At 49.9% G+C, this 144,179-nt stretch overlaps 1 protein-coding gene across 1 annotated transcript; it reads right to left on the bottom strand.

The window, feature by feature from the left end:
- Nucleotides 1-56,257: 56,257 nt before the first annotated feature.
- LOC140410893 (uncharacterized) lies at nt 56,258-118,242 on the bottom strand. Its single transcript, XM_072499665.1, has 7 exons — nt 118,102-118,242; nt 92,204-92,336; nt 82,554-82,732; nt 69,221-69,387; nt 68,106-68,250; nt 65,773-65,912; nt 56,258-59,050 (listed from the first exon to the last, which is right to left on the bottom strand). The coding sequence occupies exons 1-7, from the start codon at nt 118,154-118,156 to the stop codon at nt 57,938-57,940; spliced, it is 1,932 nt and encodes a 643-aa protein (XP_072355766.1). The 5' UTR covers nt 118,157-118,242; the 3' UTR covers nt 56,258-57,937.
- Between the last annotated feature and the right edge of the window lie 25,937 nt (nt 118,243-144,179).

Below are 144,179 nucleotides of genomic sequence, written 5' to 3'. Positions count from 1 at the left end.
CAATTTTCGGCCACAAGTGCCAAGTGGGTGATCAATTTCAGCCTCCTCCAGAGGTCCCCAGCATCACAGATGCCAGTCTTCAGCAAATTCGATTCACACCACATGATATCAAAAAACGGTTGAAGGCATGCGAAGGCTATGGCTCTGACAATATTTTGCAATAGTACTGAAGAATTGTGCTTCAGAACTTGCCACGCCTCTAGCTCCAGTACAGCTACAACATTGGCATCTACCCGACAATGTGGAAAATTGCCCAGGTATGTCCTGTACACAAAAAATAGGACAAATCCAACCTAGCCAATTACCGCCCCATCAGTCTACTCCAGACCATCAGTAAAGTATGGGCGGCACGGTACTGTTGCTTCACAGCGCCAGGGTCCCAGGTTCGATTTCCGGCTTGGGTCACTGTCTGTGCAGTGTCTGCATGTTCTCCCCGTGTCTGCGTGAGTTTCCATCGGGTACTCCAGTTTTGGGATGATCTCAACCTCTATTAATTACTCTCTGGTACGAGTAATGGCTAGTCAGGCGTGCCCATTTAAAAAATACAACAATAACTTTATAAAGTATCCGGGTTGATGCAGATGTATATATTTTCTTCCCTGTCGTCTGGATGGGACAGAAGTCTTGATACAACTGTGCAGGGACTGGTGAGGCTGCAGCTGGAGTACTGTATAGAACTTTTGTCACCTTATTTAAGGAGGATCATACTTGGATTGGGAACAGTTCAAAGGAGGCTCATTAGGTTGATTCCTGGGATGAAGGGGCCGTCTAATGAGAAAGGGTTGAGCAGGTTGGGCCTCTATTCATTGGCATTTGGAAGAATGGAAGATAATCTTATTGGAGTACATAAGATTCTGAGGGGGCTTGACAAAACAGGTGCTGAAAGGATGTTTTCCCTCATGGGGGAATCTAGAAATGGGGATACAGTTACATAATAAATCCTTCAGCCCATCGGGTCTGCACCGACAAAACTACAATAAATCTGCACTAATCCCACTTTCCAGCACTTGGCCCATGGCCTTGGATGTTATGACATTTCAAGTGCCAATCCAGGTAATGTATAGAAAAGATATATTTTTGTTTGAGTTTTTCCATTTTTACAAATGACACACCAAACTCTCAAAACTGGTACAGTACGGCATAAACACTTCAGAGTACACGAATACAGAAAAAAACAGGAGAACACCAACACAGTTGATTCAGTTAAATCATTAAATTTGGTGCCTCCATCGCTTCTCGGCCTTTTGGCTAAGATCTGGCATGTCTCTCTTGTGGGAACCATGAATTGGATTCAATTTGAATTTGAATTGGTTTTTGGAGCAGGCGAGGAGCTGGATTAGGGATTCGCCCCTGGCCACACTCTGAACCCTGGCTTGGTAACTCAGAAAAAGTAATTGAAAAAAAATTTGGTGCCTCCGTTTATCCAAGGAAGAACAGTGAAGAGATAAGTTAGAGAGTGAGGGAGAAGAGGAAAAAGCCAACGAAAACATGGTAAAATGGTACACACTTTCATGTGTAGCGATTGCTGATTCAGCCAATGAAAATATAGGCTAACATTTTCACGCCTCGTTCGGGCGCCCACAAAAATGCACCTCCCCCATCTCCAATTACACCAGAGGCACCAATGAAACATCTCAGATATGAGACCCGCCTGTACCTTTGCAGAAGCCAGTCTTCAATCCTTTGACCCTAAAACAAAGAAAAAGAAATACAAAAATCAAAATAAAACATTTGTGAAGTCATTCGTTCTAAGGTGATACTTCTCATTTAACCACAAGGTGCTACAAATCCCCAAAATGCAGCACAGCTCATAATGATCTATATTTCACATAAACATAGAAAATATCAGCAAATATTCAAACAATTGGTTCAGATTGTCAGTCATTATAATTGCTGTAGCTGGCATCTCCTTACATAGGGAAAATGAACGGACACTAATAAGAGCAGGGGCGAGATTCTCCGTTGCCTGACTCCGAAATCGCAAAATGCAATTGGGTGGAAAATAGGTTTCGATTCCAAAATCGCGCCGGCGTCAATATGCTGCCAAAATGCAATTCTCCGTCACATCAATGTGGTCCGGATTCTCCACCTCCCATGGGCTGAGTTTCCGACGATGCGGTTCACTTGTGCTTTTAAAAACCGTGAAACCGGCATGGTGGCTGCTGAGGGAGAGAGAGGAGGTGCAGAAAGTGTCCAACATCGCCATAGTGTTGTGCCGCTGGCCGTCTGGGCTTCTACCAGAGCCGGGGGGGGGGGGGGGGGGGGAGTAGTGGGGATGGCCAGAAGGTGGGCTGTGTGGTCGGGGTGGATGGGCATCATTGCTGCAGCCAGAACGGCAGCCATACAGCTGCTCACACCGCTGACTGCCCGCTGTGAACGTAGGGCCACAGGTCATAAAGGTGTTCCCCCAGGCCATCCCCCTCGGTGCCCTCTTGCCCCAGCTAACCCATCAGCTGTATGGGCGGGCTCCGGCACAACCAATGCCATCTTGTTGGCTGGGATGAGTGTGTGTGGGGATTGTAATGTGTATATGAGGCTGCAGCTTGTCAGCCTCCTGAGTGTTAATCACAGACCTAGCGAATCCCACACCATTTTTGATTGGAATCGATTATGTTCCACTTGGCACCGGTGTTAGCCCCTCCCCAGCAGCTGAATCGGTCCAGGTTTGGCGCCAGTTTTGTTGTCGTGAAAGTCCACGAATTCTGAACCGGCGCCAACACTTCGTCTCATGAACGGAGAATCCCGCCCCAGGTGTCTCAGGGTAAAAGGATAAAGCAGTGAGCACATGGCACCATGATGCTCGCCCTCCTCCGCAGGACAACAAATATAGAGTGACACATATATGGGATCCCTAATGGGGTAAAATACAACCAACCAGATCCTAACTCAGCATCCCAAGACCTCCAAGCAATGAAAGGATGTTCCAGAATAGTGAAGACAATTGCGTAGTAGTATTGTAGCTAGACTAGTAATCCAGAGTAATCCCTGGGCAAGATCTGGGGCCTGGGTTTGAATCCCACCATGGTAGATGGTTAAATTTGAATTCAATACAAAACTGGAATTAAAAGTCCCCCATGAAACCATTGTTGTAAAAACCCATCTTGTTCACTGATGTCCTTTAGGGAAGGAAATCTATCGTTCTGCATGTGACTCCAGACCCACAGCAATGGGTGGCATGGTAGCACAGTGGTTAGCACTGTTGCTTCACAGCTCCAGGGACCCGGGTTCGATTTCCAGCTTGGGTCACTGTCTGTGCGGAGTCTGCACGTTCTCCCCGTGTCTGCGTGGGTTTCCTCCGGGTGCTCCAGTTTCCTCCCACAAGTCCTGAAAGACGTGCTTGTTAGGTGAATTGGACATTCTGAATTCTTCCTCAGTGACCCCGAACAGGCGCCGGAGTGTGGCAACTAGGGGATTTTCACAGTAACTTCATTGCAGTGTTAATGTAAACCTACTTGTGACAATAATAAAGATTATTATTATTACGTCGACTCTCATAAGTCCTCCGAAGTGGAGGGCAGTTAGGGACGGGCAACAAATGGTGGCATAGCCAATGATGCTCACATCCCGTAAACAAATTTACAAATAAGAAAAAGGGGATTAGCAGGATACCGCCTTCGGTACAGGACATGGCTTGGCAGTGTACACACTCTCATATACAGGAGCCAGTAACTCCAGGATTCTTACACCCTGTCAAGACTCTCAGCACAACAGACATCATTCCTCTCCAACCAAGTCAGAGGCACCGTTCAGGCCCCGGCATTATTGGAAAACTTAAACCATTTTCCATCAAGGAAACCTCACTGACAAGGAGAAGAAGAATGGTCAAGGCACCCACCAACGGGATATCTTGGAGGGAGATACAACCCTCCTCTCCACAAAATAAAAGAAATTCCCTAGAGAACAAATCAGAGCCTGCAACAGCACCTCTCCTATCCAGACAGAGAAAGGAAACCCCAAAAAGAGAGGATTAACCCCAAGGATTCTTGCACCGTACCAATTCACGCAACACAACAGACCTCTCTCCTCCCCAGTCAAATCAGGGGTACCATTCAGGCTCCGCCATCACGCGGAAACTAAAACCACTCTCCGCCAAGGAAACCTCATCAGCAAGGAGAGGAAGAATCGTCAAGACACCCATCAACAGGATATCTCGGGGAAAAATACAATTCTCCTTCTGACAGGAGAAGGACGCCCCTGAGGATGAATAGAAAGCCCAGAAAGAGAGGATCACCTAGATTAGCAAATAGATGTCCGACGTGACCTGGCAATGTACACTTTCACAGAAACGATACCAGGAACAGAATAGCGTAACCTCAAAAGAAATAGGATACTGCCCCCTAGGGGGGCCCAAGAAGGAAGACAGTCTGGTAGTCCCTGTATAAGACCACTTTGAGGAAGGCACCTTACTCCTCCATCCAGCCTAACCTCCAACCGAAGAAAGGCTCTAACAACCCTGAACTGAAGCACTCAGACTTGCACTCAACCCCACAACCAACAGGCACTGCATCCACAGGGGGACCAAATCTCCAAAGAATAGTCCAGAAGCCGTCAAAATGGGACATCTCGGAGGAGAGTCATCCGCTCCCCCGCCAACATACTCTCCACCTGACCCAGATAAACTTAGTTATTACTTCCCTAACCTACTCAATCGAGCTAACCAGGATCCCACACTAGAATGGGGCCTGATAGGCCAAGGATTCTCAGATCAATATTATAACCGACCACACCGGAACATGCACCAGTACTTGTCCCTAAAGGTGCTAACGACAGGTTACATGATCTGTATGGGAGACCAGCAAGGATTTCTTAACCTGAAAATAACAAAAGTACAGAAGATACCCATGACACCAATCGACCTAATGAGAAATTTTCCTTACCCACAATGAGGGCTTATAAGGTCAAACCAACCAACATAACAAATCACTTACCTGCCACCCTGCTGTGGCGCTACTCATCTTATCTATAAATAAAGTGAAGGGTATAAAAAAAACATACTCCCTCAGTGGAGTAGCCCGGATTACAGCACATAAAAAAAGGTAAATACTATACAACCTCATGTCATACAACAATCTCAGCATGAGTTTCACAGTATAACAGGCAACAAATGCCTCTGTGCTGATATATCATACACCCTTGTCAGATTAAATGGCAGTAACACAAATTCAGGAGTAGCATCACAAGGAAACAAAGTTCAGGATTAATGATGAATAATGCAGGATAATATGGGGTCTGGAAACGCCACAGCCATGACAGGATTGTCGAGCAGCAACCGAGATCCAACCTGATTTTCACCAAAGCCCCTGCAGGTCTGCCATGCCATCGCCCTGGTAAAGAGACACCTTGGCCCTGATGGGCGGCGAAGACCCATCGTGGCTGCCCGCCGTCAACCCTTCCCAGTGAACATCACGGACAAGACAAAGTAGGACCAGTGGTCGGGGTCTCCCACTGACCACAAGCCTCGAAGACCGGATACGATGCGCTCCGTCGAACTCAAAACAGCCAATCTTCAAATTGATATTGTGAAAGCATGGCAGCCAGTTCTCACATTCAGCCAGGAATTCATCTCCAGTTAACCCCCCCCCGCTCTCTGTGAGAGCATCAATGGATGGATTCTCCGCCGGTGGGATGCTCCATTTTGCTGGCAGCCCGGGGGTTTCCCGACGGCATCGGGCTGCCCTAACAAAAGGAAACCCCATTGACCAGCCAAACAGAGCATCCCGCAGGCGGGGTGAACCTGAAATGCGGCGAAGCGGGACGGAGAAACCAGCCCCCACGTCTAAGGACTGAAGGCGAACCCCCGCTGAGGAAACTGTCCCATCTGGTGACAGGATTCTGTTCTCTGCTTCATCCATTCTCTTTCCGAAATCTCGTGATTCATTAATGTGGGCACCAATAACCTGTATGCCCACAATGGAAGTCATTATCTTGATGGCAACAGCATCACCGAAGCGTAGGCCCGGCCACCAGCGAAACCACCACTGTAAACTGGGCCCCACCCCAGCCATCTTTGACTGCCTCAATCAACCAAGGATTTTCTGGACTTAACTTGGCTCCCCATCTTCAAACTTTAACCAGGATCTTCCAGGAACATAGCACAGATTGCACGCATCAGGATTAAATAATTATGGGTTGTGGATCAGGATAAAAAAAGAATTAAAAGATGAGTAGCTCCAGAGTTCTCAGAAACACAGCTGCTCCCGTGCTTACATCACGTGACCCCCCCATCCATGTACTTTTTAAAGATTGTGAGTCTCCAATTTAAGGTAGAGATGAGGAGGAACTTCTTCTCTTGGAGGTGATTAATCTTTGGTATTCACTAGCTGTTGTACCCTCAATTATCACGCTAGAGAGTAAAACGGTAAAGAAGGCTTTAATCAGCTAAGAACTAGCCTGGTGCCGAGATGGGTGCTTACTGGGTGCCGCCTGCAAGACGGCTTCTTATATACGACTCCAAGGTGGGCGGAGCCATAGGTGGAGTCCCCCAGGATTCCAAGCCGGTCTTATAAAGGGGACAGCACCTTACATGATGATAAGGGTACAGTAATACAATAACCGTTCATCACATTCACCCCCTGTTTAAAAAAACGAAGTCCGGTGGGGGTGAAGTGGAATCATAAGTCCGTTCGTTTCGGCGGCCTGATCGTCCTCATCGACCTCCTCAGCTCGGGCGGTGGTGCGGCGGAGACGGATGTCTTAGTTGAGGGTACGTTCGGGAGGACGGTGGTCGGAGCCTTGGTCCGGGTTGGGGTGGGGGATCGGGGCGCAGGGGAAATAGCTGGGGCTGGGAGTAGCGGTGCCGGCGCCGGCGGGGGGTGTAGAGGGGGGGCGCTAGGGGGCGCGCACGGTCGGTGTCCACCGACGGGGAGTGGGACCGGGGGGGGGGGGGGGTGGGGGGAGTAGTGGGTGCCGGATCCTGCAGGGGAGCTGTGAGGGAGGGGGCATCTGTAGTGGGGGAACCAGCGGGTGCCAGATCCCGGGAGGGAAACCGTATCTTGCCTGCCGTCGGGGTACTCGACCTAGGCGTAGCTGGGGTTGGCGCGTAGTAACCGGACCTTCTCGGCCGGGGGGTCCGTTTTATGGCTCCTCGCGTGCCTCCAGAGAAGAACAGGTTCCGGAGCTGTCAGCCAAGGTGGAAGCGAGACCCCGGAGGTGGACTTCCTGGGGAAGCCAAACAAGCGGTTGTGAGGTGGCCATGCAGAGGAGCAACCTAATGGAGTGTAGGGCATCGGGCACGACCTCATGCCAGCGGGTGGTTGGGAGACGTCTCGACCGTAGGGCCACAACGACAGCCTTCCAAACTGTCGCGATCTCCCTCTCCACCTGCCCGTTTCCCCGTGGGTTATAACTGGTCGTTCTGCTCGAGGCGATGCCTTTGCTGAGCAGATACTGATGCAGCTCATTGCTCATGAACGATGTACCCCGGTCGTTGTGGATATAAGCGGGGAAACCAAACAGGGTGAAGATGCTGTGCAGTGCCTTTATCACGGTGGCCGAGGTCATGCCGGGACAGGGGACGGCGAATGGGAAGCGGGAGAACTCGTCGATGACGGTGAGGAAATAGGCATTGCGGTTGGTGGATGGGAGGGGCCCCTTGAAGTCCACACTTGGTCACTCAAAAGGCTCCGAGCCTTCACGAGGCGAGCCTTGTCTGGCCGGTAGAAGTGCGGTTTGCACTCCGCGCAGATCTGGCAAGCCCTGGTCATGGCCTTGACCTCGTCGGCTGAGTAAAGTAGGTTGTGGGACTTGATAAAGTGGACGAGCCGGGTAACCCCCAGGTGGCAGAGATCATTGTGGATGACTTGCAAGCGGTCCTCCTGCGTGTTGGCGCACGTGTCGCCGGACAGGACATCTGGGGGCTCGTTGAGCTCCCCTGGACGATACTTGATATCGTACGTGTAGGTGGAGAGTTCGATCCTCCACCTCAAAATGTTATCATTTTCTATTTTGCCCCGTTGCGCGTTATCGAGCATATAGGCGACCGACTGTTGGTCGGTGACGAGGGTGAGCCTCCGACCGGCTAGGTAGTGCCTCCAATGCCGCACAGCCTCCACAATGGCTTGTACCTCCTTCTCGACTGCAGAGTGCCGAATCTCGGAGGCGGTGAGTGTCCGGGAGAAGAACGCTACTGGTCTGCCTGCCTGGTTGAGGGGTGCAGCCAGGGCGATGTCTGACGCATCGCTCTCTACCTGGAAAGGGATAGTTTCATCCACCGCGTGCATAGCGGCCTTGATGATGTCGGCCTTGATGCGGCTGAAGTTCGATCGGGCCTCAGCCGACAGGGGAAATAGCGTGGTCTTTATGAGTGGGTGGGCTTTGTCCACATATTTGGGACCCACTGGGCGTAATAGGAGAAAAGCCCCAAGCACCGCTTGAGGGCCTTGAGGCTGCAGGGGAGGGGAAGTTCCTCAAGGGGGCATGCGGTCGGGGTCAGGACCTTGGACCCCGTTTTCCACGACATAGCCGAGGATGGCTAGCCGGATTGTGTGGAAAACGCATTTTTCCTTGTTATAGGTCAGGTTGAGGGCTCGGGCGGTCTGGAGGAACTTTTCGAGGTTCACGTCATGGTCCTGCTGATCATGGCCACAGATGGTGACATTGTCCAAGTACAGGTAAGTAGCCCGCAGGCCATACTGGTCCACCATTTGGTCCAGCGCCCTCTGGAAGACGGAGACCACATTTGTGACGCTGAAGAGGCCCCTGACGAAGTGGAAGAGCCGACCGGCTGCTTCGAAGGCAATATAGGGGTGGTCTTTCGGTCGGATAGGGAGCTGGTGGTAGGCGGACTTGAGATCAACCGTGGAAAATACCCGGTATTGGGCAATCCGATTTACCATTTCTGCTATGCGAGGAAGGAGGTACCCGTTGAGCTGCGTGAAGCGGATTATGGTCTGGCTATAATCCACGACCATCCGTTTCTTTTCCCTGGACCGGACTACCACCACTTGTGGTCTCCAGGGGCTGTTGCTAGCCTCGATGATCCCCTCTCCCGGTAAACGCTGGACCTCTGACTTGATAAAAATCATGTCTTGGGCACTGTACCGCCGGCTCCTGGTGGCGACGGGCTTACAATCGGGGGTGAGGTTCGCGAATAGAGAGGGGGGTGCGACTTTCAGTGTCGCAAGGCTGCATACCGTGAGGGGGGACAAGGGTCCGCCAAACATCAGTGTCAGGCTTCGGTGGCTGCACTGGAAATCCAGTCCGAGCAGCAGGGGTGCGCAGAGGTGAGGGAGGATATACAGTTTGAAACGGGTGTATTCGGCGCCCTGGATCGAGAGATCCGCGATACAGTACCCCGTGATTTGGACCGAGTGGGACCCAGATGCGAGGATTATGGTTTGGGACACGGGATGGGCACGCAAGGAGCAGTACCTTACCGTTTCTGGACAAAAAAAGCTCTCCGTGCTCCCGGAGTCGAAAAGGCATGGAGTGTCGCGCCCGTTGACCTGGACCTGCATCATAGAGTTCTGCAGGTGTTTTAGCCGCGTTTGGTCGAGGGTGATCGCTCCCAGTTGCGGGTAGTCCGAGACCTCAGCCGAGTCGGATTCGTAAATTGGCCGCCGCTGCCTGTCGCACGTGTCGGGTCGAGAAGATGGCCACCGCCAAGATGGCCGCCCCCATGATTCACACGAGGCAGATGGCGCGTCAGAAGGGGGCGTGTCGGGTTGATGCGCAGCCGCGTTGCGAGGCCTGCGGGCCTGTGAGCCTGATTTTCGGGCCTGCTGTTCTTTGTGTTTCTGGCCCTTGGGCCTGGCCAGGCAGACCCTCAGAAAATTCCCCTTCTTCCCGCAGTCGCTGCAGATGGCGGAGCGGGCTGGGCAGTGTGGGCGTGGGTACTGGCCTTGCCCACAGAAATAGCACGGTGTGCCCCCGGACTGGGCAGGTCGCCGCCCGGCGCTGGCCCGTAACATGGCCGAGTCTGGGGAAGTCCGAGGGGGGCACGCGGGGTACGTGCCTAAATTATGTCGTGCCACTTCCAGCGAGGTGGCGAGTGTTAGCGAGTCCTGGAGGTCTTTTGCCCCATTTTCGAGTAGTCACTGCCGGATGTAGGTCGAGCGGATGCCGGACACGAAAGCGTCGCTGATGTGCAGTTTCATATGGATTTCCCCCATCACATCCTGACGGTCACAGTCCCTGGCGAGCGCGGTGAGTTTTTCTATGAATTTGTCTAGCGTTTCCCCCGAGCACTGTCGGCAGGTAGAGAGCAGATGCCGGGCATGTACCACTTGCGTAGTATCTCGACCGCCTCTCCGTAGGTAGTTGCCTTTTCGAGCGTGGCGGAGATTCTGTGACTCACCCGGGCGTGGAGTAGGCGCAGCCTGCGTGGCCCCAGGATGGGAGTCTCTGTGGAGTCCAGGTAGGCCTCAAAGCATCGGAGCCAATATTAAAAAATTTCCTTTGCCTCCGGTGTCCGTGCTTCCAGATTGAGCTTCTCTGGTTTTAGGTCTGCGCCCATCCTGATGTAATTTAGCTTATTAAATTGTTGTACCCTCAGTAATGACACTAGAGAGTAAAACGGTAAAGAAGGCTTTAATAAGCTAAGAACTAGCCTGGTGCCGAGACAGGTGCTTACTGGGTGCCTTATATATGACTTCCAGGTGGGCAGAGCCGGAGACGGAGTCCCCCAGGGTTCCAAGCCCTGTCTTAAAGGGGACATCACCTTTCATGATGATAAGGGTACAGTAATACAATAACCATTCATCATACTAGCCCTAACAGCAATCAAGACTGGGTCATTGAATATATTCAAGGCTGAGTTAGGTTAATCTTTGATCACAAGTGAGCCAAAGATTTCAGGGGGACAGACAGAAATGTGGAGTTAAGGTCACAGATATGGAGCAGGATTTTTCAGATGGTGGAATTTCCTGCCACCCGAAGAGTTGGTCAGAATTCTGGCTGCCTGCGGTCATTTATCCTTCGGCAGGGTATTAATTGGCTAAGGACAAGATTTTCACCCCAATCTGGGGAAGAAGTCTCACTTTAGGGAGCTGCTGACCAATCTGATGACAGGCAGCTCTGTAGTGCAAACAGTGCCAGGTTCGAGCAGTGGCCGCTGCTGGGTCTAAAACCAGTCCCTGAAGAGGAGCAGACTGTAGGTAAGTCTGGGATATCAGAGACAACGTGCTGATGAGGAGTTGAATGGGTTCTGCGTTTGAGAGGGTTAAAGGGCACATTGCGGGCGTGCCTTTGATGGGTACAGAGGACCCCTAAAGGAGGTGTTCCCCCCTGCCCCTTTGTATGACAGGAGCCCATGCAACTAAAGCTGCCAGGCCACTCGCTTAGCATGGGCCTGCTGCAATAAATTAGCAGTGGGGCAGGATGAGGCACTTTGGTGACAATTAATTGGTCAAGAATGGGCTTGAATAGGCCCGAGGGTGGGCAGGCTGCTGCCATCACCACTGCCCCTGAACAATGGGAGACAGGTCAGGTGGAGGGGTAGTCATGTAGGTGGTAGTCAGATCATACCCTGCTGTCATGAGGCCCCTGCCTTCAAACCCATGGGAGTTGGGAAACAAAATTCTGCTCAGACCCGAGGGGCCAAATGACCTACTCCTGCTCCTATGTTTTATGTTCTTATACTTTGTGCTGGCTAATTAAAATGGATCTGTGAGCCATGTGCAGGCACTGATCACATAATAACGTCATTAAAAATATGATTATAACTTCATCTGTATCAACTTGTTCAACCTGGTGCTTAGAATGCTACCTCAAAGCTCACTACAGCAGTTGCTTATATTGCCTTTGTAAATCCTACAAAGAGAAAATATATATTGCGCAGGGACACCTAAAAAACTGCGTAACTATTATTATATCCACAAATCCCATGTCACCTCACTTTTCCTTAAAGCTTCGCATAAAGTCCCAATCCGTTTCTGATAACTAATGATGATTGCATTGTTGTAACATTTTGCTTGAATTTGCTTTTGCTGAACTTATTGATTTCTTGACAATTTACTTGCAGCTGCCTGAATGTATTGCAGGAGAAAATGTGTTGATTCTTAAATTGAAACTTCACAAAAATTGGGTCTGTGGAGAAAAACTATAGACTTCACTAATGCTTTTCCTTTCTCCTGTTGAAAAATAGTGCCATGCATCCATGGCTGGCTTCTGGAAAGAAGCCCAGAAACTAATTGACTGTGGACGGTCAGATTAAGCGGTAATGTGAAAAAGATAAGAGGGGTTGCAGATGTACATGGAGCACAAAGACAAAATGGAACGGCAGATAGATAAAAGCAGTTGAAATCTTTGATAGAAAGTATAAGGTACAGTGATCTTCCAGTACACACTTGCCCAATGCATACATGAAATAATCATATGACATCTTCCTGATTATCAGGTAGTATTACTGACAGAACATAGTTTTCATGTTTATGTTTATATTGTTTCAGTCACTCTGTGGTGTGTACATATGACCTCCATCTAGTGTGTGGCACAGTAGCACAGTGGTTAGCACAGTTGCTTCACAGCAGCAGGGACCCGGGTTCGATTCCCGGCTTGGGTCACTGTCTGTGTGGAGTCTGCACGTTTTCCACGTGTCTGCGTGGGTTTCCTCCGGGTGCTCAGGTTTCCTCCCACAAAAGTCCCCAAAGATGTGCTTGTTAGGTGAATTGGATATTCTGAATTCTCCCGCAGTGTACCCGAACTGGCGCCGGAATGTGGCGACTAGGGGATTTTCACAGTAACTTCATTGCAGTGTTAATGTAAGCTTACTTGTGACACTAATAAAGATTGTTATTAATGTAGGCAGAATGACAAAATTGTTGACACTTAAGCCTACCTCCCCTTGACCATAACCCCACTTCTGAGCAAGTTATTGTTTCCAAACCTGTCACTGATCTCTGATTGATTGATTGATATTTATTGTCACATGTACCGAAGTACAGTGAAAAGTATTTTCTGCGGCCGAGGGAACGTACACAGTACGTACATAGTAGACAAAAAGACTAATCGACAGAGTACATTGACAAATGGTACATCAACAAACAGTGATTGGTTACAGTGTGGAACAAGGGCCAAACTAGCAATACATAAGCAAGAGAAGCACAGGGCGTCATGAATAGTGTTCTTACAGGGAACAGATCTGTCCAAGGGAGAGTCGTTGAGGAGTCTAGGAGCTGTGGGGAAGAAGCTGTTCCTATGTCTGGACATGCGGGTCTTCAGACTTCTGTATCTTCTGCCTGATGGAAGGGTCTGGAAGAGGGCAAAGCCTGGGTATGAGGGGTCTCTGACAATGCTGTCTGCCTTCCTAAGGCAGCAGGAGGTGTAGACAGAGTCAATGGGAGGGTGGCAAGCTTGTGTGACGTGTTGGGTTGAATTCTCCACACATCTCCAGTTTCTTGCGATCTTGGACCGAGCTGTTGCCATACCAAGCTGTGATACAGCTGGATAGGATGCTCTCTAACACACATCTGTGGAAGTTTGTGAGAGTCGATGCAGACATGCCAAATATCTTTAGCTTCCGTAGGAAGTAGAGATGTTGTTGGGCTTTCTTGACTGCTGCATCAACGTGAGTGGACCAGGACAGACTGTTGGTGATGATGACCCCCAGGAACCTAAAGCTATCGACCATCTCCACTTCAGTGCCATTGATGCAGACAGGAGCGTGTGTCATGCTCAGGTAGCATCGGAGTGCCAAGGCCCCCCCCCCCCCCACCCCCACCCCCACCGAAGTGCCAGTATGCCTGGTCCACGCTTGTGGAAACAAATGCTAAATAGCACATGCTCAAGGTCTCGGAGGCAAGACTGTTCGATCCCGCACATTGGGTAACTCCGGCACAGACATAATCAAGTGAGACTAACTGCTCATTTGAATATGGAAATCTGGATCCCGCATTGAAGGCATCATCCCGATTGTGACGCCTCACGACATCTCGTTAGATAGATCATGCCCTTAAATGTTAAACAGTACTTGCAGATAAATGTTAAACACAAATATAAACAATATTAGATTTTTAGAATGATATTTAAAATTTCCCACTATCTATCACTACACTAACAAGTTCTGTGTAAAATTAAGATGAATAAAATATGTAGAAGGCCACAATTTCTAAGCTTGCTCAGCAGCTGCAAGGGGATGTGTGTCAAAAATGTCCTGAGCCTGCAGTTTGAATAAATGGCAGAAGGTGGCAGTAGCTGGAGATTCTAGTTCCCTGGCTATTTCTTTGCTTGCAAAGTGGAGGAGGAGATTGTGTGACTTGCTGTGAACAGCCAAAAAAATACATGTTTTTTAAACAGTGGTGTATAACGCTGCACAGCAGTCACTCACTATATCTTCACTGGTCTGACACTGGAGGTTACTGTGTGTATCAGTGCCCTCAATTCCTCAGACAGCAGCTGTGTGATTACACTTTTCTGCACATGTTCCCTCCCACATGTGCTGAGTTTACCATGCCTAAACTCAAGCCTCCTTGATTAGATACAACTCCCGTGTGTCTCACCTTCTCCACATTCGCAGTCCAGTAATAATACATCAGGTTTGGGAGTGGTAACCCCCCCCCCCCTTTCTGTCTCTGCCTTTGTAGCAGAGCCCTTTTCACCCTTGGTACCTTCCTGCCCATATGATCTCTGAAATCAGTGCCTCCACCCTCCGTAAAAAGTCCTTAGGGAGAAAGATCGGGAGGGTCTGAAAAACAAACAGGAACCTTGGCAACACATTCGTCTTTACCGCCTGCACCCTCCCTGCTGACGTCAAATGCGAAGTATCTCACCTCTTGAAATTCCCCTTAAATTCTTGCACTAACCCTGTGAAGATCCACCTGTGCATTGTCGTCCACTCATACATTACCTGAATCCCCAATTACCTGAACCGTTCTCCTGCCACCTTCAAAGGTAGCACAGCCACGTTCACCGGAACCATCTCGCTCTTCCCGACATTCAAATTATAACCGGAGAAAGCTCCAAACCTCTCCAGCAGGCCCATAATTCTGCCCATATTTTCCAGCGGGTCTGACACAAACAAAAACAGGTCGTCTGCATACAGCGGCACCTGGTACACCCTACCCCACCCCTCACAATCCCTCACCACTCAGATGACACCCGAAGGGCCATTGCCAAGGGCTCAATCGCCAAGGCAATTAACAACGGTGACAGCAGGTACCCTGCCTCGCCCCCCTATGCAACCCAAAATTGCGCAACCTCGTCTCATTCATATGCACACTAGTCACAAGAGACGCATACAAAAGTCGAACCCATGCCACAAACTTCGGCCCAAACCCAAACTTACCCAGAATTTCAAACAGATAGCTCCACTCCACTCGATCAAAAGCCTTCTCCACATCTATGGATACAATAACCTCTGGTGACCGCCCCTCTGACGGAGTTATAACTACATTCAGCAGCCTCCTAATGTTATGGAGAGCTGCCTACCCTTCACAAAGCCCCTTTGATTCTCAGAGGTCACCTCCGGCACACACCCCTCCAACCGACACGCTAACACCTTCCTCAGTACTTTCACGTCTGTGTTCAGCAACGAAATGGGCCTGTCGGACCCACACTCCAGTGGGTCCTTCACCTTCTTCGGGACCACCGAGATCGACGCCTGTGAAAACGTTTCTGGCAACTCCCCCCTCCCGACTGCCTCACTGAACATCCCCAACAGGTGGGGAGCTAACTCCGTCACAAACTGCTTATAAAACTCCGCCGGAAAGCTGTCCTGCCCCGGGGGAATTCCTGACTGCAAACTACTGATACAATCCATCACCGCCTTTAGCCCCAACTGCTCCTCCTGTGCTTGCCTCTTCCCCTCTTCTAGCTCTGGGAACTCCAACCCATCCAAGAGCCAACCAAATATCCCCCGCCTCTCTAACCGGCTCAGCCTTATACAACCTCTCATAGAACGCCTTGAACACTTGGATAGCACTGTTGCTTCACAGCGCCTGGGTCCCAAGTTCGATTCCCGGTTTGTGTTACTGTCTGTGCAGAGTCTGCACGTTCTCCCCGTGTCTGCGTGGGTTTCCTCCGGGTGAACAAAGAAAGAACAAAGAAATGTACAGCACAGGAACAGGCCCTTCGGCCCTCCAAGCCCGTGCCGACCATGCTGCCTGACTAAACTACAATCTTCTACACTTCCTGGGTCCATATCCCTTTATTCCCATCCTATTCATGTATTTGTCAAGGTGCCCCTAAAACGTCACTATCGTCCCTGCTTCCACCACCTCCTCTGGCAGCGAGTTCCAGGCACCCACTACCCTCTGTGTAAAAAACTTGCCTCGTACATCTCCTCTAAACCTTGCCCCTCTCACCTTAAACCTATGCCCCCTAGTAATTGACCCCTCTAACCTGGGGAAAAGCCTCTGACTATCCACTCTGTCTATGCCCCTCATAATTTTGTAGACCTCTATCAGGGCGCTCCTCAACCTCCGTCGTTCCAGTGAGAACAAACCGAGTTTATTCAACTGCTCCTCATAGCTAATGCCCTCCATACCAGGCAACATTCTGATAAATCTCTTCTGCACCTCTCTAAAGCCTCCACATCCTTCTGGTAGTGTGGCGACCAGAATTGAACACTATACTCCAAGTGTGGCCTAACTAAGGTTCTATACAGCTGCAACATGACTTGCCAATTCTTATACTCAATGCCCCGGCCAATGAAGGCAAGCATGCCTTATGCCTTCTTGACTACCTTCTCCACCTGTGTTGCCCCTTTCAGTGACCTGTGGACCTGTACACCTAGATCTCTCTGACTTTCAATACTCTTGAGGGTTCTACCATTCACTGTATATTCCCTACCTGCATTAGACCTTCCAAAATACATTACCTCACATTTGTCTGGATTAAACTCCATCTGCCATCTCTCCGCCCAAGTCTCCAAACAATCTAAATCCTGCTGTATCCGCTGACTGTCCTCATCGCTATCCACAATTCCACCAACCTTTGTGTCGTCTGCAAACTTACTAATCAGACCAGTTACATTTTCCTCCAAATCATTTATATATACTACAAACAGCAAAGGTCCCAGCACTGATCCCTATGGAACACCACTGGTCACAGCCCTCCAAATAGAAAAGCATCCTTCCATTCCTACTCTCTGCCTTCTATGACCTAGCCAGTTCTGCATCCACCTTGCCAGCTCACCCCTGATCACGTGTGACTTCACCTTTTGTACTAGTCTACCATGAGGGACCTTGTCAAAGGCCTTACTGAAGTCCATATAGACAACATCCACTGCCCTACCTGCATCAATCATCTTTATGACCTCTTCGAAAAACTCTATCAAGTTAGTGAGACACGACCTCTCCTTCACAAAACCATGCTGCCTCTCACTAATACGTCCATTTGCTTCCAAATGGGAGTAGATCCTGTCTCAAAGAATTCTCTCCAGCAATTTCCCTACCACTGATATAAGGCTCACTGGCCTGTAGTTCCCTGGATTAGCCTTGCTACCCTTCTTAAACAAAGGAACAACATTGGCTATTCTCCAGTCCTCCAGGACATCACCTGAAGACAGTGAGGATCCAAAGATTTCTGTCAAGGCCTCAGCAATTTCCTCTCTCGCCTCCTTCAGTATTCTGGGGTAGATCCCATCAGGCCCTGGGGACTTATCTACCGTAATATTTTTTAAGACACCCAACACCTCATCTTTTTGGGTCTCAATGTGACCCAGGCTATCTACACACCCTTCTCCAGACTCAACATCCACCAATTCCTTCTCTTTGGTGAATACTGATGCAAAGTATTCATTTAGTACCTCGCCCATTTCCTCTGGCTCCACACATAGATTCCCTTGCCTATCCTTCAGTGGGCCAACTCTTTCCCTGGCTACCCTCTTGCTTTTTATGTACGTGTAAAAAGCCTTGGGATTTTCCTTAACCCTATTTGCCAATGACTTTTCGTGACCCCTTCTAGCCCTCCTGACTCCTTGCTTAAGTTCCTTCCTACTTTCCTTATATTCCACACAGGCTTCGCCTGTTCCCAGCCTTTTAGCCCTGACAAATGCTCCGGTGCTCCGGGTTCCTCCCACAAGTCCCGAAAGACATGCTGTTAGGTGAATTGGACATTCTGAATTCTCCCTCTGTGTACCCTACCAGATGCCGGAATGTGGCGACTAGGGGATTTTTAACTTTACTGCACTGTAAGCCTACTTGTGACACTAATAAAGATTAATTAGCCAGCTCCCACATCCAGGTCGGGCAGGTCTGATAGCCAGTAAACATGCCAATCCAGGGGAGAACGTCTTCTCTTACACTCTCCGCTCCACTTTTCTGCAGAGTCTACCCAAAACATGGGTGAAAAAAGGCCAAAACCAACACCTTTGAGCCAGAGCCATCCTGTGAGCAACCACTCACTCCAGGGCCGCCACTGGAAGTCCAGATTTTAACATTTTGAATATTGAATTTAAATTTCACCATCTGTCATGGCGGAAATCAAACCTGGGCCCCCAGAGCATGATTCTGGGTCTCTGGATTACGAGATCTAGATTTAGATTTATTCTCTTGTGTACCGAGGTGCAGTGAAAAGTATTTTCTGCATACAATCCAGGCAGATTGTTCCATGTACAAAAAGTCATAGGACATACGATAAATACACAATGTAAATATAGAGACATAGACATCGGGTGAAGCATACCGAGTATTGTGCTAACAGCAACAGAAAAGATGCTTAGGGTGATGAGTTCAGTCTATAAGAGGGTCATTCAGGAGTCTGATAACAGAGGGGAAGAAACTGTTTTTGAATCTGTTAGTGCGTGTTCTCAGACTTTTGTATCTTGCCCAATGGAAGAGGTTGGAAGAGAGAATAACCCGGGTGGGAGGGATCTTTGATTATGTTGCTCGCTTTCCCAAGGCAGCGGGAGATGTAGAGAGAGTCAATGGATGGAAGACAGGCTCGCATGAAGGACTGGGCTGTGTTCATGACTCTCTGTCGTTACTTATGGTCTTGGGCCGAGCAGTTGCCGTACCAAGCTATGATGCTTTCTATGGTGCATCTGTAAAAATTGGTAACAGCCAATGCAGACATGCTGATTTTCTTAGTTTCTTGAGGAATTATAGGCGCTGTTTTGTTTTCTTGGTCATAGCGTCAACGTGGGCAGACCAGGACAGATTGTTGCTGATGTGCACACCTCGGAATTTGAAGCTGTCAACCATCTGGGGGTAGCACGGTAGCACAGTGTTAGCACTGCTGCCTCACAGCACCAGGATCCCGGGTTCAATTCCGGCCTCGGGTGACTGTCTGTGTGGAGTTACATTTTCTCTCCGTGTCTGCGTGGGTTTCCTCCGGGTGCTCCGGTTTCCTCCCACAGTCCAAAGATGTGCATGTTAGGTGAATTGGCCATGCTAAATTGTCCCTTAGTGTCTAGGGATGTGTACGTTAGGTTCAGGGGTTATAGGAATAGAGCGGGCAAGTGGGCTGGGGTGGAGTACTCTTTCAGAGGGTCGGTGCAGACTCGATGGGCCAAATGGCTTCCTTCTGCATTGTAAGATTCGATGATTCTATCTCCACCTTGGCACCATTGATGCAGACAGGGGTGTGTACGATAATTTGCTTCCTGAAGTCAAAGACCAGGTCCTTACTTTTGCTAACATTGAGGGAGAGATTATTGTCGTTACACCATGCCACGAGGTTCTCTATCTCTTATTTTCCCTTTTTTTCCTTTTATTTTCTATCTCTATCTTCCCCCTGTACACTGATTCTTCATTGTTCGAGGTCCGACCCACCGCGGTCGTGTCATCAGCAAACTTGTAGATGGAGTTGGAGACAAATTTTGCCATACAGTCATGCGTGTATAGGGAGTATAAAACGGGGCAAAGTACACAGGCTTGTGGGGCCCTGGTATTGAGGATTATTGTGGAGGAGGTCATGTTGTTTATCCTTACTGATTGTGGTCCATGGGTCAGGAAGTCGAGGATCCACTTGCATAAGGCTAACCTGGCCTAAGATGAGTGGTTTCTTTCCGGGGTTAGAGGGTAGGTGCAAGCGGTACTCCAGGGGATCCGCCAACCACACACACATGTTCTGGTCGTGTCCCAAACTGGTAAGCTTTTGGTTCTCCTTCATTAGCACCATGTCAGTGATTCTTAACATTAATCCGGGGCCTTATCCTTTGGTGGCCATTTTCGGGGTTTCGGACTCGTCGGGGCTGAAAACGGGAGTGAAGGCAGACATCCTTGCCTTTGCCTCGTTGATTGCCGAGAGGCTAGTTCTGCTGGGGTGCAGGTCTCCTTTCCCGCCCAGAGCCTCTCGGTATGGCTGGATGACCAAATGGATTCCTTGCATTTAGAGAAGATCAAGTACACCGTCAGTGGGTTGGCTGAATGATTCTACTTGAGATGACAGCCATTCATTTCTTTCTTTAATGAATTAGTCACCATCAGTTGTTAACGGGGGTTGGGGGATTGGGAGGGGGTAGTTAGGTGGTGGGGGAGGGTGACTTTTTGTTTTTCTTTTCTTTTATGAATGAGGTACATACAGTTGGCTGTGTTTTCGTTACATTGTTCTGTGTTACATTCGATGTTTGTGATGTGAACTTTGTTATAAATTTATTATAAATGGAAAATGTTTAATAATCTTTGACAAAAGGTCACCTGGACTCGAAACGTTGGCTCTTTTCTCTCCCCACAGATGCTGCCTGACCTGCTGAGATTTTCCAGCATTTTCACTTTGGTTTCAGATTCCAGCATCCGCAGTAATTTGCTTTTATCTTTAATAAAAGTTTTTTTTTAAAAGGAAAGGATTGACAGGCTGGGTCTCTTTTCTCTTGACCCGATAGAGGTCTTTAAAATTTTGAATTTTGACAGGTGGGATGCAGAAAGAACGTTCCCTCTTATGGGGAGGTCACCAATATGATAGTCACCATGACATCCAATAATGAATTTCAGAAAAGCTTCTCTACCCAAAAGAGTGGAACTCACTACCACATTGTTTAATTCATTTTAGGGGCAGCTAGACAAGTGTGGTAGTCACCACTGTTTGTACAATACGTGTATTAGAGGTAATACGGTAAGGCTCCTGTACTATCGGTACAGGGGTAGATCCCTGCCTGCTGGCTCCGCCCAGTAGGCGGAGTATAAATGTGTATGCTCACCGAGCTGCAGCCATTTTGGTAGCAGCTGCAGGAGGCCACACATCTCTGCGTAATAAAGCCTTGATTACCCTCTGCTCTCGTCTTGTCGTAATTGATAGTGCATCAATTTATTACGCAGAGATATTACAGCGATGGAACTACACATCAAGCCAGATCGCCTGCAGCTGCACCCTCAAGCAGACAACGCCACGTCGGCCTTCGACCAGTGGCTAGCTTGTTTTGAAGCCTACATCGGATCAGTGACAGAACAACCCTCAGAAGCACAAAAACTCCAGATCCTGTACTCACAGATGAGCTCCGATATTTTTCCCCTTATCCGGGATGCGGCCAACTACACTGAGGCCATGGCGCTTCTGAAAGGGAACTACACCCGGCCGATCAACAAACTCTATGCCAGGCATCTCCTGTCCACACGGCAACAACTCCCCGGTGAGTCATTGGACAATTTTGAGCGTGTCCTGCACATCCTGGCGAGGAACTGCGATTGCCAGGCAGTTTCGGCCGTTGAACATACAGAACTCTTAATCAGGGACGCTTTCGTTATGGGCATAGGGTCGGCGTACATCCGCCAGCGCCTCTTAGAAGGGGGTACGCTCGACCTCGCGCATGCGACCAAGCAACTCCCGTAATGTACAATCGTACGCCCCCGACCGAACGGCGCCCCCCTCATGGACATCGTGAGCCCCACCAGCGGCCGCCCCCAGCCAACCCCAAGCCTGCGCCACGCGGCAGCCAACCAACCCTGGGGGGCCCAAGTGCTATTTCTGCGGGCAGACAAAGCACCCCAGCAGCGCTGCCCAGCGTGGAGTGCATTCTGCAAGACCTGCGGGAAGAAGGGACATTTCGCTGCGGTGTGCCAGGCCCGGTCAATTGCCACTGTATCCAGGCCCATTGTTCCTGCACTCCCCACGTGCGACCCATGGGCGCCACCATTTTTGTACCCGCAGCCCACGTGCGGCCCGTGGGCGCCGCCATCTTACCCCCATCAGACCTCGTACACCCCGTGGGAGCCGCCATCTTCGCCGCCATTTTGGACGGCGTCTCAGGACCCCTGCTCGTCGGGCACCTCATCTGGCCACTCATCAGCCGCCACCGCCGCCGACCAGCCCGGGACCCACCAACACCAGCCGCAGCTCACCTCCATCACGCTCGACCAGTCCCCGCCGCACAACCTCGCAACCGCGACGACGCGGTGAAAGTCGATGGCCACAAGACACCTTGCCTTCTCGACTCCGGGAGCATGGAGAGCTTTATCCACCCCGATACGGTAAGGTGCTGCTCCCTCACGGTACACCCCGATACCCTGAAAATCTCCCTGGCCTCCGGATCCCACTCCGTGGAAATCCGGGGGTACTGCACCGCCACCCTCACCGTCCAGGGCGTAGAGTTCAGAAATGTCCGGCTCTGCGTCCTCCTCAACCTCTGCGCTGCCTTGCTACTTGGCCTGGACGTCCACTGCAACCTCCAAAGTCTAACTCAAAAATTCGGCGGACCCCTACCACCCCTCACCGTATGCTGCCTCACAACCCTTAAGGTCGACCCACCTTCCCTGTTTCAAACCTCATCCCAGATTGCAAACCCGTCGCCACCAGGAGCAGACGGTACAGTGCCCAGGACAGGACCTTCATCAGGTCAGAGGTCCACCGGCTACTGCGGGAAGGCATCATCGAGGCCAGCAACAGCCCCTGGAGAGCCCAAGTGGTAGTTGTAAAGACTGGGGAGAAACACAGAATGGTTGTTGACTACAGTCGGACCATCATTCGGTACACGCAGTGATGCACGATCAATTATACAAAGACGAGAATAGGATGTAAGCGAGGCTTTATTACACGGAGATGTGTGGCCTCCTACAGCAGCTGGCGAAATGGCTGCTGTATAGGGAGCACACATATTTATACTCCGCCTACTGGGCGGAGCCAACAGGTAGGGAACTACCCCCGTACCTGTAGTACAGGGCCTTAGCACAAATCACCTAATTACATCAGTGGTGACTACCACATTCACCCCGTGATAAAATTGAGTCCGGCGGGGGTGGTGGAGAATTATACAGAAGGATGATATTTTAAGAGTCCAGATCAAGTTACAGGTTCAGTTGGTCCGGAGTCTTGATCTGCCGTTGGGAGCGCCTCGGTGGTGGTGGCGATTCCGGTGCCGGTCTGGTCCTCGGTGACTCCAGGAGCATGCCAAAATCCTCTTCATCCTCGGGCGTGGGCAGGGGGAGGACGGATTGTCCAGGGGCGGGGGTTGCGGCTGGGTGCGCCGGGGGAGGGGAGGGTGGCGCCGAGCCGGAGGGGTGTGTGTGTGGAACCTGCTGGTGCCAGGTCTCTGAGGGAGACAGTATCCTGGCGGCCGTCGATGTACGCTACGTAGGCGTACTGTGGGTTGGTGTGGAGTAGCTGTATCCTTTCAACCAACAGGTCCGCCTTGTGGAGTCGTATGTGCTTACGGAGGAGTACGGGTCCTGGAGCTGCAAGCCAAGTCGGGAGCGACACCCTGAAGGTGGACTTCCTGGGGAAGGTGAGGAGACGTTTATGGGGTGTGTCATTAGTTGCAGTGCATAGTAGCGACCGAATGGAGTGCAGTGCGTCGGGGAGGACCTCCTGCCAGCGGGAGACTGGGAGATTTCTGTAACGTAGGGCCAGCTAGACGGCCCTCCAAACCATCCCATTCTCCCTCTCCACCTGCCCGTTTCCCCGGGGGTTGTAGCTGGTCGTCCTGCTCGAGGCGACACCCTTGTTGAGCAGGAACTGACGCAGCTCATTGCTCATGAATGAGGATCCCCTGTCGCTGTGGACATAGGCGGGGAAGCCGAACAGAGCAAAGATAGTATTGAGGGCTTTGATGACGGTGGCAGACGTCATGTCGGGGCATGGGATGGCGAAGGGGAATCTGGAGTACTCATCGACCACACTGAGGAAGTACGTGTTACGGTCGGTGGAGAGGAGGGGCCCTTTGAAGTCCACGCTGAGGTGTTCAAAGGGGCGGGAGGCCTTCACCAAGCGCGCACGGTCTGGCTGGTAGAAGTGCGGTTTGCACTCCGCACAGACCTGGCAGTCTCTGGTGATTGCCCTGAGTTCCTTGACGGAGTAGGGCAGATTGCGGGCCTTGATGAAGTGGTACAAACGTGTGACTCCCGGGTGATAAAGGGTTGTCGTGCAGAGTACGGAGTCGGTCCACCTGTGCGTTGGCACATGTACCTCGGGATAGGGTATCGGGGGGCTCATTGAGCTTACCGGGGCGATACAAAATCTCGTAGTTGTAGGTGGAGAGCTTGATCCTCCACCTCAAGATTTTATCGTTTTTGATCTTGCCCCGCTGTGTGTTGTTAAACATGAAAGCTACCGACCGTTGGTCAGTGAGGAGAGTGAATCTCCTGCCGGCCAAATAATGCCTCCAATGTTGCACAGCTTCAACGATGGCTTGGGCCTCTTTTCCGACGGAGGAGTGCCGAATTCCGGAGGTGTGAAGGGGTCGTGAAAAGAATGCCACGGGCCTGCCTGCCTGGTTGAAGGTGGCGGCCAGAACGACGTCTGATGCATCGCTCTCGACTTGAAAGGGGAGCGTCTCGTCGACTGCGTGCATCGCAGCCTTGGCGATGTCGGCCTTAATACGGTTGAAGGCCTGGTAAGCCTCGGCCGTTAGGGGAAAAAGAGTGGATTGGATGAGTGGGCGGGCCTTGTCTGCATAATTTGGGACCCACTGGGCGTAGTAAGAAAAGAACCCCAGGCAACGTTTGAGGGCCTTGGGCAGTGGGGGAGGGGGAGTTCCATGAGGGAGCGCATGCGGTCGGGATCGAGCCTCAGAACTCCGTCCTGGACCACAAAGCCGAGAATGGCTAAGCGGTTCGTGCTGAACACACACTTCTCCTTGTTATAAGTTAGGTTGAGGAGTGTGGCGGTGCGGAGAAATTTGGCACGGTTGGCGTCATAGTCCTGCTGATCGTGGCCGCAGATGGTGACATTGGCAAGGTACGGGAAAGTGGCCCGCAGCCCGTACCGGTCGACCATTCGGTCCATTTCCCGTTGGAAAACCGAGTCCCTGTTGGTGACGCTGAAAGGAACCCTGAGAAAGTGGTAAAGGCAGCCATCTGCCTCGAAGGCAGTGTATGGGCGGTCCGCCTTACGGATGGGGAGCTGGTGATAGGCGGATTTAAGATCCACAGTTGAGAAGACCCGGTACTGTGCAATCTGATTGACCATATCAGATATGCGTGGGAGGGGGTACGCATCGAGCTGCGTGTACCTATTGATGGTCTGGCTGTAGTCCACGACCATTCTGTGTTTCTCCCCAGTTTTCACCACTACCACTTGGGCTCTCCAGGGGCTGTTGCTGGCCTCGATGATGCGTTCCTGAAGCAGTCACTGGACTTCGGACCTGATGAAGGTCCTGTCCTGGGCGCTGTATCGTCTGCTCCTGGTGGCGACGGGTTTGCAATCTGGGGTTAAGTTTGCAAATAGGGAAGGTGAGTCGACCTTTAGGGTCACGAGGCCGCACACAGTAAGGGGTGGTAGGGGCCCGCCGAATTTCAATGTTAGGTTCCGGAGGTTGCACTGGAAGTCCAGGCCGAGTAGCAAGGCAGCGCAGAGGTTGGGGAGGACGTAGAGGCGGAAGCCGGTAAACTCCACGCCCTAGACAGTGAGAGTGGCTATGCATTACCCCCGGATCACCACGGAGTGGGACCCGGAGGCCAGGGAGATTCTCTGATTGGCGGGGTGTACCGCGAGGGAGCAACGCCTTACCGTATCGGGATGAATGAAGCTCTCAGTGCACCCGGTGTCCAGCAGGCAGGAGATCTCGTGCCCATTGATTTTCACGTTTGTAGAGGCGGTAGCTAGGTTGTGTGGGCGAGACTGGTCAATCGTGACCGAGGCAAGACGCGGCTGATCGTCAATGGTGGCAGACGATGGGGTGCCCGGGGGGCATGGGTCCTGGTAAGATGGCGGCGCCCACGGGCCACACATGCCGTGGGGGAGACAAGATAGCGGCGCTTGATGTTCCTGGGGAGGACAAGATGTCGGCGCCCACGGGCCGCACGTGGTGGGGGTTAAACAAGATGGCGGCGCCCACGGGCCGCACGTGGTCCGAGGAGGGGAAGATGGCGGCGCCCACAGGCCGCACGTGGTCCGAGGAGGGGAAGATGGCGGCGCCCACAGGCCGCACGTGGTCCGAGGAGGGGAAGATGGCGGCGCCCGCTGGCCGTGCGGGGGGGGGTGGTTCGGAACAATAGCGGCGACTGAACGGGCCTGGCACACTGCAGCGAAGTGCGCCTTCTTGCTGCAGGCCTTGCAAAGGGTGCTCCAGTCCGGGCAGCGCTGTCGGGGGTGTTTTGGCTGCCCACAGAAGTAACATTTGGGGCCCCCGGGGTTGGTTGGCTGCCGCGCGGCACAGGTGTGGGGTTGGCTGAGTGGGGTCCCCGATGGGGCGGCCGTCTGCCGAGTCCACGTTGCGTAGGAGGGGTGGGCCGCGCGGCCGGGGTTGTATGCCTGGATGTCGCGCGAGGCGACCGTCAGTGAGAGCGTAAGCTTTTTGGTTGCCGCGAGGTCGAGCAGGCCCCTTCTAAAAGGCATTGGCGGATGTAATCTGATCCTATCCCCGTAACAAAAGCAAGTTCGAGTGTTCCGTGGCTGTGACGGCCTGACAGTCACAGTCTCTGACTAGGGGAATTCGAGCACACCTAATTCTTCTAGACTCTTCAGAGTCTTCTACTGAATCATCAGGGAGTTGACTGTGTGTGGAGCGGATGTGTCTGGCGTAAACCGTGTTAGTCCACTGAGCGTAGTTTTCTTTCAGTAGCTCCATTGCTACGTCGTAGTTCGGCGCGTCCTGGATAAGCGGAAAGACTTTGGAGCTCAGCCGCGTGTAGAGGATCTGAATCTTCTGAGCTTCCGGAATTGGGCCTGGTGCAGACCTGATGTAAGCTTCGTAACAGCTGAGTCAGGAGAAGACTTCTGGTGTGCTCTAATTCCCCAAGTCAGAGACTGGGACTGTCAGGCCGTCACGGCCACGGAACACTCGAACTTGCTTATGAGGGACGCTTTTGTTACGGGGATATGGTCCGATTACACCCACCAGCGGTTTTTAGTAGAGGACACGCTCGGCCTCGGGCAACCAAAAAGCTTGCGCTCTCGCTGATGGTTGCCTTGCGCAACTTCCAGGCCTACACCCCAGGCCGCGTGGCCCACACCTCCTACGCATCATGGACTCCGCAGACGGCCGCCCCATCGGGGACCCCACTCAGCCAACCCCACGCCTGTGCCATGCGGCAGCCAACCAACCCCGGGGGCCCCAAATGTTCAAAGTCCTTTTTGGCGTTGCCTGATTGCGGATCCAGCGGCAGGCGATCCGGCTTGATGCGGAGGTCCATCTTCTGAAAACTTTAGTGTAAAAAATTGATGCACGATTAATTACACAAAGACGAGAGTTGGATGCAACTGAGGCTTTATTACACTAAGATGTGTGGCCTCCTACAGCAACTGGAAAAATGGCTGCTGTACGGGAGCACACATATTTATACTCAGCCTACTGGGCGGAGCCAACAGGCAGGGACTACCCCCGTAGTACAGGGCCTTACCACAAATCACCTAATATATACATCAGTTATACCACACGCAGCTCGACGCATACCCGCTCCCACGCATATCTGATATGGTCAATCAGATTGCACAGTACCGGGTGTTCTCTACAGTGGACCTGAAATCTGCCTACCACCAGCTCCCCATCCGTAAGGCAGACCGCCAATACACTGCGTTCGAAGCAGACGGCAGCCTTTACCACTTCCTTAGGGTTCCTTTCGGCGTCACTAATGGGGTCTTGGTCTTCCAACGGGAGATGGACCGAATGGTTGACCGGTATGGACTGCGGGCCACCTTCCCTAGATACCGTCACCATCTGTGGCCCCGACCAGCAGGACCACGACGCTAACCTTTTCAAATTTCTTCACACCGCCAAACTCCTGAACCTCACGTATAACAAGGAGAAGTGCGAGTTCAGCACCAACCGCTGAGCCATCCTTGGTTATGTGGTTCAGAACGGAGTTCTAGAGCCCGACCCCGAATGCGTGCGCCCCCTCATGGAACTCCCCCTCCTCCACTGCCCCAAGGCCCTCCTATTATGCCCAGTGGGTCCCTAACTATGCGGACAAGGCCCGCCCACTCATCCACTCCAAAGTTTTCCCCCTGACGGATGAGGCCCACCAGGCCTTCAACCGTATCAAGGCTGACATCGCCAAGCCTGCGATGCACGCGGTCGACGAGAACCTCCCCATTCAGGTCGAGAGCGATGCATCAGACGTCGCGCTGGCCGCCACCCTCAACCAGGCAGGCAGACCCATGGCATTCTTTTCCCGCACCCTCCATGCGTCCGAATTTCGGCACTCCTCTGTCGAAAAGGAGGCCCAGGCCATCATTGAAGCTGTGCGGCATTGGAGGCATTACCTGGCCGGCAGGAGATTCACTCTCTCCACTGACCAACGGTCGTTTGCCTTCATGTTCAATAATAGACAGCGGGACAAGATCAAAAATGATAAAATCTTAAGGTCGAGGATCAAGCTCTCCACCTACAATTACGAGATTTTGTATCACCCCGGTAAGCTCAACGAGCCCTATCCTGAGGTACATGTGCCAGCGCACAAGTGGACCGACTCCGGGCCCTACACGATGGTCTCTGTCACCTAGGCGTCACCCGGTTCGTTCACTTTATAAAGGCCCGCAACCTACCCTACTCCATTGCGGAAGGGGCAGCACGGTAGCACTGTGGATAGCACAATTGCTTCACAGCTCCAGGGTCCCAGGTTCGATTCCGGCTTGGGTCACTGTCTGTGCGGAGTTTGCACATTCTCCCCATGTGTGCGTGGGTTTCCTCCGGGTGCTCCAGTTTCCTCCCACAGTCCAAAGATGTGCAGGTTAGGTGGATTGGCCATGATAAATTGCCCTTAATGTCCAAAATTGCCCTTAGCGTTGGGTGGTTATGGGGATAGGGTGGAGGTGTTGACCTTGGGTAGGGTGCCCTTTCCAAGGGACGGTGCAGACTTGATGGGCTGAATGGCCTCCTTCTGCACTGTAAATTCTATGAAAAAAAGTCAGGGTGGTCACCAAAGACTGCCAGGTCTGCGCGGAGTGCAAACCGCACTTCTACCGGCCAGACCGTGCTGACCTGGTGAAGGCCTCCCGCCCCTTTGAACGCCTCAGCATGGACTTCAAAGGGCCCCTCCCCTCATCCGACCGAAACACTTACTTCCTGAACGTGGTCGATGAATACTCCAGATTCCCCTACGCCATCCCGTGCCCCGATATGACGTCAGCCACAGTCATCAAAGCCCTCAATAGCATCTTCACCATGTTCGGTTTCCCCGCTTATGTCCACAGCAACCGGGGATCCTCCTTTATGAGTGATGAGCTGCATCAGTTCCTGCTCAGCAAGGGCATTGCCTCGAGCAGGACGACCAGCTACAACCCCCGGGGGACCGGGCAGGTGGAGAGGGAGAACGGGACGGTCTGGCAGGCTGTCCTGCTGGCCCTACGGTCTAAAAATCTCCCGGTCTCCCGCTGGCAGGAGGTCCTCGCCGATGCGCTCCACTCCATCCGATCGCTACTTTGCACTGCGACTAATGAAAACCCCCCATGAACGTCTCCTTGCCTTCCTTAGGACGTCCACCTCCGGAGTTTTGCTCCCAACGTGGCTGGGAGCCCCAGGGCCCGTTCTCCTCCGCAAATACGTGCGGCTTCACAAGGCGGACACGTTGGTCGAGAGGGTACAGCTGCTGCATGCAAACCCGCAGTACGCATACGTGGCGTACGCCGACGGCCGCCAAGACACAGTCTCCCTCAGGGACCTGGCACCAGCTGGTTCTCCAACCCCCCTCCGATTGCCCTGGCACCACCCACCCTCCCCCCAGCGCACCTCACCACAGCCCCCCGCTCCAGGACGATCCGTCCTCCCATTGGTTCCACCCGGGGATGAAGATGAGGACTACACGCTCCCGGAGTCACCAGCGACCACGCCGGCGCCTGCATCGCCACCGGGACTGCGACGCTCACAGCGGAGGATCAAGGCATCCGACCGACTAAATTTGTGAACTTCCAACAAACTGTACACTTTAAAACTTCTCACATACCTGTAAATAGTTTTTCCACCACCCCCGCTGGACTCCTTTTTTTAACAGGGGGTGAATGCAGTAGTCACCACTGTTTGTATAATACTTGTATTAGAGGTGATACGGTAAGGCTCCTGTACTAGTGGTATGGGGGTAGATCCCTGCCTGCTGGCTCCGCCCAGTAGGTGGAGTATAAATGTGTGTGCTCACCGAGCTGCTGCCATTTCTGGTAGCAGCTGCAGGAGGCAACACATCTCTGCTTAATTAAGCCTTGATTACTCTCTACTCTCGTCTCGTCGTAATTGAGAGTGCCTCAACAAGTTAGACAACAGACTGGTTTATCCAGTAGATACCCCCCTGCTGTGGCATTGAATTACTTCTGTCACATAGGTCATGGTGACCTTATTACCAACAGGAAAACAGCCTCAGATTGCAGTGTCAGCAGGCAGGAATGAAGGCAGTTCTCCACAGATCTGTCTAAGTAAGAATGCACTGGCCTGTAAACACAGGTCTTTGTACCTGTGAGTGACACCCAATCAGGACTGACAGTCCAATCCTACCATTTCAACTCACTGGACTTGGCACAGAATCTCGAGGACGTAACTTGAAATTGGGACTCATTTCCGGGAGAATCCAGGAAAGCAAGTGAAATCTGAGTTGAGCCTGTTTATTTTAATAGCACAGTTTCCTGATAACTTCAAACCTGCATCCCGCCTACCCCTAATAACCAACGACCCCCTTACTTACCAAGAAGCTATACACCTCTGCCTTCCAAATATTCAAAGACTCTGCTTCCACCACCTTTTCAGGAAGAGAATTCCAAAGACTAACAACCCCCTGAGAGAATCCTTTTTTGCCTCATCTCCATTTTAAATGGGTGACCCCTTATTTTTAAATGGGAAACATTTGAGCTCCTCATCCAATCTATCTGACAGTCCCATCCTCCCATTTCAGTACACTGGCAATGCTGAGAGATCTGGTCAAAAACCTCCAGGAGGGAACTTGAAACCACTCTCCTCCACTCCTTTATTAAAACTCTTGAGATGTCCCTTTACATGATGGGTGTCAACAACTTGAAAGTTGATCTGTACACTGAATGTTTCAGTTGTTACTCATTGTTATTCACCGAGCAAAGAGCGGCTTTAAAAAAACACACACGTACTACTTGCTTGTATTTCTAATACGAGAACATGTTGACACGCAACACAATTGATTTTAAGAAGCTGAATCATAAAATGGGGGGTGCGATTTAATGGCCACATTGCACGTAAGCGAAAGTGCGACGAGGCCGTTAAATCGCGGGAGAGGCAAAAACGAGAACCGCACCGGGCGGCGATCCGTTTGTGATCTAACCAGCCTGCTCTCATTGGCGAAATCAGGGCCACACTGTTACATGGTGAGAAACCACTAATTACCACAAGCCAAATCTCCATACAATTAATGTGATCGAACAGCCTCACCAGCAAGTGGTCACGTGGGCACAGATTGATACTCCTTTTTAAAAACATGAATCTGGCGGCTGCAGGGATCCAAGAAGGTGAGTACCATCTTCGCTCACAGGCAAAGAGGCCGGGGGAACTGGGATTTCTGCCCCAGTGCTCGAGGGGGTGGGGGGGGGGGAGCCCCTGGGGGCCAGCCTCGGCCAGGGGCGGAGCAGAGGGGGTGGTGGCCACCCATGGCCTCAGCTGGGGTTCGTGGGGTGGGGGATCCGCAGGTCTACCGTACCAGCCCCTGGAGCACATGGTCCTGTTCCGGGGGCCAGCCAGTCCCACTGACTAGTCATAACTCCCACTGAACGTGGACATCTCTGGCGGTCTTGCTAATTGGGAACTGGCAATCGTAGTTAAGTGAGCACTTCACACAGCCCAAGTGGATTCCTGTGGGTAGGCAAGCCATGTAGCATGTGGGGGCTATTGCCTAGCATTCCACTCAGACCGTGATGCCTGGACACCGTGCCTGAGAACTGCAGGAAACAAAACCACGGACACAGTGGTCAACATCCGAACACCCAGGGGCTGGATCCTCGCCTTCTATTCTCTACCACTGCATCTCGGTGTGTTCCCAGGATGCACATCAGACGTGGAGGCAACCTGCTGCTTACCATGTTCATGGAAAAGGACGAGTGGTGTCCTCGGGTTAAGGTGCTAAATTGGTGGATGGCTAACTACAACCAGATTAGGCAGGATTTGGAAGGTTTTTGAGGGTAAATCGACATTTGGCATGTGGGAGTCTTTTAAGGAGCAGTTGATGTGGGGGTGCAGGACAAGTATGTGCTGATGAAAAGAAAAGACATGAAAGGCAGGATTCAGGAACTGTGGATGACCAGGGAAATTGTGAATCTAGTCAAAAAGAAAAAGGACGCATACATGAGGTCCAGGCAACTAAAACAGAAGAAACACTTGAAGAATACAAGGAAAGTAGAAAAGAGCTCAAGCAGGGATTTAGGAGGGCAAAAAGGGGTCACGAAATGTCCTTAGCAGACAGGATTAAGGAGAATCCCAAGGCATTTTATACGTATATTAGGAACAAGAGAGTAGCAAGAGAAAGAGTTGGTCCACTCAAGAACAAAGGAGGGAAATTATGCGTAGAACCACAAGAAGTAGGTGCGATCCTTAATGAGTACTTTGTATCGGTATTCACAAAGGATAGGGACGCGCTGATTGGTGCTGTCTCAGAGGGATATATAAATGCTTTAGAACAAGTCATTATAATGAGGTAGGAAAGGTTAGGTGTGTTAAAATGCATGAAGGTAGACAAATCCCCAGGGCCAGATGGCATTTTTCCCAGATTTCTGAGGGAGGCAAGCGATGAAATCGCTGGGCCTCTGACTGGAATCTTTGTGGCCTCATTGGCCACAGGAGAGATCCCAAACTATTGGAGAATTCCAAGGACATTCCGGGTAATTATAGGCCACTGAGTTTGACGTTGGTGATAATGAAATTGTTGGAAAAGATTCTCAAGATAGGGGACGGGATTCTCCGACCACCGCCGCCGGAGGGGGGGGGGGGGGCGCAATTCTCACGACGCCGCCCCGACGCTGGTCTGCCGATTGTCCGGTCACCGGAGAATTGGCGCCATTGGCGCCGGCAGGGTGGGCGCGGCGCCGGTCGGGGGCCGCTCTACGCGGTCCCCCCGGCGATTCTCCGCGCGCGGTGGGCCGAGTGCCCGCCGACTTAGGTTGATCCCCGCCGGCGCTGTTCTCGTATGGTCCTACCCGGCGGGACCTCGGTGGGGAGGAGGGGGGATCCGACCCCGTGGGGGCCTCCACAGTGGCCTGGCCTGTGATCGGGGCCTACTGATCGGCGGGCGGGATTATCCTGGTGGGGGCCTATGTTCCTCTGTGCCGGGCCCCTGTAGCTCTCTGCCATGTTGCGTAGGGGCCGGCGCGGTGAAGGCAACCCATGCACATGCGCAAGCTCGTGCCGGCCATAGTGCGCATGTGCAAACTCACGCCGGTCGTAGCGAGGCACCGCGGTGCCCGTTCTGATGCCCGGATCGGCAGCAGGAGCAGCGTGAGGCTCTCCAGTGCGGCGCAGGGTCGCTGCTCCTAGGGGCCTGTTGATGCCGGCATAAAACACTCCGGTGTTTACGACGGCGTCAAAGCTTAGCCCCAGGATCAGAGAATCCCGCCCAGGATCTATGCACATTTGGGAGTGAATGGTCTTATTAGCGGCATACAGCATGGTTTTGTACGAGGGAGGTCATGTCTCATTAATTTAATAGAATTGTTTGAGGAGGTGACAAAAATGATTGACGAGGAGAGGGCTGAAGATGTTGTCTACATGGACTTGAGTAAAGCATTTGACCTCATGGCAGGCTGGTGCAAGAGATTAAATCACACAGGGCCAGGAGTGACCTAGCTGGATGGATTCAGAACTGGCTTGGCCATGGAAGACAGAGGGTAGCAGTGGAAGGGTGTTTTTCCGAATGGTGGTCTGTAACTAGTGGTGTTCCGCAGGAATCAGTACTGGGACCTCTGCTGTTTGTAATATATATAAATGACTTGGAAGAAAACGTAGCTGGTCTGATAAGCAAGTTTGTGGATGATACTAAGATTGCTGGAGTTGCGGATAGTGATGAAGATTGTCAGAGAGTACAGCAGGATATAGATAAGCTGCAAAATTGGGCGGCGAAATGGCAGATGGAATTTAACCCGGACAAATGCGAGGTGATGCATTTTGGTAGATCCAATTCAGGTAGGAGCTATAAAATAAATGGTAGAACCACCAGGAACATAGAGACACAGAGCGATCTGGGAGTGCAGGTCCACAGATCCTTAAAAGTGGCAGCACAGATGGAAATGGTGGTAAAGAAAGCATTTGGCATGCTTGCCTTCATAAGATGGGGCATCGAGTATAAAAGCTCGCAAATTATGTTAATTATATAAATCGTTGGTTCGGCCACATTTGGAATAATGTGTCCAATTCTGGTCACCACACTGCCAGAAGGACTGGTAGTGGGGGCTTTGGAGAGAGTACAGAAAAGGTTTACCAGGATGTTGCCTGGTATGGAGGATGTGAGGAGAGATTGAATAGACTGGATTGTTCTCCCTGGAAAGATGGAGGCTGAGGGGCGGCCTGATAAAAGTTTATAAAATTATGAGGGGTATAGATAGGGTGAACAGTTGGAGGATTTTTCCCAGGGCGGAAATTACAATTACAAAGGGGCACAAGTTCAAGGTGAGAGGGGAAGGTTCAGTGGAGATGGGGGGGGATGTTTTTTACACAGGGGGTGGTGGTGGCCTGGAATGCACTATCAAGTGAGGTGGTTGAGGCAAATACTTTAGTGACCTTTACAACTTATCTGGATAAACACATGAACAGACGGGGTATAGAAGGTTACAGGCAGTTGGTCTAGATAGGACATGTGATTGGCGAAGGGCCTAATCCTGTGCTGTATTGTTCTTTGTTCTTTTTGTTGTTTTGTCCCCACCTCCGCCAGCCCAAGGGTTTGGTGAGACTGTGTGATGGAATGGCCAGCTCACATGCAGGCATCACCCAGGCAGATGCTGGAAAGTACTACCATTGGCAGGAGTCAGACATTGTCTAATAGTGCAGAGCGCTAGAGCTCATTGCTGAGTCTGTTGTCATCATCCTCCATCCCATGGACCAGACCGCTTTTACTGCCATCGCAGGGCCCACACCCCATAGTTAGGCAGGTAAGAATCATGGGGGTGTTTGGAAGGGGGGAGGAGGGGGCTGGTGCAGGGAGGATGTTGTGGTAAACCACTGTATTCTGATATTAGAGATTGTACGGTAGAACCTGCACTACAGGTTCACCTGTGGCCCCTGCATGCTAGCTCCGCCCAGAAGGCGGGTTATAAATATGCGTGGCCTCCAGCTCGCAGCCATTTCATCAGCTGCTGTGGGAGGCCACACATCTGATACTAAAAAAGCCTCAGTTTGGATTCAACTTCGTCTCCAGTCAAATTGATCGTGCCTCAATTTATTAGTATCAGATTCAGAAGATGGACCTCCGGATTAAACCAGATCGCCTGCAGCTGGATCCACACGCAAGCGATGCCAGAAAGGACTTTCAGCACTGGCTAGCTGGTTTTGAAGCATATATCAACGTGGCGCCGACCCCTGTTCCAGAGGCTCAGAAGATCCAAATCTTGTACTCCAGACTCAGCTCCAAAGTCTTCCCGCTGGTCCAGGATGCGCCCAATTACGCTGATGCCATGACTTGACTCAAAGAAAATTATGAGCAGAAAGCAAACACGCTCTTCGCCAGACACGCGCTCGCAACGCGTACTCAACTACCTGGTGAGTCAATCGAGAACTTCTGGCGGGCCCTGATCCCACTCGTTAGGGACTGTGACTGCCAGGACATTACAGCTAAGGAGCACTCAGATCTCCTTATGTGGGACGCTTTTGTAACTGGGATTGGTTCTGATGTTATCAGGCAGCGGTTCCTAGAAGTGGCCACGCGCGACCTCGCAGAGACTAAAACACTAGTGCTTTCCATGACGGTCGCCCTGCGCAATGTCCAATCCTACGCCCCCAACCGCGCGGCCCACTCCTCCTACGCTTCATGGGCCAGACATGCAGCCGCCCCAGCGGGGGTGCTACCCACCCAATATGTCTGCGCTATGCGCCAGCCAGCGATCTCCGGGGGGCCCCGATGCTATTTTTGCAACCAGCAAAAACACCCCCGCCAACGCTGCCAGGCCGCGATGCCCTTTGTAAGGCCTGCGGGAAGAAAGCTCACTTCGCTGTGGTGTGCCAGGCCCACTCAGCGGCCACAGTCGCCCCCACCTCCCCCGGTCACGGACAATGGGCGCCGCCATCCTCCTCTCCTCCCCAGGCCATGTGCGACCAATGGGCGCCGCCATCTTGCTCCACCACCGCAAAGTGCGTTCCATGGGTGCTGCCATTTTGTAATCCCCAGGATTTCAGGGCGCCGCCATCTTGTCCACCCCGCAGCACATGGATACCAACGGCGTTCGAGAACCTGAACTCAACGGCCACCTCACTACCCGACGATCAACCACGGCTCGCCTCCATGGCAATCGACCAGTCCCGAAAACATAATCTGACCAACGCATCCACCAGCGTGAAAGTCAACGGCATGTGACCTCCTGCCTACTGGACGCCGGGAGCACCGAGAGCTTTGTACACCCGAATACGGTAAGGCGCTGCTCCCTTAAGGTACACCCTACCAATCAAAGTATCTCCCAGGCCTCCGGATCCCATCGTGTAGCGATCCGGGGGTACTGCACGGTCACGCTCACAGTCTAAGGCGTAGAGTTCCACAGCTTTCGCCTCTACGTCCTCCCTAACCTCTGCGCTGCACTTATCCTTGGCCTGGACTTCCAGTGCAACCTCCAGAGCTTGATCATTAAATTCGGCGGACTCTTACCACCCCTCACTGTGTGCGGCCTCACGACCCTAAAGGTCGGTCCTCCTTCCCTCTTTGCCAATCTAACTCCAGATTGCAAACCCATCGCCACCAGGAGCAGACGGTACAGCACCCAGGATAAGGCCTTCATCAGGTCCGAGGTCCAGCGGTTGCTTCGGGAGGGAGTCATCGAGGCCAGCAACAGCCCCTGGAGAGCTCAAGTGGTAGTGGTTAAGTCTGGGGAGAAAAACCGAATGGTCGTGGACCACAGCCAGACCATCAACAGGTACACGCAGCTTGACGCGTACCCCCTCCCACGCATATCTGACATGGTTAACCAGATTGCACAGTACCGGGTCTTCTCAACTGTGGAGCTGAAATCCGCTTACCACCAGCTCCCCATCCGTAAATCGGACCGGCCATACACCGCCTTCGAGGCAGACGGCCGGCTATATCACTTCCTTAGGGTCCCCTTCGGCGTCACCAATGGGGTTTCGGTTTTCCAAAGGGAGATGGACCGAATGGTCGGCCGGTACGGCTTGCGGGCCACGTTTCCGTACCTAGACAATGTGACCATCTGTGGCCATAATCAGCAGGACCACGACGCCAACCTCGCTAAATTTCTCCGCACTGCCACTCTCCTCAACCTCACGTATAACAAGGGGAAGTGGGTGTTCCGTACAAACCGCTTAGCCATCCTCGGCTACGTGGTCCAGAACGGAGTCCTGGGGCCTGATCCCGACCACATGTGCCCCCTCATGGAGCTCCCTCTCCCCACTGCCCCAAGGCCCTCAAACGCTGCCTGGGGTTCTTCTCGTATTACGCGCAGTGGGTCCCAAACTATGCAGACAAGGCCCGCTCACTCATACAGTCCACTTATTTCTCCCTGACGGCCGAGGCCCAACAGGCCTTCGCCCGGATCAGAGCTGATATTGCCAAAGCTGGAATGCACGCTGTAGACAAAACACTTCCTTTCCAAGTAGAAAGCGATGCATCGGATGTCGCCCTTTCGCCACCCTCAACCAGGCAGGCAGGCCCGCCCGTGGCATTTTTTTCACGCACCCTCCATGCCTCCGAAATTCGGCACTCATCCGTCGAAAAAGAGGCCCAGGCTATCGTTGAGGCTGTGCAACATTGGAGGCATTACCTGGCCGGCAGGAGATTCACTCTCCTCACTGACCAACGGTCGGTAGCCTTCATGTTCAACACACAGCGGGGCAAGATCAAAAATGATAAAATCTTGCGGTGGAGAATTGAGCACTCCACCTATAATTACGAGATTAAGTATCGCCCTGGCAAACTCAACGAGCTCCCAGATGCCCTATCCTGATGTACATGTGCCAGCGCACATGTAGACCGACTCCAGGCCCTGCACGACAGCCTTTGTCACCCAGGGGTCACTCGGTTGTACCATTTCATTAAGGCACAAAATTTGCCCTACTCCGTCGAGGAAGTAAGGACGATCACCAAGGACTGCCAAGTCTGTGTGGTGTGCAAGCCGCACTTCTACCGGCCAGACCGCGCGCACCTGGTGAAGGCCTCCTGCCCCTTTGAATGCCTCAGCGTGGATTTCAAAGGCCCCCTCCCCTCCTCCGATCGACACACATATTTCCTCAGTGTGATCGATGAATACTCCCGGTTTCCCTTCGCCATCACATGCCCCGACATGACGTCTGCCACCGTCATTAAAGCCCTTAATTCTATCTTCACTCTGTTCACTTCCCTGCCTACATCCACAGTGACAGGGGATCCTCATTCATGAGTGATGAGCTGCGTCAGTACCTGCTCAGCAGGGGTATCGCCTCCAGCAGGACGACGAGCTTCAACCCCCGGGGAAATGGACAGGTAGAAAGGGAGAATGGGATGGTATGGAGGGCTGTCCAGCTGACCCTACGGTCCAGAAATCTCCCGGCCTCCCGCTGGCAAGAGGTCCTCCCTGATGCACTACATTCCATTCGCTCATTACTCTGCACTGCTACTAACAGTACACCACATGAACGTCTTTTTGCCTTCCCCAGGAAGTCCACATCCGGAGTATCGCTCCCAACTTGGCTCACAGCTCCGGGAACTGTGCTTCTCCGTAAACATGTGCGGCTCCACAAGGTGGATCCGTTGGTGGAAAGGGTGCACCTGCTCCACGCAAGCCCACAGTATGCCTATGTGGCATTCCCCGACAGCCGCCAGGATACCGTCTCCCTCAGGGACCTGGCACCAGCAGGTTCCACCCCCACCCCACCCCCGGCGCCCCCGGCACCACCCTCCCCTCCCCCGCTACCCCCATCACCCCCCTAGGACCGTCTGTCCTCCCCCTGCCCACCCCCGTTGATGAAGAGGATTTTGGCACGCTCCTGGAGTCAACTTCGACCACGACAGCACCAACATCGCCGGCTCCACTTCGTCGATCCCAGAGGACGATCAAGGCACCGGATCGGCTGAACCTCTGACCGGCCCACCGGATGACCAGAGACATTTTTTTTACTGCTCTGTAAATATTAAAATTTCTAATTGTATATAGTTCTCCACCACCCCCGCCGGACTCAATTTTAACAGGGGGTGAATGTGGTAAACCACTGTGTTCTGGTATTAGAGGTTGTACGGTAGAACCTGCACTACAGGTTCACCTGTGGCCCCTGCATGCTAGCTCCACCCAGGAGGCAGGATATAAATATGCGTGGCCTCCAGCTCGCAGCCATTCCGTCAGCTGCTGTGGGAGGCCACACATCTGATACTAATAAAGCCTCAGTTTGGATTCAACTTCATCTCCAGTCAAATTGATTGTGCCTCAGGTGTGGTCGGTCGGAGGGGAGGGGGGGGTGGGACAGGTATCCGTGCTGCTGGTCAGGTCCCCTAGTTGGTAAACCTGGAGGCTATTATAGCATCCCATGCGCATCGGCCCTGGCGTACACGTTGTATGACTTTCTGTGCTTACCTGGGCGTCATGCCCTCCCATCCTCGCCCTCCTCTGCATCCTCCTCTTCCTCCAGTGCATCGCCCCTCTGCTGCGCAATGTTGTGGAGGACACAGCAGGCCACCAAGATGTGGGAGACTCTCCTAGTGCTATATGGGAGAGCCCCTCCAGAGCGGTCTAGGCACTTGAACCGCATCTTCAGGATGCCGAAGCATTGCTCGATCATGCCCCTGGTTGAGGCATGGGCATCATAGTAACGGGTGTCCGCATTGGTATGTGGCCTTTGGATAGGCATCATCAGCCATGGCCGCAGTGGATAACCTCTGTCATTCAGGGGTGCACCGAAAGAGGTCAGGAACTGTCGAGTGTGCCAGGATGAAGGCATCGTGCACACTGCCTGGGTATTGGGTGCAGACATGCATGATGCGCATCTAATGGTCACACACCAGTTGTACGTTCATCGAGTGGAACCCCTTTCGGTTTGTGAAGATGGGTGTGTCATGGGCCGATGCTTGTAGGGCGACAGGGGTTGCTCATGTGCCTAACTGTTGCTAATGTGCCTGCTTCCACGGCATCCTCTGGCAGCGCGTTCCAGGCACCCACCATTCTGCGTGAAAAACTTACCGGGCGCATCTCCCTTAAACGTTCCCCCCTCACCTTGAACCTGTGCCATCTTGTAATAGTCACTTCCACCCTTGGAAAAAGCCTTTGCCTATCCACCCTGACTATGCCTCTCATAATTTTGTAGACCTCTATCAGGTCTCCCCTCAGCCTCAGCCTTTGCAATGAAAACAATCCTAGTTTATTCAATCACTCTTCAGGGCCAACACCCTCGAGACCAGGCAACATTCTGGTGAATCTTCTGACAATGCCGTGACCAGAACTTCACACAATATTCCAAATGCGGCCCACCCAAGGTTTTGTATAGCTGCATCATGATTCCCAACTTCTATCCTCAATGCCTCGGTTGATGGGAGGCAAGCATTCCATATGCCTTCTTAATCACCTTAGCCACCTGTGTTGCCTCTTTTAGGGAACTGTGGATCTGCACACCCAGATCCCTCTGTATGTTTATGTTCCTAAGTGTTTAACTATTTATAGTATAATTCATACCTAGATTTGATCCTCCAAAATACATCCCCTCGCATTTATCCAGATTAAACTCCATCTGCCATTTCTTTGCCCAAGTCTCTATATCCTGTTTCTATATCTTTCTATATCCTGTTGTATCCTCCAACAATCCTCGGCACTATTAGCAATCTTCGTGTCACTCGCAAACTTACTAATCAGACCACCCACATTTTCCTCCAGATCATTTATATATACTACAAACATGGATACATAGAAGATAGGAGCAGGAGGCGACTTTTGGTCCTTCGAGCCTGCTCCGCCATTCATCACGATCATGGCTGATCATCCAACTGAATATCCTAATCTTGCTTTCTCCCCATAACCTTTGATCCCAGTCGTCCCAAGTTAAGTTCTATATCTAGCCACCTCTTGAATATATTCAATGTTTTAGCATCAACTACTTCCTGCGGTAATGAATTCTAGAGGCTCACCACTCTTTGGGTGAAGAAATGTCTCCTCATCTCTGTCCGAAATGGTTAACCCTGAATCCTCAGACTGTGACCCCTAGTTCTGGACCCACCCACCATCGGGAACATCTTCTCTGCGTCTACCCTGTCTAGACCCAGCACTGATCCCTGCGGAACACCACGAGCTTCATTTGATTTGATTTATTGTCACATGTACCAAAGTACATGCGGCCGAGGGAACGTACACAGTACGTACATTGTAGACAAAAGAATAATCAACAGAGAAAATTGACAAATGGTACATCGACAAACAGTGATTGGTTACAGTGCGGAACAAGGGGCCAAACAAATCAAATACATGAGCAAGAGCAGCATAGGGAATCGTGAATAGTGTTCTTACAGGGAACAGATCAGTCCGAGGGGGAGTCGTGGAGGAGTCTTGTCGCTGTGGAGAAGAAGCTGTTCCTATGTCTGGATATGCGGATCTTCAGACTTCTGCACCTTCTGCCTGATGGAAGGGATACAGTTCTCCATTCTGAAAAAACACCCTCCCCCCGCTACTCTCTGTCTTCAATTTTTAGAAAATATTTTATTGAAGCATTTGTAATTTTCACAGTTTTAACACTTTAACATTTCTTCAACAACCGAGCGGGTCAGCACACACATAAAACATAAATATAACATCCCCACTACCCCGCCCTATTTCCTAATTACCCGTATACAAAGTTCTCTGTCCTTGTCTTACACTATCATACGTCCCATTTTCCACCCCGCCCCCCCCCCCCCCCAACCAGGTGCTGACATTCAATTTTCCTTAAAGAAGTCGATGAACGGCTGCCACCTCCGTGCGAACCCCTGGATTGAACCTTTCAAGGCGAACTTAATCTTTTCCAGACTGAGAAACCCTGCCGTGTCACTGACCCACATGCGTGACCTTGGAGGCTCCGAGTCCCTTCATCCCAGCAAAATCCGTCTCCGTGCCACCAGGGAGGAGAAGGCAAGGACATCGGCCTCCCTCCACCCCTGGGCCCCCGGATCTTCCGATACCCCAAATATTGACATTTCTGGACTCGGAGTCACCATCCCTTCCAGGACCTCTGACATGACGTCCGCAAATCCCTGCCAGAATCCCCTCAACTTCGGACACGCCCAGAATATATGTACGTGATTCACTGGGCTTCCCCCACAGCGTCCGCATCTATCCTCCACTTCCTCAAAAAACCTACTCATCCAGGCCACAGTCATATGAGCCCTATTTTTCACAGTGCTCAGCAAAGGTTTATACCAACAAAAAGGAAGGACGGTAGAAAGAGGGAATATCGACCGTGGATATCTAAGGAAATAAGGGAGAGTATCAAATTGAAGGAAAAAGCATACAAAATAGCAAAGATTAGTGGGAGACTAGAGGACTGGGAAATCTTTAGGGGGCAACAGAAAGCTACTAAAAAAGCTATAAAGAAGAGTAAGATAGATTACGAGAGTAAACTTGCTCAGAATATAAAAACAGATAGTAAAAGTTTCTACAAATATATAAAACAAAACAGAGTGGCTAAGGTAAATATTGGTCCTTTAGAGGATGAGAAGGGAGATTTAATAATGGGAGATGAGGAAAAGGCTGAGGAACTGAACAGGTTTTTTGGGTCGGTCTTCACAGTGGAAGATACAAATAACATGACAGTGACTGATGGAAATGAGGCTATGACAGGTGAGGACCTTGAGAGGATTGTTATCACTAAGGAGGTAGTGATGGGCAAGCTAAAGGGGCTAAAGGTAGACAAGTCTCCTGGCCCTGATGGAATGCATCCCAGAGTGCTAAAAGAGATGGCTAGGGAAATTGCAAATGCAGTAGTGATAATTTACCAAAATTCACTAGACTCTGGGGTGGTCCTGGCGGATTGGAAATTAGAAAACGTGACACCACTGTTTAAAAAAGGAGGTAGGCAGAAAGTGGGTAATTATAGGCTAGTGAGCTTAACTTCGGTAGTAGGGAAGGTGCTGGAATCGATCATCAAGGAAGAAATAGCGAGGCATCTGGATGGAAATTGTCCCATAGGGCAGATGCAGCATGGGTTCATAAAGGGCAGGTCGTGCCTAACTAATTTAGTGGAATTTTTTGAGGACATTACCAGTGCTGTAGATAACGGGGAGCCAATGGATGTGGTATATCTGGATTTCCAGAAAGCCTTTGACAAGGTGCCACACAAAAGGTTGCTGCATAAGATAAAGATGCATGGTATTAAGGGGAAAGTAGTAGCATGGATAGAGGATTGGTTAATTAATAGAAAGCAAAGAGTGGGGATTAATGGGTGTTTCTCTGGTTGGTAATCAGCAGCTAGTGGTGTCCCTCAGGGATCAGTGTTGGGCCCACAATTGTTCACAATTTACATAGATGATTTGGAGTTGGGGACCAAGGGCAATGTGTCCAAGTTTGCAGACGACACTCAGATGAGCGGTAAAGCAAAAAGTGCAGAGGATACTGGAAGTCTGCAGAGGGATTTGGATAGGCTAAGTGAATGGGCTAGGGTCTGGCAGATGGAATACAATGTTGACAAATGTGAGGTTATCCATTTTGGTAGGAATAACAGCAAAAGGGATTATTATTTAAATGATAAAATATTAAAACATGCTGCTGTGCAGAGAGACCTGGGTGTGCTAGTGCATGAGATGCAAAAAGTTAGTTTACAGGTGCAACAGGTGATTCAGAAGGCAAATGGAATTTTGTCCTTCATTGCTAGAGGGATGGAGTTTAAGACTAGGGCGGTCATGCTGCAATTGTATAAGGTGTTAGTAAGGCCACACCTGGTGTATTGTGTTCAGTTTTGGTCTCCTTACTTGAGAAAGGACGTACTGGCACTGGAGGATGTGCAGAGATTCACTAGGTTAATCCCAGAGCTGAAGGGGTTGGATTACGAGGAGAGGTTGAGTAGACTGGGACTGTACTCGTTGGAATTTAGAAGGATGCGGGGGAATCTTATAGAAACATATAAAATTATGAAGGGAATAGATAGGATAGATGCGGGCAGGTAGTTTCCACTGGCGGGTGAAAGCAGAACCAGGAGGCATAGCCTCAAATTAAGGGGAAGTAGATTTAGGACTGAGTTTAGGAGTAACTTCTTCACCCAAAGGGTTGTGAATCCAAGGAATTTATTGCCCAGTGAAGCAGTTGGGGCTCCTTCATTAAATGTTTTTAAGATAAAGATAGATAGTTTTTTGAAGAATAAAGGGATTAAGGGTTATGGTGTTCGGGCTGGAAAGTGGAGCTGAGTCCACAAAAGATCAGCCATGATCTCATTGAATGGCGGAGCAGGCTCGAGGGGCCAGATGGCCTACTCCTGCTCCTAGTTCTTATGGATCACCTTGAACTGGATCAGGCTAAGCCTGGCATACAACGAGGATCAATTGACTCTCCTCAAGGCCTTTTCCCATAGTCCGACTTCTAACTCCCCTCCCAACTCTTCCTCCCACTTCCTCTTCACCTCCCCGATTGGGACCACTTCCCACTCCATCAATTCCTTATATATCTCCCCTCCCCTCCCCAACCCCTGTTTTTGACATCACCTTATCTTGTAGTCCCCTCAGAGGGAGGCGAGGGAAGTTTGGGACCTGCCTCCGGATAGAATCCCGTACCTGTAGGTACCGAAACCCGTTCCCACCCGGCAACTCAAACTCCTCCTCTAAAGCCTCCGGGCTCGGGGAAACCCTCCTGAATGAAGAGATCCCCAAATCTCTCAATCCCTGCCCGCTGCCACCTCCTCAAGCCCTCGTCCAGCCCTGCTGGAACAAAACGGTGATTGTCACAGATCAGTGACCAATCCAATGCCCCCTCCAATCCCATGTGCTGTCTCCATTGCCCCCACACCCTCAGGGCTGCCACCACCACTGGGCTTGTGGAGTACCGAGCCAGCGAGAATGGCAGAGGTGCCGTTAACAAAGCCTCCAAACTCGTACCCTTACAGTATGACACCTCTACTTGCTCCCAAACCGACCCCTCCCTCACTACCCACTTCCTAACCATCGATATGCTGGCCGCCCAGTAATAATTAATAAAACTCGGGAGGGCCAAGCCCCCCTCCCCGCGGCCCCGTTCCAGGAGTGCTTTCTTCACCCTCGGAGTTTTACCAGCCCACACACAACCCGAGATCGCCGCATTCATTTTCCTAAAAAACGCCTTCGGGACAGAAATCGGGAGACGTTGAAAAAAGAACAACAGCCTCTGGAGGACTGTCATCTTCACCGTCTGCACTCTCCCTGCCAGTGTCAGTGGGAGCATGTCCCATCTGATCGACCGCTTTGCCCAAATTTAACTTGTGGAGCTGCCCCCAATCCGTAGCCACCTGAATCCCCAGATACCTGAAGCGCTTCCCCACCACTTTAAAAGGTAATTCCCTCAGTCCCCTTTCCTGCCCCCATGCCTGAATCGCAAACACCTCGCTCTTTCCCATATTTAGTTTGTAGCCTGAAAAACGCCCTAATTCTTCCAGTATCTCCATGATTCTGGCCATCCCCCCAACAGGTCTGTAATATAAAGAAGTAAATCGTCCGCATAGAGCGAGACCCTATGCTCCACCCCCCCTCTCACTATCCCCCGCCAGACATTCGATGACCTAAGGGCCATTGCCAAGGGCTCTATGGCCAGGGCAAATGTAGTGGGGAGAGCGGGCATCACTGTCTTGTCCCCCTACAAAGACTAAAATATTCTGACCGGACCCGGTTGGTTCTTACATTCGCCACCTGAGCCTAATATTGCAACTGGACCCAATCCACAAATCCCTGCCCAAACCCAAACCTGCCTAGAATATCCCATAGGACCTTCCATTCCACCCGGTCAAAGGCCTTTTCTGCACCCATAGCTACTACCACCTCAACCTCGCGCCCCTCTCTGGCTTCATTATAACATTTAAGAACCCTCTAATGTTGGATGCCACTTGCCTGCCCTTCACAAATCCCGTCTGGTCCTCTCCGATTACTTCGGGGACACAGTCCTCTATATGTGTGGTCAAGATCTTTGCCAGCAATTTAGCATCTACGTTCAAAAGGGAGGTCGGCCTGTATGATATACAGCTCTTTGGGGCCTTATCCCGTTTCAAGATGAGAGAGATCGATGCCTGTGATAGCGTTGGGGGGAGCACTCCCAGTTCCTTAGACTCATCAAAGGCCTTAACCAGGAGCGGCCCCAGTAACCCAGAAAACCTTTTATAAAACTCCACTGGGTATCCATCAGGTCCCGGGGCCTTACACGATTGCATCGCCCCTAATCCGTCTATCACCTCCCCGAGCCCAATTGGGCCCCCCAGGCCTTTCACCAGCTCCTCATCTACCTTTGGGAACTCTAGCCCTCCAGAAATCGCTTCATACCCTCCTCCCCGGCTGAGGGTTCCGGTTTATAAAGTCGACTATCGAATTCACGAAACACATCATTTACCGCCCCCTGGTCCACCACCACCTTCCACCTCATATCCTTTACTTTCCCAATTTCTCTCGCCGCCTCCTGTTTCCTCAGCTAACATCCTACTAGCTTTCGCCCCATATTCTTATATCGCCCCTTTTACCCTCTTCAGCTGCCCCTCTGCCATACCTGTGGACAGGAGCCCAAATTCCATTTGAAATCTCTGATGTTCCTTCAGGAGCTCCTCATCCGGAGACTCCGCATACATCATGCCCACCTGTAAAATTTCCCCTACCAGACTGTCCAACTCCGCCCGTTCAGTCTTCTCCCTGTGGGCCCGAATCAAGATAATTCCCCTCTGATAACTGCCTTCAATGCTTCCCAAACCACCTCTCACCCGTGTTGTTGCTCTTTATGTACGCCCGAATAGCCTCCTTCACCCACTCATAGACCTCATCCTCCGCTAGAAGCCCTACATCTAACCTCCACTGCTGACACTGGGCCTTTCCTGTGCTCACCCGTAGGTCTATCCAGTGTGGGGCATGATCCGACACCACGATTGCTGAGTATTCAGTGCCCGTCACCCCTGCTAATAGCGTTTTGTCAAGTACAAAAAAGTCTATCCTGGAATACACCTTGTGCACATGGGAGTAGAATGAATACTCCTTGTTCCTTGGCTTCCCGAATCTCCACAGATCCACCCCCCACATGTGCTCCATGATCCCCCGCAGCTCTTTCGCCATTGCTGATACTTTTCCCGACCTGGAACTCGACCGGTCTAGTGTCGGATCCAGAACCATGTTAAAATCCCCCCCCCCCCCAATAATCAGCCGGTGCGAGTCGAGGTCCGGAATCTTCCCGAGCACCCTCCTGACAAACGCGACATCAGCCCAGTTTGGGGCGTATATATTGACCAACACCACTGCCATTCTCTCCAGCTTCCCACTGACTATAATAAATCTACCCCCCGGCTCTGCCTCTGTACTTCCCACCTTGAATGCCACGTTTTTATTAACCAGAATTGCCACTCCCTTTGTTTTAAAGTCCAATACTCTCTGTCTTCTACAACCAAGCCAGTTCTGTATCCATCTAGCCAGCCCATCCTGAATCCCATGTGATTTTAGCTTTTGTCCCAATCTGCCATGTGGACCGTGTCAAATTTCTTACTAAAGTCCATATAAATTACACCCACAAGCCTTCCCTCATCAATTTTCTTTGTCACCTCTTCAAAAAACTCAATCAAGTTGGTGAGACATAACGGATGGGATTCTCCCTTCTGGGGACTAAGTCCCCACGCCGGCGGGAAAACCGGCGCCAACCACTCCGGCGTCAACAGCCCCCGAAAGTGAGGAATTCTCCAATTTTCCCGATGGGCCGGCGCGAGTTTCCGCATGTGCGGAACGGCAGGCTTATTTCCGTGCATGCACAGGGTTCTCTTCTCCGGAGCCCTTCAGGGGCCCGGCGCAGAGTAAAGAAGGCCCCCACGGAAACAGCCCGCCCGCAGGATTGGTAGGCCCCGATCGCGGGCCAGGCCACCGTGGGGCCCCTCCCCCAGGGGTCAGATCCCCCCCGGGCCTCCCCCCAGGACCGCCCCAGCACACTTACCTGCAAGATCCCGCCGTGAGTGAGGTGAGTAATTCACGCAGGCGGGACTGGCCAAAATTGGACGACACTCGACTCAATCCCGCCACCGCCCGAAAAGCGGCGCCAGAGAATAGGACAGCCGGCGACGGGGCGGTGGGGTGGGATCCGCGCTTCCCCCCGGGAATTTTCCGACCCGGCGCGGGGTCGGAGAATCCCGGCCAACCTTCCCCGTACAAAACCATGCTGCCTGTCACTAACTAGTCCATTTTCTTCTAAATGTGCATACATCCTGTCCCTCAGTATCTTTTCCAAAAGCTTCCCAACCACCGATGTCAGGCTCACCGGCCTATAATTATCCCTGCTTCGCTTCTTAAACAGTCCTCTGGAACATCACCTGTGGTCAAAGAGGATGTGAAGATATCTCTTAAGGCCCCAGCTATTTCTCCCCTTGCCTCCTGCAATAACCTGGGATAGATGCCATCCAGCCCCGGGGACTTGTCTACCTTATTGCAATTTAGGATACTCAACACTTCCTCCTTTGATATATTGACGTTCTCAAGAACGATCACAAACCGATCCCTGACCTCAACATCCGTCATCTCCTTCTCCCTGGTGAATACCGATAGAAAGTACTCATTAAGGATTTCACCGACTTCCTGTGGTTCCACACATAACTTCCCTCCATTGTCCTTGAGTGGGCCTACTCTTTCTCTTGCTTATAATATATGCATAAAAATCCTTGGTAATCTCCTTGACCATGTTTGCCAAAGACATTTCATGGCCCCTTTTAGCCATCTTAATTCTACGTTTAAGTTCCTTCCTACTTTCACTATACTCCTCAAGCGCTTTGTCAGTTTTTAGATGCCTAGGTCTAAAATATGCTTCCTTTTTCCTTTTGACAAAGCTTCCAATTTCCCTAGTCATCCATGGTTCTCGAACCCTGCCATTTTGATCCTTCATTTTCAATCAACTGGCCTTTAAAAGCCTCAGATGTGGATTTGCCTCAAATAGCCGCTCCCAATCCACATTCCCCAGTTCCTGGCTAATTTGGATGTAATTGGCCCTCGCCCAATTAAGCACCCTCACCCGTGGGCCACTCTTGTCCTAATCCATGACTACTTGAGATCTTATGGAATGATAGTCGTGAAGCTCAAAATGCTCCCCCACTGAAACATGAATCACCTGGCCTGGCTCATTCCCCAATACCAAGTCTAGTATCGCCTCCTCCCTGGTTGGATTGTCAACATACTGATGGGACACATCCAACAAATTGCTCTCCATCCAAGCCCCTGGCTGTAAAGGATTCTCAGTCAATATAGGGAAGTTAAAGTCACCCAGCACAACTACCCTGCTTTTTTCACACCTTTTCAATATCTGATTATACAACTGCTCCTCTGTCTCCTGCGGGCTGTTGGGAGGTCTATAGTACACTCCCAACATTGTGATTTCACCCTTCTTATTCCTGAACTCCACCCATAATGCCTCACTGCAAGATCCCTGCAATGTGTCCTCCCTCAACACAGCTATGATCTGCTCCCTAATCAGCAATGCAACTCCCCCATATTTTTGTTTCCCTTTCTGTCCCGTCTAAAACAACAATATTCCGGAATGTTAAGCTGCCAGTCCTGTCCCTCCTTTAACCATGCCTCCGTAATTGCAATTACATCATAGTTCCATGCAGTAATCCAGGCTCAGTTCATCTGTCTTACCTGTTATACTTCTTGTACTGAAGCAAACGCACTCCAGACCTACAGACCTGCTGAGCCATGTGGCTTCCCTCTGCCTGCTCTTATTCTGCACTATGTTTAGCTCAGTCTCACTTTTTACCCCAGTCTCTACCTGGCCTGCTATTTCCCCACCCTCCTGCCACACTAGTTTAAACCTGGTAGGATTCAGGGGCGTCATTCTCCGACCCCCCAGCGGGTCGGAGAATGGCCGTTGGCCGCCGTGAATCCCGCCCCCGCCGGTTGCCGAAGTCTCCGGTACCGGAGATTGGGCGGGGGCGGGAATCGGGCCGCGCCGTTTGGCAGGCCCCCCCGCTCGATTCTCCGGCCCGGATGGGCCGAAGTCCCGCTGAGAAATTGCCTGTCCCGCCGGCGTAAATTAAAGTAGCTATTTACCGGCGGGACAAGGCGGCGTGGGCGGGCTCCGGGGTCCTGGGGAGGGCGCGGGGCGATCTGACCCCGGGGGGTGCCCCCATGGTGGCCTGGCCCGCGATCGGGGCCCACCGATCCGCGGGCGGGCCTGTGCCGTGGGGGCACTCTTTCCCTTCCGCCTCCGCAATGGTCTCCACCATGGCGGAGGCGGAAGAGACTCTCCCCACTGCGCATGCGCGGGAAACTGTCAGCGGCCGCTGACGCTCGCGCGCATGCGCCGCCCCGAATATCATTTCCACGCCAGCTGGCGGGGCAACAAATGCCGTTTCCGCCAGCTGGCGGGGTGGAAATCCCTCCGGCGTCGGCCTAGCCCCTCAATGTTGGGGCTCGGCCTCCAAAGATGCGGAGCATTCCGCACCTTTGGGGCGGCGTGATGCCCGTCTGAATGGCGCCGTTTTGGGCGCCAGTCGGCGGACATCGCGCCGTTGGGGGAGAATTTCGCCCCAGAAGTCCATTGTCTGCAAGGGGGTGAAAGGCAGACATGTTAGCATGGTGCGTACCACCCCCGGCCAACCAGGTCCTATGGGCTACATGGTGGTCATGGTCTGCACTGCAGACTCTGCCCCCGCATGTCCCCCCCTCTCTCCTCCATCCCCACACCTGGCTGTTCCCCTGGCACTCTGCCCTCCGCACTCCTGGCCCGGTCGCTGCGCAGCACAGTGGGGCCTCTGACCCTCACTCCCGCCTCTGCTGCCAGGTGTATCGTTGGCTGGCATTACCCATGCCTGTGATTCGCTCCGCAGCTCCCATACGCTGCCCTCCTGCAGTGGCTGTTGTGGGCGTTGCCCTTGGGTGGGCCATGTGCTACCAGCTTGGGGAGGAGGGAGGGAGAAAGAGAGTTGGTTTGTGGAGGGTGGCGGTGGTGTTGTGGGGTGGGTGCACCCATATGGCTGGTGTTACTCAGCACAACCACAGTGGGCGGTTACTGGGGTGTACAGCACGATGGCTGCCTTGCAGGCCGCAGCAATGGTGGTCTATGCCTGGGTGCCCCAGTCCCATAGGTGTACACTCGACCCCACCGCCCATCCCTTGGTCATCCCCCGCAACCTTCTGCCCCCATCCTGATCCTGGCAGACTTTTCCCCCCCACCCCCAGCCAACCCTGTCAGTGACAGGGCCGGCAGCCCATGGTCGCACCTCAGCATGTTCCATCTCCTCTCTGTCTCATCAACCTTGGTACTTGTTTCCCGAGTTTTTAAACCATAAGTGAAATACGCCGTTGGTAATTCCTCCTGGCGGTGGCACCGGAGAATACCGGGTAAGGCCTGTTAATGATATGTGAACAGCGTTTACTGTAGTTCAGAGTAGAATGCATTGACTCCGCTGTCGAAGCACCAGCGCAGGCATTCTGGGTGTCCGGCGCTGGCCCCGGTTTTGGTCTCATCTCCACTCAATCGCCTTTCCCGATTTTTGCGTTGGCCAATGGAGAATCCCGCTCAGGGACTTTACACCTTTTTTGTTAAAATAGTGCATTGAAGCATTATGGGTACGTTATCTGATGTTGCCAAAAGTCATTTCTATGATACTTTGTTTCTGCCTCTTGTGTCCTCCCCTCCTTTTGTAAAACTTTACGTGACGAGTGTCAGGAAATTGGAAGTTGACCTGTACACCGAATGTTTAATTGTTACTTATTGTGCTTCACCGAGCAAAGTCCTAAGTGTCTTAAAATGAAACAAAAACCGTGGGCGGGATGGCCCGACGCCAAGAACGGCGCAAACCACTCCGGCATCGGGCCACCGGGAAGTTGCAGAATCTTCCACACTTCTGGGGGCTAGGCCGGCGCCGGATGGGTTGGCGCCACGCCAACTGGCACCGAAGGGCTGCCGTGGTCCCGCGCATGCGCAGAACCGCCAGCGTGATCTTGCGCAGGGGGTTTCTTCTCCACGCCGGCCATGGCAGAGCCCTACAGAGGCCGATGTGGAAGGAAGGAGTGCTCCCACAGCACAGGCCCGCCCGCAGATCAGTGGGCCCTGATCGCGGGCCAGGCCACTATGGGGACCCCCCCCCCGGGGCCGGGGCCGGATCCCCCCCCCCCCACCCCGCGCCTCCCCGAGGACTCCACTAGACGGCCTCCCAGCCAGGTCTCGCCATGTGGGACCATGTCCATTTTACGCCGGCGGGATTGGCCAGGAACTGACGGCCACTCGGCCCATCAGGGCCCGGAGAATTGTTGGGGGGACCCCTGCCAACGGTCCCCGACCGGCGTGGTGTAAACCCTGGCCCCGCCCGAAAACCGGCACCGGAGAATACGGTAGCATCGGAGCGGCGGGGCGGGATTCACGCTACCCCCCGGGATTCTCCGACCCGGCGGCGGATCGGAGAATCCCGTCCCATGTGCAACTTGCTTGCATTTTTTATGTAAGAACATATTGAAATACAACACAATTGAGTTTAAAAAAGTGAATTATAAAATATAAAATCTGTATATAAAGAACATTATTGTCCTAACAGTTCTAAGTTGTTGCTTTTGTTGTTGGCAAGGGACCAATTGTGCATCACTTTGCTGCAACCAGCTGCCCCAATCTAAACAGATGCTACAATGCAAAATGTGAGTGCATTATAAAGTGTGGAAGACAGAAAATGCATTTTCCTTATTTACAAGCAGAAATAAATATTCCTGGGGCTCTGTTTCTGTCAAAGGGCAATGGGTAAGGAGTTCGGTCTGCTGCTAAATTCACACCTTTTCCATCCCACATTGTAGCAATAGTTTAAGTTACCAGGGATTGGTGCTAACATCTGTAGCAGCTCACACAAGTTCCTCATGTAAACCGTATTCGCAGAGAAGAGACAGGAGGCAACTTCCTTAATTGGCGCCATATACGTGCCAATAAGCCATGATGACGGGAAGAAATCACACTCTTCTCCTGGCATCCCGTCTCAACATATGGACTTCCCACTTCCCAGTCCATCTCCAATGGGCTAGGAAGATTCAGTCCACTCCTCTCGGCCTCAGGTGACATTTACCTTTTGAGTTAGAAAGAGAAACTGAACTTGCAAAATCAGCATTTAGAACTTACGCACAGAGAATCCTATTCAGAGTCCAGACAAGAGTTTAGCTCATTTATAGAAAGCACCAGTGGGCGGCCACAACAGAATTACCATTTGATCGTAGCTGACATGCTCACCAGAGGCCTCCTGAGAATGTGTCGACCAGATCCCAAGAAAAGCTGGCAATCTGCCCTGAAAAGGCAGTAGATGACCATCGAGAGAGGAGGTGCTGGACAGAAGAAGCACCTGCTCGTCGGGAAAAGAGGGCAGATAATAGATGCAGAGTTCATTCATTTTCTGATCCTGCCACATTGCTAAAATTGCCCAGAAATTGTTCAATCCTTTTTACAAGCAAATCTTGAGGTAAATGTCTCCTGCAGCATTTGACTTTCATGCCCAAAATTATTGAAATATTATTCAAATAATTTGGATAAATGGATACTCTGGCGCTTTTAAAAATCACTTTTGGTGAATTCTAAGACCCTTTTTTTCGGGAAAAAAAAGAAAAGTATGTGACTCTGAGTCAGAATACTATAGGTTCAAGTCCTGCTCCAGAGCACTAAAAATGTCAATTGACACCCCTGTGCACCACTGAAGGAATGCTGCACTGTTGGTGGTGCCGTTAATGGATGAGATGTTAAACCGAGGCTTCCTCTGCCCTCTCACCTATAAGATTCCACCGCTCTTTTTCAAAGAAGAGCAGGGTGCTAGATCCTGAATATTTATCTCTGGATCAACATCACTAGAACAGATCTGATCACATTTCGGTGTATAGGAACTTGCTGTGCACAAATTGACTGTCACATTTTCTACATTACAATACTGTACACTTCAAAAACACTTCATTGATGGTCATGTGCTTTGAGACACCTTGAGGTAATGAAAGACACTGCATAAATACAAGTTCTTCTTCTTGAATTTCAATTATGTTGAGCGTTTTAAAACTTATGTCATCTACTCCTCCCTCCCAACACTGATCAGCAACCAGCAGGTATAGGTTAGCCAGACGCATTTTGCTGTGTACCACTCAACAACATGGCATATATGTTTAGATGAGCAGTTTGTATTGTTCATCAGTGTGGTAATCAAGTGAGGTAATCAAGTAACCGCTTTGTATTGTGGACTTGTGCCATAATCTTTTTCTTTATTATTCATTCATAGGACGTGGACATGGCATTTATTGCCCATCCCTAATTGCCCTTGAGGGCACACTAAGAAGTCTTACAACACCAGGTTAAATTCCAACAGGTTTGTTTCGAATCACTAGCTTTCGGAGCGTAACTCCTTCCTCAGGTGAATGACTGAGGGGGGAGTTAAGAGTCAACCCCCTGAGGGGGCAATTAAGAGTCAACCACATTGCTGTAGGCCAGACCAGGTAAGGATGGCAGATTTCCTTCCTTAAAGGACATCAGTGAACCAGATGGGTTTTTACAACAATCAACAATGTTTTCATGGTCATCATTTGGCTTTTAATTCCAGATATTTTATTGAGTTTAAATTCCATCTCCTGCAGTAATGGGATTTGAACCCAGGTCCCCAGATCATCACCCTGGATCCCTGGATTAATAGTCTCGCGACGATGCCACTACGCCACCGCCTACCCAATGCCCTCGATGGAAATGATCCTAATCATTACAGTCAACAAAGGCAACGGAGATTTGTGAAATTCAATTTTGGATTAGAAGTGAAGCCCAGAGGTAAAAAAAAAATGTGCCAAACCATTGCACCAAATATATTTTCAAATTTGTTAGTTATGCTATTTCCATTCTACTTTCGAAATCATTTTTTCTGCTTCCTTAGTTCCTTAAGTCTTTAAGACTAACTGGACACTAGATGTGCTGAATGGATTGACTATCGACTTTGTGCTCTTCCGATTCCAGTGAACTGCTTGGCTTTTCTATGTGTACGGACTACCTGAAAGATCAGCCTGATACTGGCAATCATGCTACCTGGCTACTTGAAGTCTTGCATTTGATTGTGATTTGGGTGCTTTATATTCTGTATGCGTGTACGCTAAATGTTGCAGTTCCTATATATTTGGTGCCGATTCAGCACAGTCAATTGCAATGCCGAAGCTGCTATTTTTAACAGTACAAAGTCTTCCAACACCAGGTTAAAGTCCAACAGGTTTGTTTCGATGTCACTAGCTTTCGGAGCGCTGCTCCTTCCTCAGGTGAATGAAGAGGTATGTTCCAGAAACATATATATAGACAAATTCAAAGATGCCAAACAATGCTAGGAATGCGAGCATTAGCAGGTGATTAAATCTTTACAGATCCAGAGATGGGGTAACCCCAGGTTAAAGAGGTGTGAATTGTGTCAAGCCAGGACAGTTGGTAGGATTTTGCAGGCCAGATGGTGGGGGATGAATGTAATGTGACATGAATCCCAGGTCCCCATTTTTAACAATGGCATCAAGGAGAGAGGTAACAAGCATAAAAAATTGTTCTGAATCTGGGTTAGTGTCAGGTTAGAAACACTGGGGAAAGTTGGGCCTGTGTAACTAAAACCCGTTAATGAATATGCAAACAAACTCAGTAATGCATGAATTTGATAAAAAGTTCTCTTTGCAGTGACCACGTTCTGACAATTTATATCTGTCATCATGTTTTTTAAAAATATATTTTATTACAAACATGTATCAAAACAGGTTACAGCAAATAAACACCCCGGGAAACATACTTCCCAGCAATCAACTATACAGTCTGTACAGATTTTGCCTATTTTTCACCCTCCCCCCAACCTCACCCCTCCGTCTTGCGATGAACAACCCCTCAAACATGATCACAAACATCCCCCACCTTTTCTCAAACCCCCCCTGCAGAGCCCCTTAACTCATACTTTATCTTCTCTAACCGCAGGAGGTCATACAGGTCTGCTACCCCTGGTGGTGATGCCGACCGCCACTCCAGCAAAATTCGCTGCCATGCAATCAGAGAGGCAAAGGCCAAGACATCGGCCTTCCTCCTCTCCATGAGCTCCGGCTTCTCTGAAACTCCAAATATCGCCACCAAAGGGTCCCGGTCCACCTCCTCCTCCACTATCCTGGCTAAGACAGTGAACACTCCCACCCAGAATTATCCCAATTTTTGGCAACCCCAAAAGATTTGAGAGAGATTTTCTGGCCCCCGCCCACACCTCACACTCATCTGCTACCCTCTGAAAGAACCCACTCATTCTCGCCCGAGTCATATGCAGCCTGTGCACCACCTTAAACTATATCAGGCTCATCCTTGCACAAAAGGAGGTCCCGTTTACCCTACACGGTGCTTCACTCCATACTCCCCAATTGATCTCCCCTCCCAATGCCGCTTCCCATTTACCCTTGATCTTCACCACCACTCATCATCAACAACAACTTGCATTTCTGTAACACTTTTAACGTCGCAAAATATCCAAAAGCACTTCACAGGAGCATTAGGAACAAAATTTAATTCAAAACACAAAGGGTATATCACAAAGATGGTGAAAAGCACGGTTAAAGCCGTAGGTTATAACGGGCATATTAAAAGAAGAGAGACTTTAACCTTCCCACGGCACCTTCCCTTGCAATTGCAGAAGGTGCAACACCTGCCCCTTTACCTCCTTACCATTTTAGGCTCCAAATACTCCTTTTGAGGTTAAGCAGCATTTCACTTGCACCACCTAAAATATGGTTGACTGTATTCACTGCTCCCAATTCAATCTCCTGGACAGACTTAACTCAGACTGGGTGACTGATTTGCAGAACATCTTCACTTAGCCCTGTTGCAATGTTCCAGGTGAAACCCAACGCAAACTGGAGGAGCAGCACCTCATCTTCCGATTAGACTTCTAGGATTCAACTTTGAGTTCACCAACTTTAGGCTGTGACCCTTCTCCTCCATTTTAACCCCTTTTTTAATATCCCATATGCTTTTTGTCTCAATGCAAAAAACCCTCCCTCTCCCACCTCTGCCCCACCCCACACCAACCCAGCTGTCTCTTGTTCTTCACTTTACTATATCTTTGTTGCAATCTCTCACACTCCAGCAACAGTATGATATCCACAACGTTTTCCTCTCTCTTAGTTCCGATGAGTAGTCAAATGGACTCAAAACATTAACTGTTCTCTCTCCCTTCAGGTTCTGCCAGACCTGGGTGAGTTTTCCCGGAGTTCTCAGTTTGTTTCGAATTCCATTGCCCGCAGTATTTTGATTATTTTAGACTTTAACATTGTTGTCAGTTGAATCTCCAGCTTGCTGAACTCCAATGTCAGCTGTGACGTTCTATACATCCTCACGTTAATCACAGGGAGGCTTAGGATAAGGCCAAGGACCAGACTGCCTGGCTAATTTCTCAGCCAGGGAAGCTACACGAGAGCAACAGGGCAAAAACAGAAGGAAAAACAGATGCACAATGTAATGTAAATACATATGCCACATGCTTCCAGAGATACATGATTACTGCTCGCTACGTTTGTACTTGCAATCTCCAGTGTTTTTGGAACTGTGATATGTAAGTATCTTCTTCAGTCATTATTACTTCCTCAGGAAGGTCCTTTGTATATAGTGAGGAGAGGAGACCAGTCAGTGAGTTGACAGTTTGTACCAGAGAATCACTGTTTTCTGAATCTGTCTTGGTGCTGATTGCAGGTATGATCAGTCTGCCTGAACTGATGTCCCAATCTAATGTCGTCGCATCTGGCTCCTTGACATCATCATGGTGGCTTCCATTTAGTAAGTATACGTTATTAACCATTACAACAGGACCTTGGTCAACACCATCCAGTGAGGCCATTCCAGTGAATGGTTGTGGTTGAAATTGGGACATATAATTACTCTGTTCTAGTTGCTGGGGCATTTTTGACAGGTAAAGGGTTTCATGTTGTGGATCAATAGCTACATGTGATCCAATTCTAGCACAATCAGCCATACTCCCTACAGTTTGTGTGTTTGTACCACTTGCAACTGGACGTGGTATGTAACCCGTCTGCAGTGGCTCGTCGACCTCCCCATTCAGTGTGTCGAGTATTTGTTCATGTTGTGGACTATGAGTTGCATCTGTCCCAATGAAACTGTATCCAACACTGGGCTGTGCAGCCTCTCTGATCAGAGGCCGTGCTGGCAGTTGCGATCTGTACCCAGCTTGTTGTAGCTCCACACACTCTTCACTTGACAGCTGGATGTTTAGTTTCTGCTGAGGCTGACTGACGTTCTCCATTACAATCATTTCATATTGAACTTCATTCTGCGTATCTTTTCGATTTGAGGGATGGGATCGAGATCTGTGATCAGTTTGCTGGGGCAAATCCTCATTGCTCCTTACACACATTTCTGTTGGATTTTCTGCTGTCTGAGGCGTGTAATCAATTTTGCTGCTGTCCTTTGTCAAAGGTGTGACATGCCATTTCTTAGCAGGCTTGCTGCTAAGCTGGGAGGTGAAGGGGGTTTCACAATCGTCAGGATCCACAGAACTATGTGATAATGCTTTTTTGCCGCCATTTTCAAAAACCATAATATTAATCTTCAAAGGTTCAGGTGGAATAAATATGAATGTCTTCTTTGATGGCCGATACTGTAACAACTGAAAGAAAGCAGATAAAGTTGGAGATTGAAATAGCTTCAAGCAAGCAGAATTTTTAGTGTTCTATGATGATTATATTGGTATTAAGATTAGAGAACTAGTGTTAAAGAGATACATTCTTCATGAAAATAACTTCTTTTTTTCATGAAGGCCTTTCCCTTCTGGCAGTGTGGAACACTGTTATCAACTCTGCTGGAGTTGAGTGCACCTACTGGAAAGTTCCCTCAGACTCTTCACAGGGAGAAAAATTCAGATTCAAATATTTATAAATAATGCTCAAACATACATTTAAAAAAAACTAAACTAACCTTGACATCAAAAATCATAGCCTGCATTTTTGTTTTCTTCACCTGCGAGTACAAATTTCACTCACCAAAAACTCTCTTCTGCCCACTGCTTTTCGTACATTGAGATTTAGGACAGACAACTGTGAACAGTTTGAAATCGGTCATTAATTTGCCAGTTAAGGGTCTCAATTGGGGCAAGGATGGGTTCGCTGAGGCCTCACTTGTCCCACAGTAAAATTGTGGAGAGGTCGGGGTGAACGGGAGGCGGTAGGAAGGCCATCCAGGCATGACCCCATGCCTGCAAAGCTGCTAGCGGGGAAAGGAGAAATTCTGTCCATAGACATCTTGAAAATATACTAACTTAGATACAAGTTTTAAAGCTGCAAAAATTTTTACATTTATTTGCAAAGTGATAGATAATACCGGTGATAGCTGAGGAGAGGGAAGGATACACTTGTTTGAGGTAATTATGGACGCAACCTTAAAGTGGGGATTTCAGAATATCGCAAAGCCAGGACACAATAGATGGTGCCAACCTGGCACCCTGGCAGTGCCAGGCTGGCACCCAGATTACGCTGTCAGGGTGCCATATTGGCACTGCCAAGGTGCCAAGTTGGCATTTTTGCGCATGCGTGATCAGTTGGCACTGCCAGGGTGCCCAGGTGGCACTGCCAGGGTGCCCAGGTGGCACCAGCAGTGTCAGGACACCACCCTGGCAAAGGAAATGCAGCTGGGGGCCTCCGATCCCCTTGGGGACCCCCACCAGTGCCATTCCATCTGGTCCCCATTTGTGGAGACCAGTGCTGAATGGCACTCGCCTGAGTTTGAAGGGGATGAATCCCAAAGCCTCAGGTACCTCGGGAATCTGCGCATGAAAATGAAATGAAATGAAAATCGCTTATTGTCACAAGTAGGCTTCAAATGAAGTTACTGTGAAAAGCCCCTAGTCGCCACATTCCGGTGCCTGTTCGGGGAGGCTGGTACGGGAATTGAACCGTGCTGCTGGCCTGCCTTGGTCTGCTTTCAAAGCCAGCGATTTAGCCCAGTGTGCTAAAACAACCCCATTAGAGTGAGGCTTACTGCCTCGCTCGGATATACAGTTTCGCTAAAATGCGATCCCGTCCATTGTGGGCAGGATTCACAACGCAACGCCTCGCGAGATTGCGTTGAATCTCATGAGCGGTGCGAGCCAGCTAGTTCCAGGAGCAGGGCCACCTGGCTTTCAAGAGCCATGCTGCACACAACAAGCTGCTATTCCGGCGCAGCGTGGCCGTTGGATCACGCCCAAGAGGTAGTTAAGACACAGGATGGGCTAAAATTTGAAAAAGATGAGGTACTAGAAAGGTTGGCTGTACTTAAATTTAATATGTCACCAGGACCAGATCAAATGCATAAGGATACTGAGAGAAGTAAAAGTGAAAATTGCTGGCATGCTGACCATAATCTTCCGATCATCCTCTGATAAAGGGGTGGTGCCAGTGGACTGGAGAATTGCAGGTACAACATGCTTGTTCAAAAAAAGTCAGATAAGTCCAGGAATTACAGACCAGACAGTTTAACTTCAGTGTTGGGAAATCTTTTATAATTGATAATCCAGGACAAAATTAACAGTACTTGAACTAATGTGTATTAATTGAGAGAAGCAGCATGGACTACCACCAAGAAAGCACAACAGCGCCTATATTTCCTCAGGAAACTAAGGAAATTTGGCATGTCCACATTAACTCTTACTAACTTTTACAGATGCACCATAGAAAGCATCCTATCGGGCTGCATCACAGTCTGGTATGGCAACTGCTCGGCCCAAGACCGCAATAAACTTCAGAGAGTTGTGAACACAGCCTAGTCCATCATGCGAACCTACCTCCCATCCATCGACTCCATCTACACCTCCCGCTGCCTGGGGATAGCGGGCAGCATAATCAAAGACCCCTCCCTCCTGGCTTACTCACTCTTCCAACTTCTTCTATCGGATAGGAGATACAAAAGTCTGAGAATACGCACGAACAGTCTCAAAATCATCTTTTCCCCGCTGTCACCAGACTCCTAAACCACCCTCTTATGGACTGACCTCATCAACACTACACCCCTGCACGCTTCACCCGATGCTGGTGTTTATGTAGTTACACTGTGTACCTTGTATTGCCCTATTATGTATTTTCTTTTCTTTTCATGTACTTAATGATCTGTTGAGCTGCTCGCAGAAAAATACTTTTCACTGTACCTCGGTACACGTGACAATAAACAAAATCCAAATCAGAGTTGTTAAGGGCAAATCATACTTAAATAACTTGGTTGAGTTTTATTTTAATGAGAGGGTTGATTCGGGTAATGCAATTGATGTGTTGCACGTGGCCTTCTAGAAATGGTTTGATAAAGTGCCTTGTCAACTAGGTTAAAGACTGTGGCAGCATGGATACAAAGATGGCTGAGTGACAGGAAACCGAGAAGAGTGGTGGACGGTTGTTTTTTGGACCTGGATTGGATTGGATTGGATTGGATTTGTTTATTGTCACGTGTACCGAGGTACAGTGAAAAGTATTTTTCCACGAGCAGCTCAACAGATCATTAAGTACATGAGAAGAAAAGGGAATAAAAGAAAATACATAATAGGGCAACACAACACATACAATGTAACTACATAAGCACTGGCATCGGATGAAGCATACAGGGTGCAGTGTTAATGAAATCAGTCCATAAGAGGGTCATTTAGGAGTCTGGTGACAGTGGGGAAGAAGCTGTTTTTGAGTCTGTTCGTGCGTGTTCTCAGACTTTTGTATCTCCTGCCCGATGGAAGAAGTTGGAAGAGCGAGTAAGCCGAGTGGGAGGGATCTTTGATTACACTGCCCGCTTTCCTCAGGCAGTGGGAGGTGTAGATGGAGTCAATGGATGGGAGGCAGGTTTCTGTGATGGACTGGGCGGTGTTCATGACTCTCTGAAGTTTCTTGCGGTCCTGGGCCGAGCAGTTGCCATACCAGGCTGTGATGCAGCCTGATAGGATGCTTTCTATGGTGCATCTGTAAAAGTTGGTAAGAGTCAATGTGGACATGCCAAATTTCCTTAGTTTCCTGAGGAAGTATAGGCGCTGTTGTGCTTTCTTGGTGGTAGCGTCGACGTGGGTGGACCAGGACAGATTTTTGGAAATGTGCACCCCTAGGAATTTGAAACTGCTAACCATCTGTGAAAGATATATAGCAGAGTTCCCCAGGGATAGGAATTAGGACCACTGCTTTCCTTGAAACGAATTACTGAATTAGAATTTGGGTACAGGGCACAGTTTCAAAATTTGGAGAGCACATAAATCTTGGAACTATTATGAACTGGGAGGAGGATCGCGATAGATTTCTAGAGGACATGGGCAGGCCTGTGAAATAGGAGGGCAAGTTGCAGGTGAAATATAATGCAGACAAGTGAGAAATGATGAACTTGGGAAGAAGAGTGAGGATGGGCAAATTCAATTGAATGGTACAATTCTGTAGAGAATTCTTTGGGGAGAAACATGGATAAATCATTGAAGGTGGCAGAATAGATTGATAAAGTGGCTAATGAAGAATTTGGGTTCCTGGACTGCAGAAGAAGAGGCATAGAGTACATTTGCAAGGAAGTCATGGTGAGTCATTATAAACACTGGTTCAGGCGCTCAACTCTTGTGTTGTGTGTTGTGTCCAATGCTGAGCACCACACTTCAGAAAAGATGCGAAAGCATTAGAGAGAGTGCAGAAAAATACTCAGATTCTAGGGGTGAGGGACTTCAGTTACATGGATAGACTGGAGATACTGAGACTGTTCTCTTTGGACAAGGTTGAGAGGAAATTCGATAGAGGTGGGTCTGAACAAAGTAGATAGGGAGAAATTGTCCCCTTTGGCAGAAAGGTTGAGAACCACGGGACACTGATTTAAGCTGGGCAGCACGGTAGCATTGTGGATAGCACAATTGCTTCACAGCTCCAGGGTCCCAGGTTCGATTCTGGCTTGGGTCACTGTCTGTGCGGAGTCTGCACATCCTCCCAGTGTGTGCGTGTGTTTCCTCCGGGTGCTCCGGTTTCCTCCCACAGTCCAAAGATGTGCGGGTTAGGTGGATTGACCATGATAAATTGCCCTTAGTGTCCAAAATTGCCCTGAGTGTTGGGTGGGGTTGCTGGGTTGTGGGGATAGGGTGGAGGTGTTGACCTTGGGTAGGGTGCTCTTTCCAAGAGCCGGTGCAGACCTGATGGGCCGAATGGCCTCCTTCTGCACTGTAAATTCTATGAAAGCTGATTGACAAATGAACCAAAAGGTGACACAGGGAAAAACCTTTTTATGTAGAAAATAGTTCAGAGCTGGAATACACTGCTTGAGAGTGTGATGGAGGCAAATTAAATTGTTGCTTTCAAAAGTGGATTGGATAATGATGAAGAGAAAAGATTTGCAAGGTTCTGGAGGGAAAGTGGGTCCAGCTGAGTTGATCTTGCAGAGAACTGGCATGGACACAAAGGGCCAAAGCCTCATTCAGTGCTGTAACCTATCTAAGATTCTATGAACTTACCAGAGATATGTATTTAAAGGGGCACAATCATCACAAAAAATGCCTACAAACTTCTTGTTTTTTTTCTGAAAATGCATAATACAATAAAATAAACTAATTTTCAAGATCCATTGTGCTAATTTTTCAGCTCTTATGTCTGAAGGACACGGCATGGTAGCTTCCTAAAATTGATGGGTAATGTCATTGCTCCAATCTCACTGTCACTTAAATCCCAGTAATGTTAAATGGGGTCCCTTGCTGGATGGCCAGAGTGGAACCCAGAGCCAGGTAGTAGATACATTTACAACGCATATCAGGCCTATGATGTCTTTCGGATCCCGATTGCCACTGTTGGACTGGGCCAGCTCCGGATAGAATCAGAGTGATAATCTGCTGAACAGCATCTCACAAGTGAGTTACCTGTCATTTCTGTAGGAGTGGGGCACAGAAATGCTTCTGCAGGCATTACAAACTCAGGCTGGGACACTGCCTTGGTGACATCCCCTCCTCCACAGATTGAGCCACCTCAACTCCAGGAATCTACCATCCTCTGACCCAGAGGTCAGGTGGTCTATTATGGTGGCAGGCCTGATCTGGAGCCTGTCCTGGAAGGTGAGCTTCTGCTACAGCCAGTGGATGCGTACAAATAAGGCCAAGTGCTGTTCAAAGGAGGCCCAGTCCTCCAACAGCAGTGGGCCTGCCGGATGGACTGCTAGTGGCTTTCAGAAGTGGATTGGATAATGATGAAGAGAAAAGATATGCTAGGTTATGCCACCAACTCCTCCACCCCATAATCACATCATTTGCAAATGGCATCAATGTGGTTAATGATGCATATTTCTCTCTGCTGTCAACCAAAAAAAGTCCTTTGTTTCAATGTGGCAGTTATCTGAACTTCCGTTCCTAAACAGTAACCTGGGACATAGCTGTCAAATTTCAAACTATACTCACTTCCTCATTCTGTTTTCAGCCCCATTAGTGATACACTTCTAGACTGGTTCATGGACGTGCTCTGCTGGATATTTTCATGTTAAAACTGCTGTACCCAGTTCAACGTTTTTGCTTCACAATTAATAAAATGTAATCTATACAATCTTTAAAAATTTAGGAAAATATAAATTATATTTGGGATTATTCATTATTCACTTTCCCAGAAACTACAACAGCCTTCACTCTCTTCTTCCTTTTCCAAGGCACACTTTTTTTCTAACGCTCTCTGCTCTACCTCCTCCTAGTCAATAGAGGCAATTTCCCTGTAACAATTCACAGAGACACTGGTTGGGATTTTGTGCCCCCCCCCCCTCCCTGCGTGTTCTGTGGCAATGGAGACAGCCTGCCATTGGCCATGGCAGGATCTTCTGGTCCTTCTGTTGTCAATGGGGCTTCCCTGCTGGGTATCCTGTGATGGAGAATCGCCCTTGGCGGGACCGGATGGTCCTGCCATAAAATCCCACCCGCTCCATTAACCTGATGTGCGATCTACTGCATTCCTGCTTAGCTTTCAAGTGGGATTGAACACTGTATAATAGGTGGAAATATCTGGCGCATTCTGGGGCCAGGAATTCCCAACTGATACAAAGATTAAGATGCCGGAGCAAAGTATCAGGTAAAAGCAGCAATGGGGAATAGCAACATAGCCACCAATCTAGAGAACTAACAAAAACGACCAACATGAAGCGAGATTAATGAGGGACACTGCTAATCCCTGCACAAATGTGTACACTGTTTTCTGGTGCGATGAAAACCACCAAGTGACTCAGGTCACTCATTCATTCGCCGTCAAGCTCTCTAAAATAGGAGAAACCCAGAATAGAAATTGTATGAAATATTCCCTCTAATGCATCCTTTCCACATGATAGGTTTCCTGCATGCCTTGGAATAACAGCATAGTCATCAGGGTTCATTGTAGCAAGTTGGTTGAAGCTGCTTACCAGATTTAGGGGTTGCTTCTGATCACTGATACACACATATTTGTAGGTGCAACAGCCCACCAAAATGAAGAGAAAAATGAACACAAAGACTGGCAGAACACATCCAAGCAGGATAATTTTGAGCATTTGTTTCGCAGGATCTGTCAAAATAGAAATTGAAGGAAAACATAATGAATAGTGCGCAAGAAAATTACATCCTCTAAAAATCTCTGATTAAACAGAGCCTGACTAAAATAATAATAATAATAAAAAGCAGGAAAAACTCAGCATGTCTGAGTGGCGCTAGAAACGGAGTTAATGGCTGGAATTCTCCGGCTGTTCGGATTCTCTTTTCCCGCTGGCAGCGCAACCCTGCTCACGGGTTTTCTGGTGGCATGGGGTGGCTTCAATGGGAAATCCCATTGTCCAGCGGCGGGAGTATAGAATCCCGCTGCCAGTGGACAGCGCATTGCCGAGAAACACATGGCTGGGGGGGACAGGGGAATCCCACCCAACATTTCAGGTTGCTGACCTTACAATTAGACCTGGGAAAAGTTGGAAATGTAATACATTCTGAGCAAGAGGCTGTTTGGAAAAGGGGCAAACGAACGCTTGCAGACAAACCGGGCTGGATGCTCCGGTCCCCCAACCACGTGTTTCTCAGCGGCGCGCCGTTCGCTGCCGACGGGATTCTCTTTTCCCGCTGCTTGTCAATGGGATTTCCCATTGAAGCCACCCCACGCTGACGGGAAACCCGTGGGCGGGGTTACGCTGCCAGCAGCAAGGTAGAATAATAATCTTTATTCTCACAAGTAGGCTGACATTAACACCGCAATGAAGTTACTGTGAAAAGCCCCTAGTCGCCACATGGCGGCGCCTGTTCGGGTACACAGAGGGAGAATTCAGAATGTCCAATTCACCTAACAGCACGTCTTTTGGGACTATGGGAGTAAACCGGAGCACCCGGAGGAAACCCACGCAGACACGGGGAGAACGTGCAGACTCCGCACAGACAGTGACCTAAACCGGGAATCGAACCTGGGTCCCTGGTGCTACCGTGCCACCCAACGACCGGAGAATTCTGGCCGCAATATGTTTTGACCAAGGGGCTGTTGGGAAAAGGGACAAAGGAAGCTTGCAGGGTTTCTCTGGCCTCCCAGTCGCGTGTTTCTTGGCAGCGGGAGGCGCCCTGTCATTCTCTGGCGGCAGGATTCTCTGTCCCTACCGCTGTCGATGGTAATTTCCATTGAAGCCACCATGAATCCAGCGTGCGAGGGTGCACTGCCTGGAGGGCCAGAGAACCTGGGGCGTCATTCTCCGCCGGCGGGAGTCTCCGTTTTGCCGGCGCCCGGGGGTTTCCCGACGGCGTGGGGCTGCCCCACAATGGGAAACCCCATTGACCGGCCGGTATTACGGAGACTCCCGCCGGCCGGTCGGCGCAGAAATGTGGCGGGGCGGGTAGGAGAATTTCGCCCCTGATGTCGGAAAACGGCCGGAGAATTCCGACCACTTTCTCTAGGTACATCTTTTGTTTCTTTGCCTCTTTTCTTGCCCCATCTCCATTTCATTTGGCCCTTTCAGACTAAAGCTTTTGCCATTCAAACGCTCCTGTCATCCATCCTATCACCGACCTTCCCTTTGCCCTTTTCATAGAACGAGTTATCATCAACAGCTTTTGAAGCAGAGACTATGGGTGGGATTTTCTAGCCCTTCACACTGATGGGATCTTCCGATCCCACTGAAGTCAACGCGGGATCGTCTGCTTGCGGTATCCGCCATGGGGAAACTCGCTGCAGTGAGGCTGCAAAGACTTGGCATATCCTAGCATTAAATATACACTGGATATGTATGTTATAAAGAATTTAAAGGGTACTGTGAAAAAGCAGAAATTAGATTAGATGGTGGCACAGTGGCCTCACAGTGCCAGGAACCCGGGTTCAATTCTAGCCTCGGATGACTGTGTGAAGTTTGCACATTCTCCCCGTGTCTGCGTGAGTTTCCTCCAGATGCTTCTGCTCCCTCCCACAGTCCAAAGATGTGCAGGTTTGGTGGATTGGCCATGCTAAATTGCTCCTTAGTTTCCATGGATGTGCGGGTTAGGTGGGATTTTGGATATGGGGCGGGGGGAGTGGACCTGCGTGGGATCCTCTTTTTCAGAGGGTCAGTGCAGAATGAATGGCCAAATGGCCTCCTTCTACACTGCAGGGATTCTATGGTTACAGTAAAGAGTCTGGCACAAGGTGCAGTTGTCTTAATTGTCTCTGCAATGTAATGTTATGATCAATGCATGCATATGTGAAACAATCTTGCACTGATTGATTTATATAATTTCATATTTAGAATGACACTCTCACCTTTTGGTGTTGTCACACAAACAATTTCAGATGGCTGACTTATTCTGTAAAAGGAATACTCCACTGATTGGGCAGTCACACAATAGGTGGTATCGTGCTCCAGAGCATCCACTTTTTTAAGTCTACTACCTTCCAGGAAAATGAGCTGGAAAAGAAGAAACAATTGCATAATAATTTTAAAGAACTGTAGCCTCATCTTTGTCATGCAAATTGGATTGCTCAGAGTAGCCTATGTAACATGGCTGTAACCTCCGTGGACTGGGAGTCACAGCCGGATTTGCAACCCCATTCCTATTTATTTACATGGAAATGCATTGTATCTTTCTCGGCCGGCCTTCCCACATAGAACCTTGCAGCTGTTCAGGAATCCTCTCAGTCGAGTGCAGGAGAGTCGAGGGAAAAGAAGCGACACATTTTTTTTACGGCACTAACTGCTATAAAGCAGGTAAGTTTAAAGGTCCCAGCCACTTTGAGAAGCCAGGGAGAAGATAAGTGTGTAAGGTTAGTGGGTAGGATTCGGATGGGGAGAGGGGGTTGGGTGGTTATTGGGACGAGGTATGATGTTCGTTGGGGGACTCAGGTGGTCAAGGAGGGCCAGGTGGCCAGTGGAAATTGGGGGCGGGGGTTAAGGTGGTCAATGAGGGGGTGGGGGGGGGGGGGAGGTCTGTGAGGGTAGTCGGGGGGCAGGGATTGGTCAGGAGGTAGGGAGGACAGTCAGAGGGGGTGGTGTTAGGAGGGCAATTGGAGGAGTGGCAGGGACAGTCAGGAGGGCAATCGGCGGTGGGGCGTTTTTGGGATGGGGCTTAGTTGGGCAGTGGGGGGGGGGTAATCCGGTGGTTGGGAGAGTAGTGGTGGGGGAGGGGTTCAATACTACCCCGAAGCTAGTAGTTTTAATTCTTCTAACTTTTCCTGGTTAACTATTTGGCAATATGGGGACATCCGGGGGAGGGGGATGCTAGCACTTTGTTGGTGTACGACTAGGGTATGACGCCTTGGAAATTGGGAGTTGTGGGCCAATGCAATTTCTTTGCATTCAAGCATTTGCTTTGTGAATTATTCAGTAGTGTGAATGTTTTTACAACTGACTTGGTATCAAATGTATGAGTTTCTCTTACCGTGTTTTTTGTCTTTCTATTAATAACAGACAAATTGTATTTTAATTCCTGGAAAACCTCTGCCAGTGAAATAGCTTTGTTGTTCTTCCATTTGTTGGGAGCGGTCAATATAATGGAGATGGAGCCGACCCCAGTTTCTACTCTTACTTTTGGAGAACTGATGCGTGCTGAAAGATAACCAATATGCAGATATTAAAAGAAGATTCACAAAAGTGATAATTTCCGCAAGAATATATTTTGACACCCAAAACAACAACTTCTATTTATGTAGTGCCTTTACTCATTTTAAAAATAAATTTAGAGTATCCAATTAGTATTTCCAATTAAGGGGCAGTATAGCTTGGCCAATTCACCTACCTTGCACATCTTTTGGGTTGTGGAGGTGAGACCCATGCAGACACGGGGAGAATGTGCAAGCTCCACACGGACAGTGACCCGGGGCTGGGATTGAACTTAGGTCCTCAGCACCATGCTGCCCCTCACGTAGTGCCTTTAAATCAATGACATGTCTTTGAGTTAGGGTAAAGGTAAGGAATGAAGGGGAGTCATATGGCAATTTCTGGGTTCTGCTGACAGCGGCATTGTTAAAGACGTAAAAGGGACTTGGTTGCTTCCCTGGGAAGAAGGTGCAAGGTACTCATACTTGAAGTCAGTTGCAGAAGTATCTGTGCTGACAATCGGTAGGTGGAGTCGGCAGGGCTATGGAGTCACTTAAATATAGTAAGTGGGACCCAATTCCAGGATTACCATCCCCATTTCTAGCACCCTGAACTTTCATTCATAAGAGCCCTTGGGCTGGATTCTCCAAAAATGGGGCTCCGTCCCTAAGCCAGTGTAAAAACACTTGCGTTTCACTCCAGACTTTCCTAAAAAAAAGAAAGATTAATTCACTTACCTTCAAGGGGCTGGCAGGGACCCGGGGAGCTTCATGCAGCTTTGGCTGCGGATACAAGCCCCCGTACTTCCGGTTCTGAGTCCGCGAATGCTCACAGCGGCGGCCTCCAGCAGCCGCACCAAACCCGATGGCAGACTCAGCCAGCGGACATGGACCAATAAACAAGGTCCCACTGATCTGCCCCACGCCGCTCCATATGATCATAGAATCATAGTACCATAGAATTTACAGTGCAGAAGGAGGCCATTCGGCCCATTGAGTCTGCACCGGCTCTTGGAAAGAGCACCCGACCCAAGGTCAACACCTCCCCCCTATCCCCATAACCCACCCAACACTAAGGGCAATTTTGGACACTACGGGCAATTTAGCACGGCCAATCCACCTAACCTGCACATCTTTGGACTGTGGGAGGAAACCGGAGCACCCGGAGGAAACCCGCGCACACACGGGGAGGATGTGCAGACTCCGCACAGACAGTGACCCAAGCCGGAATCGAACTTGGGACCCTGGAGCTGTGAAGCAATTGTGCTATCCACAATGCTACCCGTTCTGCCCCGATCTGCCCGATCACCACCCCGGTGCTTGATCCCCCCCCGCCCCTACCAGGGTGGCCATGGGACCGGAGTATCGCTGGGAGGGCCTCTGGCAATGGCCCCCCCTGCCACGCCGCCTAATTCACGCGCGAGTGATTCTCCGGTGACCGAATGCGATTTTGGCGTGGGGCTGCGTAGAATCCAGCCCCCGTTTTTTTGTTTACACTGGTGCAGAGAACCTGATTGGAAGGAATGAAGGACCATTGGGGCTGGCTGGCAACATCAGTTGGAATTGAGTTGGCATGGGCAACATAAGGGGCCATGGGGGTGAGTTGGAAGTGTTAGCACTGAATTGGCAGGGGACATGGAGGTAGCACGAAGAGTGGATGGGGGTGTGATGGGGTGAGGACTAGCGGTCCGAAAAGAACTGGGATACAGTCTCAGAGAACAAAGTCAGCCTTGGCAATCAAGTGGCCTCCCATCTTCTTCTGGGGCGGACGGCCTGACTCGATCCCATACCTGCACCACCTCAAACCCCCAGCCCCAAACAAGGGTAGCTTGTAAATGGGTACTTTATCCAAGCAAAGGTCTGCTAAATCGGCAAATCTGTCTCTTAGTCTCTCAAGTCCCAGTAAGATGTTAAAAATATCAAGATTTGTAAATGGTTAGAGTTTAACTGCCTATTTAATTTCAAGATGGAATGAAGTTGAAAGTCTAAAAGGGAGCCATGCAGATTAGCTTTGAGAGGGGAAGGATGCATCGTAATTATAGAATCGGATCACAAGGTTCTCCTAAAAGATATCCCTGAATTTCATTGACGGAGGCTTGCCAGGATCCGAGAGAGAGTAGGCAGATAAAAGTGGCATGGGAGCACAGTGGTTAGCTCTGTTGCTTCACAGCACCAGGGTCCCAGGTTTGATTCCTGGCTTGGGTCACTTGTCGGTACGGCCTCTGCATGTTCTTCCTGTGTCTGCATGGTGTTCCTCCAAATGCTCCGGTTTCCTCCCACAAGTCCGAAAGACGTGGGCCGGAATTCTCCAGCCGTTGTTATTCTCTGTTCCCATTGGCAACGCACCCCCGCCTGCAGGCTTCCCAGTGGCATGGGGTGTCTTCAATGGGAAATCCCATTGATAGCAGCAGAAATAGAGAATACCGCTCCACCAAATAGGGAGTCGCCAGGAAACACGCAGCTGTGGGACAGGGGATTGCAGGTCCCGGTCTTTTTAATTCGAGGGTGAGTTCCCACAAGCATTCTTGTGCGGTAAACTATAGAGAATTAATAATGATCTTTATAATAATCTTTACTGTCACAAGTAGGCTTACATTAACACTGCAATGAAGTTACTGTGAAATGCCTTTGTCGCCACATTCCGGCGCCTGTTCAGGTACAAAGAGGGAGAATTCAGAATGTCCAAATTACCTAACAGCACGTCTTTTGGGACTTGTGGGAGGAAACTTATAGAAACATATATTATGAAGGGAATAGATAGGATAGATGCGGGCAGGTTGTTTCCACTGGCGGGTGAAAGCAGAACTAGGGGGCATAGCCTCAAAATAAGGGGAAGTAGATTTAGGACTGAGCTTAGGAGGAACTTCTTCACCCAGAGGGTTGTGAATCTATGGAATTCCTTGCCCAATGAAGCAGTTGGGGCTCCTTCATTAAATGTTTTCAAGATAAAGATAGATAGTTTTTGAAGAATAAAGGGTTAAAGGTTATGGTGTTTGGGCGGGAAAGTGGAGCTGAGTCCACAAAAGATCAGCCATGATCTCATTGAATGGCGGAGCAGGCTCGAGGGGCCAGATGGCCTACTCCTGCTCCTAGTTCTTATGTTCTTATGAAACCAGAGCACCCGGAGAAAACCCACGCAGACACAGGGAGAACGTGCAGGCTCCACATGGACAAGCCGGGATTCGAACCTGGGACCCTGGAGCTGTGCTACCCTGGACTACCATGATTACAATGTACATCTTAAGCTGCAATGGTCTAAATAACACAGTACCCCCTTAACCACACAAGCTGGCTGTGGAAAAACATGGGGCGTCATTCTCCGACCCCCCGCCGGGTCGGAGAATGGCCGTTGGCCGCCGTGAATCCCGCCCCCGCCCCCGCCGAAGTCTCCGAAGGGAGAAAAGTCGGCGGGGCGTTAATGGCGCCGCTGCCGCGGAGAATGTCACGGGTCTGCGCAAGGCAGCCGATTTTCGGCCTGCCGATATTCTCCCTTCCGGATGGGCCGAAGTCCCGTCGACGTGATGACCGTTCACGTCGACGTCAATCAAACCTCCTTTTCATCGGCGTGACCCGGTGCTCCAGGCTCACGCCGACCAGCGAGGAGGTGAGTGACGGCCTGGGGGGTTGGCTCTGGGCAGGAAATGGCGTGGCCGCAGACTGATTGCCTGAGGAGAGGTGTGTCTCGGCTTGTGTGTGTGTGCGGCGGGGGGGGGGGGGGGGGGGGGGTGGTTAGAGTAGGCTGGGCTCCGGGGGAGTGCCGGGAGGGGGTCCGTGCCGGGGTGGAGGTTGGGGGTTGTGGAGGGGGTCCGTGCTGGGGTGGAGGTTGGGGAGGGGGTCCGTGCCGGGGTGGAGGTTGGGGGGGGTCCGTGCCGGGGTGGAGGTTGGGGGGGGTCCGTGCTGGGGTGGAGGTTGGGTGTTGGAGAGGGGGTCCGTGCCGGGGTGGAGGTTGGGGAGGGGGTCCGTGCCGGGGTGGAGGTTGGGGAGGGGGTCCGTGCCGGGGTGGAGGTTGGGGGTTGTGGAGGGGGTCCGTGCCGGGGTGGAGGTTGGGGGGGGGGGGGCCGTGCCGGGGTGGAGGTTGGGGGTTGGGGAGGGGTTCCGTGCCGGGGTGGAGGTTGGGGGGGGTCCGTGCCGGGGTGGAGGTTGGGGGTTGTGGAGGGGGTCCGTGCCGGGGTGGAGGTTGGGGGGGGTCCGTGCCGGGGTGGAGGTTGGGGGGGGGTCCGTGCTGGGGTGGAGGTTGGGTGTTGGAGAGGGGGTCCGTGCCGGGGTGGAGGTTGGGGAGGGGGTCCGTGCCGGGGTGGAGGTTGGGGAGGGGGTCCGTGCCGGGGTGGAGGTTGGGGGTTGTGGAGGGGGTCCGTGCCGGGGTGGAGGTTGGGGGTTGTGGAGGGGGTCCGTGCCGGGGTGGAGGTTGGGGGGGGGGCCGTGCTGGGGTGGAGGTTGGGGGGGTCCGTGCTGGGGTGGAGGTTGGGGGTTGTGGAGGGGGTCCGTGCCGGGGTGGAGGTTGGGGGGGTCCGTGCTGGGGTGGAGGTTGGGGGTTGTGGAGGGGGTCCGTGCCGGGGTGGAGGTTGTGGAGGGGGTCCGTGCCGGGGTGGAGGTTGGGGGTTGTGGAGGGGGTCCGTGCCGGGGTGGAGGTTGGGGGGGGGGGCCGTGCCGGGGTGGAGGTTGGGGGTTGGGGAGGGGGTCCGTGCCGGGGTGGAGGTTGGGGGGGGGGGCCGTGCCGGGGTGGAGGTTGGGGATTGGGGAGGGGTTCCGTGCCGGGGTGGAGGTTGGGGGGGGGTCCGTGCTGGGGTGGAGGTTGGGGGTTGGGGAGGGGGTCCGTGCCGGGGTGGAGGTTGGGGGTTGGGGAGGGGGTCCGTGCCGGGGTGGGTGATGGGAGGGCAAATGAGTTGGTCCACCTGGCCAGGTGCCAGCCTCCAACAGTTGGACCCATGCGGTCCATGCCACCTGGCTGGGGGGAGGAGGGGATATGGGCAATGATGACATGTCGTCGTTCCCCTCCCCCCCACCAGGTCGTCATGTTTTCAGATCATCCAGCGATGTTGGCCGCCGTGGTGGCAGCCGCTCATGTCTATGTTGCCCTGGATGAGGAGGAGGAGGAGGAGGAGCGTGCCAGAGAGGCGGCGCAGGCTGCCGCAGAGGGGCAGGCGGCAGCCGCCCAGGCTGGAGGGACACCTGACCGACAGGACGAGGAGGGGGAGGAGGACGTCGCGGCCCCACGGCAACGGAGGCACCCGAGGGCGCCCCGTGTGTACCGGCCCCGGCAGTCATACCAGGACCTCACGGACCGGGAATGCAGGAGGAGACTCCGGATGAGCCGGGAAACCGTGGCACACATCTGCCACCTGCTGGCACACCTGTCACCGCGTGGCACTGGCGGGGGACACCCTCTCCCCGTGTCCGTCAAGGTTACGGTGGCCCTGAACTTTTATGCAACGGGGTCATTCCAGGCACCGAGTGGGGACCTGTCCGGCATATCGCAGACATCGGTGCATCGGTGCATCCGGGCAGTGACAGATGCCCTTTATGCCATGGCGCACCGCTACATCCGCTTCCCCGTGGACCGGGCCAGCCAAGATGCCCGGGCCGTGGGCTTCTCTGCCATTGCCGGGTTCCCCATGGTCCAGGGCGCGATCGATGGGATGCACGTCGCCGTGCGGCCACCTGCAGATAACAGGGCCGTGTTCACTAATAGGAAGGGGACCTATTCGATGAACGTACAGGTGGTCTGCGACCACCGCATGATGATCCTGCACGTCTGCGCCCGTTACCCAGGCAGTGTACACGACTCATTCGTGTTGTCGCGGTCATCCATCCCCGGCATGTACGAGGGACGCCATCCCCGGCTGAGGGGCTGGTTGCTGGGCGACAGGGGCTACCCATTGCGATCGTGGCTGATGACGCCTATACGGAGGCCACGCAATGAGGCGGAGAACCGCTACAATGATGCCCATGTAGCGACAAGGGGAGTGATCGAGAGGTGCTTTGGCGTGCTGAAGATGCGTTTCAGGTGCCTGGACCTCTCTGGGGGCGCCCTCCAGTATCGGTCAGATAGGGTCGGCCGCATCATTGTGGTGTGCTGCGTCCTGCACAACATAGCCCAGCAGAGGGGCGATGTGCCGCAAGCAGAGGAGGGCGGAGTGGAGGAGCAGCAGGAAGAGGCCCAGTCCTCCCCAGATGAGGGGGATGGGGGCAATGGTCAGGGCAGACGGGGTAGACACAGACGGGTGGCTGTCCACCGTTACCGGCTGGCCCAGCGGGCACGGGACAGACTGATAGTCGCCCGCTTCACTGACTAGATGGGCGTGGGAATCGGGTAGTATGGCCACAGACCGCACACCATGACAACAGCCGACGACCCACACCCCCCACCCATCCATCCACCCAGCACCATCACCCCCCTCCCCAACCCCACACACCCCACCCGCATGCACACCACCCCCCCACTCCCAATTGCCGATCCACCGGCGGCACAACGGGCCGGGCTCACCCAGTTGCGGGTGGACGCGTGTCTATCGCAGGCCATGGAGAATGATGACAACCCGCCTCCGATGAGCTCCTGGCTCTACATCGTTGGACTATGTCTGACCCATGGCCACAGTACCACCATCCACCCGGACCATCCCTGCATGCGGCTGTGACACTGCAGCGCACGGTCCCGTCCTCTGCCCGGGGGATGTTGATGGCGGCCCAGGGGGAAGGGGGCAGACTCACCTGGGGCTGAGGTAAGACCACCCCTCACACACACACTTGCGCTCAACGTACATGACACCCCCGCACACTTTGGACAGAGCACAAAGGCAGCTTCGGTAGGTGTAACATTGACTTTAATAACCAAAGGAGTTCATGCCCTAGCGCCTAAAACTCATCTGTGCCCTGCACCCGTGCCAACTTACTCAGTGTCTAATTGTTTGGCCTTACGGGCCCTTTGACTACGTCTACGTGGTTCCCCAGACGGTACAGCAGAACTGGAGGTGGACTCCTGTGATTCCTGCCCTCTGACACTGGATCCCTTTGGCGGCCGTTTCCTGGGGCGTCCTGGCCTAGATGGGCCAGGCTGCGGCTGCCAGCCTGTCCTGCCCGTTGCCCACCCGATGCACCTGGGACGGAAGGGGGGGAGTCCGAGGTGTCGCGGTGTACCGGGACCTCCCCTACGGAGGGAGCCGGGACGGACCACACCACCTCCTCCTCCCTCGGGGTGCCCGATGGCCCCCAGGCCTCTACATGGGTGGGGGATGCGAACGGACTGGCCATCCGACGCGCCCCCGACATCTGGCGCTGCCAGTCCTGGAGGCCCGTGCTGGTATCGACAGGGGTCTGCAGGTTTGCAGCCATGGAGCCCAGGGGGTTGTCGAACCCTGTCTGCGACAGTGCGACGCCAGCTCGCACATGGCCACTGGCGCCGATGCCCTCAGCGATGGCCTGCTGAGACTGGGCCATGGCCTGCAGAGACTGGGCCATGGCCTGCAGAGACTGGGCTATGGCCTGCTGAGACTGGGCCATGGCCTGCTGAGACTGGGCTATGGCGTTGAGCGCCTCTGCCATCTGGCGCTGGCACTGGCTCATGGCCACCTGTGAGAGGGCAGCCATTTCCTGGGCCACAGACGCCGCCTGCACGGAAGGCCCCAGGCCTCGCAAACCGTTCCCCATGTCTGACACCGTCGCACCCATTGCCTCCACCGCGGACGCCACCCGTGCGGTGTCAGCCTGGGTGGCACGCATGACCGGGACCACTCCCAGCTCCTGGACGCGGGTGGACTCCTCCACCTGCGACCGCAGCCGCCGCAAGCCACCCGTCACCCTATTCGCTCGTCTCCGTGTCGGTGGTTGCATCGGATCTATGTGTGGGTGTGGTAACTGCAGGAACCCGGGATCCATCTGGGCGGCAGATGTTCGCTTGGCCTGGGCTGCCCTCCGACCGCCCGGTCCCTCTGCTGCTCCTACCTCCACCTGCTGTACCGGGACGGCTGTGTTGTGCGCACCAGTGAGTGTACCAGACGCCTCATCACTAAAGTGCCCAACCGTGGTGAGTGTTTCTGCGATGGTGGAGGGTGTTGGTGACAGCAGTGGCGTTGTGTCGTGCTCTTCGTCCCACTCTGAGTCCATGGCACTTTGGGGTGGGGGTTCGTCTCCACCCATCCACTCTGAGTCACTGTCCGGTCTTTCGTCTTCCCGGGTAGGGGTGTCCCGGGTAGTGCTGTCCCGGGTAGTGCTGTCCCGGGTAGGGGTGTCCTGGGTAGTGGTGTCCCGGGTAGGGGTGTCCTGGATAGTGGTGTCCTGGGTAGTGGTGTCCTGGCTCGGATGTGACGGGGGCCTGTGGCTGCCCCCCTCATCGCTGGGTGGTCGCTCCCGCACGTGACGGGGGTGTCGTCTCCCTGTTGCTCCAGGTCTCTCCGTCTCCCGTGGTCTCCGAGGGGCATCCTGCGGGCGTCGCATGCTGGAGGGTCCGGGTCTCTCCGTCTCCCGTGGTCTCCGAGGGGCATCCTGCGGGCGTCGCATGCTGGAGGGTTCGGGTCTCTCCGTCTCCCGTGGTCTCCGAGGGGCATCCTGCGGGCGTCGCATGCTGGAGGGTGCGGGTCTCTCCGTCTCCTGTGGTCTCCGAGGGGCATCCTGCGGGCGTCGCATGCTGGAGGGTCCGGGTCTCTCCGTCTCCCGTGGTCTCGGAGGGGCATCCTGCGGGCGTCGCATGCTGGAGGGTGCGGGTCTCTCCGTCTCCCGTGGTCTCCGAGGGGCATCCTGCGGGCGTCGCATGCTGGAGGGTGCGGGTCTCTCCGTCTCCCGTGGTCTCCGAGGGGCATCCTGCGGGTGGTCTGCATCTGCGGGGATGGGTGCCTGGACGTTTGGTCCTGCGATACACAATGAAGCATGCATGGTTAGACATCAGGCAGTGATCAGGTGATACGGGAGAGGGGGATATAGGGGAGGGGTGATATGGGGACGGGCTGTTGGTGGCTCACTTGCTCGTGGGGCCCCGACCTCTGCATCAGCAACCTCCCGGTCCTCAGGTCCGCCAGCCAGTTCCAGGGCCCTTTCCTCGTGTACGGTCAGTGGCCTCTCATCAGCGGGCCCTCCTCCAGTCCTCACATGCTCCCTATTGTTGTGTGCGCGCTTCTCCTGGGGGGGGGGGGGTGGTGGCAGGGGTAAAAGGCAACAGTGTTAGGCAGGTATATGAATGCACGCCATCGGTTGCGCGTGCATTGCAGAGGTTAAGGTTAGGGCTGGATTCACTTGGGGATATGGGGGATATGGGGAGGGGGGAATATGGGGGATATGGTGGAGGGGGGATATGGGGGAGGGGGGATATGGGGAATATGGGGGAGGGGGGATATGGGGGAGGGGGGATATGGGGGATATGGGGGAGGGGGGATATGGGGGAGGGGGGATATGGGGGAGGGGGGGATATGGGGGAGGGGGGGATATGGGGGATATGGGGGATATGGGGGATATGGGGGATATGGGGGAGGGGGGATATGGGGGAGGGGGGATATGGGGGAGGGGGGATATGGGGGAGGGGGGATATGGGGGAGGGGGGATATGGGGGAGGGGGGATATGGGGGAGGGGGGGATATGGGGGATATGGGGGAGGGGGGATATGGGGGAGGGGGGAATATGGGGGAGGGGGGGGATATGGGGGATATGGGGGAGGGGGGGATATGGGGGAGGGGGGAATATGGGGGAGGGGGGATATGGGGGATATGGGGGAGGGGGGGATATGGGGGAGGGGGGATAAGGGGGATATGGGGGAGGGGGGATATGGGGGAGGGGGGATATGGGTGATATGGGGGATATGGGGGAGGGGGGATATGGGGGAGGGGGGATATGGGGGATATGGGGGAGGGGGGATATGGGGGATATGGGGGAGGGGGGATATGGGGGATATGGGGGAGGGGGGATATGGGGAGGGGGGATATGGGGGATATGGGGGAGGGGGGATATGGGGGATATGGGGGAGGGGGGATATGGGGATATGGGGGATATGGGGGATATGGGGGATATGGGGGAGGGGGGGGATATGGGGGAGGGGGGATATGGGGGGTATGGGGGATATGGGGGATATGGGGGAGGGGGGATATGGGGGAGGGGGCATATGGGGGAGGGGGGATATGGGGGAGGGGGGATATGGGGGAGGGGGGATATGGGGGAGGGGGGGATATGGGGGAGGGGGGGATATGGGGGATATGGGGGATATGGGGGAGGGGGGGATATGGGGGAGGGGGGAATATGGGGGAGGGGGGAATATGGGGGATATGGGGGAGGGGGGATATGGGGGATATGGGTGATATGGGGGAGGGGGGATATGGGGGAGGGGGGATATGGGGGATATGGGGGAGGGGGGATATGGGGGATATGGGGGAGGGGGGATATGGGGGATATGGGGGAGGGGGGATATGGGGGAGGGGGGATATGGGGGATATGGGGGAGGGGGGAATATGGGGGATATGGGGGAGGGGGGATATGGGGGATATGGGGGAGGGGGGGATATGGGGGAGGGGGGATATGGGGAGGGGGGATATGGGGAGGGGGGATATGGGGAGGGGGGATATGGGGGATATGGGGGAGGGGGGGATATGGGGGAGGGGGGATATGGGGGAGGGGGGATATGGGGAGGGGGGATATGGGGGATATGGGGGATATGGGGGAGGGGGGGATATGGGGGAGGGGGGATATGGGGGAGGGGGGATATGGGGGAGGGGGGATATGGGGGAGGGGGGATATGGGGGAGGGGGGGATATGGGGGAGGGGGGGATATGGGGGATATGGGGGATATGGGGGAGGGGGGGATATGGGGGAGGGGGGAATATGGGGGAGGGGGTATATGGGGGATATGGGGGAGGGGGGATATGGGGGAGGGGGATATGGGGGATATGGGGGAGGGGGGATATGGGGGAGGGGGGATATGGGTGATATGGGGGATATGGGGGAGGGGGGATATGGGGGAGGGGGGATATGGGGGATATGGGGGAGGGGGGATATGGGGGAGGGGGGATATGGGGGAGGGGGGATATGGGGGAGGGGGGATATGGGGGATATGGGGGATATGGGGGAGGGGGGAATATGGGGGATATGGGGGAGGGGGGAATATGGGGGATATGGGGGAGGGGGGATATGGGGGAGGGGGGGATATGGGGGAGGGGGGATATGGGGAGGGGGGATATGGGGGATATGGGGGATATGGGGGAGGGGGGGATATGGGGGAGGGGGGATATGGGGAGGGGGGATATGGGGGATATGGGGGATATGGGGGATATGGGGGATATGGGGGAGACTCGCCCTGCCTGCTCTGACGAGGTCGTTCACCTTCTTGTGGCACTGGGTGCCTGTCCGTGGTGTTAGGGCCACAGCGGTGACGGCCTCTGCCACCTCCCTCCACAGACGCCGGCTGTGGCGTGGGGCAACTCTGCGGCCGTGCCCGGGATACAGGGCGTCCCTCCTCTGCTCCACCGCATCCAGGAGCGCCTCCACATCGCGTGACTCGAACCTCGGGGCTGAGCGACGGCCAGCCATCAAGTCGGGTGTTGCGGTCGGCTGTTCCGGTCGGGTGGGGGGGAGCTGCGCGGCCTTATGAGCCGTCACGCCGTGCAGCGCGTATGACGCTGCACGGCGTGAACCACTGCGCAAGCGCGGATCCCGTTACGTCGCTGCTAGCCCATTTCGGGCCGCAGACTATCGGCCCATTTTTATGACGTGACGCAAGTGGGATTTGCGCCGTTTTTTGCGCCGATCGGCGGAGTTTCCGCCGATAACGGAGAATTTCGCCCATGTACTCCGCTCTGATCCCAAGTGAGTGTCTGTGGATTTCTCCTCAGAATCTTCCCAAATGATTCTTATACTGTGAATCACCTTGTCTCACTGAACTTCTGCTTCCACAGGATTGAGTTTCCATAAGCCCATAAGACATAGGAGCAGAATTAGGCCACTCGGCCCATCGACTCGGCGCCGCCGTTCAATCATGGCTGATATTTTCTTATCCCTATTCTCCTGCCTTCCCCCATAACCCCTGCTCCCCTTATTAATCAAGAACCTATCTTTAAGAATAGGTTCAAATTCCACTTTCAAAAAGCCACACTTTCAAAACATATTTTCAATAGTGCTTTCTCTCAGATGTTTGTCCATCAAGGGTCTGTTTACAGGTTTTACCCTTCCCTCTCTGGGATTTTTGCCTTCACAGTTGCTTTAACTATCGATTCTCAGACTGTATTAAAACTTTTAATTTACCTCTGCAATTTGCTTTCCCACTTTAACTCTGGTTACCGCAGCTGTTTCTTTAACTCAAGGTTCTTCTTAGCTCGGTTTGTCTTTATTGAACAGTTCTCTGCTCTACTACCATTACCCTCAGGCTTCTAAATACATTCCTTCATCCCAATTCCCTCTTACCTGGACTGTATCTAGTTCTTTGGGAAGACTGCTTCTTTGCAGCTCCCTTTTCCTGTCCAGTTTGTCTTTTCTTGGCAGAGTTGGAAGATATTCATTCTCTTGTGTCCTATCTCCAACTGCAAACAAGTTACGCTAGAACCAAATTTTTTAAAAAGGGCCCCTAGTTGCTCAGCAACTGCCACATTCTTCTACTAGTTTTTATTTATTATTCACACCGTAACCATCTTTAAGCATAATAGGAACTGAACCAATTCCCACACTAACAAACACCTTTGTCTAGAATCATAGAATTTCTACGGTGTAGAAGAAGGCCATTCGGCCCATCGGGCCTGCATCAACCCTCCAAAAGAATACCGTACCTAAGCCCAATCCTCCACCCTTCCCCCATGAACACTAAGAGGCAATTTTTTTAGCATGACCAATCCAGCTGACCTGCATTTTTTTGGACTGTGGGAGGAAACAGGAGCACCCGGAGTAAACCCACGCAGACATGGGAAGAGTGTACGAAATCCACACAATCACCCAAGGTTGGAATCGAACCCGGGTCCCTGGTGCTGTGAGACAGCAGTACTAATCACTGTGCCACCTTGCCAAGTCTAACAGGAATCCAACTATAGTTTTATCCTTCCTTACACGGAAACATTCAATTAAATTAAACCCATTAAATTACACCTTATTTCTTATGTTAACCAATGCAAATATTAAACCCCAAAACTACCCATGTTTTCCTGACACTGTTCATGTGAAACTCGGATCGGCATTCCTTGATATATAACCAGCCACAGCAGGGTTTAATGTTGCACTTACTTTCCACCTTTGGATTGAATCTTCCACTTTTATTCCAGTCTGAAAAGCCTGTTCCTGAAACAGCCCTTACTCTGGCATAATAGTATTCTTCAATATCAGCCGTCTCATTTGAAAGGTCGCATTCTGTTATGGTAATGTTCTGGCATTCCTCTTTGTTCCTCCAATCTTTTTCTCCATACCTAATTGAAAACAAAAATGTAATTAATTCTTATGACAAATGTTCATTTTATACATATCATAATCGGCGTATGCACACAGTCCTTTCCACACACACACACTTATCAAAGTGAAATTATCAATTTTCTTCCAATTAATTGTGCCTATGGAACAACTTCAAATCAATAATTATTCTAATTTTTCTTGTTGATTATTCTATTGCTATTCTTATTGCATGATGAAAACAATAGAGCATTTGTAAAGCATATGCTCTGCTTCCTCGTCATCCAATGTTGCATCAACCCAACCAAAGTTGGCTACGTGTGGTATAGGCAAACCCAAACCACGATAGCAGCAACAATGCAGCACAGAGCTGATCCACCTTTATCCCAAACACTTTTATTCTTAAATTATATGTGTTAGTTAGTTAACTTGAACTCTGCATTGCCAGAAAAACATGAATGCAGTGACACTTTCATTCAGCAGCTTCTTAGAACATAATGTGGCATGACACTTTGTCTGTCTGTTATTCCCTGACCCATATTTGTAGATGTATATTTTCCAAAATTTGAATAGGGCAGGTGTGAGTGAAGACAGGACAGAGTTACAAACTATGTGGAATGTGGGGAGAAACTAAGAGAGGAGATTCAGGATCACAGTAAGGGAGTAAATTCTGCACAATAACCTGTTCTCCACACCATGGATGCGATTTTCCACTGAGTTGCGTGAGATGCCGATCCAGTTAGGGTGCATAGTGGGAGAGGCCAAAAATGAGTTTTGTGCCGAGCGCTGAGCCCTGTGAGATGCACCCACCTCGCTAGGCCTGATGCGATCTGGATCACACCCTTGCTGGGCGAGTTCCATATCTGCATATTTAAATGGGTCATTATGCTCATTAAAATATGCACAACCCATCTGAAGCCGCAGTCTTCTGGCTCCCTGTATTCATTGGCCCCACGGCGACGCAAATTAGTACTGGTCTCCAAAAAACAGAGACCAGACGTGATGACCACGCTGGACAGGGGGGGGAGGGAGTGCTCAGAGACCATTGGAGCCCCAGGTGGTCAGGGAAGTGCATGGTAGTGCCAGGCTGGCACCTGAGCCCCTGATGCAATCCATGAACCCACTCCCCCAAAGTCTCAACTCACCTATAAGGGTGTCCTGGGCCCCCCACACATGCAGGACACCCCCGGGCCCAGTTCCTGGCACAGGAAAAATCCCAGCCTGACACCCAGCTGGTATCCAGGTGGCACTGTCAAGGTGACGAGCTGTTGTGCCAGGCTGGCACCAACAGTACCAGGTGCCACCCTGTCAAGGAGGGAGAGCCCCCCCCCCCCCCCCAACAAGTGCGCCGCCTTTTGTGCACAGTCACTAGATCGTTGCCTTAGTGTGAGATTTTACAGCGATAAACTTCCCAAGCTTAAAAGAAATGAAAATAACTAAGTGTGGGTGAATACTGGTCAGGACCGCGCCCAAACACCCGGCGCAAATTACCCCACAAAACCTGTCCAATTGGGAGTATTCGGTGCTACACTTCTAAAAAAGACTTCAGACACAATGATTAATTTGTGACTCAGGTCAAGTGGGCAAAAAAATAGAACTATCATAAAAACAATCCTGCCAGCCGGCAAATTCAATTGCAGAAGTAGGCAGGTTGCTTAAATTTAGTTGCACAATTAACAAACTGAATCAATCTAGCTACTAGCACACTTCAGACTCGGCTCATTCGAGCAGGATATTTTGTTCACCTTGTATTCTACAATGTTTGCGTCTTTAAATACTTGGATAAAAGGAACAATTATCACCATGTGGGTCTTTCCATTGTGGTTTATACTGTAATCATGAAATAAAATCATGAACTGGTTCAGGAAGCAGGTAGGATGCTTTAGCAACAAAAGAAGAAATTGTCCTAATAACATGAAGTGAGCATTGTAACTAATCCATAGTGATGAACAACAGTGATAATTATAACATATACACTACAGACCACAGCAACAATCCTCAAAACCCTTTAATACTTAATTCCAAAGCTGAATTAAAATTTAAACATAAATGACCCATCTGGGGCAGCACGGTAGCATTGTGGATAGCACAATTGCTTCACAGCTCCAGGGTCCCAGGTTCGATTCCGGCTTGGGTCACTGTCTGTGCGGAGTCTGCACATCCTCCCCGTGTGTGCGTGGGTTTCCTCCGGGTGCTCCGGTTTCCTCCCACAGTCCAAAGATGTGCAGGTTAGGTGGATTGGCCATGATAAATTGCCCTTAGTGTCCAAAATTGCCAGTAGTGTTGGGTGGGGTTACTGGGTTATGGGGATAGGGTAGAGGTGTGGACCTCGGATAGGGTGCTCTTTCCAAGAGCCGGTGCAGACTCGATGGGCCGAATGGCCTCCTTCTGCACTGTAAATTCTATGAAATCTCTCAATGGGGTGTAACATGTACTTGCCAAGTTGGAAGGTGGATGGTATCTAGGGGATATTATTTGACTTCTTGTTTCCTGTGTTTAAAGAGATTTTTTAAAAATTCTTTTGTGGTATGTATTGCGAGCCAGTATTTTTGTCCATCCATAATTGGTAGTGGTGAGCTGCATTCTTGAACCATTACAATCCATGTGGTATAGTACACCCAGAGTGCTTATAGGGGGAGGGTTCCAGGATTTGGACCCAGTGACAGTGAAGGAACTATGTTAAAGTTCCCACTCAGGATGGTGTATGGCTTGGAGGGGAACTTCCAGGTGGTGGTGTTCCCATGCATCTGCTGACCTTGTCCTTCAGAAGAGGGGTGGAACGGTGGTTAGCACTGCTGCCTCACAGCGCCAGAGATTCGGGTTCAATTCTGGCCTTGGGTGACTGACTGTGTAGTTTGCACGTTCTCCCTTTGTTTGTGTGGGTTTCCTCCGGGTGCTCCAGTTTCCTCTCACAGTCCAAAGATGTGCAGGTTAGGTAGATTGTCCATGATAAATTGGCCCTTCATGTCCAAAAGGTTAGTTGGGGTTACTGGATAATGGGGAAAGGGTGGGGACATGTCCTGGGTGTGGTGCTCTTTCGGAGGGTCGGTGCAGACTCGATGGGCTGAATGGCCTCTTTCTGCAGGTTTAAAAGGTTTTGTTGCAGGAGGTTGGTGAGTTGTTGCAATTCATCTTGTATATGGTTCCCACAGATGCCAGAAGTGTAGGGAATGAATGTTTATGAGGTGGATCAGGTGCCGTTCGAGCTTTGCCCTGGATGTTGTTGAGCTTCTTGAGTGCTGTTAGAGCTGCACTCGTCCCGTAACAGCCTCCCCAAACAGGTGCCAGAATGTGGCGACTAGGGGCTCACAGTAACTTCATTTGAAGCCTACTTGTGACAATAAGTGATTTTCATTTCATTTCAAAATATTCCATCACACTCCTGACTTACGCCTGGTAAGTGGTGGACAGGCTTCAGGGATCAGAAGGAGAGTTCCCTGGAATGAAGGGCTTGTCATATGAGGAATGGTTGAGGATCTGGGTCTTCCAGTCCAAAGATGTGCAGGTTAGATGGATTGGCCATGCTAAATTGCCCTTAAGTGTCCAAAAAGGTTAGGTGGGGTTACTGGGTTACAGGGATAGGGGGGAAGTGTGGGGTTAAGTAGGGTGATCTTTCTAAGGGCCGGTGCAGAATCGAATGGCCTCCTTCTGCACTATAAGATCTATGATCTACTCCTTAAGAGTTAAGAAGAATGGTGGGGGGGAATCTTATTGAAATTTACAGGATACTGCGAGGCTTGGATAGAGTGGACGTGGAGAGGATGTTTCCACTTGTAGGAAAAACTAGAACCAGAGGACACAATGTCAGACTAAAAGGACGATCCCTTAAAACAGAGGTGAGGAGGAATTTCTTCAGCCAGTGGTGAATCTGTGGAACTCTTTGCCGCAGAAGGCTGTGGAGGTGAAATCACTTAATGTCTTCAAGACAGGGATAGATAGGTTCTTGATTAAAATGGGGATCAGGGGTTATGGGGAGAAGGCAGGGGAATGGGGATGAGTAAAATAACAGCCATAATTGAATGGTGGAGCAGACTCGATGGGCCGAGCGGCCTAATTCTGCTCCTATGTCTTATGGTCACTCACTGCAGAATTTCCAGCATCTGACCTTCTTTTATAACCATAATATTTATCTGGTTGATCCAATTCAGGGGCGAAATTCTCCGGTATCGGCGCGATGTCCGCCGACTGGTGCCCAAAATGGCGCAAATCAGTCGGGCATCGCGCCGCCCCAAAGGTGCGGAATGCTCCGCATCTTGGGGGGCCGAGCCCCAACCTTAAGGGGCTAGGCCCGCGGTGGACGAATTTCCGCCCCGCCAGCTGGCGGAAGACCTTTGGTGCCCCGCCAGCTGGCGCGGAAATGACATCTCCGGGCGGCGCATGCGCGGGAGCGTTAGCGGCAGTTGATGGCATTCCCGCGCATGCGCAATGGAGGGAGTCTCTTCCGCCTCTGCCATGGTGGAGACCGTGGCGAAGGCGGAAGGGAAAGAGTGCCCCCACGGCACAGGCCCGCCCGCGGATCGGTGGGCCCCGATCGTGGGCCAGGCCACCGTGGGGGCACCCCCCGGGGCCAGATCGCCCCGCGCCCCCCCCAGGACGCCGGAGCCCACCCGCGCCGCCTTGTCCCGCCGGTAAGGTAGGTGGTTTAATCTACGCCGGCGGGACAGGCATTTTAGTGGCGGGACTTCAGCCCATCCGGGCCGGAGAATCGCGGGGGGGGGGGGGGGGGGCGCCAACCGGCATGGTGCGATTCCCGCCCCCGCCGAATATCCGGTGCCGGAGAATTCGGCAACCGGCGGGGGCGGGATTCACGCCAGCCCCCGGCGATTCTCCGACCCGGCGGGGGGGTCGGAGAATCTCGCCCCAGATTCTGGTCAACGATAACCCCCAGGATTTTGGTTGTGGGGGATTCGGTGATGACAAAACCATTGAATGGCAAAGGGAGGTGGTTAGATTCTGTCTCGTTGCAGATAGTCATTGCCTGGCGCTTGCCTGATATGAACGTTACTTACCACTTATCAGCCAATCTAGTGTGAGCAGTAATAATCAATACAAATAGCATGCTGGATTAGAGGAAAATTCAGTTCAGTACAAATTTCCAGACAGCATGTGGAGGTTGTACAGTGCTGCCCTGCTCAGGATGTACCTGGAGTTCAGTTGATCTGAGTTATATGGGAGCCATCCATGCTTGAGAGGAAATCAGAGGTGGATAATTAACTTGATACTCACTGTCAAGTGCAGAACTAAGAACAACTTCACATATTGCGGTTCCCCACTATTGAAAAGCGACAAGTCTCTGAGAGAATTTTATAGAGCTATATAGATTGCTTAATAGATTAAAGAGCAAAAACTAGAAACAGTCTATCAGAGAGACGTGAGGGCAGCATGAGAAAGTGCTACAGGGCCATGGTTGTGAAAAGCAAATTTAGGACATATCAGAACAGTTCCTCACAATTTGTTCAAAATGTTCTGATCACATTTTCAAAATATGATTGGAGGGAAGGGTCTGAATAATAGATGACAAGGCTGTGTGGAGCCAAGATAATAATAATAATAATCACTTATTGTCACAAGTAGGCTTCAATGAAGTTACTGTGAAAAGCCCCTAGTCGCCACATTCCGGCGCCTGTTCAGGGAGGCCGGTACGGGAATTGAACCCGTGCTGCTGGCCTTGTTCTACTGGACTATTTAGTATTATATTGTATTATAAGACAAAATTTAATTAATTCTCCATGCAAAACTCACTTGTGATCTCAAGTACACATGTCCACACTGTCGAGGAGAAGTCCAATGAGTAGCGTTTGCGAGCAATGAGGCTATGAATGGGTCAGTCAATACCACGAGTGAATTGTAGATTACAGGGACGATTCTCCACTCACGTTGTGCCCAAAGCACATCCCGCTAATTCGGGAGAAAAGCAGGAGAGCCCTTAAACGGGATGTGCGTCCTCGCTGGTCATGAACCAGATGAGCAGTTAAATTTTGAACCGGAGTCTCCCAGCTCCCTGGATTCTCCCCATCTGTCGACGCAGCTGAGACCTCGGGAATCGCTACTGGTCTCCTTCACCGGAGACCAGACGCGATGGCCACACCAGAGGGCTCAAAGGCCACTGGAGCCCCTGGGTGGCTAGTGACATGGCAGGGCAGTGCTCTGGTACTGTCTCCTGGCACCCAGGACAATACTGCCCGGGGCGGGGCCTGAAGGCAGCATGGCCCCAAGAGGGGGGGTAACCCCATTGCAGGGTGTGGCCCATGTGCGGGAGGGCACTGGTGCTGAAGATTGTGGGGTGGGTTGGGTGGCTGATGCCAGATAGAATGTGGCAAGGCCTGAAGGGCCTCCCTTTGGGAGGGCCCCAATGGCAACTATCCTTGCAGGCGCGTGGAGCGGCCCGCACATTGATTTCCAGATCAAGACGCCCCAATGCCAGATTTGCCAGGGCCTTTGGGTACCACCGATCTCTTTTCCAGCGGGTTTCGCACTGACTCCAAAAGAATTACAAGATTTGGGAGGGTTGCGATGGGAATCATGCAGGAACAGCTGGCGCGATTGCATCGGTTTTCCCACCCGAAATGACAGTTTGGCCAGATTTCTCCCACCTTGATCGTGGCTGGGATTCTCCAGTCCTGCTACAGTGAATGGAGTTTTGGCTGAGCGCCACAATCTCCGTCCTCACTGGCAATGGTGGCAGAGTGAAGAGGACTCGGAAAATTCCGGCCCTTGCCATCTTTTGGGAGAATTCCAACCATTGGAATTATAGCACAAATGTATCTTAACTAAATTAACCTATGTAGATTTATTGCACTGTCTTCTACCTTGAACTTATTCTTTCGCTGGACCTGGACCTTCTCCTCCCTTCAATTCTTCTTTTCTACTGTGTTTTTAAAGTCCCAGCTTGGCCCGAATCACTGCATCTTTATTTACCTTACTCTTTATTATATCCTTCACCATGGACAAAGGCCCTTGACAGTGCATCTCAATAGACAAATCTATATTAGTTTTAAGTCTGTGTTGTCACTATAAATTTGAAATTATAAAATCAGGGCAATTATTAATCAGGGAGACAATGCAGGTCACTGAGCACAGGGTTGCGAGGTAAATTGGACTTGATATACAGATATGGGTCGTAGAATTTGGGATGATGTAAGCTTCAAAATAGTAGAATGTGGATGGCCAGCCAGGAGTGCATGGAATAGTTAAGTGTAGAATTATTTTCTTTGGCATTGGACTTAAATCTGTAATACACTTTCATTTATGTGACATTCTTAATTCTAGTACTGTAATATATTTAATGGATTACTTATCATTTGTCTAAAAGTTTAAGTGAGCAGAATGTACTGTTTAGGACGTTAGGAAACCGTTCTGGAACAATTGAATGGGTTGCTCTCGGACGGATAATTCAGCTTCAAAAGCAAATTATTGCAAAGACAAATAAACACCTTAACAATAAATCGATGTAAAGTAGGACATTTGCTACATGTGCAGCCTCAGCCAGTGGCCGCGCGGTTACTCAAAGATAAAAATCTGATGAGAAACTGCACCTGCAAACCTGTGGTTTACCTTTTCATGTCTTTTCACATGAAACCTCACAGTGCAGCTTTTCTCAAGCTAGCACAAAAATCATTTTCACTGCAGTCACATTTCCAGATTTAACACTTTCTAAGTGCAAAATAAAAGGGCAGCAACATAATTAAAGTAGCTAATTCTGAATGTTACTGTTTATGGCGAGTTTCTCACTCTTTTGATGTTAAAATGTATAGGATTCAGAGATGCATTAGTAGATGAATGGAATAGCTCAGTGCAACTCAACATAAATTACCCAGCAATGAATGCAAAATACTGCAGAATGTTGGAAATTTGTACCAAAAACAGAAAATGCTGCATAAACTCAGCATGTATGGTAGCATCTGTTGAGAGATTGTTCCAATGCACTTTGGTTGGCTGTCCACATTCTACCATTTTAAACTCCAAAATGACCACAAAGTTGGTTAAACAACTCACAATTTGATAGATAACTTGACAAGACAGATTTAGAAACTACAAGGATGGGCCAAATCTTTCGTGGGGTGGCAATCGCTGTTGGATCGCCATTCCGCTCCTATTTCCTTACCTTAAATTGGAGCTCTACATTTCCCGTCCGGGTTTCCAACCTGGGGCTGCTGAGGGATGTGGTGCAAGGCTATTCTTGGAAACCCATCCTCGTAGTGCAGGGGTGCTGGGACAAACCATGCCAAGTACTAGCTTCTGTTTACTGGTAAGTTCAAATGTCTCAGCCACTTTGACAAGCTAAGGACAGGAGGTAAATTGGTGAGGAGGCAAGATGGGTTTGGGGGGGTGCGGTTTGGGTGGTCAGGGGATTAGGGGTCAGGAGGTTTGGGGTGGGGTGGTTGTCAGGGAGTCGGGAGAGTAGTGGGAGGATCGGGGGAGGGGGGGGCTGTCAGTAGTATAGCGACCTAGTTTAATCCTTCTAGTTTTTCCTGGGTAAATATTCATACAAGTAAGTCAGAACCATCTGAAGTCCTCAACTTTAAATCGGAGTTACTCAGGATTCTGGACGCAGGGTAATTACCCAAAAGAAGGTTAATTTATCCAGGCAATTTCTGTGTAGTAAGCGTGGGGAGAACTTCCTTGGTGTTTATCATTCAGGGTACCTCCAGATTACAACCCACCGGGGAATGGATGATCTGGGCTGATATTTAATATGGAAGATGGAAATGTCATACTGGTATCGTGATAATGAAGGCAAGCTTGTTTAAGGGCTGGATCAAAGCATATTGTTGGCACACAACCGAGGAAGCTTACTTTGCAAAGTATTTTCTATATCTTGATGCCAAAACAGCAAATTTGTAAAAACAAAATTGTTTAAAGTACTACTACCTAATATATTGTAATTCTATGAATTGCTGGAACTTTTCTGAAATCAGGTTCTATCGAAAACAGGAGGATTTTTGTATACCTGTGCAGAAATAGTCCCCCAACTTACATGGAATATTCAGTACGGAAACAACCCTTGGGTCCAAATTGCTTCATGCCATTGTTTATGCTTCACATGATCATACTTCCATCCCTCTCCAATTAACCCCATCTGCAAAGCCTTCTATCTCTTTCTCTCTCATGTGAAAACTAGCTTCCCCTTAAATGCTCTTCACCTCAACTACTCCTTGTGGCAGCGAGTTCCACATTCTAACCACTGCCTGGTCAAAGAAGTTTCTCCTGAATTCCCCACTGGATTTATTATTTTTATATTTGGTATTGAATAATGCTGTTATATATATATATATATATATATAATGCCTATCAGGGGGAGGAATGGGGAACAGGGGCATGAACTCATCTCACAATTGTGCTGGGAAGAGATGTTAAGAATGGTTCAAAGCAGAAACATTGTGCGTTATTAAACATTCTCTTGGGGCTCTGCTTGTTTTCATTTGGCAGCAACAGAATGTAATCAAAACTTAGGCCGTAACATAACATGAGAGAAGAAGAGGAGCAATTACACTTTATACTGCACAGCAGACAATATCCTGCATCCTTTCTCTCTGGCCAGTTCCCAGTGCACAATGTTCTGCAGATCGATTGACCAAAAATGCACATTGCTCGGGGTAGACAATGCATTTCTGCAAGGAATTCCTGAAAAAAAGAAACGAAAAGCAGCACTGTAAGAATATAGGCAACAGGTTAGCAAATGAAATGGTGTCAGATATAATCACTGAAGAATTATCAACATAGAAGCAACCAGTCCACGTTGCTGTTTATCCTCCCCGTCGGCAGAAGTCTGAATGCCATGGGCGCGATTCTCCGCTCCCGCGGCGGTTGGGAGAATCGCCTGGGTCGCCAAATGTTCCTGCGACGCCCTCCCGTGATTCTCCCAAGCGGCAAGAACGGCCCCGTCGAGATCCGCACGGCACAGGCCGGAGAATCGCCCGAGACACCCAAAATGGCGATTCTCCGGCACCCCTGCTATTCTCTGGCCCGGATGGGCCGAGCGGCTAGCCCAAAACGGCGGGTTCCCCCCGGCGCCGTCCACACCTGGTCGCTGCCGGCGGGAACAGCACAGTAACGCTGGGGGGGGGGCAGCCTGCGGGGGGGGGGGGGGGGGGGGATCCTGCACCGGGGGGGCCTCAAATGGGGAGTGGCCTGCGATCGGTGCCCACCGATCGTCGGGCCGTCCTCTCTGAAGGAGGACCTCCTTTCTTCCGCAGCCCCGCAAGATCCGTCTGACATCTTCTTGCGGGGCGGACTCGGAGAGGACGGCAACCATGCATGCGCGGGTGACGCCAGTTATGCGGCGCGGCCGCGTCATGTATGCGGCGCGCCTTTACGCGGCACCAAGGCCTGGCGCGTGTAAATGACGCGGTGCCACTCCTAGCCCATTATCGGGTCCTGAATCGGTCGGGATAGGTGCCGTTCTGCGCCGTCGTGAACCTCGACGGTGTTAACGACGGTGCAAACAATCTGACTCCATTTCGGTGAATCCCGCCCAGGATGTCTGTCTTGTTCCCTTATTCCTTTATTCCCCTTTCCTTCAACCTTCTACCTCATTTATTCTTAAATGTTGATGTGGTCCCAACTTTAATCAACTCTAGTTGTGCATTCTGGGGCCTCACAACCCTCCTATGTAAAAAGGTTTCCCCTGTTTTCATTCTAAATTTGTAATATTTAATTTTATTCTGTACTGGGTTGCTCAACACTGAGCACCGTTTGATTCAATCCACCTTCCCTCTTCCTGTCACAGTTGTAAACACCTCTCCTGTAATCTCCTCTGTTCTAATAACAATAGCCTCTTTTTCCAAGTCATTCTTTGTATTTGCATTTCCTCTACGCTGTACCCTCTCTATAGTCTCAACATCAGCCCATACTGTGGAGCCTAAAACTGTAGTACTCCAGTACTGTAGTTTACTAAAACCGAATATTGATTCTTCATCGCAACTCGACCTTTATATTCTTTGTCATTCTTTTTTCACTTGAGATATTGCTTTTCAGGTGTTGTTAACTGAATAACCTCATGAGGCGTCCAAAACTAGAAGTTAAAAATCTAAGAGAGTCACTCATAAAACCCACAGGGAACATAGGAGAAACTACATACGCAGAGTGGTAAGAATATGGAACTCACCACTACAGGGAGTATTTGAGGCAAATACCATAGATGTACTTAAAGGTGGTGTTAAAAAGCCACTGACAGATTTGTTGCACTTAGTTTGCTCGCAGAGCATTTGAAACTTCCACATCATCTAATTATTCCCAATTCAAAGCATCATGAGCGGAATTCTCCGTCGGCCAACACCAGGGGCGACATTCTCCGACCCCCCCGCCGGGTTGGAGAATCTCCGGGGGCTGGCGTGAATCCCGCCCCCGCCGGTTGCCGAAGTCTCTGGCACTGGAGATTCGGCGGGGGCGGGAATCGCGCCGCGCCAGTTGGCGGGCCCCCCCCGCTCGATTCTCCGGCCCGGATGGGCCGAAGTCCCGCCGATAAATTGCCTGTCCCACCGGCGTAAATTAAAGCACCTACCTTACCGGCGGGACAAGGCGGCGTGGGCGGGCTCCGGGGTCCTGGGGGGGCGCGGGGCGATCTGGCCCCCACGGTGGCTTGGCCCGCGATCGGGGCCCACTGATCCGCGGGCGGGCCTGTGCCGTGGGGGCACTCTTTCCCTTCCGCCTCCGCCACGGTCTCCACCATGGCGGAGGCGGAAGAGACTCCCTCCACTGCGCATGCGCGGGAAACTGTCAGCGGCCGCTGCCGCTTCCGCGCATGCGCCGCCCCGAGATGTCATTTCCGCGCCAGCTGGCGGGGCAAGAAAGGCCGTTTCCGCCAGCTGGCAGGGCGGAAATTCCTCTGGCGCCAGCCTAGCCCCTCAATGTTGGGGCTCGGCCCCCAAAGATGCGGAGCATTCCGCACCTTTGGGGCGGCGCGATGCCCGGCTGTTTGGCGCTGTTTTGGGCGCCAGTAGGCGGACATCGCATCCGTTTCGGGAGAATTTCGCCCCAGATTTGGGAAACGCGATTGGGTGGAGAATCGGTTCCAATGCCGATATCGTGGTGGGTGCTAATTTCACGCCAAATCGCAATTCTCCGTCACCTCGGCGGCGGCATCAATGTGCTCCAGAATGCATAAACAGTAAACACCGTTTGCATATCATTCGCGGGTCCGACCCAGTATTCTCCGGGGCCTCTGCAATTCTCCGCCTCCAATGGGCCGAACTCACGACTGCAGGGTTCACTGGTGCTTTTAAAAGCATGAAACAGGCGGCATGGCTGTTGAGGGAGTGAGAGGCTTTATGGAAAGTGTCCAACCTTGCTCTAGTTTGCTCACAGTTGTACCACTGGCCGGAAGGGGGCTTCTGCCAGGATTGGGGGGTGTAGCAGGTGGTGACCACGAGGTGGGCTGTGATGTCAGGATGGACGGACACAGAATACCATTGCTGCAGCCTGTAAGGCAACCATGCAGCTGCGCACGCCGCTGATTGCCCATTGTGAACTTAGGGCCGCAGGTTGTATGGGTGTCCCCCCCAGGCCACACCCGCTTGTTGACCCCAGCCAACCCATCAGCTATATGGGTGTACTCCAGCACAAACAGTGCCATCTTGTTGGCTGGGATGGTGTGTGTGGGGAGTGCAGTCTCTATATGCGGCTGCAGCTTGTCGACCTACCGAGTGTCAATCACAAATCCTGCACCGTTTCTCATTGGAATCGATTGTGTTCCCTGTGGCGCCGGTGCTAGCCCCTTAACAGTAGCAGAACCAGTCCAGATACGGCTCCAGTTTTGCTGTCATGCAAGGCCACAAATCCTGCCCGGCGTCAACACTTAGTCTCAGGAACAGAGAATCCAGCCGTTATTAGAACATCAGGGCCGGGATTCTCCGGTATCTGACGGGGCGGGCCGTACCAGGGCCGAGGAGTGGCGTGAACCACTCCGGCGTCGGGCCGCCCAGAAGGTGAGGAATCCTCCGCACCTTCCGGGGCTAAGCCGGTGCAGGCGGGGTTGGCGCTGTGCCAAGCGGTGCCGAAGGGCCTCCGCCGGCAGGCGCGAGTTGGCGCATGTGCGAGAGCGCCAGTGTGTTCTGGTGCATGTGCAGAACCTGCTGGCATGATTCCTGTGCATGCGCAGGGGGTTTCTTCTCTGCGCCGGCCATGGTGGAGTTTCACAGCGGCCGGCGCGGAGGGAAAGAGTGCCCCCACAGCACAGGCCTGCCCACAGATCGGTGGGCCACGATCACAGGCCAGGCGGGGGGGGGGTCGGAGAATCCCGCCCAAGAATTATGAGAAGTAAGACATTCAAGGCAACTATCATTCAATAAGATGATGGCTGCTCTGATTTTTTAAATTTCTTCATTGACTGGATGTGGGTGTTGCTGGCACAGCAGTATTGATTATCCTTTGCCCTCGAGAAACCGGTGGTGAGCCACCTTCTTGAACCGCTGCAGTCTCTGTGCTGTAGGTAAACCCATAGTGCTATTAGGAAGGGAGTTCCACGCTCTTGACCCAGTGACAGTGAAGGTCCCATTTTCATTTCCGGTGCCTACGTTGATGCCGAGAAGTTCACCCAGTACAAACTGAGTGGCCTGCTAGGATATTTTAGAGGGCACTTGAGAGTCAACCACATTACTGTGGGTCTGGAGTCATATGTGGGAAAGACCAAGTAAGGACAGCAGATTTCCTATGGGACATTAGTGAACCAAATGGATTTTTACAGCACAATAATGTTTTCCATCGTTATTAAATGAACTTTTAATTCCAAGTTTATAATTGAATTTAGATTCCACCAGCTGCTGGGGGGGGGGGGGGGGGTGGGGGGGGGGGATTTAAATCCATGTCCCCAGAGTCTTACCCTGGGTCTATGGATTACTAGTCCATGACAATACCATTACACTACCACGCCCCATCTCCTCGATCTACTCTAAAAATTCATCACTCCCACATTGTGGTTTAAGGCCCGAATACAGCAAAAATGGGGTCTGGATTCTCCACTGCCCGCCACTGGTAGCGGCGATCCCGATGTGGCAGAGAGTCCAGCGTCGGGCAAAATCAGGGATCGATGCATTGAGATTTGCACCCACTGGGAGGACGCAAATGGGTCTATCAACAGGCTGGGCACATATTTTCCAAGCCAAATGAGTCGCTGGTCCTCTGGGCTGGAATTCATGTGGAAGAGAATTGGTGCAGGTATTTACAAGGGGGGCGCTGACACAGTGGGCCATAGAGGTAACTATTTAAGGGAGTTGCCCCCAAAACCCATTGGAGGGACTTCCTACCCTCACAATGTAAATCCTGCTCACTTCACCCCCTCCAGATACCCCCACCAACACCCACTTTCAGAAACCCCCTAATTGAAAATGAAAATGAAATGAAAATCGCTTATTGTCACAAGTAGGCTTCAAATAAATTTACTGTGAAAAGCCGCTCGTCGCCACATTCCGGCGCCTGTTCGGGGCGGCTGGTACAGGAATTGAGCCGTGCTGCTGGCCTGCCTTGGTCTGCTTTAAAAGCCAGCGATTTAGCCCTGTGCTAAACCAGCCCCTAATCAATTGATCTGCAAGCCTTTCAGTCATATCAAGCACTTAACTGTCTTTGATGTGGTCCAGGAGCTGTCATAATTAGATGTTTATAAACATTGCAGTTCGTTTCACAGCTGACTACGTGAAATCCACTTAACCATCCCACTGCTTAAGTCCTTAAAGAACTCTGCTGAACTTATCAAACACAATTTCCCTTTCTCAAAACCATGTTTCTCAGAACCATGGGTGGCACAGTAGTTAGCACTGCTGCCTCACAGCGCCAGGGACCCAGGTTTGATTCTGACCTTGGGTGACTATATTTGTGGAGTCTGCATGTTCTCTCTGCGTTTGTGTGGGTTTGCTCCCACATTCCAAAGATGTGCAGGTTAGGTGGATTGGCCATGCTAAATTGCCCCTCAGTGTCCAAAGATTGGCTAGGGTTGTGGGGATATGGTGCAGGAGTGGGCTTGGGTGGGGCTCTTTGGGAGGGTCGGTGCAGACTTGACGGGCCGAATGGCCTCCTTCTGCACTGTAGGGATTCTATAATTTCTATGTTGACTCTGCCTAATTGCATTGTGATTTCCTCATTGGTCTGCTACTACCATTTTAAGAATGGATTCTAGCATTTTCCCAATGACAGATATTAGGCTAATTGGCCAACAGTTTCCCGCTTTCTGAATCCCTACTTTCTTAAATATAGGTACTCGATTTGTGATTTTCCAATCTACTGGGATCTTTTCACAATCAAGGGAATTTTGGAAGATTATAACCAATGCATTCACGGTAGCACAGTGGTTAGCACTGTTGCTTCACAGCACCAGGGTCCCAGGTTCGATTCCCGGCTTGGGTCACTGTCTGTGGGGAATCTGCACGTTCTCACTGTGCATGCCTGGGTTTCCTCCGGGTGCTCCCATTTCCTCCCACAAGTCCCGAAAGACGTGCTGTTAGGTAATTTGGACATTCTGAATTCTCCCCGTGTACGACGAACAGGGACTGGAGTGTGGCGACTAGGGGCTTTTCACAGTAACTTCATTGCAGTGTTAAAGTAAACAATAAAGATTGGCAGCCACTTCTTTTAATACTTTAAGATGTATGCCATCGGCTGCAGGGAACCAATCAGCCTTTAGACACTTGAGTTTCCCAATACCTTTCCTCCAGTGATTGTGGTTGCTTTAAGTTCCTCCCCACTGTTGCCTCCTTGATTTTCAACTATTCTTGGGGCACTATTTGTGTCTTCTACTGTGAAGACTGACACAAAACACTTGTTCAAAGTGTCCCCAATCTCACCCTCTAAGGGACCAACACTGACTTTGGCTACTCTTTTCCTCTTGATATACTTGTCGGTTTTACAGTCTGTTAGTCTGCTAGTTTTCTCTCATGCTCCAATTAATCCTGCCTTATTACACATTACCACATCTAAACTAGCCTGTTCACTGGCTGATTCCAGAATGTATTGTTCTAAGATACTGTCCTGACTGTCTCCTATGAACTCCTTCTTAGGGTTACCTTTGCCAATTTGATTCATCCAATCTAAATGAAGATTAAAATCTCCCACTATTCTTCCTTCCTTACAAGTCCCATTATTTATTTATTTTTGCTCAGTCCTACAGTGCAGCAATTCTCAAGGGCCTAGAAACTACTCTCACCAATGACTTCTTTCCTTTGCTATTTCTCATCTCCTCTCAAACTGATTCTATGGATGGATGTTAATGTAAGGGAGGGAGGGTTAAAGGCAACAGGTAGGTTCACCAATGCCTCGCCATCTCTGCAAAAATTTCAGACAAGTCAGGGTTGATGGGCAGGCGGAAGGAAGCCCATCTGCGGGATTTTACAAGCTCTCCTGCCTTCAAACCCGCAGTTGGGGGGGGGAAAGCACAAAATCTAACCCACTCATCAACTGGTGTTGATGAAACACTGATGCGGCAGGCCAAGATCATCCAACCTATGAGTGTACAGATTAACATTCCTAGTTGATTTTCCTTTAAGAGCATTGCAAACTGATACTGATGAGAACAATGGACAATTTAAAAGTGAGTTGATATCAAATCTTGAACATGCCAGATAAGAGTCAGTGTAAACAAGTGAAGCAATTCTGAAACAAGAGCTCCAACCATCAGAAATGCACCAAGGTAGAATGGGCTCAGCCCGAAGATAGGCACAAAATAAACATTCTGATCCATTTGTGAAATAATTGGTTTAATTGTCTCTATTGAGCAGTTAAATTCCTGTTTGTGGTACTTTGACCCAGTCAGTCGCCTATTTTAATTAGCATTCCTGCAGTGATAAGAAATTTACAGATTTATAAGAAAGGCACAGAATTTATCGAGAAGTTATTAGCCTAAAAAATAAATCCCTTGCCCTCTCTGACTAGGGAAAGGGCTAATATGAGATGCTCAACAGGCCAAAATTTTGATCAGCAAACAAAATAGTTTATGTAGCATACCTTTTAAGAAACCTATGTGGTTTTTCTGATTATATTTGTTCAAAATTTTCCACCCCTCTCAGTTTTTGCTGCCGACAACGGTTTCAGTCTCATGAGCACAATATCTTAGTTGTGGTTCTGGTGGACTGTCCAAGATGCCGAAACTATGTCAATCTCTGAAAACTGCATCGAAGTTCTAATTTGTTGGTTTTCAGCTACTATGAAAACCAATTCTGCGTTTTTCTTTCTGGCAGAGGTTTGGGGTTAACAGAAAAGCCAAGATCCCATATGTAAGTAGTACAATGTATTTTAAAACCACATTTTGTTTCGGTTACATACAATAAAAATTGACCTTTTTATGGGTTTTTTTATGCCTTTAAAAGATAGATGTTCTGGGCTGACAAATGGAGAACAAACACTTGGATGAATTATTGGGAAAATGCAAATATCTAGGAAACTAAACGCTTTTGGATGTTGGGGAAAAAAATTAGTAAAAATAAAAATGTCCATGAAGAATTTTTCCTTTGGTTTGCTCTTGTGTTCCAGCGCTGCTCAGTGCAAAGGAGAAGTAGGCCAGGCACCCGACTGTCACAGAAATGTCACGAAGCAATAAAAACTGGAGAAAGTTTATCTGTTGGAGCGTAAAGCTAGCTTTGCCATTCGAGAAAGGAAACTTCTGCAAGTTTCTACCATGACTACCTAACCCAAGTTATCAGTTTTAGCCACATGCAGCAAGTTGGAAATTATGCACAATGTGTTTCATATTATTTCATCTGTTAACACGTGTGCTCACAATAAAAGGACAGGCAGCCATTTAAGGCCACCCCGAGTAGTGTTCAGGATGGTACCGAATCGGGCAGCACGGTGGTGCAGTGGCATTGCTGCCTCACGGCGCTGAGGTCCCAGGTTCGATCCCAGCTCTGGGCCACTGTCAGTGTAGAGTTTGCACATTCTCCCCGTGTTTGCGTGGGTTTCGCCCCCACAACCCAAAAGATGTGCAGGGTAGGTGGATTGGCCACACTAAATTGCCCCTTAATTGGAAAAAAAAAATGAATTGGGTACTCTACATTTATTAAAAAAAAGAAGTTAAAACAAGGATGGTACCGAATCAAAGGTCATGCAATTTTCAGGTGGCAAGGGTGGGGGAAGGGAGGAATACTCATATCTTGGCGGCCTCTGACACATTTCTGCTGGCAAGTACAAAGGGCATTGGTGGCAGCCTTGAAGCAGACTATGTAAACAGGAAGGAATAAAATTAAACAATAAAAAAGAAACTATCCAAAAAATTGGTTTTACTTTTGTGTTTAAACCATTATAGCTTCACATTCAGGCAAATATGTTTTAGCACGTGCAGTAATCACCACGTCAGGCAATAGCTTCGCAGTGGCAAAATCGCTTCTGACATTGCTTCTAAACCCTCTGCTGAATTTTGTCCTGGGGCAGTCTTCAACAATGAAAATCATTGATTGGGGTGCACCACAGCTGTAGTCCGGATTCCCTGCAAGGCCCCAGTTGTGCCAATTTGCTTCTCAAAGGCTTTGGCCAGTGTGGAAACAGTTAAGGAGTGCCCAATGTTGGCGAGGCAGGTTGAAACCAGATGGGCGGGCTGTGGGATCTGTGATGAAGAAGTGGTTTTAGTGCTGGTGTGTTGGGTCCATTCCTCCTGTTATTCCTTGGCACGGTGATTAGCACTGTTGCCTCACAGCACCAGGGACCTGGGTTCAGTTCCGGCTTTGGGTGACTGTGTGGAGTTTGCACGTTCTCTCCGTGCCTGCGTGGGTTTCCTCTGGGTGATCCGTTTTCTTCCCACGGTCCAAAGATGTGCAGATTAGATGGATTGGCCAAGCTAAAATTGCCCCTTAGTTTGCAGGGATGTTTGGGTTAACAAAGAACAACAAAGAAAATCTTCTCCACTTCCAAGGGTCTGTATCCCTCTATTCATGTATTTGTCAAGATGCCCCTTAAATGTCACTATCGTCCCTGCTTCCACTACCTCCTCCGGTTAAGTGTGGTTACAGGGATAGGGTGAAATCCTGGTTAGGGTGCTCTTTCAGAGGATCAGTGCAGACCTCATGGGCTGAGTGGCCTTCTTCTGCACTGTTGGGATTGTATGAATCCACGGTCTTAGGCATACATGCAGGTGTGATGGGAGGTAAGCAGCAGGTGGATTGGTGAGGTTTTTTGTATAGCAGAAATCTAGGGTTGATGTAATCCTTCACTAGGAGATTTCTTGTTGCTATCACCCTCCTTAAATGAGGCGGTGGGATGTTGCTCAGGACTGGGATCCAGTGGATTTGAGGTTATCAGAGAATACCTGAGATGATACGCATTGTTGTGTTGAGCTGGGCATCTACAAGACTGGTGTGGGATGAGTTGTACGGCACAGACGCACAGTGCTCAGCAGTCGAGTAGACAAAGGCAGGAACTGAGGCCCTTAAGGATGGAGCATCTACACAAACAAACTCCTGAAGAGCCAGCAAGTTTGCTGAGGAGGTTGCTTCATATTTTGATCTTTGCTGCAGTCATGCTCAGATGTTTTTTGTTCAATGTTCAGTCAATGGCAACACCAAGATAAATGGGATGTTGTTTGCAATATAGTCTCAAGGAGATGTTGTGTTCCCTCTTGGCACTGGCATAGTGGAGGTGGAATATACTCGAGACTGTTTTGTTGCTACTGGGCTGAGGGAGCCATGTCTTCCAGTAGTTGGCCAGCTTTGCAACATCGTTGTTTAGCGTTGCCTCTAGATTAGAATATGTCCGAGCTCGAGAGGTACAGCAGCTTTGTCAGCATAGATGCAGTTCTGAGACAGGGTTGGAGGCAGATCATTGATACACAGATTGAAAAGGGTTGGGGAGAGAACAGATCCCTGGGGAAACTTGATGGATTGTTCCCTCCAGGCTTTGTCTCATCACTCATATGCACCCTGTCTATCTCAGAGTAATAGTTCAAGGGTGTCAGTAACCCAGAGATGGAGGATTCTTGAAATTTTGACAAGGATACCAGTGTGCCAGACTATGTAGTATGCTGTAGTGAGATTGAGAAAGACAGTGCCTGTTTTAAGGTTATTTTCAAAACCATTTTCAATTAAGGTGGTCAGGGCAATGTCCCTCACCGAAAGACAGCTTTTAAGATTTCCTCCACCTCTGGATCTATCCGCTGTAAGCTGAGTCACTTGAAGACCTTGCAGCACACAGAGAGCAGAGATATTGGTTAGAAGCTTAAGATAAGTTTGGGTCTTTGTCTGGTTTTGGAAGGCTGATGATTTTGAACATTCGCCAGAGTTTAGGCAGTCTTCCTTTGCAGATAACACTTGTGAAGCATTGAGCCAACCAGCAGTAAGCATCTGGGCCAAGGTGTTTGAGAAACTCAGGAAGAATGTTGTCATAGCAGGGCAGCACTTTATTTCAGTTTAGTAAGACTATGTTATTATTAGACATATTCTCTCTGATATCTTAGAACAAATTTTTGGTTATTCTTTGAAATGAGTTGTCCAAAAGGTCATCATGGAAAGAAGATACATGAGTTCAGCATTATTCCTGCTTACATCCCAGAGGCACACCTCAAACCTGATAGCTCACTCACTAAGACAGCTGATTGTTATTCAATAACAAAGTACAAATTCACCCCTCATCATTATGTGGTTCAACATTGAGACTTATATCATTTGATAAAATTAAGTATTGTACAAAGCATAAAAATTACTTTATATGAAATACCCTTCACTAAAAACCCACAATGCGTCAAATCGGAGGGGATCCACTTCGAAAGTCATGCTAAGCAGAGTTTAGTGATAGCATCAGTGCATTTCTATGTAACCCAATATGCCTACAAACTCGGTCTATGTCAACAACAACAGATTCAAATGCCCATCAAAATCACAGTGAAGTAGTAATTGTGTGAAAAAGTATTTATTTACATCTTACAATGATCACAACTTGCAAGAGACTGGGGCTTTTGCATTGAAAAATGCTGGGAGTTAGCTCTGGAAAAAGCTCTGTAACCTTTTTATGCTGTCTTCGAACGTGCATCGTATAATTCATAACATTTTCAATGCAATCAAGCAAGTTTTTGGTATACCCATCACTGTGGGAAACTCTGTGTGGACCAGCTTCTTTGCCAAGGTCACTCCCCTTTCCTGCATGGCTGGCGGAGCTGGGAAAGTGCCTTGCTCGGGCTTTCTTGAAATATGTTTGAGAGCTTCTACAACATCGGGATAGGCAGTTAAGATAGAGAGGAGATGGTGGCCTAGTGGTAATGTCACTGGACTGGTAATCCAGAGGACCTGGCTAATGCACTGGGGACATGGGTTCAAATCCCACCATGACAGCTGGTCTTGATGCCAATTGGTGACTTGACCAGCACACCATGATTTTGAGCTCTTGTGTGATCCAACTCTGCTGTGGTTGGTCGGTGCGGCCGTATGATAAACTGGTTAATCTGGAGTTACTGGTCTGATATTTTGGTTTATCATTAATGGTCTTCATTTAATGGGATTTGGCATTCTGCCAGCAGGTCTGGTTGATGACGTTATTATGAGTTTGACTTATTGCACGTTCACTGTTGTGTTTTACGCCAGTTGTATTAATCTCGTAATGGCTGAATATTTATTGGTATATATGGTGATATGCCTGTGGGCAATATCATAGATGGATGGTGTGTGACCTCCGACCAGCAGGTGGTGGTGCAGACACACCATGCGGTCTCAAGACCGTGGCCAGGTGACCAGGTACTCCCTGATAAGTGGAGACACATCCTGCTATCACGGGAAGATTGCAGATGGTAGTAAGACATACAAATGGATGGTTGGTGCTAGGTGTAGTTCCACAGGAGTAATAAGGAGACTCCATGAAAACGTGCTCTATAGCAGATTGCTACCTTACCACACGAGACTCAATAAAGATTGTGGTTTGGACAAGTCTAGGTGTTTGGTGGAATACTTTGAAAGGTATCGAAGACAAAACACAACAGTATAGAGTTTCCTGTTACTGTGCCTCGGTATATAGGATTACCTGGGCACACTGCAAAGAGGGAAAATAGACAGGTTACCACATGCAAGTAACAAAGGCCATCTGATTTTCAGCCAATTTGAATGAATGGGCCAAAACTCGGGAGAGGTCTGTTATGCTATATGATTTTCTTTGTGTGATCGCCACCACTTTCTCAAGGGCAATTAGGGATAAATAACAATTGCTGGCTTTGCCAATGATGCTCACATCCCATGAAATAATCTTTTAAAAATCCTCTGTTGTTGTCTAGGAAATCCAATATACCCAGGTTTATAACAGGAAAATCTATACTAATTCATTGGAATTTTATATCAACATATAGTGTGACAAGAAGCAAATATATTTGAAGCTGGTGGCTGCTGGAGCACATACAGATTTAGAGAAATTGTACTGGGATACCACTGAAAGACACATAGAACTTGTATTTATTTAATGCCTATTGCGACCTCAGGTATTGCATCATGGAAGAACATCATGATAGCATCCCTACAGTGCAGGAGGCCATTCAGCCCATCGAGTCTGTACCAACCCTCTGAAAGAGCATCCTACCTCGGCCCACTCACCCACCTGACCCATGTCCACATGCATTGATCATGACCAATCCACCTAACCTGCGCATCTTTGGAATATGGAAGGAAACCAGAGCACCCGGAGGAAACCCACAAGAGACATGGGGAGGATGTGCAAACTCCACATAGACAGTCACCCAAGACCAGAACACAAAGCCGGATGGCCAAAACACTTTCCAGCCAATTAAAAGACTTGCATTTCTAAAGTACCTTCCCCAACATCCCAAAACTCTTCACAGCCAAATAGGTACTGAAATGTAGTCATTGCTGTAATGTAGGAAAACATTTCTGATAATGTGTGCTCAACACATAGCAATAAAATTAATGACTAGATAATCTGTTTTAATGATGCTGTTTGAAGGATAAATATTGGCCAGGAAACAGAAGAACTCTTATACTCTTCTTCAAATAGAAATAGCTTTTGTATGGGACAATTATTGCATGATCTCTTGTGAGAAGGAGAGTTGTGTATTAGCTATACGTTGAGCTATGGTGTGTAGTGTTTCAAAATCTCCAAATTAATTGGGCGGAATTTTCCCAAAATCTAGCAGAATGTCAGGTTCAGACTGAAAACTGGTGTATCTCTCCAGATACACAGTTGAGTTTCACTTCGCCATCAGTGCACAGAGAATCTGGGAGCATAGTTTGTGCTGTCACTCTGGCAGGGAGGGATCTGATAGACCTGGCATGGCGGGTCCCACAGAGATGGGGTCACCCGGGTCTCCACTAGAATTATACCCCCCTCCCCCGCACCACAAGCATTGGGGTACCCTACGCCTCCCCATTACACAAGCATTGGGACGTATCTCTTGCTTCCCCCCCATCCCCTATGCACGCAGGCATCAGCACATCCCCTTCACAGGTATCGATCCCTCTCGCCTCACCGGTATCAACCCCCCCACCCCAGGCTTTAGAGGACCCGACCCCCACCACACAAGCATAGAGGCATTCTCACACCGAAGTAGCAGGGCATCCTCCCCGCACCACGCCAAAATCGCGGTGTCCCCACCCCCAAGGCATTGACCCCCCCCCCCCCGCCCCCACCCCCAGGTATTGAGGTGCGCAGCCCCCACCACACATACAGGGAAACCCCCCAATGGGGCTTCCAAGAGGGCTGCCCCTGCACTGCCAGGTTGGCACTGCCAGTGTGCCAGCCAGTCCCTCACCACCCGGGGGCTATACTTACCTGTGTGCCCCAGACATGGTCATCACGACTGGTTCTCATTTTTGTCACGCTGGCTGGTGGGATGATATGTTGAGGGCAGAAGTAATGACATTAAGCCCTATAATGAGATTCAAGTTTATTATAAAATATTTTAATTAGGCTCGTGCCCTTCCTGGGTCTGAATTTGATTATGTTACTGGTGAGGGCAGGAAAGACCTCATTCCGAAATCTCACCAGCGCAAATCCTGTTTTTGGTAAAATTTAGTGGTCATTATGGGATTTGCACCTGCGGCGTGCACAGCTACTAAATCACGGCCAATGTCTTCAGCATCCGACACAAAGTGTTCATCATAGAGCAATAAAGTCATAGAGTTTTACAGCACAGAAGAGGCACTTTGGCCCATCATGTCTGTGCCATGTCCAGCACCTATCTGTTCCAATCTCAGTTTCCAGCACTTGGCCTTGTATGCTATGGCATTTCCATCTAAATGCTTCTTAAATGCTGTGAGAATACCTGCCTCTACCACCCTTTCAGACAGTGAGTCCCAGATTCCCACCATCCTCTGGGTGGAAATTATTTCCTCAAATCCTCCCTAAATTTCCTGTCAATTACCTTAATCTAAGCCTCCTGGTTATTGACCCTTCAACTAAGGGGAAAAGGTTCTTCCTATCTACCCTATGTCCTTCATAATTTTGTGCACCTCAATCATGTCCGCCCTCAGCTTTCTCTGCTCCAATTAGAACAATCCCAGCCTAACCAACCTCTCTTCACAGCTGAAATGCTCCAGCCCAGGCAACATCCTGGTGAATTTTATCTGCACCCTTTCACTCCATCCATTGAATTGGATATTCCACATTTTTTGACTGATTCAATGACAGTTGTGCATTAATAGCATCCCATGATTTGATAATGAAACCACACAAAAGATCAAGTAGGGAAGCTCACATATTTGCACTCTTTGTGAGTGTTTTCTCCCCCTCCAACATACACCTATTCCATCTGAACATAATTATTGAATGGCTTGTTGCGGCATACATCCAAAGATTGAACTATGGACGTTAGACCCCTGTTATCACTGCAGTTTGGATGTTACTCCTTCAGAGATACCCTTAATCTTGTTGGTTAGATGTGATCTGAATAAGTCCCACAATATTAAGTTGTGCTCTTTGCATAGGCCACCGGACGTTTATTCCACACGTTATCCATTCAACAAATTTCATGGACATGCACAATATCTCTTGCAGAAAACAATTACACTTGGTAATTATCACAGGGTTTAATTAATTCTGTCAGCCATGCAGCTAATGCCATCATGAATCTTGGCTTCTTAAGTCCTGTGGTTTTTCACTACAACTGTATTCAAACCTTTCCACTCTACAGTGTGATTGCTGGGCTTATTGATATTCTATGTTGCCGATGTGCCATATCGGGTACTCGAGTTTATGCCCCTGTCTGGTGGCAAATCACTGAAACAGATGATTTTTGGCAATGGGATCTTTTGGTAGTCTCTGAACAATCTTTATCTTCTGCTACAACACAAAATAGCTACACAAGCCAGTTGCCACTCTGAAATCTTTGCCGGGCTCAGGGTTTGATTTGGCCCACTTACAGACCTATTGCTTTTCTGACAATGTAACCATTCTGATAATATTTGAAGACCCACTCCGAGACATACTTCTCAAGATCAGACCAATCTCTGGACCATGTTCTGATGGTGCATTTGGTCTTGGGCATCTCCCTCAGGGATAACTCAGCTCTTCTTTCATTCTCACACCAGTTTTTCACTAACACCAAATTCCCTAAATACAACACTTATTTGATAAGTTAAAAAATATTACAACTTTTAGCTTTAACCCAACTTCGTACTTCACCCTTTTTTCTGGACAACACATTGCTCTTTGTCATTCACCATGTGTGGTCTGCCGTGAGGGCCTTAAACCCCCAAGCATTGTCTTGACAACGCGACCCTGTATTGGATTGGATTGGATTTGTTTATTGTCACGTGTACCGAGGTACAGTGAAAAGTATTTTTCCGTGAGCAGCTCAACAGATCATTAAGTACATGAGAAGAAAAGGGAATAAAAGAAAATACATAATAGGACAACACAACATATACAATGTAACTACAAAAGCACTGGCATCGGATGAAGCATACAGGGTGTAGTGTTAATGAAATCAGTCCATAAGAGGGTCATTTAGGAGTCTGGTGACAGTGGGGAAGAAGCTGTTTTTGAGTCTGTTCGTGCGTGTTCTCAGACTTCTGTATCTCCTGCCCGATGGAAGAAGTTGGAAGAGTGAGTATCGCATGCTTGATCCCTAGTGCCAGGCAAGTAAAACATACATACATTTCTGAGGTGAAAAATTGAGGCCGAATCCTAATGCGAATATAGCATTACTCAGCATAAAAGAGGGGTCAGCTTATAATTATAGGCCGAAGCATGATTTTTGGTACTGACAAATGAGTCGTCTTACACATTAGGCCAAATTGTATATGCTACAATTTGCATTGATTTTGACTTTTAAAATTTATGGATTTGAATAAATCGTTAAGGAAGAGAAATGGTGAAAGATGTTACATTATGGATAAGCCATTTTTTGTCCAGTTATCAATGAGGCTGAGAAGGTAGGTGCCTCTTTAGTGCCTCTGCCAAAGTTTATTTTATCCAGTGGCCAGGAAATGTGTAGGAGTGACCCCCAAACAAGGCTGAGATCAGGATCATTGTGGAACAGAATATTGAACCCCTCCTTCTACTCTGCAGCACGGCTAATTAAAGCTATCATCAATCCTGCCTTGTCATTTAAAACAAATGTATTAGCCTTATGACTTATAGTCATGATGAGCTTGTTTTACAACATTTTTGTAATGTTTGTTCTCAAACTATGTTTTTATTGTCCTGCACCTTCCTTTTTTCTCAATTGTTTTATTTGAATTCCATTCATTGCTTCACTCCTGACATGTACTTCTCATGATAAACCAGTTTGACACCATTCTACAATGTTAACTTCAGCTCCATTCATGATGGCTGTTCAGTCATATTGATTATGTATAATGGTCCCACAAGCATGAACAAGTTAATGAATTTTCACAGAAAACTTGCATTTATATAGCAGGTTTCAGGAATTAATAACAATAAACATTATTAGTGTCACAAGTAGACTTACATTACCACTGCAATGAAGTTACTTTGAAAATCCCCGAGTCACCACACTCCAGCACCTGTTCGGGTACACTGAGGGAGAATTCAGAATGTCCAATTCACTTAACCTGCACATCTTTGGACTGTGGGAGGAAACCGGAGCACCCGGAGGAAACTCACGCAGGGAACAATTTGCAGACTCCGCACAGACAGTGACCCAAGTCGGAAATCAAACTCGGGTCCCTGCCGCTGTGAAGCAACAGTGCTAACTAGTCAAACCATCAGAAAGTGCTTTGCAACTAATGAAGTACTTTTGACATGTAGATGGTGCAAATTCTCACACATAAGAGATTGTGTTAGAATCTACTGGATAAAATAACACTACTGGAAATGCTAGGTCAGATATACATTAATGGTGATTAAAGCCTTCGAGATTTTTATCTCCACTTATCGCACCAGAAAGAGCACTCCAATTATAAAGGATAGACTTGAGAATGGAATAATGCCACAAAATGTTCCAAAGCCATTAAAAAATATACTTTGTTTAGCTTGGAAGAGAAAATTCACAAAGCCTTCTCAATTGTGTTTGTCCAAAATTGGATTTTAAGAATAAACATAAACTAGAAATAAAAGAGCAAAGAGGAGAAAAGTTGCCTTTCTATGGATCTTGCTATGTTCTCGGGATGTTGCGTAGTCCTTTACATAAAACTCAGAATTCCATTTCCAATATGTCACTTGTAGATACTGCTGCTTTGCAGGCTGTGAAAAGATGAGTTGCTTATGTACTGAACAGTGACCTACCATTAAGCACCCATCTATCTAGCTATTATAAAAGCTTGGTATATATCTTCACACTTCAGTTGTCTGTCAACACCAATTATGCATATTTGAGCCAGACTGGATGAAAGTAGAAACCAAAGCACTCATTTGGAATGCACAAACAGACTCTCCAGAAACAGAAGAATTTAAAGTACATTCAGCCTCAAAAGTTATCTGACCAACCAGCAGTTAAACACTGAGCAACATCAGTCTGTATTTAACTCAACAACAGTTAGTATTTGTTGGAGGAGAAGTTTGCATTGGTGAGGGGAAACAAATTTTGATATCTGCAGGTGCGGGACTTTCTGCATAGACAGGTATCAATCTTCCCACTCCTGCCGCTTAGGGGGATTCAGGACAGGGTAGTTTCCAGAGGGTGGGTAGGAGAAGGGAGCGTCTCGGACATTTACAAGGAACTTATGGGATCAGGGGAGACGCAGACCGAGGATTTGAAGCGCAAGTGGGAGGAGGAGCTGGGAGGAGAGATAGAGGATGATCTATGGGTGGACGCGTTGAATAGAGTCAACGCGACCGCAACATGTGCCAGGCTCAGCCTGATTCAATTCAAGGTCGTTCACCAGGCCCACATGACAGTGGCCCGGATGAACAGATTCTTTGGGGTGGAAGACAGGTGTGCAAAATTTGCGGGAGGACCAGCGAACCATGTCCACATGTTCTGGGCATGTCCAAAGCTTAGGGGATGTCCAAGGTATTAAAAACAAGGGTGGCATTGAGTCCAGAGGTGGCGATTTTCGGGCTGTCGCAAGATCCGGGAATCCAGGAGGAGAAAGAGGCAGATGCTCTGGCCTTTGTTTCCCTGGTAGCCCGGAGACGGATACTATTAGCTTGGAGGGACTCAAAGCCCCCAGAGTCGGAGACTTGGCTATCGGACATGACCAGCTTTCTCTGTTTGGAGAAAATCAAGTTCGCCCTGAGAGGGTCACTCTTGGGGTTCGCCCGGAGGTGGCAACCGTTCATCGACTTCTTCGCGGAAAATTAATCATCAGCAGAGGGGGGGGGGGGGGGGGGGGGGCGGTGAGGAGGGGTTAGGTCAGCATAGATTATGGGGTTAATTAATGGTGGGACCTGTTAGGGTGGGAGGTGATATTTGCACTATGTTTATAGTCTCATGTATATTGTTTATATTGCTGCTGTTACAATGCCAAAAAAGCTCAATAAAATGTTTATTAAAAAAAACCAATTAGTATTTGTGGTTTTAAGGCACACGGATCCACCTTAGTAGAGGTGCGTTCTCATTACTTTATGGATTAATGATCTACTTAAATGTCAGAAAATTTAAAAAATAGCCAAAAGCAAATAGTTATCTTTAATTAGGTGGCCCACCAAGGCTTTATAAGTCGAATTTATAAAACTGACAATTACTGTGACAGGTTTAGGATTACGATTGAACCAGAGCGAGAAAGACAAATAAATAACTCCTACATGAACAATAAGTAAATGATGACTGCACAGGCACCGTCTCAGCATGAAAGCCATGAGAGGAGGAGGCTGCTAGCTATATGGAGGTGGTCTCCCTGAGGCAGCCAAGAGGGACAATCAGAGTTGAAAGCTCCATGGCTCACACAGAAGGAAAGGCCACCTTTGCAGCACCTTCAAGTTAGTTCAGTTGGCTGGACGGCTGGTTTGTGAGGTGGAGTAATGGCAACAGCACGGGTTCAATTCCTGTACCAGCTGAAGTCACCATGAAGGCCAGCCTTCTCAACCATGTCCCTCGCCTGAGGTGTAGTGACCCTCGGGTTAAATCACAACGAGTCAGCTCTTTCTCTCAAAGGAGAAACAGGCCTATGGTCTTCTAGGACTAGTAAAATAAAAGTAAAGTCACCAGAGTCTGAGATTAAGGTGACTTTCAATCCACTGGAGGGGATTCCTCTCCAACCTACAGTCCCCTGAATTTTTTAATTTACTTACCCAATCCAGCCGGAGATGATCAAGCTGCACCAGCAGTGATCAATTCTCCCAGTGGGGCTGCTGACGCTTTGGAGCTGCTGACTCTCTGATTGGGCGAGTAACATCAGGAGCTGGCCTGAATTGGATGGTAAGCCTGCAGGTGGCCACTGCCATCAAGTGCGGGCTTGGAACAGGCTTTTCCTTCAACATCGGGCTCCCAAAGATGCAGCAAAATTCAGCCCAAAATATGTAGGTAGGTTGAGGAAGAATATCTGAATAGTTCACTTCAGAACACAGCCACATCACATAGAACGACACTGGTACAGGAAGAAGAATGTGTAACTGACAGGTGTAAGGGAAAGGGAACCACGAAGACTGATTCTGTCCAATAGGTACGGGACAACATCTACTTGTGAGGATAAGAGGAATATCTGTGGGAAAGCAGCCAAAATGCTGATTATGGAACGATGGTGCAGGAGGAGGTGGCTTAAGTTGGCGAGGAACAAAATTGGAAGGCTGCAGTTGTGGGAATTTTGGGGAATAGAGAACAGCCTCTGCAGTCATGAGCCAGATTCCAGAGGTGTCAGCAGATGGAAAGTAACATAGAAAGGGAAGGAGGAAGAAACATTTGCAGTGGTTTATGTGGGAACCAGTAACATAAGAAAGAACAGGGAGTGTTAGGAGCAAAATTGAAAAATATGACAGCAAAGGTGAGCATCTGCGGGTTACTACCTAACAACACACTAATCGGCTTTGGGATAAACAGATCAGGAAAGAAGAAGAAGGCGAAGATGAAGAAGATGAAGCAGGCTGACGTGGGAAGGAGTGGTTACATTTCATGTGAAACTGAGCCCAGTATTGAGGTTGGAAGGAACTGTATTGTTGGGACCTGCAACCCCTAGGCCAGGTTGTGACCAAAGCTAGAGCAGAAAGGCAAAATAGTTTGCTGAAAGGACTTTAAACCAATAAAGTGGAAGTGGAGAATTTGGATACAAATAATTGTAACGTAAAAGATAAGGAAAAGATTGGATGGGAGCGAAGGTCAGCATATAAAAATGTAGATAGGTGACTTAGAAACCCATGGTACAAAAAGGTGATAGAAAGTCAAAACAAAACACTTGAAATAAATAAAACAGGAGCAATGAAAAATAAGAGTATGTTAAGTTGCTGGTATAGCAATGCACAGAGCTTTAGCAGCAGGAAGTGTGATAAATCAAAAATTGTGCACAAAAGCACTAACAGAGCTTGTGACAGGGTGGGGACAGTTATCCAGAGTGCAGACCACGTATGGGTGCAGTATAAGCAATAAAATAATTCAAAGAACAAATACAGCTTAAATTATTTAGTAAAATTTGCTACAAACTGGAAGCAAAATATCTCTGGTTGTAAGATCTTTATACAGGCAGGAAAACTGGGGAGGATGAAAGGAGGAGCAGCAATTTTGATAAAAGAAACAACTACAAAAATAAAAAGGAGAGATTTCAGTCAGGTGAATTAAGGGAGCAGCAAAGATGCAAAACTCTGATCGGAGTTGTGAACAAATCTCCTGATCCTAAAGATATAATGCCGGAATCTATAGATATGGAGAGCAGAGAAGAACATAGCAAAAACAACATAATTATAACAGAGGATTTTAAATTCCTCACAAACTGCGAGAAGCAGAAACATATCAGCAAATATGTTTCTAATACGTAGTGTGCTGGTTTTCTGGACCATTGGCTCAAATGTAGTGGCCAGCAACAGGCAACCACAATTGCCATTCATTTACATCTCCCCGTAGATATGGGCAGGCCAACTTGGAGAGCAACTTCCAAAAGCAAAATACTGAGGACGGTGGAAATCTAAAATAGAAATACTCTGCAGATCTAGCAGCATCCTGCAGAGAGAGAAATAAACTTAATTGATGACCTGAAACGTTAACCGTATTCCTCTCGCCACAGATACAACCAGGTCTGCCAAGTAATGCCAGCGTTTTCTGTTTTTATTTCAGACAGCAACTTTCTAGCTTCCATGTTTAACCGCTCACAGGAGGTGATGGAAAGTTGCTGTCCAGTTTGCTGTTGAATAATGGTGAGCACTGTTAGCCTCACTGTTACTTTTACTGTAAAACTCAGGCCACTATGTTTTAGAACTGGCAAAGTAACAGACCCTACCCGATATTGTGGTGAGGAAGAAGGCACAATTTGTCAACAATTTGACAATAAGGCTATGTGAACAAAGAACAAAGAAAAGTACAGCACAGGTGAAGCAAACAATGTCTTAAATATGATCAAATATCCAAAAGAAACTTGAAAGAAAGGAAAAAAAGTTACAAATCAAGGTTCAAAATGTATTAATTGTGGTAAAACAACAAAGAATGGGAGATACTCATGCAATGAGACACACAAAAGAACACACGATCAGAACAAAGTGCTATAAGGCAAAAGAAATCTACCTGTACAGTAAACAACCAATGTAAGACACAGTGTCAAACTAAAAGAAAAGGCTAACACAAATCAAAAGAAAATTGACAGGAAAAAATTAAAAAGTACAAGAAGGGAATCTGAAAAAAAAAACTTGCAAGGTTATTGCTAAGATTCCAAATGATGATAATACTGGACAAGTCATATCCGGAGTTAAATCTGGTTTCATAGAATTTACAGTGCAGAAGGAGGCCATTCGACCCATTGAGTCTGCACCGGCTCTTTGAAAGAGCACCCTACCCAAGCCCACACCTCCACCCTATCCCCATAACCCAGTAACCCCACCCAACACTAAGGGCAATTTTGGACACTAAGGGCAATTTAGCATAGCCAATCCACCGAACCTGCACATCTTTGGACTGTGGGAGGAAACCGGAGCACCCGGAAGAAACCCATGCACACACGGGGAGGATGTGCAGACTCCGCACAGACAGTGGCCCAAGCCCGGAATCGAACCTGGGACCCTGGAGCTGTGAAGCAATTGTGCTAACCACCATGCTACTTTCTTTTTTAGAAGCCATGAAGGAAAGTTACTGAACAAATTCACAGGAGTCTGATAATTTACTTTTAACACAAAGAATAAAATATTTATTAAACAAGAAAAATGAAATATATTACACCATGCAAAATGATTGGTAAGATCTCAATACAAGCATGAATTCACTATTCCTTCACCCCAGCTGTAACTTTAAAGATAAAACTATTTACCATATCTACCTTATATTCTAATATTCAGGGTGAGTATGCAGTACACGTGAACCAGCTGGTGAACTGTGGTCAGACACACCACACTCCAAAATAAATAGCAGATATGACCAGAGCAGATTCTATAGCTTTCTCAACAGTCCACCCAGATGTTTGTCACACCAATGGCCAACCAACCTCACTGAAACTCTGTCCTTCTCATGAGGGTTTTCAATCCCCACATTTGAAGATAATGCCCTGCAATTCTCTTCCATCATCACTCCTACTCAAGACGCTTCATGGGAGGATCCACCTCAAAGGTTTCAATTCTGTCTTTTGAGATTCCCTTCCTCCGAATCTCCACGTATATTCATGCTTCACCTTCCAAGCACACTTTCAGATCTTCAGCCATGCAAAGCAGATCACCACTGCTCTAAAGGGGTATGCAGCAAAATTTAGTTGCTCTCTCGGATCTTGAGCTTATCGCAATCCCACTTTGCCTCAAATGAGCTCCGCATATCTCTCTCTTTGCTTTACAGCCTTTTTCTCTGCTTCTGTCACTTATCTTGACTCAATGGGCTCTATCTATTCTCCTCGTCTTTGTCCCTGCCTGGTTGGGACCTTCTCCCTGAGACACCTCCTTTTGAATGGCGCTCCTGTTCAGATCATCTGACCTCTAGCTGTGTGCTGTTTCACGGCTTTTCTTCTTTTTCTTTTGCCCGCAGGACCGATTCTCAGCCTGAAGATGATGAAATCAATGAACCTAGCATGTGTGGCACACAAGGCTCGAAGATTGTAAAACAAAACACGGACTGTACATGTGCAATCATTTCCGGATGACACATGGTCAGAAATCTAAAGGTCTGCTTGAAACTACGGTTTCCAACCTGTGATTGTCGATTTAAGTAAGCATTGAAGCTTGTTACACTATCAGGAAAAGTTTTAATAAATAAATTAGGAGAGAGACAGTAATAGGGAATGTGTGCCCATTAAGGAGTGGTGACACTGTAATTGATTTTAAAGGATTAGAATTACATAGTAGCATAATGGTAAGCTTCACAGCGCCAGGTTCGATTCCCAGCTTGGGTCACTGTCTGTGCAGAATCTACACATTCTCCCCATATCGGCGTAGGTTTCCTCCGGGTGCTCCAGTTTCCTTCCACAAGTCCCGAAAGATGTGCTTGTTATGTGAATTGGACATTCTGAATTCTCCCTCAGTGTACCTGAACAGACGCCAGAGTGTGGCGACTAGGGGATTTTCACAGTAACTTCATTGCAGTGTTAATGTAAGCCTACTTGTGACAATAAAAATAAAGATCATACATTCCTGGTGATTATGCTTTCCTGGCCAGCTTTCTAACTTTGACCCACTCGGAGCTCCTACAAAGCTCTGCTTCCTGTTTTCCTAACCTGCACCAGGTCCTGTCCACCCATCACCCCAGTGCTTACTAAGCTATATTGGTTCCTAGCCTAGCAACACCCCAATTTTAAAATTCTCTTCATACAGTTTTCAAATTCACCCATGGCCTCACCCCTCGCCAACTCTGTGATCGCCTCCATTCTAAAATCCTCAAGGGTCTCTGTGCCCCTCCAATTCTGGCTTCTTCATTTTATACCCTCCACCACTGCTGGCCATGCATTCAACAGTTTGTTCTCTAAACTCTGGAATTCCCAACCTTTCCTTGAAGACAATCCTTCAAACCTATCTTGTCACCTATCCTAATACCTCCTTACTCGGTTCGGTGTCAAATATTGACTGATACTGTGGAACTGCCTTAATTGGTGCATTTAACTTAGTCGACGGTATGATATAAATGTAGGTTGCTGGTTTGTGTGTGCACTGAATGAATGAGTGGAGACGAAGGAAAGGTTTTTTTTGTGTGTAATACCCTGAACCCCACTGTTTGTCATTCTAATGACGGAAAGAAATCAGGGGTGATTCTCCCAAATGGAGCCCAAGTGTTCACGCCGTCACGTTTCATGATGGCGCGAAACGGGCCCGGGGCTGACCGATTCTGTCCCCCACAGGGGGCCAGAACAGCGCTGGAGCGGTTCACACCACTCCAGCCTCCCTTCCCAGCGCCAACCTGCGCATGCGCGGGGGACTTCTTTAGCGCGCCAGCCCCGACTCAACATGGCGTCGGTGCTCAGGGGCCGGCTACGCCAGAAAGTAGGCCCGGGGGGAGAGGCCGGCCCGCCGATCGGTGGGCGGTTGCGGCTATTCTCCGGCCCGGGGCTCGGAGAATCGCCCCCATCTTGTTCCAATTGAAGTCCCGAAAGATGTGCTGTTAGGTGAATTGGACATTCTGAATTCTCCCCCTGTGTACCCGAACAGGCGGTGGAATGTGGCGACTAGGGGATTTTCACAGTAACTTCATTGCAGTGTTAATGTAAGCCTAGTTGTGACAATAAAGATTATTATTATGAAAGGTTAATGATTTGACACGAAGTGCTGGGAACAGCAAAAAAGTTTTACCTGCGCTTCTCAATGATAGCTATTCAGCGCAAAAGCCACCTCTGTAATATTGTCCTAATACAAGACAAGTTGAAACAAATTGCACTAACCCGTTGCAGCATTAGCCAACACAACCAAAAAAATGCTTCGCAAAACATCGATCATTCAATTCCATACCGTGAAGCATAAACAGATCGGATTTATTTCAGTCAGGAAGCTTTAAACAAACGTGTTCGGCAGGAAAGAAAAACGAAACGAGCATTTTCATCCTCACCTGTGGCTTCTGAAAGAATGAGTACGGTCAGGAGGAGGAGTGCTGCTGCGGGCATTTTTAAACGCCGGTGCAGGAACGGTACAGCTACCTCGCAAAAACCCAGCAGCTCAGCCGCAGCAGCTTCTCCCGCCGCCTCGCTGCTGCTGCTGCTGGCGAGGTCTGGGGGAAGCTCACACACACAGCGCTTTGCTCTGCTGAGGGGGCGTGGTGTGAACTCAGGGGGCGGGCGAGTCTCCCCGAGCGGCACGATGCTGAGGCAGGTGTGCAGAACTGTGGAGAGAGCCATGAGCTGGTGACAGGCACGCAGGCCGCCTCAGGAACTGTCACACGTAAACACCCCAAAGGGTGGTTTCGTTAAAGTCGCCCTTGCCCTCCTGACAGCTCACATTGACGTTCACCACCAGGCCTTTTGTCAAAAACAACATTCCAGAAGTGAAATGTAAGAAAGAATCTGGAACTGTGACAGGGGAGGCGGGGATGTGAATTAGAAAGGAATCTTACCAGCCATTGACTGGGACAATGCCTCGACCAGTAAACCAAGGAAGAGATTTCCAGGGTTGGTATGGGAGACTGTTTTATGAAACCGAGTGCAAACGAGCCAACAAAAGCGAGAAAACTTTCTGAATTCTCTACCACAGAAAGCTGCTGGGGCCAGTTAGATGGATATATTCAAGAGGGAGCTGGAGGTGGCCCTTGTGGCTAAAGGGATCAAGGGGTCTGGTTTAGAAAGCAGGAGTGGGATACTGAATTTGCATGGTCAGCCATGATCTATTGAATGGTGGTGCAGGCTCGAAGGGCCAAATGGCCTACTCATGCACCTATTTTCTATGTTTCTATTCTGAGTATACAGGCACGGTCAAATCTCCGACACAAAGATGGGTGAGGCTAGAAGTACCAATAATTATAATATTACATGGATTGGTGAGTTTGTGAAAACTCAAACATATCCAAGCAGGGATTGGATAAATACTTGAAGGAGAAAACATTGAGGAGGTCTAGGGGGAAAAAACAGGAGACAACTGGATTGTTCTTCAAAAGAACCAACACAGGCTGGGTGGGCCAAATGAATTTCTTCTGCACTGGATTCTTTTTAAATTTATAAATTCTAAGAGTACAAAGTTAACCTGCTTGTGGAGACTTGGCAGAGTGGCAGATTTGACTATTGCTAAAAGAGTCATGAGGAGGTGACTCTGAATGTATTGCACCAGTATTTACCCGTACAAAGCTTAGAATTATTTAGAATCCCTACAGTGCAGAAGGAGGCTATTCGGCCCATAGCGTCTGCACCGAACCTTAGAAAGGGCACTCTAACATGTCCACTCCCCTGTCCACTCCACCTATCCCCGTAACCCAAACTGCACATCCCTGGAAACTAAGGGGCAATTTATCATGACCAATCCACACATCTTTGGACTGTGCGGGGGAAACCGGAGCACCCAGAGGAAACCCACGCAGACGTGGGGAGAACGTACAAACCCCGCACAGACAGTAACCCAAGGCTGCAACTGAATTGGGGTATCTGACGCTGTAAGGCAGCAGTGCTAACCACTGTGCCACCGTGCAGCCCCAATACTAAAGGCATTCTTGCCTGAAAGTGATGATTAAACTATGAATGAAGACTAGAGGGTAGGAAGGAATTTGGCACAGAGCTAAAATTGATTTGTTAGTATTGTAAAAAAAGACTACCAAAATGTCAAATGAAATGTTTTGAAATTAATATGTCAAGATTTTTATTTGTTCTTGGGATGTGGGCATCGCTGGCTGGACCAGCATTTATTGCCTGTCCCTAATTGCCCTCGCAGGGGCAGTTCCGAGTCAACCACATTGCTGTGGGTCTGCAGTCACATGTAGGCCAGACCAGGTAAGGATGGCAGATTTCCTTCCCTAAAGAACATTAGTGAACCAGATGGGTCTTTATGACAATTGACAATTGATAATGGCTTCATGGTCATCATTAGACTTGTTAATTCCAGATTTTTATTTAATTGAAATTTCATCATCTGCCGTGATGGGATTTGAATCTGGTTCCTCAGAGTGACAAAAACACTACACTACTGCCTCCCATGATGAAAGGTAATAAGAAAATGTTTGTTTAAATTATATTAAGAGGAAAAGAAAAATAATTGGTGCCACTGAAAGAGGAATAAGGTGAAGGTATAATTGATATTACTAGGCTACAGGTGAACTAAATCAAAATTCTTTTTGCCAAGTTTTCACTGGGAAGATTAGTGACTTATCTGATACTTTACTGAGAAGGGAGGGGGTTGGAAAGATAATTTGTGACACCATTCACATGATTAACAGCCTGGCTACTGAAAAACCTGAAGGCGCATCATTCTCAGAAGCCAGATGAAATTAGTCACAAACTCAGGACCCTATATCAAGAAAACATTGACGACTGGAGAAAGACAGATGTTCCTCCTATTTTTAATGAAAGTCTAAAAAATGATTCATAGAATCCCTAAGGTGCAGAAGGAGGCCATTTACCCATTGAGTTTACACCAACATCTGAATGCGCACCCTACCTAGGCCACTCTCCCGCCCTATCCCCAAAACCCCATAACCCCATCTAACCATTGGACACTAAGGGACAATTTAGCATGGGTAATCCACCTAACCTGCACATCGTTGGACTGCGTGAGGAAATCGGAGCACCCGGAGGAAACCCACATAGACAAGGGGAGAATGTGCAAATACCTCACAGACAGTGCTAACCACCGTGCTGCCATTGCTATGCCTACTTTTGCAAATTTCCTGCTTTGTTTGAGGGATAGTAAGCATCTTAGGGCTGGATTCTTCTGCGCTGCCCACCGCAAGTTCGTCTTGGGCGAGACACGGACCTCTACCAAGTCTCCTTTCAGCCTTCCTTTCTCAAAACAGACCCAAACTCTATCCTCACAGTCATAGTTGTTTATCCCTAGAATCATTCTTGTGAATGTCCTCTGCACTCTCTCCAACGCTTTCATTTTCTTCCTCAACTATGGATCCGAGAACTGGACATGGTGCTTCAGATGAGTCCCAACAAGTCTTGTACAAGTTCAACATAACCTCCTTCTCTTTTACTCAATGCCTCTATAAAAAAAAGCCTAAAATACTATGGGTGGGATTCCCCGTCCAGTGACGCCTGAATCGTGAAATACGATCGGGCGAAGAATTCGGTGTCAGCTCAAAATCGAGGTTGGCACTGGGCGCCAGATGGAATATCATGCTCCGGTCCCTTGACAGCGGTGCGCATGCATTCTATACCGTACACTGGTGTGAGCATGCAAATGGCATAGTAAATGCCGTTGGCATATCATTAACAAACCCAACCCAGCATTTCGCAGGCTTTCCGTGATGCTCTGCCTTCCCACAAGGAATTACCAATGGCGAGATTCACTTGTGGTATTTCAAAGTGGGAAACAGACACCGTGGCTGCTGAGAGTGCAGGAGGGGGTACAAATAGTGTCCAGCATCACTATTGTGTGCTGATAGTTGTGATACTGGCTGGGGGGGCGTCGCCAGGGCCAGGGGGAAATAGTGGGGGGGGGGGGGGGAGGGTGACTAGGAGGTGGGCTGTAGAGTTGGGGTGGCTGGGCACAGACCGCCACCTGCAAGGCAGTCATGCAGTTGTGAATGTCATTAACAGATCACTGGGAATTAATGCCACAGGTGGTATGGCTGACCCCCCAGACCAGCCTCCTAGGTACTCTGGCCCCAATTGACCCATCAACGGGATGGTTGTGCACAACCAGTGCCATCACCTTGGCTGGAATGAGGATCGTCATGCATTGGAATTGCATGAGTTCTATGTGGCACTGGTGGTAGCCCATTAATGGGGCCTGAATCGCTTCGGGATCCGCACCGCTTTTGCCCACTTACGATTCAGTCCTGGCGTCAGCACCTAGCTTCTCAAACGGAGAATTGCGTTGTATATGCTTTATTAACTGCTTTCTCAACAGGCCCTGCTACCTTAAATGACTTATCTACATCCACACTAATGTCCCTTTGTTCCTGTACCTCCTTTAGAGCTTTTACTTTATTTTATACCGTCTCTCCACATATATCCTGCTGATATGAATCACTCAACACCTGCCACTTATCTGTCCCATCCACCAATATCTCTATGTCCTTTGGAAGTTCAAGACTATCTTCATCGCAGTTGACAATGCTTCCAATCTTCGTTTCATCTGCAAATTTTGAAATCATGCCCTGCACACCACAGTTTAGGTTATTAATGTATCTCAGAAAGAACTAGAGTCCCAAAACTGACCCCTGGAGAACTCCATTACAAACCTTCCTCCAATCTAAAAAACAAATTTTTATCACTACTGTTTAAAACTGATCTAATTTCTTATTCAAGTTTCTACTTTCCCTTTTATTCCATGAGCTTGAATTTTGCTCTCAAGTCTGCTGTGTGGCAATGCATCAAATGCCTTTTGAAAATGTGCGCAACAGTAACAGTGTTGCCCTTATAAACCTTGTCTGTTACTTCCTCAAAATATACCAGCAAGTTAGTTAAACATAATTTTCCCTCAATGAATCCATGCTGGCATTCCTTAATTATCCTGCATTTGTCGAAGCGACTGCCGATTTTGTTCCAAGATACAGCTTCCAGATGTTTCCCTATCACTGAAATCAAATTGACTGGTCTGTCGATGCCGGCATTATCTTTGCAACTCTTTTTGAACAAGGGTGTAACATTCACAATTCTCCGGTTCTCCAGCACCACCCCTGTATCTAAAGAAGCCTGGAAGATTATCACCAGTGCCTCTGAAATTTCCACTCTCACCTCCCTCAGTACACTTGGATACATCTCATCCGGTTCAATTTTAAGTAAAGCTAGCCTTTCTAACACCCCCTCCTTCTCAATTCCTCCATTGTATCAGTCACCTTGGCCTGAGTAGCTTTCTCTTCCTCTAGCAAAAACAGATGCAAGGTACCCACATCTGCTACTTCTTTCTACATGCAAGTTTTCTTTTTTTAAATCCCTAATCCCTAACTGGGTAGTGGGTGCCTGGAACTCGCTGGCGGAGGAGGTGGTGGAAGCAGGGACGATAGTGACATTTAAGGGGCATCTTGACAAATACATGAATAGGATAGGAATAGAGGGATACGGACCCAGGAAGTGTAGAAGATGTTAGTTTAGACGGGCAGCATGGTCGGCACGGGCTTGGAGGGCCGAAGGGCCTGTTCCTGTGCTGTACTTTTCTTTGTTCTTTGTTCTAATCAGCCCTACTCTTTCTTTTGCCACTCTTTTACTATTTACATGCTGATAGGAGGCCCTTTTATGTTTATTGCCAATCTCGCTTCATGCTTTGTGCTTTTCTGATGAATTGTTTTCAACTTCCCCTCTGGTCCTTCTATTTTCAGTCTAATTCTCCATTGTATTTTTTACCTGACAGCTGTCGTTCACGTACTTCTTCCTTGTCATCTCCACCTCTACCTTTCTTAACATCCAGGGTGCTCTAGATTTATTTGGCCTGTCTTTCGCCTTGAAGAGAATGTGCCTTGACATTGCCTGCAATACTATCTCTTTGAAATTGGCCCATTGTTCAGCCATTGCCTTTTCTGCCAACAGTTGATTCCAACTCACTCGACTCAGATGCAATCTCATCCTATCAAAGTTGGCCTTCCTCCAATTAATTATCCCTACTTTGATTGTTCCTTGTCCTTTCCCATGGTCAATCTAAACCTTATGATACAGTATCCCTTAAATGCATTCCCACTGTTATTTGATCCACTTGGCCAACTCATTCCCCAGATTCAGGTCCAACGGTACCAATGGTACCTGCCCTCTCGTCGGACTGGAAACATACTGCTGAAGAAAATTATCTTGAACACACTCCAGGAACTCTCGCCTTGCCTATTCCTTTTCAATATTCCTAACCCAGACAATATTTTTGATAATTAAAGTCCCTCATTATATTTACTCCATAATTCTTGCATCTCTCTGTAATTTATTTGCAAATTTGTTTTTCCACTAGTTGGTTGTCTACACATTACACCAATGAATATTATTGCGTCTTTTTCATTCCTTACCTCTAACCATCTGTGGCCCTTTGGAACAGCCTCTCTCTCCAATAGTGTAATGTGTTACGATCTCCGCTGATGTTAAATGTGAGGGTATCTCAAAATCCATAAGGAATTTGGAACACTGGTTCGTGGTGGTGTATATGTTTTCTTTTGGTATAATGTGAGGAACGTTACACCCCAGTAAGGAACAGTCCAGACGGTGTGTGAATAATTAACAAAGAATATTTACAAGCTTCAAAGAAAGACAAAATACACACGATGAGAAGGACTATAATACACTGTGACACTTAAGCATATCGATGGCTGTACACACATAATTTTATATGATGCTAACCCTTGGACCCCAAATCCATTTTACTTGAACTCTGAGAAACCCATTTTCCCAAACAACATCCAATGTAAAGTAAATCTATCAGCTAAATCCAGCAATTATAACAACAAGGTTAAAGTGGCCACGTCTGGGACATAGTCTTCAGGTTCAGTGAAGGCAGAAATTTGCTGCATATTTCGGGAGACTGCATCTGCTGCAGTTCTGATGTTAGCTACCTCTTCCTCCTTAGTTAGTGTTCTACAGGTGTAATATTTCTTTCCCTTTGATGTTATTCACCCTGTGGAGTTGGCTTTTAGCAGGTACGTGTTCATATTGTTGCTAACTTTTGGTTGGCTCTTAAATGTCATTTGTTGTGTCTTTACTTAATTTGCTCTATTTCTATAACCTTTGCTCTAGAGTCGCCAGGTATCTTTATGATACCACCACGAGGTTCAAGTTCAAATCAATAACTCAATGCACCAGTTAGCACGTTTCAAATCAAAACACATTTATTATACACAGTCAATCACTACTCATGCATAAAACTCTACTTACTAGACTATCTCTAACACTAAAAGGCCTATACTTAGCTTTGGAACTGGCCCACTGGGTCAGGGGAACAAATGGCCTTTTGTTCGATTCTGAGTCTGCAGGCTTCCAAGCTGGTATAGACTGGTAGCTAGGAGCGCCTATCTCGTAGCGTGTGTTGACTGGAGACTTACTTGGTTGGTGCAGCTACTAGGCAGGTCACTGTCAAGGGTTGTTTCGAACTGCTGAGAGACCCTGCCAAGAAGGACAAATTGAACTTGGGGACTCTATTTTATAGTCCCCAGGGGCTTCGCGCCCTTTTGGGTGGACCCCGTACCTGGTTCCAAGTGATTGGACTAAGTTCTGATCACTTGGATCAATTTCTCCAATACTGGAGCGTTTCCCTGATCACTGGGCGGTTCCTAAGTGTCCGTTGGCCTTCCTTTGTCTTGGCTCCTGCTGGCGCTGAGGAGTCTGGCTTGGCCTTGTTTACCTTAACTGTTTCCAATTGTTCCCGGGGATCGCTCATCAATATGTAGATGGTTGTTAGTTTCAGTGCTGTCTCGGTTCCTGCAAGTTCTGATATACAGGAAATTTTGCACCTGCTTGTTTTTCCTGGTTTGACTGAATTTCCCTGCATTCTTCGTGGATCTCCATTTTAAGTCAGGAAGTGGCCAACCCAGGTGGCTACAATATCCTTATATCTCCACTTTGAAGTTACGATCTCTATACTATTCCTATAGCCCTATTGCTCGAGTCACATATGTAAAATACTTGTTTTCCACTGATAGGCGAATTCATATCTCATCATTGCTCAAGACTGGCTCTAATCAACTCCCTGTTTTACTTTATCTTTTCATTTGAATTTTCCCCAATTCTAAAAAAATTTCATTTTCAATCAATACTGCCACTAACTCCCACCCTTTTCTTCCTTTCCTGTCTCTCCTAAACACCTTGTACTCAGGAATATTTAATGTGCAGTCCTGTCCAATGAACCAGGTCCCTGTCATAGCAATAATATCATAATTCCATTTGTCAACCTGTGTCTGTAGTTCACCGATCTTAATAACCACACTCCATGCATGGTAGAACCGCAACCTTTCACCACTCTTCTGTTTCTTGTCACTGAACCAATTTGATCTTTATGTTGATATTATTTCTTTTATTCTGTGAGTTCTGTCTTTGACAAACCTGTTATGTGGCAATTTATCAAATGCCTTGTTGAAGTCCATTTACATGACGGAATTTTACCCTCATCATCTACTCTCCATTATTACCTCAATAAAAAACTCACCTGATGTAAGCATTGGAACATTGGAACAACTGCATTTTCGCAAGCACTGGTGCTACTCAACTTTTAATTTTTTTTAAAATCCTGATGCACATCTCATAATGATATAATCCTGATGTGTATAATCTGTGCTATGTTCCTGGAAGATCTGGCTAAATTTTGGCGATAAGGAGCAGAGTTAAGTCAAGAAAATCCTTGCTTGATTGAGGCGGCCGGAGGTGTGTTGCTCTTTTTAGCCTTAGTCTATTGGCTCTGATTACGTCACCTTTGCTCACGAGTCGCCAGGTATCTTTCGGATACCGCCACGTGGTTCAAGTTCAGGTTATGATTAATAATACAGCACACCGCTTAGTAAGGATTAAAACAACGGTCATTTATTATATACAACAAGCAATATTAATACACTAATACTACTATCTATATAATAAACCTATCACTACTGGCCAATACTTAACTTAGGAAGAGCCCACCAGGTCATGGAAACGAATGGCTTGTCCAATCAGATCTGGCCCGCGGGATTCAAAAGGCTGCTACAGGTCGGTGGCTAGGTGTCTCTACCGGATAGCGATCGCTGGATTCAAACTTACAGTTGCCGGTTGCTGGTCTTGCGAAGGTCTCGAACAGGCGAAGAGGAGAGAGAGAGAGATCTGAACTTGGCCCCTCACTTTTATAGGGCCCAGGGGCTTCCCGCCTCCCGAGGCGGCCCTTGACCCTGAGTCCCAAGTGATTGGATTTGTCCCCAATCTCTGGAGTCGATGTGTCCAATGGTGAGGCGATTCCTCGATTGGGGGGTGATCGCTCACCTGTCTTTGTTTCGGCCACTGCAGGCGCCGACAGGTCTGGCCCGGTATTCAATTGCTAATATGTTGCAATTGTTCCCGGGGATAGCCGATTTAACTGTGGATGTCTGAATAGATTGGCAGCAAACAGTCCTGAATGCAACTGCAAATATCTGGGTTGATGGGCTGTTGATAGCCCTGGCCAACTTCCCCAGAGCCGAATATGCAATATTGTCTGCAGCCGCCTGCTTGTGTCTTCTTAGCTGCTTTTCCCAGCAGTCTTTCGGGTTAGCCATTTCAAACTGGGTTTTGGCCAGATTAATCGGGACGCAGCCATTTTACGCGGCTACAGATGGGGCCCAGGTTTCTCTGGTGACCGGGCCTATGCTCGAGTGATGCCGTTGGCGTCGAGATGATGGCTGCCACTGTGAGGAACGTTGTGGATAACGGTCTCGGCTCTCCCTAAAAATGATTGGTACTCACATTAATGAATCGTGAGAATGGATGAAGCAGAGAAGAGAATCCTTTTAGTCGATAGGGCAGATTTTTCAGTGGGGGCTCACCTTCAGTCTTTCGAAATCTGCCGCAGGGTATGTCAAACATGCTGGTTGATTCGGGGAGATGGGGCTGGCCGGCTATCCGTGCACCCAGTTTTCCAACGGGAGCTGGGGTTGAACCCCTCAGCCAGGGGGAGCACCTCGAACATGTCAGGAATCGTCGAGTGTGCCAGGATGAAGGTGTCATGTACACTGCCCTGGTATCAGGCACAGAGGTGACTGATGCACATCTGATGGTCACAAATCAGCTGCACGGTCACTGAGTGGTACCTCTTTCGGTTGGTGTGGAGCGGCCTGTCATCTGCAGGTGCTTGGAAAGGAACATCCATCTCATCGATCATCTGCTGGACCCAGGGCATCCCGTCGATGGCAGTGAACCCCGCTGCCCGGGCAGCCTGGTGGACTCGGTCCACATTGAAGTGAATGTACTGAGCCGTCTGAGCATATAGGGCCTCCGTGATGTCACGGATGCAACTGTGTCACATGCTTAGCATTGTCCTGTTCCAGGTCGTCTCTCCACGTGCTCTCTAACATGCTATAGTTCATGCTATCGTTCAGACTTAGACTTAATTCCTTCAGACCCATGTGGGACAATGGGCAGCAAGACTGCTACCAACTCCAGTCCTTCGCAATCTTTTCCGCACCAACCCAGGTGGTGCCTGACTCTTGGTGGGCCTCTTTAAATGTACTTCTCCAGGTTCTTTGTGGCCAGCCTCGTTTTCTTCTTCCACCTGTGGGACCCACTCTACTGTCACTTTGGCAGAGCATATGTATGGGAGGTGAAGGATGTGTCCCACCAGCATCAGTCATCCCTTCCTTACAATATCCTCTTGGGGGCTCTGACCAGCCCTCAGCAGTACCGCCTCATCGGTGATGCTGTCTCTCCAGCGATTAGCAGGATCTTACAGAGACAGCGTTTGGGCAGCTTGGTGGCACAGTGGTTAGCACTGCTGCCTCACAGCACCAAAGATCCATGTTCAATTCCGATCTCGGGTGACTGTCTGTGTGGAGTCTGCATGTTCTCCCCGTGTCTGCGTGGGTTTCCTCCGGATGCTCTGATTTCCTCCCACAGTCCAAAGATGTGCAGGTTAGGTGGATTGGCCATGTTAAATTGCCCCTAAGTGGGGTTACGGGGATAGGGTGGGGAATTGGGCTTGGTAAGGTACTCTTTCAGAGGGTTAGTGCAGACTTGATGGGCCGAATGGCCTTCTTCTGCATTGTAGGGATTATATGATTCAATTTCCTGCCTTCTTCCATGTCTCACGGGCATAGATTGTGGTTCGTAATACTCTGGGTATATAGAGTCTCAGCATTATTGCAACGCTGATGGTTTTGGGTCCCACACCTTGTGGAGATGCTGAGAGACCAAAACTGTTTTGTGGATTCTTTTGTGGGCGTCACCCTCCCTGGAGGTGTTGCTTCCTAGGGGAGAGGACCTATGTTCTGTTTACCAATGATATGGTAGGGGGTTGTGGCTTTGTTAGCATCCTACCATCTCCTTCTTGGTCTTCTCACAGATGATGAGTGGACCAATCTTGGTGACACTAATGCTAAGAATGATAGTCACGTTTTGCAGCACACGCGATTGTTTAGCTAGCAGAGTGATGTAATCTGCAAAAACCAGGTTGGTCAACTGGTGGTGGGGCCACGGGACACCAAAGTCTGCATCCACCATCACCTTCCTCACAATGAAATCTATATCCAAGAAGAAAAAGAATGGGGAGAGTGTATGGCCTAGAGGGGTTCTTGCGATGATGTTAAATGAGTCCATGGTGCCCATGCTGGTCTTGACGCAACAGTCAAGTTGGAGTTATGGTGTAAGGATTTGAAAATATTAGTACCACTCTGGGATGCCTCACTGTCTTGCAATGTATCAGAGTGAAGACCAACGGATGTTAATGAAAGCCTCCTAGAAATCAATGAAGTTAGTAAGAAGTGGTTCCTGATATTCTAGGATCTGCTATTTGATGTTCTTCAGCATAAAGATCTGCTCACAGCATATCTCTACCACCTTGAAAAACATGCCTGTTCTTCAACAAGGGGACTTTCTACCTCTGTTTTCAATCTGTTGAGGCAGACCATGCTGAAGGCGTCGCCAGGCACTGCCCCTCCAGTTGTAGTTGCTAAATTTCCCCTTCTTTGGAAGACTGACCATTACTCCTCACCTCCAGTCATCCGGGACATCCTCCGCATGTAGATCTGGTTGAACAGATCCATGAGCTCTGTTGTGACAGTGTTCTTGCCAAGTTTTTACAGCTCTGCTAGTTTTTCATTGAATCCAATCAGGCAGGTTGCTTTGTCCTGGATGGTGTCGAACTTCTTGAGTGTTGTTAGACGTGCGCTTATCTAGACAAGTGAAGAGTATCCTATCACACTCCTGACTTGTGCCTCAGGTGGACGGCTTTGGCGAACTAGGAAATGAGTTACTTTCCACAGAATTTCCAGCCTCTGACTTAGGCTTGTAGCCGCATTATTTATATGGCTGGTCCAGTTCAGTTTCTGGTCAATGGTAACACCCAGGATGATGACAGTGGGGGGTTTGGTGATAGTAATGCCATTGAATGTCATAACCTGAATGCATGCTAGAGGCAGAGGTATGTTCTCAATGGCAATTAAGGATTAATAACAAATCCTGGCCTTGCCAGCCATATCCCACCTACTGAGATTAGGCTGGGTAGCGTTTCATTTACCAGAACAGACACAGTTGTTAATTGGCTTCATTTAGTGTGATAAATTTTCTATCGGTGAAATGTTCCTTGTATTTGGCAGTGCGATGGTAGGCAGGAAGAGCGGCGTTTATCCCGCCAGCAGTGGTGGGTTTTCATGCTGTATTGTTAAGCACTTCGAAAAAAGATTTGCACATGGGATTCATGCTGCCTCTGTGGTGGGCGGCCTCTGATTCACCCACCCCGCCACCACCTGAAACCCTTTATCGCCGGGACGCTCCATTTAAAGGCTGCCCCAGCACTCACCAGCCACTTCTTCTTGATCCATGGTAGAGAATGGCTGCAGGCTGCCCCCAATTCCTGAGAAGCCTCCCTCACCAAACTGCCTGATGAAGTGTAAGCATGTTGTGACGTCCTGTATGGACATAAGCCCAGCATGGGAGGTGGATCCAAGCTCATCCTCCCCTTGACCCAAGCTCAACTCTCCTCCGGAGCTCACCCCGGACCCGCGAGCAACTCCCCCAAACCTGCGACCCTCTTATCTAGCTCCCCCCAGAGCTCTCCAATGCCCTCTCTCCACTGGACTCCCTGATGGATTGTGGTGACCTGCAACTTACCTCCAAACTCCCCCTCGGAGGTGAGATTGCCTGGTTCATGTTTTTATAAACCTGTTGCAAACCCAGGTTGGAATATATAAAGAGGGGGGAGGTTATGGTGGGACTGCCCACCCATGATATATATTAAAATGAGGTTCCTGACCTTCCTGGATGGGAACCTCATTATATCACTGTGGCAGGGTAGAGAAATTATGATAGCAACATCTCACCGGCGAGATTCACGCTTTTGGATTCTCACGATATTTTGTGTAAAATCATGGCCATGGCTGCTAAGATGTCTGCGCCCAGTGTCTCTGAAGCCTCCCTCACCAGACCGCTTGGTGCAGTGGAGGTGTGACACGATGTCCTCTACCCACACACAGGCAGGAGACTAGCTAGCAGGGATACAAACCCAACATGGGAGGCAGTGGCAGTGGCGGTCAGCACAACTCCCTGGACAGACTGACAGGCATCCAGTACCATAAAAGGATGAATGATCTCCTCTGTCTTTCAGAGTAAGTCACTCTTCTCATCGCTCTCAACTCTCACACTCACACACCCATCGCACATCCACAGGGAGCTCACACACTGCCAGCACAATAGACACCACCACTCGCTCTCCCCATACATCTTCATCTCTGCTACGGGTGGTGACCTCATCACCTCACTGGTCGCATTCACCAACCTCACTTGCCAGGCATCCATAGCATCTGGCCTGGCATGCGACCTGCTTACACTCTCCCTATTTGTTTTCCTGAAGGTTTTCTCTGAATTCTCTGAATTCAAGTAGAGAGCCCTCCAGCTGACCAGGGAGGAACTCTACTGCTGCCCTGGCGACAATGAGACGGACGATGACAAACCAAGTGAGGATCCAGGACACCATCATCATTCATCACACAAAACCCATGTGAGTGATGTCTCCTTTGAGTGAAGGCCCCTGCCATACATAAATGAACTCTCCCTTTTCTCCTATGTACATCAGGGGAGCAAGGCAGGATGTCCACCAGCCAGGTCCAAGAAAGACCTGACACAAGGGAAGATGATTCTTTGGACATTGAGTCTGTAGAATGGTCAGAGCTTTCACCCACACCCTCCGCCAGCGCAGATACACACCTTGGTGGGACTTGGGTTTGGTGAAGCCTCAGGGTCACAATCTGGTGAGCACCTCACTCTGTCTGATCCACAGCTGGTGGAGGCAGGGACATCCCAGGGTACCGGCACTCAGAGGATAGCTGAAGGCCAGGAACCTGCTGAGGCTCAGTTAGATGACATGACTCTGGACCCGGTCATGTCTCAGTTGCTAAAGCTCTAAAGGCAAGGCCGGGAACATCAGGAAGGGATGTCAGCTACACTGCTCGGATTGAGGGGAAGGATGAAGGCATCCTACCACCCTCTGATGAGATAGTGCTGACACTTCAAGATAACCAAGTCAACAGAACAAGGGTGGCGGCGGCAGTGGAGGCCTTGGTGCAAGATTACTGTACAACACTGCTACAGGGCATGCACCCATGGTGCAGGACATGCACCCCATGGTGCAGGACATGCACCCCATGCTTCAGGGCATGCACCCCATGCTACAGGACATGCACCCCATGTTGCAGGATATGCACCCCAAGCTTCAGGAATGCATCCCATGCTGCAGGACATGCACCCCATGTTGCAGGGCATGCACCCCATGCTGCAGGGCATGCACCCCATGCTGCAGGACATTCCCTCCATGCTGCAGCGCATGCACCCCATGGTGCAAGCACTTGTGGGCATCTGTGAATGCCAACCCCAGAGGATGACTGGGGTTCTTGAGCTCACTCCAACTGCCCCTCTATAACAAGGATGAAGCCAGGGCCCTCAGGAAGAGGAGCAGCTGGTGCACAGTTCGGGGCCGTACATCCAGGTGACTCTAGGAGTGTGCAGCTCATCCGAGTCCCCTCTTCCTATGATCGCTTCAACTCCAGCTTCACAGGCTCAGGAGGGAGCACTGCCACACAAGCAGCACCCTGAAAGCAGGCTCCGCCCCACCAGAGGATGCCTGCCTCGATCATCACAGCCAATGGGGCATGGCAGACAGAAAGCTGCCTCCACCTATACCTAAAACAAGATGTAGTGGCAGGATTAGAAAGGTTAAGAAGGTCAGGTTGCACAGCGGGGGCATGAGTGTTAGGCACTTGTAGATAGTGTTCACCTCTATAAATAAACTCTCACTTATTGCACCCTCTCTGTGGGTCCTTGTTCTGATGAGATGTCTTCCTGTAGTGCCGCTTGATCCACAGAAAGGCTGGATGCTCAGTCCAGAGCTTCCTCCATGTGCACTCTGTAAGGTCACCAGCATGTTGGTGACATTCCCTCACAGTGACTGAACACAGCAGCCATGCCTATTTCGCATAGAGAATGAGGATGTCTCCCATAATGTGCAAGGCTACCGTCACGCATCCCAGTCATTGTCAATGTGCTCTCGGCACATATTACCCTGCTGATTGCCCCCATATTCCATTAGCCTCAACCTCCAGTGACACTGAAACTCAAGGGCACAGATCACTAAGGAGGAGCTTAGATCAGGAAAGGTGAAACTCTCCGTGTGACATAGCCATGTGAGATTGTGAGTTGCTTTCAGCCAGACAGGGCTCAGACATTCACAGTAGCTCTTTGAGGATCTATGCATTGTCCCCACTGCAAGTCGTCATCATCCTCCTGCAACATTGGAATATGGGCAATTGCTTCCTTCCCATGATACTCGCCTCGGCAGTGAGGGTGTGCACTGCCGACAGTCAGACAGGAGAGCAATGCCTATAGAGGGATGTGAGGATGATGAGATGTGCTCAAATCATCGCCAACCATGAATTAGGCGACTATGAGTGCGTCCCAAACTTGCCTGTCCCATCTGGCCATTGCTCTGCTTCATGTCTAACTTCCTCACCCTCCAGGACCTGCTCTTCATCGTCCAATTGGATGTTCTCCTCATCGGAGGAGCATGCCGCTCCTCCGAAACCTTCCTCAGGCAGGTTCTCCTCCCTTGAAGCATGAGATTGTGGCAGGCACAGCAAAGAACTACAATGCACAACACAGTCTGTGGCTCTGCAGGGCTCCACCAGACCGGAACCTCATCTTCAGCATTCCTATGCTTTGCTCCACCATCATGCGAGTAGCAGCACGGGCCTCTTGTATCTGGTCTCAGCTGCAATCTGAGGCCTCCACACAGGGATCATTAGCCAGGTCTGCAGTAGATATCCCCTGTCCCCATGGAGTCAACCCTTAACTGCTGTACATCCTCAAACATATCGGGGATGTGAAGGCTGCTCAGGATGCATGTGTCATGTATACCCCCTGAGAACGGAACACACATCTGTGGGATGGGCAGCACGGTAGCACAGTTGCTTAACAGCTCAGGGTCCCAGGTTCGATTCCCGGCTTGGATCATTGTCTGTACGGAGTCTGCATGTTCTGTGCAGTGGGTGTATGCGTGGGTTTCCTCCGGGTGCTCCGGTTTCCTCCCACAGTCCAAAGATGTGCAGGTTAGGTGGATTGGCTATGCTAAATTACCCCTTAGTGTCCAAAAAAGGTTAGATGGGGTTACGGGATAGGGTGGGGGTATGGGCTCTTTCCAAAGGCTGGTGCAGACTCGATGGGCCAAATGACCTCCTTCTGCACTGTAAATTCTATTCTATTTCAATAACTTATTCTAAAGAAACGTCTCCCGGATCCTTAATTTGATCCATTAGTGGCTACGTTATAGAGGGTTATGGGCCAAGTGCGGGCAACTGGGACTAGATTAATGGTAAAAACTGGGCGGCATGGACTGGTTGGGCCGAAGGGCCTGTTTCCATGCTGTAAACTTCTATGATTCTATGATTCTATGTGCTTTGTGCGGTCGCAGACCAACTGAACATTTAGGGAAAGGAAGCCTTTGCGGTTGATGAACTACACCCCTTAATGCCATGGGGATTGGAAAGCCACATGAGTGCATTCGGTGGCACACTGCACCTGTGGAAATCAAGTGATCATGGTGAACCCCATGGCATCCTCTCTAGCCTGATCCCAGTCAAAATTGACGTAGTTGTGTACTCTCGCAAAGAGTACGCCTATCACCTCCTTGATTTACTATATGAGCAGAAGCTTGCAAGTAGCCGTAAAGGTCATCCGTGGAGTCCTGGAAGGAGCTAGCCCATGTAAAAGTTCAGCACAGCTGTGCCTTTCAAAGCCACAGGCAGTAGATGTCCTCCAAGTCCCTGTGGCGCCAATTCCTGAAGAAGGTGCACAAGTGGGTTATCAGATCCCTGGCAATATACAGGCAAAGTCTTCACTGACACTGGTTTTCGCTCATGTGCAGGAAGGTCAACCGCCATCTGTGCACCCTGGGTCGTGGAATGTGCCTCCGAGCAACCGCTCTCTGGGATACCTCTTGTGCCAGCAGAGCAGGCCCTGCCACCCCTTCCTCCCCAGGGTTCTCTTCATGTCTCAGGCGAGCCAGGTGCCTCTGTTAGCTTCTTTCCTCTCGGAGAATGATAACCGGTTCCATTGGCTCCAACCCTCCATGGTGCAAATCACTGCAAACTAAATGGAGAGAGTTAACGGTTAGCGGGAGGCTTTTGCCCCGTCACCCTCGGTTTCAATGGTCAGTGACTCATGTGCTGTCCACCACATTGATGGCCAATGTTAGAATCCCAGTTAGTGTTCTAACTGGAAAAGAAGGTCCCAAAGGGAACCCGGGCTCAAAAGACCATGGGCGGAATCATGAGGCTGCCCTCGCAGTCCGTGGGATCAACAGCGAGGGCAGAAGATCTCGCGAGAATCGGGAAATGCAATTCTCGCTGGAGAGATCGCGATTCCCGACTTTCCACGCTTCTTGCCGGCAAAGTCATGAGATTCAGGTCCACTCAGAGCATCAACCTCATTTTAATAACTTTGAATTCTTTCAATGTACTAAGCACCCCCCCCCCCACCCCCCCATATCAAATGATCCCTTCCTCATGGAATATTGACACAGGTTGGGCCAGGCATGAGGCATTCAAGGAAACCCTACAGGGGCACAGAGATAAGTATAGGCTCCCGAAGGGGTAGAGGGACATGCCAGCAGAGATTGGCAATGCCAGCTTGGTTGGGGAAGGGTGGAGAGTGGAAATTAGGGGAGGGGGGATGCTGACGATGATTGTCGGGGGTGTGGTGTCGGAATGAATGTCGGGAAATAATGTTGCGGGGCGCTGTTTGGATTGATTGATGGGGGAGTGGCAGGAATGAATGTTTTGGGGGGTTGTTGGGAATGAATGTCGGGTGAGGTTGGGGGTGGGGGGGGCATGCCGGGAACGTCAGGGAATGGTGGGAGTTTCAGGGCATGAATGTCGGCGGGGGGGAGTGCCAGAAGTGAATGTCAGCGTGTTGTCGGGAATGAATGTCAGGAAAGAGGGGGGGCTGCCGGGATTGAATGTTGAGGGGGGTTGCTGGGAATGAATGTTGCATTGCAGCGCTTTTAATCCTTTAAAGAGGGCACCCCAATCCGTGCGGAGCCGGTTCCTGCCTCTAAAAGTCCTCGTCTCACCAGCGTAATTGCATAAACCATACTCACCTTTTTCTGGCAAAGTGGCTCAAGATTCAATGAGAAAACTAGTCTGTGGAACTGGAGAGTTCCATGCCGGTTTTCTGTGTAAACCTGATACTTTGTCAAATTCTGGTAAAATACTCCCTGCAAATTTTACTTTTTTTCCCGAAAACATGAAGGAACTGAATCACAAAACGGCTAATTAGTTTCAACAAAAAAAAAAATCACTTAATCATTTAAATCATTAAACATGAAAAGTACAGCCTTTAGCTTCACAGATATACACAGATTTTAAAGTTAACACGAATTACAAAATATATCTTCAGCTACAATGGTGTAAGTAAGTCCCTTTAAACACATAGGCTGACTGTGAAAAATACACTCCCCTCTAAACCCAAGTGATTGTAGGTGGATTTCTCCTAAAAATCGCCCCAGAGGACTTTTATATGGTGAGTCACCTAGTCTCTCTGGCTTCCAAATGATTGATTTCATATTCGCTTTCAAAAAGACATTTTTAACTCTCCTATCACACAGCTTTCAATCTGAGGCATCCCTCAAGGATTTGCTTACAGGTTTTACACCTTCCCCAATCAGGATTTCTTAGCCTTCACAGTTGCTTTAACTATCAATTCTCAGACTATATTAAAATGGCATCAAACTTTAGATTTACCTCTAAAGTCTGCTTTCCCACTTTAACTCTGGTTACTGCAGCTGTCTATTTAACTCAACCTTCTTCTCAGCTCTGCCTGTCTTTACTGAACAGTTCTCTGTTCTAGCACCGTTAACCCTCTTAAGACATTATTTCTGTCCCAATTCCTTGGTTGTCTGGACTGGTCCTTCGGGAAGTCTGCAGATGTTCATTCCCAGGTGTCCCATCTCCAACCGAAAATAAATTCTGCTAAAACTAAATTCAAAAAACCTTTCCAGCTAAAGATTTCACGTCATAACCCTCTCTAAACATGATAGAAGCACAGTTTGAATCGACCAAACCCCCAAACATATAAACAACTTTTCCCAACATAAATCTAACTATAGGTTACGTTGCATGGCGGGAAACCCAGTATATCACTGATGGGGGTGTGGGGTCAATCAAGGCGAGAACATTCCGCCGATGTAAAATTTGGGCGATTTGGGCCTCTCACGGGATTTTCAGCTCCTGTCACCAAACTGACCCTAAAAGAATGGGAGCGGTAAATCCTGGCCTCCGATTCTACGCTGTCTAATAACCCTAATTTGGGATCCTTCCAACTGCTGAATGCTGCACGTGTTTAAGAGATGGTGTTAGTTGGAATGCTAAATTCCAAGATGGCAGTGCTCGTATCAAATCAATGTTGCACGCTGATCAACGTAACAATACACCTACTCTGCATACTTTTTGCGGATTCTCCAAGTGCATGTTAACAGCCTAATTAAAGTGACATCTGGTGTGGCTCACACTAGCAGTATGCACAACCATCATGGACAATTTATTTCAGACAAAACATCACTTGTAATGCCGAAAACCCAAGAGCTAACGGTGTTGAACTTTACTGCTTCAATTTTTTCTAAAAAAAAACTTGTTGAGGATATAAGCATTTTCTGAATAAAATTGTTCTCTGATAATATTCTTGTATATGTGGTTAAGTCCCCAGAAAGCCCCGATTACCTAGAACAAGCGGCATTGATTTGGATACAAATTTAAAGATTTAAAAGTGTAAACGTTTTACAGCTGATTGTTAATTATAATAAACCCTGGAATGTTACCCAATTAATCCCTTGCAGTGTTAGCCAGAGTGTTAAAATGTTATTTAAAACAGGTGGAGGAGTCAAAATATCACAAATGATTGCTGTTTATTCTATGTCTCCTGTTAACCATGAAGCAAGTTGCTGTTAGACTTTTATGTTCTTTTGCTTCCTGTTCCTCATGCATATGCAGAACATAAGTCAGTTCAGCAACCAAACATCCCCTGTTGCGTGCAAATAGGAACTAGAGAGCTGCTTGTTTTTATTCCTTTCTGCTGCAAGTGTTTTTAACCACCACCTCTTGCCAATACCACCTGAGAAATGTTGAGGCTACATGTTCTGTGATAAACTGAGAGATATTATCCACTTGTTCTCGCATCTGAAGATAGTAAAATTCTTATAGCAGAATGTAAAGTTGGTATCAAGCAGGTATTTAAAAAGGCTGGTTCTAATTAATTTAATAATCTTTATTATTGTCACAAGTAGGCTTACATTAACTCTGCAACGAACTGTGAAAAGCCCTGAGTCACCACATTCAGGTTCACAGTTCGGGTACACAGAGGGAGAATTCAGAATGTCCAATTCACTTAACAGCACATCTATCAGGACTTGTGGGAGGAAACCGGAAAACCCAGGGAAACCCACGCAGACACAGGCAGATCGTGCAGACTCCACACAGACAGTGACCCAAGCCAGGAACCAAACCTGGGACCCTGGCGCTGGGAAGCCACAGTGCTATCCACAGTGCTATCGTGTTATCCATACTTATGAGTAGCGGGATAGGAGTGGACCATTTGGCCCCTCAAACTTATTAATCCATCCCGTTCCATATCCCGTAATACCCATTAGTGGGTATAAACCTATTAATTCCCCTCTCCCATCCCACATGGTGGGTTATCCATCAATGGAGGTGTCTCGGCATTGTCCACCAGCGGCCCCCCCAAAGTCAATGGAAATTTGTGTTCTCGCCGACCATGTCATCGGGGAACCCACTGCTGCTGGTCGCCTTTAGCAGGACCGGAAGATCCCTCCGGCGAGGAAGCCTGGAAAATCCCAATTCTTAACCTTTTAAATTCGAGGGGCTACAGTCCGAGCTTGTGAGTCCCTCTTTCTAATTTAGTTGTTGGAGTCCGGGTTTCATTCTAGCCTGCGAGGTGAGTATTTATTCCTAAAATGTGGGGCTGGATTCACCGTTTCAGAGATTAAGGGCTGGATTCTCCGATTTTGAGGCTATGTCCAGAGCATATGTCTAGTCTTACGACTAAAAGGTGGTCGCCTCCCCCGCACCGATGCTCTGCCCGGTGGGGGGCTAGCAGCCGTACAACGTAAAGCCTGGCTTTACCTGCAGATACAGATGGAGAATTGCTGGGTATGTGGCCGCGTCCTGAAGCGGTCGGGCTGTACAACGTGGCGCCGCCGGGCGCGGGCCAAGCCTGCAGATAGTGCTCCCCACGCCACCCCCTGCCCACCCCCATCAGTCCCCCCAGCCCCCGCTGAAGCCCACTGCGACCAGCGGAATGGCCGCAGCCGCTATGCGAGGTCCCTGAAAACTGTGAGCACACCCGCCCCACGCCGTCAGGAAGTCGGCCCATTGCCGGTGGAGCATCAGGGAGGGCCTCAGGTGATGTCCTGCGGCCATCCCAACAGCATGCGGTATACTGAGCGATGACGCTGAGGGGATGGAGCATCGGAAAAATGGCGCCACCCCAGATTTCGGCATCAAAACGGATTCTCCAGCCAGTCGCTGAATGTGATTTTAGCGTCGTCATTCGGAGACTCCAGTCCTCAGTGCTAACGCCGGGACTGAATGGGTGGTGTTCTATGACCACAGAATCAGCGCCGGTCCTGGAGCAATTCTGTTAATGGGCTAGCACCGGCGCCAGGTGGAACTAGAACAATTCCAATGAAAAATGGTGTCCAATTCACCGGGGTCGGGATTGACACTCGAGCAGCTGATAAGCTGCAGCTGCAGATGAACACTCCACTCCCCACACACACTCATCCCAGCCACAATCTGGCAGCAAGAAGAGTGAAACCCCAGTTCACAGATACAGAGCTCAAAATCCTGCTGGACACCCTGCGGTGGGAAGGAGGCTGCCACACACCACTGTACACGAGGCCTAGGCGCAGATGGCAGATGCCGTGAGCGCTGTGGGCTACACCGCCAGGATCAGCTAGCAGTGTCTGACAAAGCTGCATTACCTCTTCAGGGTTGGCGAGGGAGAGTAGTCAGCATCATGCCCCTGGCACCAACCCCGACCTACACACCCAAAATCCAATCCCTCCCCCCATTCAGAGGTCAACCGAACCCAACACACCGGCAGTCTGCTCGCACCCCACCCTGCACCACATGCCAGCACTCATACTGACCGCCATGCCGAGTGCCCTGTTCACAAAGGCCAAGAGCTGCCCACTCCCTGTGCTGCCCTTGTTTGACTGCCTAACACTGTGCATAACACAGTGGGCACAGGATCTGGTCAGTGGACCCGGGGAGAGGGCAGTCACCAAGGCAGAGATTGGCACCGGGAAACCAAGTGAGCCCCGCTGAGTTGGGGTGACCCTATGGCAGGCGTGGCACAAGCCCCACACCACCCTACCTCCCCCACACCACCCCATCCACAGCAGCCCACCACCCCCAACACCACCCCACGCACCGCAGCCCACCACCCCCACCCCACCCCACCCACAGCAGCCCACCACCCCCACACCACCCCACCCACAGCAGCCCACCCCCCCCCACACCACCCCACCCACCGCAACCCACCACCCCCACACCACCCCACCCACAGCAGCCCACCCCCCCCACACCACCCCACCCACCGCAACCCACCAACCCCACACCACCCCACACACCGCTGCCCACCACCCCCACACCACCCCACACACAGCAGCCCACCACCCCCACACCACCCCCACACCACCCCCACACCATCCCCACACCACCCCCACACTCACCTTACACCACCCCCACACCACACCACCCACAGCAGCTCACCATCCCCACACCACCCCCACACCATCCCCACACCACCCCCACACCACCCCCTCACCACCCCCACACCACCCCCTCACCACCCCCACACCATCCCCACACCACCCCAACACCATCCCCACACCACCCCCACACCATCCCCACACCACCCCCACACCACCCCCACACCACCCCCACACCACACCACCCACAGCAGCTCACCATCCCCACACCACCCCCACACCATCCCCACACCACCCCCACACCACCCCCTCACCACCCCCACACCATCCCCACACCACCCCCACACCACCCCCACACCACACCACCCACAGCAGCTCACCATCCCCACACCACCCCCACACCATCCCCACACCACCCCCACACCACCCCCTCACCACCCCCACACCATCCCCACACCACCCCCACACCACCCCCTCACCATCCCCACACCACCCCCTCACCACCCCCACACCATCCCCACACCACCCCCACACCACCCCCACACCACACCACCCACAGCAGCTCACCATCCCCACACCACCCCCACACCATCCCCACACCACCCCCTCACCACCCCCACACCATCCCCACACCATCCCCACACCACCCCCACACCACCCCCTCACCACCCCCTCACCACCCCCACACCATCCCCACACCACCCCCACACCACCCCCACACCACCCCCACACCACCCCCTCACCACCCCCACACCATCCCCACACCACCCCCACACCACCCCCTCACCACCCCCACACCATCCCCACACCACCCCCACACCATCCCCACACCACCCCCACACCATCCCCACACCATCCCCACACCATCCCCACACCACCCCCACACCATCCCCACACCACCCCCACACCATCCCCACACCATCCCCACACCACCCCCACACCACCCCCACACCACCCCCTCACCACCCCCACACCATCCCCACACCACCCCCACACCACCCCCACACCACCCCCTCACCACCCCCACACCATCCCCACACCACCCCCACACCATCCCCACACCATCCCCACACCATCCCCACACCACCCCCACACCATCCCCACACCATCCCCACACCACCCCCACACCATCCCCACACCACCCCCACACCATGTCCACACCACCCCCACACCACCCCCTCACCACCCCCTCACCACCCCCACACCATCCCCACACCACCCCCACACCATCCCCACACCACCCCCACACCACCCCCTCACCACCCCCACACCACCCCCTCACCACCCCCACACCATCCCCACACCACCCCCACACCACCCCCACACCACCCCCACACCACCCCCTCACCACCCCCACACCATCCCCACACCACCCCCACACCATCCCCACACCACCCCCACACCATCCCCACACCATCCCCACACCACCCCCACCCCACCCCCACACCACCCCCACACCATCCCCACACCACCCCCACACCACCCCCACACCACACCACCCACAGCAGCTCACCATCCCCACACCACCCCCACCCCACCCCCACACCATCCCCACACCACCCCCACACCATCCCCACCCCACCCCCACACCACCCCCACACCATCCCCACACCACCCCCACACCATCCCCACACCACCCCCACACCACCCCCACACCACCCCCACACCATCCCCACCCCACCCCCACACCACCCCCACACCATCCCCACACCACCCCCACACCACCCCCACACCATCCCACACCACCCCCACACCACCCCCACACCACCCCCACACTACCTCACCCACAGCAGCCCACCATCCCCACACCACCCCACCCCACCCACACCAGCCCACCAACGCCACCCCACCCCACCCTGCCCACAGCAGCCCACCATCCCCACCCACAGCAGCCCACCACCCCCACACCAGGGATAGGCAATAAACATGTCCACTCCGAGAAAAATTCAGAAAGCTCAATTTGCAAGGTCGGCAGTATGTCCACATCAACCCTTGATTTCACAACATTCTCCTCATTAAGGACCGCCTATATTTGGAGGGACATGTGTCAGACATCACTTCAGGCAAAAGATTGCTCAAATTCCATTAGATGGGAGGGAGTCCATCAGGAACGGTTGCACCGGTTTAGTGACATAGCTAAAGTGAAAATTTAGTCTCCAGTATTTGACTTCAAATTGAGTTTGAAAAATATGGTTCAATCTCTTGTGGACATGTGCCATATGTATTGTTTTTCAACAAATTTCTCTCCGTATCTTGCTATGTCACCCTACCTCTATACATTATTCAATCTGGTTATTAGTATTCATTTGTATAGGTTGGTCTATGATGTGGTATTTTTGGCTTTTCAAGAGTTAGGCAAGGGGGGGTCACATGATGTCAACATGGGAATAGTTGCGCTTTTGTAAACTCCGGCTCAGCTTCTATTCCTTCATTTCATCCTGGAGCAGATTTCATTCTTGGGCTACATGGCTTGCGCTATAATAATAATAATAATAATCGCTTATTGTCACAAGTAGGCTTCAATGAAGGTGCTGTGAAAATGCCCTAGTCGCCACATTCTGGCACCTGTTTGGGGAGGCCGGTATGGGAATTGAACCCGCGCTGTTGTTCTTGTTCTGCATTACAAACCAACTGTTTAGCCCACTGTGCTAAACCAGCCCCCCTCTGTCCCTGGAAGTTCCTGATTAGTCTTCTTGCAAGGAAGAGCCGTGATAAAATGCTAAAATCCTCCTTTGATTGTGGCGGTCGGAGTGGAATGGGGCAGGGCCCAGCTTGCAGTGACACAGTTGTTGGTGAATGGGCTCCCGCCTCGGCGGTGCTGTGCATCCCGATGATGGCCGCCTTCAAAGATGTTGGGCATGATTTACCGGACTCTTCGCACTAACCTGGTGATGCAATGTGGCAATTGAATGTCACGAGAGACCTCTCGTGGGATTCGTGATACTTGAAACAACTCATGAGATTCAACCAAATCTGACGAGTTGGAGCGATCTGGATCTCATCCTCATTGGGCGTAATCCAGATCAACATGTTTAAATGAGCCATTCAGCTCATTTAAATATGTCTGTGCCGATTCTCCCGGTGCATGGGATCTAACTGCCGTTCCTGGAAGTCCTGACCAGGGAACCATTTAGTACTGGTCCACACAAACAT

The sequence above is a fragment of the Scyliorhinus torazame genome, chromosome 4, assembly GCF_047496885.1.
Source record: "Scyliorhinus torazame isolate Kashiwa2021f chromosome 4, sScyTor2.1, whole genome shotgun sequence".
NCBI classification, from domain to species: domain Eukaryota; kingdom Metazoa; phylum Chordata; class Chondrichthyes; order Carcharhiniformes; family Scyliorhinidae; genus Scyliorhinus; species Scyliorhinus torazame.
The sequence above is the reverse complement of the archived record's forward strand: the minus strand, read 5'-3'. Positions and strand labels throughout refer to the sequence as shown.

Excerpts from the sequence above, each read along its gene's own strand:
- LOC140410893 (XM_072499665.1), bottom strand. The coding sequence starts at position 118,156 with ATGCCCGCAGCAGCACTCCTCCTCCTGACCGTACTCATTCTTTCAGAA. Across the intron at positions 82,733-92,203 it reads TCTGCTGTGCAGTATAAAGT|GTATGGAGAAAAAGATTGGA; the intron begins GTAATTGCTCCT and ends GTTTTCAATTAG. Across the intron at positions 68,251-69,220 it reads ATAGAAAGACAAAAAACACG|CTCATTTTCCTGGAAGGTAG; the intron begins GTAAGAGAAACT and ends CTTCTTTTCCAG.